The 132,923-nt window shown below is 54.8% G+C and overlaps 14 protein-coding genes across 22 annotated transcripts in view; 10 read left to right on the forward strand and 4 right to left on the reverse strand.

The window, feature by feature from the left end:
• The first annotated feature begins 2,056 nt into the window (after positions 1 to 2,056).
• LOC140262250 (keratin, type I cytoskeletal 19-like) lies at positions 2,057 to 6,514 on the forward strand. The gene is made up of 8 exons (XM_072356480.1): positions 2,057 to 2,647; positions 2,943 to 3,025; positions 3,427 to 3,583; positions 3,849 to 4,010; positions 4,110 to 4,235; positions 4,372 to 4,592; positions 5,366 to 5,391; positions 5,930 to 6,514. Exons 1-8 carry the CDS (start codon positions 2,114 to 2,116, stop codon positions 6,004 to 6,006), a joined length of 1,386 nt encoding a protein of 461 aa, XP_072212581.1. The 5' UTR covers positions 2,057 to 2,113; the 3' UTR covers positions 6,007 to 6,514.
• Positions 6,515 to 8,626: 2,112 nt separating this feature from the next.
• KRT23 (keratin 23) lies at positions 8,627 to 16,747 on the forward strand. Its single transcript, XM_072356481.1, has 8 exons — positions 8,627 to 9,185; positions 11,313 to 11,395; positions 12,547 to 12,703; positions 14,234 to 14,395; positions 14,487 to 14,612; positions 14,850 to 15,070; positions 15,595 to 15,626; positions 16,257 to 16,747. The coding sequence occupies exons 1-8, from the start codon at positions 8,772 to 8,774 to the stop codon at positions 16,358 to 16,360; spliced, it is 1,299 nt and encodes a 432-aa protein (XP_072212582.1). The 5' UTR covers positions 8,627 to 8,771; the 3' UTR covers positions 16,361 to 16,747.
• A 7,492-nt stretch (positions 16,748 to 24,239) lies between these two features.
• KRT20 (keratin 20) lies at positions 24,240 to 28,061 on the forward strand. The gene is made up of 8 exons (XM_072356404.1): positions 24,240 to 24,724; positions 24,959 to 25,041; positions 25,238 to 25,394; positions 25,573 to 25,734; positions 25,817 to 25,942; positions 26,093 to 26,313; positions 27,203 to 27,243; positions 27,627 to 28,061. Exons 1-8 carry the CDS (start codon positions 24,302 to 24,304, stop codon positions 27,722 to 27,724), a joined length of 1,311 nt encoding a protein of 436 aa, XP_072212505.1. The 5' UTR covers positions 24,240 to 24,301; the 3' UTR covers positions 27,725 to 28,061.
• A 1,269-nt stretch (positions 28,062 to 29,330) lies between these two features.
• Positions 29,331 to 32,782, forward strand: LOC140262214 (keratin, type I cytoskeletal 12-like). The gene is made up of 8 exons (XM_072356403.1): positions 29,331 to 29,945; positions 30,281 to 30,363; positions 30,573 to 30,729; positions 30,908 to 31,069; positions 31,163 to 31,288; positions 31,667 to 31,884; positions 32,143 to 32,225; positions 32,543 to 32,782. Exons 1-8 carry the CDS (start codon positions 29,331 to 29,333, stop codon positions 32,638 to 32,640), a joined length of 1,542 nt encoding a protein of 513 aa, XP_072212504.1. The 3' UTR covers positions 32,641 to 32,782.
• A 2,867-nt stretch (positions 32,783 to 35,649) lies between these two features.
• On the forward strand, positions 35,650 to 39,954 carry KRT222 (keratin 222). Of its 2 annotated transcripts, none has more exons than XM_072356478.1 (6): positions 35,650 to 35,956; positions 37,222 to 37,350; positions 37,606 to 37,826; positions 37,997 to 38,070; positions 38,233 to 38,338; positions 38,895 to 39,954. In XM_072356478.1, exons 2-6 carry the CDS (start codon positions 37,246 to 37,248, stop codon positions 39,103 to 39,105), a joined length of 717 nt encoding a protein of 238 aa, XP_072212579.1. In that variant the 5' UTR covers positions 35,650 to 35,956; positions 37,222 to 37,245; the 3' UTR covers positions 39,106 to 39,954. The 2 variants fall into 2 exon arrangements, with proteins under 2 accessions (XP_072212579.1, XP_072212580.1); XM_072356479.1 differs by having other exon boundaries at positions 35,764 to 35,874; positions 38,895 to 39,788.
• An 85-nt stretch (positions 39,955 to 40,039) lies between these two features.
• On the forward strand, positions 40,040 to 52,407 carry SMARCE1 (SWI/SNF related BAF chromatin remodeling complex subunit E1). Of its 4 annotated transcripts, XM_072356474.1 has the most exons (11): positions 40,153 to 40,309; positions 40,780 to 40,830; positions 41,390 to 41,433; positions 43,900 to 44,004; positions 45,652 to 45,732; positions 46,800 to 46,931; positions 48,434 to 48,605; positions 49,851 to 50,023; positions 50,555 to 50,656; positions 50,896 to 51,106; positions 51,246 to 52,407. In XM_072356474.1, exons 2-11 carry the CDS (start codon positions 40,824 to 40,826, stop codon positions 51,455 to 51,457), a joined length of 1,239 nt encoding a protein of 412 aa, XP_072212575.1. In that variant the 5' UTR covers positions 40,153 to 40,309; positions 40,780 to 40,823; the 3' UTR covers positions 51,458 to 52,407. The 4 variants fall into 4 exon arrangements, with proteins under 4 accessions (XP_072212576.1, XP_072212575.1, XP_072212577.1 ...); XM_072356475.1 differs by lacking the exon at positions 43,900 to 44,004 and having other exon boundaries at positions 40,040 to 40,309; XM_072356476.1 differs by lacking the exon at positions 46,800 to 46,931 and having other exon boundaries at positions 40,157 to 40,309.
• Positions 52,408 to 57,310: 4,903 nt separating this feature from the next.
• Positions 57,311 to 63,115, forward strand: CCR7 (C-C motif chemokine receptor 7). Its single transcript, XM_072356742.1, has 3 exons — positions 57,311 to 57,388; positions 60,185 to 60,234; positions 61,710 to 63,115. The coding sequence occupies exons 1-3, from the start codon at positions 57,379 to 57,381 to the stop codon at positions 62,772 to 62,774; spliced, it is 1,125 nt and encodes a 374-aa protein (XP_072212843.1). The 5' UTR covers positions 57,311 to 57,378; the 3' UTR covers positions 62,775 to 63,115.
• Positions 63,116 to 70,537: 7,422 nt separating this feature from the next.
• On the forward strand, positions 70,538 to 80,921 carry TNS4 (tensin 4). Its single transcript, XM_072356638.1, has 13 exons — positions 70,538 to 70,633; positions 72,963 to 73,473; positions 75,855 to 76,239; positions 76,421 to 76,785; positions 77,315 to 77,401; positions 77,484 to 77,588; positions 77,672 to 77,764; positions 77,915 to 77,992; positions 78,141 to 78,212; positions 78,977 to 79,145; positions 79,355 to 79,423; positions 79,507 to 79,533; positions 79,880 to 80,921. The coding sequence occupies exons 2-13, from the start codon at positions 73,065 to 73,067 to the stop codon at positions 80,007 to 80,009; spliced, it is 1,989 nt and encodes a 662-aa protein (XP_072212739.1). The 5' UTR covers positions 70,538 to 70,633; positions 72,963 to 73,064; the 3' UTR covers positions 80,010 to 80,921.
• A 272-nt stretch (positions 80,922 to 81,193) lies between these two features.
• On the reverse strand, positions 81,194 to 86,336 carry IGFBP4 (insulin like growth factor binding protein 4). The gene is made up of 4 exons (XM_072356569.1): positions 85,951 to 86,336; positions 82,711 to 82,865; positions 82,467 to 82,601; positions 81,194 to 82,334 (listed from the first exon to the last, which is right to left on the reverse strand). Exons 1-4 carry the CDS (start codon positions 86,309 to 86,311, stop codon positions 82,206 to 82,208), a joined length of 780 nt encoding a protein of 259 aa, XP_072212670.1. The 5' UTR covers positions 86,312 to 86,336; the 3' UTR covers positions 81,194 to 82,205.
• Positions 86,337 to 88,752: 2,416 nt separating this feature from the next.
• On the forward strand, positions 88,753 to 94,041 carry LOC140262339 (uncharacterized). 3 transcript variants are annotated; one of them, XM_072356631.1, is made up of 22 exons: positions 88,753 to 89,022; positions 89,121 to 89,251; positions 89,521 to 89,592; positions 89,701 to 89,763; positions 89,833 to 89,889; positions 90,071 to 90,286; positions 90,523 to 90,885; positions 91,039 to 91,158; positions 91,232 to 91,285; positions 91,379 to 91,405; positions 91,534 to 91,620; positions 91,694 to 91,738; positions 91,818 to 91,889; positions 91,996 to 92,037; positions 92,123 to 92,150; positions 92,339 to 92,397; positions 92,518 to 92,652; positions 92,724 to 92,924; positions 93,006 to 93,092; positions 93,174 to 93,368; positions 93,516 to 93,628; positions 93,715 to 94,041. In XM_072356631.1, exons 1-22 carry the CDS (start codon positions 88,803 to 88,805, stop codon positions 93,923 to 93,925), a joined length of 2,598 nt encoding a protein of 865 aa, XP_072212732.1. In that variant the 5' UTR covers positions 88,753 to 88,802; the 3' UTR covers positions 93,926 to 94,041. The 3 variants fall into 3 exon arrangements, with proteins under 3 accessions (XP_072212732.1, XP_072212734.1, XP_072212733.1); XM_072356633.1 differs by having other exon boundaries at positions 93,024 to 93,092; XM_072356632.1 differs by having other exon boundaries at positions 92,348 to 92,397.
• Positions 94,042 to 94,290: 249 nt separating this feature from the next.
• Positions 94,291 to 109,855, forward strand: TOP2A (DNA topoisomerase II alpha). The gene is made up of 35 exons (XM_072356540.1): positions 94,291 to 94,612; positions 94,728 to 94,874; positions 95,342 to 95,432; positions 95,595 to 95,658; positions 96,092 to 96,237; positions 96,486 to 96,583; positions 96,884 to 97,096; positions 97,296 to 97,469; positions 97,576 to 97,677; positions 97,881 to 98,018; positions 98,180 to 98,318; positions 98,552 to 98,709; positions 99,086 to 99,211; positions 99,582 to 99,692; positions 99,786 to 99,891; positions 100,172 to 100,281; positions 100,697 to 100,789; positions 101,228 to 101,342; positions 101,630 to 101,751; positions 102,037 to 102,185; positions 102,446 to 102,677; positions 102,795 to 102,929; positions 103,034 to 103,234; positions 103,430 to 103,625; positions 104,853 to 104,944; positions 105,450 to 105,587; positions 105,677 to 105,760; positions 106,038 to 106,247; positions 106,778 to 106,883; positions 107,187 to 107,327; positions 107,437 to 107,587; positions 107,718 to 107,779; positions 108,079 to 108,183; positions 108,318 to 108,538; positions 108,669 to 109,855. The coding sequence occupies exons 1-35, from the start codon at positions 94,580 to 94,582 to the stop codon at positions 108,813 to 108,815; spliced, it is 4,656 nt and encodes a 1,551-aa protein (XP_072212641.1). The 5' UTR covers positions 94,291 to 94,579; the 3' UTR covers positions 108,816 to 109,855.
• A 713-nt stretch (positions 109,856 to 110,568) lies between these two features.
• Positions 110,569 to 124,294, reverse strand: RARA (retinoic acid receptor alpha). Of its 2 annotated transcripts, XM_072356790.1 has the most exons (9): positions 124,039 to 124,294; positions 118,789 to 119,059; positions 113,021 to 113,169; positions 112,709 to 112,850; positions 112,118 to 112,278; positions 111,865 to 112,041; positions 111,567 to 111,771; positions 111,197 to 111,355; positions 110,569 to 110,923 (listed from the first exon to the last, which is right to left on the reverse strand). In XM_072356790.1, exons 2-9 carry the CDS (start codon positions 118,964 to 118,966, stop codon positions 110,712 to 110,714), a joined length of 1,383 nt encoding a protein of 460 aa, XP_072212891.1. In that variant the 5' UTR covers positions 118,967 to 119,059; positions 124,039 to 124,294; the 3' UTR covers positions 110,569 to 110,711. The 2 variants fall into 2 exon arrangements, with proteins under 2 accessions (XP_072212891.1, XP_072212892.1); XM_072356791.1 differs by lacking the exons at positions 118,789 to 119,059; positions 124,039 to 124,294 and adding an exon at positions 115,512 to 115,717.
• A 1,997-nt stretch (positions 124,295 to 126,291) lies between these two features.
• On the reverse strand, positions 126,292 to 130,089 carry CDC6 (cell division cycle 6). Its single transcript, XM_072356635.1, has 11 exons — positions 129,908 to 130,089; positions 129,387 to 129,622; positions 129,083 to 129,301; positions 128,791 to 128,990; positions 128,362 to 128,531; positions 128,161 to 128,267; positions 127,830 to 128,070; positions 127,512 to 127,576; positions 127,202 to 127,407; positions 126,880 to 127,020; positions 126,292 to 126,794 (listed from the first exon to the last, which is right to left on the reverse strand). Exons 2-11 carry the CDS (start codon positions 129,610 to 129,612, stop codon positions 126,705 to 126,707), a joined length of 1,665 nt encoding a protein of 554 aa, XP_072212736.1. The 5' UTR covers positions 129,613 to 129,622; positions 129,908 to 130,089; the 3' UTR covers positions 126,292 to 126,704.
• A 189-nt stretch (positions 130,090 to 130,278) lies between these two features.
• The window catches only part of WIPF2 (WAS/WASL interacting protein family member 2), a 5,200-nt gene continuing 2,555 nt past the window's right edge, over positions 130,279 to 132,923 (reverse strand). The window contains exons 6-9 of one of the 2 annotated variants that reach the window (XM_072356559.1): positions 132,754 to 132,923; positions 131,631 to 131,840; positions 131,403 to 131,504; positions 130,279 to 130,835 (exon numbers count right to left, since the gene is read on the reverse strand). The exon at positions 132,754 to 132,923 is cut by the window's right edge and continues 490 nt beyond it. In XM_072356559.1, coding sequence (XP_072212660.1) covers positions 130,795 to 130,835; positions 131,403 to 131,504; positions 131,631 to 131,840; positions 132,754 to 132,923 — 523 coding nt within the window. In that variant the 3' untranslated portion in view covers positions 130,279 to 130,794. The remainder of the gene's footprint in view (positions 130,836 to 131,402; positions 131,505 to 131,630; positions 131,841 to 132,753) is intronic. The other variant, XM_072356558.1, reaches the window with a different exon arrangement.

The raw sequence follows: 132,923 nt of genomic DNA on the forward strand, positions 1-132,923 counted from the left end.
GGGCACTCGGCTCCTCTGGGACGCAGCAACAAACCCTCCATCACTTCTCTCCTCAGTCCTGGGAGGGAATACATTCTTTCATTCTTTTTTGTAGGTCCTCCCAGATTAATGAAGTGTTTGCACAGCGAGGAGCAGCACAGAGCTGCAGATCTGCTCTGTCAGGGCTGGGTAATCCTCTCCTGGTGAAGGGGCTGGAGCTGGGCTTGGCTCTGCACTGACTCAGCTGACCCATCAGCAGCATCTGTCATGTCCTGACGCACAAGTCCCAGCTTAGCCCCTGGAAATCCAGCTCTGTAGTGTTTGACAGCGGTCTGACTGTGACATGAAGAACTGACAGCAAATAAAAGCCAGTCCTGAGAAGTACAGATCAGCAAAGACATGGAGGGGAGGGCAGGACGGGGCTGAGCAGGACCCTGATACAGCTGATGGTGGTTTTGCTGGTTTGTGTGTATGTGTTTCTTACATTCTAACTGGAATCTGATCTTGCCTACTGCAGGATCACTCCATCCATCACTCCTGCACACCTCTGCACACTGACATGACAGGGGGCTTAAAGAGACTTCTTTGTCTTTGGGAGAGTTTGCCCCAACTTGTCCCTGAGATTCTGCCTCTCACAGATACGCACATTTGGCAGCTGCACACAGCTATTAATCTGCCCCAAAGCAAAACTGAAGTGCTATGGCAAAGGTCCAAGCTCTGTTTGAAACATGTTTCCACAGCTATGAAATATCCTGCCTTTGCCAGTCAGCTGCAGTACGAGTGGACAGGGCACCCAGGCTGCAGCTCGCTGCTACAATTTTGGTGCTTATTGCCTCCCAGTGCTTCCTCCCAGCTCCCCACACACAAAGGCTGCTCTCTGCTGTGAGGTGGTGCCTGGGGCACAACCACACCTCAGAAACCCCCCCTCTCTGCCTCCCATGTCCTCACCCCTTGTCACAGCACAAACCGCACCCCTCCTTCACCCGAGCTGCCACCCGATGGGCAGAGAGCTGTTCTGCCTGCTAAATCCACTCTTGCCACACTCCTCACACAGCCATTGTCCCCACTGACACACCCTGAGCACTGAGCAACCAGGTCACGCTGCTGGGCATCCCCCAGCTGCAGTTCGTCATGAGCTCCCAGTGCGGTCAGAAGTTGGGTTACTGATGAACGGCCTCCCAGTGCCACTCACCAACGGTCAGAACTGAAATGCACTGCATTGGAGACTCGCTTTCCATGCAAGATGAAGGACACGTGGCTCCCAAACCTTTCAGTCATTACCTACTCCGCAGTGCAGATCTCTGCTGCACACATCAGTCCCACGCTGAACACTTCCATCCAAAGCTCTGCTGGTTCGGGTTTGCCAGAAGCAACAGGAGCTTCATCCTCCCATGTTCTTCCTTCAATGGAATGACTCCACTCTCCTGCTGCCCTTCTCACCCATTGCACAAGCCTTAGTAAATGAATTAAACGTGCCCGTCTCCCAGAGGAGATGCTGCCCGTTCCTCATGCAGAGCTGCGGTTGTGTCCTTTTTGTAACAGAAATTCAGATGCCAACATTTAAATACAAATTCTGAGCAAAGAACGGGAATAAAAACACAGAAAATTGAATTCCAGATTTGCACTGGGAAAAAGAATATAGAGAGAAAGAACAAGAAATGGCGACACGAGTATTTCTGTGTGACCTGCACTTCTCCATTGAAAGCTGGATGTTTCTTAAATGAAACTTCACCTGGGGAAAAGCAATGTTTCTGCACACAGCTGCCTGCTGTGAATGGGTAGATGGGCGCGGTTCAACCTGCTTTGTTTTTCCTTTCTGGATTGTCAGAAGAGTAAAGCCCGGGCTCAGAACTATAGCCCCAAGAAAAACACAATCTGAATCATCCCCTTAGTTTAATTAAAAGAAAAAACCCAAGCCTTAGCCCCTGAGATGTGCAGCCAGCTCCGTGTGTAAGGAATGTCATCATAATTGGCCTCACCCTGAGGGAGGAGAATCTTTGGAGGGAGGGTTGCAGCTTGGGTTTGTCTCCTAACACCCTATCTGGTGGCTATAAAAGAAGCACCAGGGCACCGAAGGCACACGCTTTCCTGCTCTGCACTTTGCTGAGTACCCAACTCCTCCTGTGCTGCAGCCATGACGACTTACACCGTGCAGAACTCCTTTGCTAGCGGTGCTGGGGGCTTTGGGGGTGCTGGCAGCGGCAGCTCCCGCATCTCCTCGGTGCGGGTCGGGGGCTCCTACCGCGCCCCGAGCATCCACGGGGGCTCTGGGGGCCGGGGAGTCTCCGTCTCCAGGTACGTCTCCTCCGTAGGAGGTGGCTTTGGGGGTGGATCCTGCGCCGGGTTTGGCAGCGGTTACGGAGGAGGCTACGGCGGCTTTGGTGGAGGTGCAGTCTGCGGCTTGGGTGGAGGAGCTGGCTTTGGTGGAGGCTTTGATGCTAGCTGTGCCTTTGGTGGAGGTGATGGCCTCCTTTCTGGCAATGAAAAGATTACGATGCAGAATCTGAACGACCGCCTGGCCACGTACCTGCAGAAGGTACGAGCTCTGGAGGATGCAAATGCAGAGTTAGAAGTCAAAATCCGAGACTGGTACCAGAAGGAAGCTCCCACCAGCCCAGCCCGAGACTACAGCAACTACTACAAGATAATTGAAGATCTCCGAGAGAAGGTATGACGTTCACAAGTAGGGGAGTTAGAAGGATGCACTGGAGTTGTGGAACTGCAATGTTCACATCTCTGAAATCAAGAGAAACAATTAGAAAATCGATCTGGAATTCTCCAAACTAAAGCTCCCTGTGGTTCTGAGCATAACCACCATTCTAATTCTTAATTTAAAAAGCAATTGTTGCGTCCTGACAATGAGATGCTTTTTGCATTAAAAACAGTTGTAGAAGTTAACAACAGGGCAAGATGTGCTCAGATCACAGAATTCAGTGCTTTTTTCCTGTTTCTCTGACTGTCAGATCCTCGCAGCCACTATCGACAATTCCAGAGTTGTTCTGGAGATCGACAACGCCAGGCTGGCTGCAGATGACTTCAGACTGAAGTAAGTTTCCCTGGAACACATCTGTCCTCTCTCTCCTTTTCTCATTCTCAGAACAGCTTTCTGAGGTGCACTATCACCTCCTATCCAGAAAATAAAGTTCTTCAGCCACTGAAAGACGTATTTCCAAATTAGAGATGCTTTTCATCAATGACTTCTAATGAAAAAGCTCTGGCCAAACAAAAAATGACGTGATGAAGGGTCAGAACACAGTAACCAGATTACTGGGCTGCTTATGGATACAAATAAATCACGTCTCAGTTTTTTAGTGATGCTCTTAACTATTGTAATAGCCTGAATCACGGGCAAAAAGACACTAGGAATAGTTTGGGGTTTTTGACTTAAGGCTCCACCGCATACAAACTGGTGCATCTGCCAACGCTTGTTTCTCTGTAACACTGCAGGTATGAGAACGAGCTGTACCTGCGCCAGAGCGTCGAGTCTGACATCAACGGGCTGCGCAGGGTGCTGGATGAGCTGACCCTGGCCAGGGCCGACCTGGAGATGCAGATCGAGAGCCTGAAGGAGGAGCTGGCCTACCTGAAGAAGAACCACGAGGAGGTGAGCGTTGTCTGAGCCACGAGTTGCAGAGTCTCATGTGACAGGTGACATAAAAGCTCCACGTAAGTCGTGTATGTGAGAGCACACAGGGAGCAGAAAAGCGCACACATGGAGAGATACAATTTGAGAGAAGTTTTTATGCATCCCACCTGTGATGTGTAATAATTCAAGTGCCACACAGCACTGCATGGACTGCTGCTGGCAGAACGCATGGCAGAATACAGAGCATAATCCCCTTTGTGTCCCCCACCTCTTGCCCACGCAGGAAATGAAGGAGTACTCCAATCAGCTCAGTGGAACAGTCAACGTGGAAATGGACGCTGCTCCTGGCATCGACCTGACCAAGATCCTCTCGGAGATGAGGGAGCAGTACGAGGCTCTGGCTGAGAAGAACCGTAGGGATGCTGAGGCGTGGTTCCTCACTCAGGTCTGGTTATGTCAGCAGACAGCGAAGTGGGGCACTGCCTCATCACTGCTGCTGCAGCAGAAGGGGTAAGCTTAACATTTATTTGCATTTTCCTTTCAGACTGATGAGCTGAACCGTGAAGTTGCCACCCACACTGAGCAGATACAGACCAGCAAATCGGAGATCACGGAACTGAGACGCACGGTGCAGAGCCTGGAGATCGAGCTGCAGTCACAGCTGAGCATGGTATGGAGCTGTGCCTGGCACGCCGCAAGCCACTGCCAGAAGCCTCCCCTGCCCCCTCCCCCTCCTTGCTTCCCCTTAGGTTCCATCTGTGGGATGGATCTCTGTGACAACCCGTTCTAATGTCTTCCTGCATTAGAAAGCTGGACTGGAAGCCAACCTGCGAGATACAGAAGGACGATACTGCGCACAGCTGGCACAAATCCAGAACCTCATCACCAGCGTTGAGGAACAACTGAGTGAAATCAGATGCGACATGGAGCGCCAGAACCAGGAGTACAGGATGCTCATGGACATCAAGAGCCGCCTGGAGCAGGAGATCGCCACGTACCGCCAGCTGCTGGAGACCCAGGACTCTCAGTACGTTACTATATACAAATCCGGTGATGGATAGATAAGGTTAATAACAGGGCACGTTGTAAAGCAGTAATTTGTGGTTGTTAGGCTGACTCCAGATTACTAAATTACACTGATTGCATAGACAGCCCGCTGAGCGCTGGCAACACGGATGCTCGGCAACATCCCGGGAGCTGCTATCAGTCAAACTACATCTGCAGATCAGTTGTGCTGATAATTTGAAACTATAAATGCAAGCATGTTGACTACAGTGTACTACAGAAGGCACCAGGCCCCACACATGTCTCACGTAATCCTCTTGCTGGGCTGGAATCACTGCCTTCAGCCTAACAAACCACTCACAAGTTTGCTCCCAGGATTTCTTTCTCTTGCTTTTCTGCACAAAGGTGAAAATATTTATCATCACACACCCAGAATCTAATAGGAATGTGTATAGACCACAACTGACTTTAGTTAAGTCTAACATTTACTGCCCCTTTTTTGTACTGATCTACACAAGGAATTACTTTTGATTTCTGAGAGGGAATCAGCCCCTTATGTTGCTTCTAGATTATGACATTTTGAGAAGGGAGATACATGGAAACAAATCAGGACTAAGAAGTGGCCTCATTGATGGCCACGTTTTCTATAGAGTATATAGCAGTGCCCTTCAGATCCCTGACATGAGCACAGGTAACAGTGAGTAAGGGCCAACTGTGAGGTCTCAGCTATTCCTAACTGTGTCAGTGGACAAACTCAGTGCTGGTCATTGACCAAACTTCTCTTCTTTCCTGCAGGATGCCAGGAGTGAACCCTAAGGATGGTAAGTAAAAAATGTGACTTATCCTTAAGTGGAAAAGAGTTCAAGCAATAGAATAAAATACGCTTTTTTTGCTTGGTATTTCTTCTCAGTGACACAGATTGTTTTCTCTCTGCAATGACACCTTCTTTCCCATTGGGAGAGGAAAGCACAACACTTTATCTTATTTTCTGTGCACTTTTGACCCAGTAGCTTGTAAAATGATTGCACTGACTGCTCATGTGGCTCTAAAACATGGCAATCTCACAGAGATTCCTCACTTCCTCCGCTGATTCATACAGCCTGAGAGAGAGACCCAAATCTGCCATGCAGTGTGCGCTCTGTTTGTATCTTTACCTCTCCTGTTTCATAACCAGGAAGATTTCCTGGATGTGGACCAGCAGGAAGAGAAGATGAGGTGCAGAGGCAGCTTCCCCTCTGCTATGTGGGAAAAAAACCTTGCCAGGAAATGAACAAACAAAGAAACATTGTGTGGCTCTTCTGTATGTTGGCAGGGTGCCTTTTCCCATAAGGTTAATGATCTTTTTTTCTTCTGCCACAGCAAGTGGTGCTGGAAGAGTCCGTGGGGGCACAGAAGATGAGGGAAGGTCTTCCACCGGTCGTGAAAGGAGATTCTAATAAAGAAATACCGAGTCCTCTCTTGCTGTGATACCACCTGCACTGGACCAGCTATAAGAAGGGCAGCACAACCACTGACTAATGCTTACAGAAATGTGTTGTTACTTTTGCTAAATCACAAGAATGTAACCCAAAAAGTGTGCACCAGCTTCATGTCTTTCCTTAGTTTTGCTCTCCCTTTTTACGCAATCATTTGGCTCTATCGGTCAGAGGTCTGCTCGTTTCTGTACGGTATCCTTAGGAAAGTCCCTACACAATAAAGTTTCTCTCCTGCTTCTGCAAATGCATTCAGTCTGATGTTGTTTCTCTGCAGTCAGTGCAGCACTGCCATCCGTGCAGCCATCTGCTCACCTTACCCAGCACTTCCTGCAACCCAAACACGCTGTCTGATATGTAGGTACCTCCGTGCATAACAACACAACCTGAAGAGCCATTAGAAAGGCAGTGATAAAAGGACAGACATGAAGTGCCATTGGGTTCTCCCAGGAAACAGAAGTTAATATGAAAAAAGATCACACAAAACACCCCTAAGCTCTGAATTCAACAGGCACAACTTCTGGAATACAGATTTTGTTCTTGCCTGCCAAACAGCTCAAGTTCTTCCAGTCAAAGCACACCCTGAGGACACACAGCATCACACTTCAGAAAGAAGTAATACTGATTCCCACAGACTCCATCTCCACCAGCAGCCATGAAACTCCACTGGAAGACAGAATGGCATTAATTGCTGCTGATAGAGGACACATTTGGGGCCGTTATGCCCTAGTAGTATATAAGAATACTGCTAATAGCAGTAACTAACATATTGCCCTGGCATTAAACGGTCACTTCCTCAGTCGGTGTAAATGAAACTGTTCCGATTTACGCTTTGCCACACGCTGTTTTGTCACACGCTGTTTACCTCCCATCGGGGCTGTCACAACACTCCGCGCATCCACAGCAACAGCGCTCCCAACAGCGCTCCCAGCAGCACCGCCCTGCAGCAGCTCCGCGGCTCGGGGAGCACAGCAACCTCATCCCACGGTGCCACCTGCTGACGGCCTCTTGTTTTCTTACTCTGCCCATTGCTTTCATTCCGTGCTGCGCGGATTGCACGGCCGGCTGAAAACCAGCTCCATAAGGAACAGCCGCAGAACTGTGCCGGGTCCTGAATGAAGATTTCTGGTGTTTCCCACGGATCCTTCACGCGTGTGCTTGAGGAAAACCGGGAGATGTCTTTTCCAACTTAAAAAAGCTCAGTTTCTGAGGAGACGTTCCTGGTGTGCCGTCACCTTGTCCTGTGTCAGCTGCCACCTGTGGGAGAGGTCTGTGCCATGCAGGGGCTGGGTGCTGTAGGGTCCCTGCCGGCCCACACCTTGCTCAGGGATGGATCCCTCCATCATATTTCACAGAACATAATCTTGATGAACTGCAGGACTAGAAAACTCCGTGTGAATTTAAGCTTTGTGGAGATGATCTGAACAGCAGGAGATCATTGGTTCCATCCTACTTGCATGTTTTACTACAGTTAGCTCTGCATTTCTGCCTGGCGCTTCAAGCCCCTGTTACTCTCAAGCTGCAGTGCTGACAGCGAAGTGTTGGTACCAACAGCAGGTGACAGCTGTAGCTGTTATGAGAATATTCTTAGCATTTCTATACCATCAAGTGTACGAGAAATAGGAAAGAACGCGGAGCATCAGCAGCTGAGGCGCAAAGCAGCCCCGAACCACCAGGCGGAGCCCGATCCCTGCCCAGCTCCGGCTCCTCGGCCCCGCAGAGCCCGGCGAAGCGCGGCGCTTCTTCAGCGCTGCCGAACTTCAATTTAAACCAACACGGAATAAAGAAGGATTCTGCAGGCTTCCCCCAGGCCACTACAATCCCGTAGCACCTCTCCAGCCGTGCTGTCCGGGATGCAGACCGCTGTACGGCCACAGATCCCCCGCTGCTTCCCGGCCACCCCCCGCCGCAGCTTTTGGAGCATTAAAACAAACCGCTGCGTATTTTCTACAGCTACAAATATCTTTATAGTATTCACATGAGCAACGAGAATACATTCCTGCTTTATTATCTGTTTCAACAAGACCGCTGAAATTGAAATCTGACTGCAGATCGAATCATGAGTAAAACGAGTAGGAAAGATAGCGAAGGGTCCGATCCTGGTGTTTATCGGTGGGAAATGGGCTCAGCTGCAGCTGCGGGACGGAGCTGGGTTAACTCCCTGTTAAGCCTCACGCCTCACGCAGGCTGGAGCTGCTGGGTGCATCCTGACAGCCCCGCAGGACACGCTGTGCCTCAGGGCTCAGTGCCGCAGTTCGGAAGCTGAGATTTCCGGCAGCAGCGAAGCGTCCCGGCAGAGCAGCCCCTGCCCTCCCCCTGCCCGTGTCCTGTGACGGATGACTTCTCCCCCTGCGAACACGAGAACACAATGCATTCACCGCTGGGTTTTAGTCAACAGTCCGAGGCCGAGCCGATCCGGTTCCACACCTACTGCCTTTAGCCACACCTCACAATTATAATATGAAAAGCGAAGAAAAAAAAGAAAGAAAACAAGCAAAAGGAATCTGGTGTGTGGCTGCGATTCCAAATAATAACAACAGTGTGTGCAGGCTCATAAATGCTTCAGAATTGACCAAGAGGAAGCACGTTTCATGATGACACAATCTCGCTGTAGTCATTCATCGCAGGGAACTCCCACAGGAAAAGGCATAAAGCTGCTCAGGGAAGGCTAAGGAGCTGCTCAGTGCGAGTCAGTCAAACATTGGCTCAGATCCGTAACGGAGCTAAACATGAGTACCAGCCAAGGCCCTTTCCAGTTTTATTCTGGGTCCCTCAGGGGTAGTGCAGGGTGTGGTTTGGCCCAGCAAGGAACTTCTTACCGACCTCCAAGTGCAGACGGTGCCAGCGGCACACAGACCTCTTTCTCCTCCACCAGACCCCTCTGTCTGGCTGCCGGAGGAGGGGCATCCTGGGGATGCTTCGGCGAGCACCACTGGGAAAGCATCTTCCTGGGTGGGAATGAGAAACAGACTATGCAAAACCTGAATGACCGTTTGGCTGCCTACCTGGACAAGGTCCGCTCCTTAGAAGCAGCCAACGCTCAGCTGGAAAGCTGCATCCTAGAGTGGCACAGGACAAAGTCCCATGGAAAGAGGCATGACTTCAACCAGTACGAGCAAAACGTCACTGACATGCAAAGACAGGTAAGTCAGAGCTATAAGCAACTATGCCATTCTGTGCTCCTCTAAGGGATCTGGCTCCTCATTTATGCTGATGGCTTTCCTTTAAAGAAAATTAAGAATAACACTGCTAATGTTAGAAATACAAATGGAAGTGGTTACAGGAGCTGGGCGTTCTCTGCCTCCACAAGGAGGAAAGTGTGGGGAATAAGAAAGGCTGGAAGGGCAACGAGGGGCTCCTGCGCAGGCTGATAGCATAAAGGCACTTGTCTGCTGCCAGGTGCTCATTGCTGTACATGAAACTGTGGTTTGAGAACCACGTCTGGCGGAACACGATCCTTCTGACTGCACACGTAGCCGAGCAAATTAAAAAGCAGGCAGCCTGAAGTGAGCGCCTTCTTTCATGCGCACCGTCCTTCCACGTCCTGCTGCCTTTCATTGCTTCGATTCCTGTGGCAGCAGACAATGAAAGTACAGAACTTTTGGGTCCAATGAGCTTATGTAATCAGATGGAAAAATACTTCATTGTAATTAAGGAAATAGCAGTGACAAATTCCTTGTGGATGTTTTCACTATAATTAAAAGAAGAAATTCTGGTTCTTGCCAGTTGTTAATATTAATGTTCAACAGTAACTCCTTCAGTCTCCCAAACTCACGTGTCTTCAAATTTAACCATAATATTAATCTGTATTCATAATGAACATACTTAGCACTGTAACCATCTCTGTGACTAATCGCCGTAATTAACTGCACAGCCACACAGGGCAGAAAGCAGAGCCATCCCAACTGCCCTGCTGTTGTTTTCGCCCCCTTTTTGCTCACTTCACATTCTCAGCACCCCAAGAACTGGTTTTCCAGAGGCCCTGAGATCAGCGCTGTCCCTCAGCCCTGTGGATGGAGCTCAGGGCTTGATAAACGCCGAGCTGGCTGTTATGCATTGCCGGCAGGCAGGAGATGAGGCGCTCCGACCACAGGCAACATGTCAGAGAGCCAGGATTGTCATCACCTATTTCTAGTTTCAGGATAAAGGAACGTCGTCGGCCTCCATACCCGTCACATAAATGCTCTTTTTTAACTGATCCAGAGATGAAGACTTCATGCTTTTCATCAGGAATACCAATGCTTTCATGCAGATTTGAAATGAACAAATTGAAACAGCTTAGAAAGATGATATGGCTGAAAGCTCCGTGCTGACTGTGGCGAAGCCCTCACTTCCAAATGGGCTGCACCCAAAGCGTTACTGCTAATGCACTACACAGAGTGCTGTCAGCCCGATGGCCCCGCTGCTGGGCAGGCACTGCTGGTAAAGGATTATTTACAGGTGATAATTCAGTGATTTCACACAGGATTGTCACTTTATCAATTATTGCAGTTACCACAATGCCAGCACCATGGGTGAAACTTTACATTTAATTATTAATCATCATTACATTAATTACCCACAAATTAAAATGGCGAGATGAATGCAGCAACTAAAGAGATTTTTAGACACGATTTAGGAACTTCTGTCCAATAACCCAGATGCCCACGATGTAGTGGCTACCTCAGCTTGGAGGCATGGAGTCCCCTGGGTGGATGCACTGCACTGTGCTGTGCCCAGCTACACGAGCAGGACAAAAGATGTGGGGGAGCAGCAGTAAATGTTTGACACTTGAGGACAATTTTCCTTCTTCCTGGTGTCCCTGTGATTCATGGAGGTGTGGGAAGTGCTGCTTACAAGTGTTGGGAGCTCTCTGATCACAGAATGGTTTCTCCCATTTCACTTCATTTTGGTGCGGCAGCATTGAGCAGCTGCAGCCACAATTCTCTTTCCTATTTGTTAGAACAGGACACGATGCCCCAACGTTCCTGCTGCTAATTATGTACAAGGTTCTAGAGTACTTCCAAAGATTCAGAGTGCCATACTGCACCTCCCGTACTTGGATTTAGAGCTCAAAGCTGCCTCATGTGTACATTGAATGATGCAGTGCACCTTCTGTATGTATGTAAATGAATCAGGAAATTAAACTCCTATTCATTTGCTCTCCTGACCCCGGGACTTCTCCTGTTCATACGTTTGACACAAGCAGAGGGCATCCATAAGGAAGCACAGGTTATTCGCTGTTAGCATACAGCAATGTTGACCCCGCGGTTGGATTCTCTGTTTTGCAGATTGAGGATGGGAAGGTCACCAACGCCAGCATCCTCCTGCAAATCGACAACGCCAACATGGCGTCCGAAGACTTCAGGCTCAAGTAAGTGCTGCTTTCGTTTCCTCGTTCAGTCTGACAGAGGATTAAGCTGAATCCTTCTTCCTGACAGTCCATCAGGACGTTGATTTGACGGCAGATTTCTGGTGGATAAACAGAAGCAATGCAGAACAAAAGTAATTTAAAAAAAGGGTGAAAAACATTCAAATGATTGCTGAACTCGAGTCACCCTGTTTATGATACTTTGTTCAGGTCCTGAAGAGCAGGTTTTACAGCAGACACTTGATACTGGTGACAAATGGCATTTACACTGTCATCCGACAGCACCAATTAACTCTGTTCTGCACCACACGCTTCCTTAATCCAGCCCAAATCTACTTCCTGCAGTTATCACCTCTCCCACCCAGAGCTGCAAGAAAGACCTGTCCTTCAGCATCCTCTGCTTTGGATTCTTTGTCCTTCAGCATCATCTGCTTCGGATTCTTACTTCTGTCCCAGTCATAGCTCCAGTGCTTCCCAGGCTCTCAGTGACGTTTGCTTGGTCAGTCCACTGTTGAAAGAGTTCTCAGACCATCTAAAAAGCCAAAGTGCTTGGACTGAGAAGTCAAAATGCTTTGACTTTCGGGCAGATCTTGGCACAGGAAAGGAGTTCACATTTCTGTTAATCAGACTGCTTAGGAATCACGCAGATGTCTGCTCTTACTTTTAACAGATGATGGTCAGCTATTTACACATCTCAGCTCTTGGTAATACTGGAACAAACACAAAGGCACACTGCATGCCTTAGGCTGCCTTGCTTCTCTTTATCATTCAGCAGTGTCATGGAAAGGCAATGGTGGAACTACATTGAGGAGCTGCAATGAATAGAGTAAATCTGAGGGGCTGAGTGTACAGACACCAACACAGCCCACACAGATGGGAGTAAAGGGGCAGATTCTCTCCTAGTGCTCCAGGTGTCCAAAGAAAGATATAGCAGAGTCCTTCTGACTTTGGTTCACTAAAGATGTCAAACTGTGAGGGGTCAGAGAGCGATGTTAGTAACTGGCTTCGTTCCTGTTCTTTGAGGGGCTGAAAACTGACCATTCAAAAAAGCACAGCAATAATTGCAAATACTGTTTCTTTGCTATGAGCTGTATGAGAGGCTAGAAGCAGTCCATTGTCAATGAGCAGGCTTTGCCTTCTTTCTCCTGACCAAGGTACGAAGCAGAGAAGACTCGGAGGCAGGGAGTGCAGTGTGATCTTGAGAACCTGCGTAAGGAGCTCGATGGCCTGACCATTATTACAACAGATCTGGAAATGGAAATTGAAGGCTTGAGAGAAGAACACATCCTCAGGAGGAAAGACCACGAGGAGGTAGAAAAAGTTACTCTATCACATAAATCTGTGCTGCCGTGTAATTAACTTGGAGTAAGATCCATAATCTATAAATGGGATTGATGATTCAGAACCCGGTTACGTTCCTAAAGAAGCCAGTGAGAGTCAGATGAAGCCTAAAGCTTGTGTACAACGCTACCATTCACACTGGGACCTCAGTAAGGATCGCAGCTTGCTGTGTTTTCTCCCAGGCTCTTTTCTAGTCAGCTACTCATTCGTCATACATAGCTAATAATGTACATGTTTGACATAAATGTTCTCAGAAATACGCACCCAGAGATGCTGTGCACAGGGAACATTACTGGTTGCTGTTCAGTTTGACTGATCACAGCTTTTCCCCTCACCTCTGGATATATCACTTCACAGAATCACAGAGGTTGAGGTTGGAAGGGACCACTCCAGGTCACCTAATCCCCTCCTGCTCAATCAGGGTGACCTGAGCAAAGCAGCTGCTGAATCCTCAGAGGATCAAAACTGAACACAGTGGTTACTGCAGTCGAGTAAGATGACTTATTCTTGCAAAATTCTAAGCACAATTAAACAGATAATAATCCGTGTCAGAAAAAATAGTGCTGCTCCGACTCCTTTCAGAGCTGTACCACAACAATATGTTATTCCCCCTCATATAACACCACTGTGCGCCAACATGCTGCTTTCATTTTGCTTGAACTAATGTTGTTTTCAGTTATTACCTAATGCAGAGCCAAACATCCTACTCAGTATCTGCGGATTGCAAAGGAGAGTACAAACACAAGGGTTACACAGCAGTAGGTGCAGCTTTCCTTGGCTGGCTCCCCCGTAGCCAAGGACATAAACTGAACAGCTATCCCAGACCAGTTCTTGGAATCGAGGCAACCAACAGAGCCATGGCTGTGTCCAGCTGATCTGCATTTCAGAGGCTGTGATGTCATGCCTGCAGTGCTACTTTGCTTCTGAAAATGGTACCTAGCACACAGGATTGTGCTACAGCATCGGAATGTTACCATACCTGCTCGACTTGTCCTGTAATTATGTTGTTTACAGAGTAATTATATGTTTTAATCCAATTACTCCTTTAACAATTACATAGAACTTTTACATTACTATCCTGTAAACTGAGTTATAGTTCCATAAATATTAACATTCCGGCTAAGAAATATGAAATTACTGTTAGATTTTCATGAAAAGTTTTATGTTCTTAACAGATAAGTAAAGCAAAAATGTTCCTGCTTCAGTGCACGCAGCTTCCAGAAGCTTTATTTGACCAGACCTTCCTACACGGTCTTTTCTTGGTTACTCTCACCCAGCTCTGCCATGGCAGCAGGTATCAGCCCCTGCTTTAAGTCATGTCACAGCATTACCCACACAAACCTCCCAGATGGTGAATATGTGTAACAGTTAACGTTAGCATGATGGAAAGGAGTATCTGGGGCATTGTGCGAGGACGGAACTGAAGATGAGACAAGTGTAGGTATGAGAACTTCCCTTCTCATGAACAAATTTCCCCGTTTCCTCTGCCTGTACCGACAGGACATGGAAGCAAACCGCTCATCGCAGGACTTCAAAGTCAATGTGAAAGTCAACGCTCCACCTCCTGAAGACCTCGCCAAGATTCTAGCAGAAATAAGAGAAGATTACGAAGCCATAATCGAAAAGAATCGTCAAAGCCTCGACAGTTGGTACAATGAACTGGTAACAGCCCTTTCCTGTTCATTCCAAACACCCCCACTGCTGCACTGACTGACCAGAACCACTGATCTTTTCTCTTGCCTTTGCTCCGCAGAGCACGGCCGTGTCCCTGGCAGCAGCCCCTAATCCAGAACAGATACAGAGCAGTGAGAACGAGATCAAGGATCTAACACGGACCTTACAGTCCCTGGACATCGAGCTGCAGGCACAGATGAGTAAGGTATCTATGGCAGACATCTCTGGCTGCCCTCGGTTGCATCATAAATTCTTAGGAACTGCCTTGGACCAATTCTCTAATAATGATTCTAATAATGAATCATGATTCCTCTGCATAAGTGTTCACATGAGCACAGTCTAACTTTTGTGATCTTCTGATCAGAGACCACATTTGCTGACATTTCTGTATGATATGCTACATGCATCGTAACCATAGAATTGCTATTATCTGCTCTGTCAGAAACACATGCTGGAAGACACCTTGGCTGACACTCGGAATTACTACGCTGCCGCGCTGCAAAACATGCAGCAGATCATCTCCAGATGTGAGGAAGAGCTAAGCCAGCTTCGCCACGACATCAGGCAGCAACACAACCAATACAGGGTTCTTCTCGGCATTAAAACACGCCTGGAGAAGGAAATCTCCACTTACCGCCTGCTGCTGGAAGGGAATGCGGACAGGTAGGGCCAAGCCACCCCGACTGGAACAGATGAGAAGTGTTTGTTTACACTTATCGGAGCTTGTGAGTTCCACGCTGCAGAGGGGCTGATCTTTTAATTTGATGGATCATAATACAAAGCTGGAGCCACTTGGGATGCAGAGAAACGTGTATCCACATGGTTTGGATTATCTAAATTAATACAATTATATATATATATATTTAATGATTTTTAGATTCTAGGTCAAGGAGAAGCCTGGAGACAAGTGCAGGCCGTGTGGGTCAGCCGTGTGTCACTACAAATACCAGCAATCAAAACCTCCATCGTGTGCCCCTGTGCTGAGGCACTGACGTCTTTCCCCATCTCTGTCTTGTCTGAATCTACATTCAGAAATGGCCGGGCCTCTCTGTCCTTTATTCTCCCATCTTATATACAGAGTAGATCTCATACCAGTACGAGGTCTTCTTAGAATTGGTGAGAAGGGAAGAATAACTTCTTAAAACCAGTACATTCATTGTTTTGTCTCTGCTTCTTCATCTTTGCAGGGTAACAAGAACGTGTGAATCAAAAGCTGAAGGTAAAAGTCCTTTATTTTGTTCTCTGTAGTGACTCCTAATTTTGTCATTTCCTATCAAATTGGACTCCATCTTCACCTTACGTGACAGAGCTGCACTGGGTTGCACTGCACTCAGCTCCCACACAGGCCACGTGTAAGGATAATTTCAGTGATTGATCAGGTTTGTGGAGGTCTGCACTTCACAGCTCATTCTGCTGCATCTCTCACAGCTGCTCCACAGACAGCCCTGCCAGTGAGACACGGCCAAAGCTCAGGCTCGAGACTAAAGCTTTCATGGCAGATGAGGAGGCATAAAGGCTCCATGTGGTGACTAAAACAGTCTGAGAGCATGAGAGCAAACAAAATCTGCATGTCTGGAAACTCCTCTTCTGGTATGAGCATGACCTGCGGACATGCAGGTGAATCTGCTCTGAAGTCAGATTTGCATTGGCTGCGATGCAGCTTTGCTATTCATTTGCCCCGACCTGGACAAGGCCCAGGGTGACTCTGTCAGTAAATTTCACAAAGAGCAATAATAAGTATTGACTTAAAGGGAAACATGTAAAGATAAATCAGTTGAGGTAGCCGGTAAATTACTGTAAATGAAGTTTCCCCAAAGTCTGGTATAATTAACCTTTCATTTTCTTCCAGAATATGCTGAACTGACCAATGGAAAGATCAAAGCGATTGTGCACGACAGCGTGAATGGGCACCTGGTGTCCTCCACCACCAACGAGATCCACCAGCAAGAGTGAAGGCAAACGTTCTGCTAGCTCCTCCATTCCCGCTGGGCTGCCATGCTGCAATTGCCAGCTGTGTGCTGCTCCTCAGTGTGCCGCCCCTACAGCGACCTGCAGCCTAACACTGCAGAGTGCCATGCAGAGCTAGGCAGAGCTGATGTTGTTAAAGAGCTTTTAGTCATCATAATGCTGGAGCCAAACCATTCAATGACAATGACTGTCTGAGCTGGTAATGTATGTATTAAGCACATCTCCCGAATCTCCATCTGTGGTTCATTTACTGCTCTGCAAATTAACTATAATTTAAAGTGAATAATCTCTGACTTCTCCTTGTCTCATGTCTCTTACCACATACCTCACTACTGCCAATAAACTCCTTTCCTTTACTTGTGCTGCTTATTGGAATTTCTGATTTGGCTTATTCTTAAACCTGCCCCTTCCCCAAACGGCAGTGCTACAGAAGGAGGCCCAAGGGACTCCTCACTGATGGAGCAGCATGGAGCTGGAAGGGTGCAGATACAACGAAACAGGTGGTGGAAGTTACACGTGACATTTATAAGCAGAACAGACAGATTTCCTTCTATACAGCTTCTGGTTGCTGCCATGCAAAGCAGTGCTGAAAAGTACACTTTGCATCCTCGAAACATTCAGTTATTCTTCAGTTTTAGAGAAATTTTCTTCAGCTATCTGTACACGTTTTCCTTCCAAGACTGTAAGCAATTTCCCATACATCTCACACATCCACAGTGACCTATTTAATTCAAAGCAATTTGCCTTCACATTGATGCTCGTTGTTTTGGTTGATGGATCCTGTAGCCATGACGGGCTGCTCAGCCAAACCCAGGCTCCATCCCCTTCCCCAGGCCAGCTCAGACCCGACCAGCAACATGAAAGTTTCCAGAGATACATAACACTAAAAGCTAAGCATGAGAAACAGCTGCGTTATTAGGTGTTATTAGGTGTCATTAGGACTGCAGACATTGAGACCCAGAAAGCAGAACTAAGAGAGACAAAGTGGAGCACCAAGAGTGTCTGTATGGATTTGCACTCCAAAGTCAACATCTACACATAAAACAGTAAGTTCTGGGCAGTCTCGTATTCGGGAGTGAAGCTGTCACAGCACTCTTTCATATCTCCTCATGACGGATTTACACAGGATCCTTATTACCAGCTTCCCTTTGAAACGTGGCTCACAAAAGAAAATTTCAAAGAAAATGCAGATCCAGAACAAACAAAGTCCACCTCTACAACAGCGCGAGTTCTCAGCAGCATGTTAGGACCAGTCCATGATCCCCCCCTGCCTTCCCCCCCCAACTCTCCACCCTTGTTGCACAAAGAGATCCCCAAAGCATCGGATGGATTACCTAATGGTTTCTTTAAATTGGGTAAAACTCGTAATACAGGACCGGTAACTCTTGGCTCACTAACAATGTCCTTCCTTCTGCTTACCAGATCCAACAAGCCAGATCTGGTGTTTGTAGCAGCTGGACAAAATGTGCCTGGGTGTTCCTGAACAGTTCCTCAAAGCTATACAGATCTATCACATTCACAAAGCGTATCAGCATTCCTGTGATACAGGTGCTTATAAATCTCCTGAGCAGTCCCTGAGCTCCAAAGCAAAGGAAAGGATCAGTTTTGCACTGGGTTTTGATTGTGCTAAGCTGCAAAGAAAGCAAACTGAATAGCTGTAGAGCAAGCAATACAGAACCAGCCTGTCCTTATTTCACACCTTGCGCAGCACTTCTAATAACTGAATTAAACCAATTAGTCCTCAAACATATACATATTAGTTACAGTCTACTAAATGAAAGCAGTTATTCTATGGCAAAAACAAAATGCTTATTCCTGGGCATTTCTCCTGACTTCAGAATGTGTGTGTCACTGATGATCCCTCTCATTGGAGCAGCTAACCACGCTGTGTCACTGGCCTTATGTTACCCTGTCGGTCATTCATTATTACTTCTGAAACTTTGTTCTGTACTCTAAATGATAAACCATGATTTCAGCACCCCCCATATACACACAGTTACCACCACGTTCTCAGAACACACTGAGAGATGAAGTTACAGAGATAACTTTTTCTCACTGAAGAAACTGGTCAAAGAGTTGACACGACCTGCTGAGGCTGCAAGGAAAGTCACCGCGAGAGGCCAAACTGGAATTCATCACTTCACAGCTCCTGCTTTCCCCGGCTATGGGGAAAGGACACAATGCATTTCTAAGGCTGAGTGATGTAACATCACTGCAAACTGACAAGACTGAGGAACTTTCAGGCTATAAAAGGAGGCTGAAACCACCAGCATTCTCAAATCCCCGCTCGTAGTTTCACCTGCCATTTAAGGAAGTCCTGCACTAAATAATCCTCCAACGTATTTATAACAGACTTGAATGCACTCCAGAATGCGTATGAGTCACAGCTCATTTCACTTGTAGAAATGTTAAAACTTATTAAGGTGCATTACAATACACAGCTTTGGTAAGTGAATTGTTGATCCTCTGGAACAAGTCGGCAATGAGGTAATGCAGTAATGGTTGGTGCCATTAATCACGCATTCTTTCTGGTGCTGTGGCCATACATTGGCAGCTCTCTTTCTTATTTACAAGCGAGAAGCTTCTCTGGAGTGCAGAACTTCTGCTTTGTACCAGCCTCGTTAATACAGATGCAAAATTAAAGAAGTCACTTCAGCAAGAGAAGAAAACAAAATCCGGCATTCAGAACTCTGCTAAAAACACTGTTTGCATGCACTGAAGCGCAGAGAATAGGTGGAAGAGCCAGTAAAACATTTCACAATGTCCACACCCTGACCTATAAAGGTTTCTACAGTTCTGCTGGGAGATGCCTGCTCCGGTGTGTGAATCATGGAGCAGAGGGAAGAATCTATAAAAGGGAAAGCAAACGAAGAATGATGCTTGAGAGGCTTGCACCCCCCACCCCACTTCCCCAACTATTCTGCAAAGCATCTCAATTAGTGGCTCTGCATGTGCACCTGGCTTTGAGAAAGCAGAAAGCATCTGGGCCTGTTTTACTGCACACCGCTTCCTCAGAAGCCCTGCATCACCAGACTGTGCTTCTTTTCAAGCAGTGTTTTGCAGATTTCATTCTTTGTAGAGCTAAACCAAAATGACCTTTTTGAGCCGCACGGCTGAGGGTTGGCGTAAAGGAGCTGCTCCCAGGAGTATCACATTAAACACAACTAGCAGTTCCTCACATTTGAATTCTGGACTGTCCTTAGGATAGAAACGTACAGCTGATGAAGGACCAGACGTGACCCGATGGTGGGACGGGCGCATGGCTGCTGCTTCCAGACACGTTAAACTGCCTTTTGAATGTCTGAATATACATCAGGAGCTTAAAGGCACAGAATCACCACATCAGCTGTGGCAAAGAGGCACTTTCAATAACCATCCAGACTTCAGGGGTAAACCTCCTTTGCTTTGCAACATCCTAAGGACAAGCCAAAAGGATTTAATTTGATAGGCTGTCATTAAGCTCTAATGAAAGCATTGAAAATGAGGAATACAATTTAATGAGAGAAAACATAATTAATTTGGAGGAATCGTTATTTGAAGCAGACAGGGAAAAGAAGAGGAAAGAAACAAGCTGACAAGTAGCTGACAGACCATATAGGACTCCTCTGGAACAAAGTGTGATACCTTCAGAGAGAGTCCGAGCTCCAGCCGGGATCACACAAACAAGAAACTAAAGCATAAAATGCTTAAAACAGATCAACAGGAAGGAACTCGTAGCAGAGCAGCCACAGAGCAGGGAACGTGCAGAGTTGTTCAAGCCAGGCCAAAAAGTGGAACGTTAAAGTTATCAGTGCTGGAAGATCCCCACCACCATTCCTGCCTTCCTTCTCACTGAGGCGCAAACCAAGGTGTGAAGCTCTCAGTGCTGGGATGCAGTTCTTCATTAATCTTGCCACAGAACAGCCTCAAAGCTTTCACTGAGTGATGTGTTCCACTGGAAATGACAAAGCTGCTGTGTAAAAACATCACAGAATCAAACAAAACACACAACTAATAAAAAATATGCATATATTTAATGCTAGAGTTTACTTCTCCCAAAGGTATTTGAGCACCAGTAATGAAGAAAGGCACATTAACTGAATGGATAATGAACACGTCTATCGTGATGGACAGAAAACACTCAGAGCTGTTGCTTTACAAGCTCCCTGCCACAAACAGCACTGAACTCATAACTACAGCTTGTGGCTGTGCAGATAAACACTGCTTTACGCATCTGGCCACAAGAGTTATGCAAAATATTTTTCTTCTGGATACGGGAGCAGAAAAGTGGGTAATATGTGAGATTTTGTTATATAATTGACATGAAGCACGTCCAGGTTCCAGCACCGACTTGCTAGTTGCAGCAAGCAACAGAGACTCGCACAGGCAGCTCCTCTCAGAAGGTGTGTGGTGGCCCCTAGTGACACACAGCTCCATCTGCACGACATTTCTGCATGGAACTGTGAGATTCAGCACGGCAGCAGCCAGCCCTGGCACCTGGGCCTCCCCTGTGGCTGCCAAACTCAGAGAGCCAACTGGAGCTGGGACTGCGTGCAGAACTGCTTGTGCTGGGCACTGCCGGGCCCATAAGGACTGCTGTTCTGTAAGAGCTAGGGAAAGATTCTACCTAAATGTCATTGCGTGCAATGCACTATTTGCACTTGTCTTTTATGGTGCACTATCAGAGTGTGCACAGGGCCATGAAAATTGTATTTGCTTCCTGAATGTTACACACATGTTGGGAGGAGGTCCTGCACATGATCCTGCCTTCCTGTTCTGTGTCACATCTCCTCGTGGCTATTGAGCTGCCCCAGCTTTGTGCTAGCTTTAAGCTGCTTCAGATGACTGCTTACAAACCTCATTTCCACACGCACAGACATTCAGCAAACACTGCTATTGGTTGCTCTCACACTTGCTGATTTTCCCATCCGCTGCCCCCTTTGCTGCTCGTGGTTCCCAGGGACAAGAGCCAGAAAGCCCCATCCTTATTGCCTTCCCTTGAATGCAGCCTGGCTGCTCCCACATGGTGGCTCTCAGATAAAGAGCCCAACACGGAACAGGTCCCCAAACCAGGTGCAAAGGAGGAGCTTTTCCTGCAGCCTGCAGGGTTTTGGTGCCCCATGAAAGCCTGCTTCCAAGACCCAACACCATGAGCCTGGATCACAGTTTGCAAAACACAAAATGTCTCTGTTTACTGTTTGCATTCTAGGGTGCAGCACTAACAAATGGTGCAAACTCTGTTTGCTGTCAGGGTGAAGAACTGTCCTAAGTATCTTTTTTCACCCTTTCAGAAAAACCTGCACTCTAAAGCTGCCATTGGCTCATACCCACATAGCGGCACTGTGCCCTGAGCGCCCACCTTGCTGCTCCCTTGGTTCCAAACCAGACCTGTGGCACAAATGAGGGAGCTACGTCTTCTCACAGGCAGGATATGAAGAGAAGGGGGGAATTTTTCCACCACAGAAAAATGGATTTGGGCTGGAATACACCTGAAACAGCGAACATGGAACTCCTCTCCCTTGAACGCACTTTGTACACTGGAAGCCTTTTTACAGCTGTATTGTAAAAGACCTGAGGGAATCAAATTCTTACGACACAAAACCTGAACGGAAACCAGCTGTGTGGTCATGGGGACTAATAAGCAGGCACTGGATCTCACCATTAAAGCGGATCATCGCTAAAGCCTGAACTTAAAACTCCTTTTCTTTAGTTAAACCTTTAATTCAGCCTAAAGGAAAGCCTGTGCCCCAGCTACGGGCTGCTCAAACCCACAGCCAAGGCTGGGTGTGTCTTTTTTCCTGGAACTCCCATGCCTGGTTACCTCTGGCTGGTTAGTGACTAATACGAAACACACGCACACGTTATCAGCCCCCCGGATGGTTATCTCCGCTCTCAGTGTCCGTCACAAAGGTGACGGTCCTTCAGGAAATCAAACAGGCGTTGCTATGTACATTTGTTGTGACTACACACAAACCCGCAGACTGACATCCGCGCTGTCTGTGCTCCATGGAGATCCATGTGCCCTCCTCTTCACTCCTGCAGTTTGCAGTGGTTTAAAGCAATATTCGTCGTATTCCACAACAAAAAAATTCATGGAGCGATAAAACCTCACCTGAGGTGCCAACTGTACCTAAGGGGAAACTATTTAATAACTGCTAAGAAGACAAAGCAGAATGTCTACTGAAAACAAACCACTGGAGAATACTGTGAGAGATGCAGGCAGAGCAATGCACGGCCAGCAGATGTAACTGCAGCAGGACCTTTGCTGTGTTCTTCTCGTGATTTTAAAGATGTAAGCTCTGCCCTACTGCTGGAAGGGATTCCTATTCAGTGCAGATAGATCAGGCCCACCCTCAGTGTCTATAGCAACGGGCCAATTGACCTGGTTGCTGTACTTTGACCCGACCTGCCATAAATGCACATTTATGCTTCTCAGTCACACCCAAAGCTCGAGGTCCAACCACAGTTCCGATACCTGAATGTACACTTTGCATCTTCATGGAAAGGAGCTCTGCTCTGAATGCTGCTCGTTTTGCTTTGGAAGAGGCACATTTCCAGAACAGCTGAACTCTGCCTTGCTACAGTTGCAGTCAGCAGACTATTGGTAGCTCTGTAACCAAACTGAGCAGAGCTGGTCCCATAGAATCCCACGCTCAGCTCTCAGAAACCTGAGGATGCTGCCAAGATACAGCATAGTGCCCCAGAGCGCAGCATGTCACCCACTTCCTTGTCCCAGAATAAAAGAGCAGTATGTACAGCAGCTCTTCTTCACTAATATAAACAATACGTGTTAATTGTTCAACCTGAATAGCTATACATTATTAATACACTGAAGTACACTAAATGCAATGCCCCAAGGAACTACACCTGCTTTGTCCTGCTGCACACCTGCTGCCTGCTTTCATGCAGCACCAGGAACTCCCCAGCTCTGAGCTCCTTCAGTCACTTTCCATTGTATCTCTGCCTGTCACATCTCAGAAGTACATACACTGCAGCTGGAGGAACTACAAAACACAGCTGCTTGGGTTTCTTTGTGTGCTGAACAGAGGTAGCTGATTTCCTGTCAAAGGCAGCGCAGCCAGAGGGCACAAGGTGCTGAGCACGTTGCCAGGGCTTTCCCTTCAGCCAGGCAGGAGGGCTTGGAGCTAACTGTGCTGGAAGCTTGGTCTCAGCACTATCACTCTATGGACATCAGCATCTCACATGTAAAATAAAGGGAGCCATCCAGGTGGTTCCGATATCCTTACGGCTTTGCCTGCTCACACAGCAATACATTTTCTGCCTTATCTCAACCACACTGCAGCCCAGTTCAACTTCTAAGGCCTTTCTATCACTGAACAGTGTACATTCAATGAAAGCAAACTACACCACTCGTTTTGACAACACTAAGGTTACTGTTCTGTGCTTACTGTAGAATGAATTAAGGCGGTAGATACAAATGCCACCTTTCTAACCATTTCAAGACCTTCCTACACCATCCTCAGGCCCAGACGATGGCTCACACAGCAGCAATGTAGACTCGATTGAGATATAAATATTTAAGGTCTCTTGTCACATACGGTCAACTCATTTTAATTTCATAAACCACACACGGGGTTTGTTCGACAATGGCTCTATAGAGATAGGCTGGATAGGCTGCAATAAATGATTCAGCAGCTCGTTTGTGTTTTATCTTTCATTCAAAATAAAAACGAAGAAAGCCAAATTTCCCGAGCAGTTTTTTCAAACGCAGATGGAGAGATTAAAAACCCTTTGCACTACAGAGTGTGGGGACAATGTCCTGCATGCTATTTGTGCTGACACCAATTACAGTATGCGTCAAGAGAGGTGGGGTTTACAACCACCGTGCTTCCTCTTCCAAAGACAATATAAGGTTTACGGAGCACACAGCACTTTGCTCCAACTGCTCGCTGTACAGTCAGCCGCTTCACCTTAGCAGGAGGCACGATGTCATTCTCCACACAAAGCTTCCAGCTGGGTACAGCTGCCCGCTTGCAGGGCACGGCGCCCAGCAGCAGCGCTCTGTCAGTCCGGAGCATGGCCGTGCAGAGGATCCAGGCGCCCAGTGTCTATGGTGGGGCTGGCGGCTATGGCACCCGCATCTCCAGCAGCACCATCCGCAGGCAGAGCTCCAGCGGTGCCTTCACCTCCAACATTTCTGATAATGACCTGCTGTTCGCTGGCAATGAGAAATCAACCATGCAAAACCTAAATGACCGCTTGGCTGCCTATCTGGAGAGGGTGCGCTCTCTGGAGAAAGCAAACTCCGTGCTTGAAAAGCAGATCAAGGAGTGGCACGAGAAGAATACAGTAGGCATAAGGAGTGACTACAGCTCATACTTTCAAACAATCGAGGATCTCCAAAACAAGGTAAGATCTCCTACAGCCATCTATAAAAACATGAACTGAAGCTTTGGGGAAGGTAATAATCTACTGTGGAAAAGCTGCTGTTTCAAATAGGATCTGTCTCACCTGGGAACAGGAAATGCTTAATTCTGGCCGGACACAAATCATTGACAGTCCTTCTAATGTTTAAGACTCGCTCAGTGTCCTTTGCGAGCTGCACTACCTCTGCTTCATCCCTTGCCAACCTTTCCTTTTTAGATCAGTGCTGCACAGTTGGAAAATGCAAAGCTTGTCCTGCAGATTGACAATGCCAAGCTGGCTGCTGATGATTTCAGACTGAAGTAAGTTCCACGCACTACCTGCACTCCTTCATGTTCCAGTTATTCAGGATAACATCTCGTTATTAGTATCAAAGCTGAGAAGTAAACCACAGAGCTCAGTAAAAACAAACAGGCCTCGGGCTGTAGAAGTTATTGATTTGATATTTCTGTCAAACTGCTGCACTTCTATGGTGGCGAAAGAAGCCTTGTTTTACAGGTATGAAAATGAGCTCCTGCTCAGGCAAAGTGTTGAGAGTGACATCAATGGGCTGATGCGAGTCCTTGACGACCTGACCTTAACGAAGTCAGATCTGGAGTCCCAGATTGAAAGCGTGAATGAAGAAATCATTTTTCTTAAGAAGAACCACGAGGAGGTGAGAGCAGCAGATCAGTGTCATCATTTCTTTTCTGTCAGAGGCATTTACGAATTCAATTTAAGAGTTAAATTTAAGAATTAAGAGTTGTTCCGTTTCTGAGTTTTTGAACTTCTGCCCAATATTTGGGCCTGAAAGTTCACTTCAGCTGATGCTAACGCAGTGCTCGATGTTGTAGGAGGTTGACAGGCTGCGCAAACAAGTGGGCGGCTCGGTTAACGTGGAGGTGGATGCTGCTCCAGGTGTTGATCTTGCCAGTATCATGGAAAACATGAGACGGCAGTATGAAGAAATGGCAGAAAAGAACCGCCAAGAAGCCAAAGAACGATTTGAAAAGCAAGTAAGGTCAATTGCTTCAACATCAGCGAGAGCCTCTGTCATGTCTGGTCACAGCTCACAGTCCTTCCATTTCCATATTTCAGACAGAAGCACTGAACCAGGAAGTAGCTATCAATGTAGAGCAGCTGCAAGAACAAAGGAGGGAGGTCACAGATCGGAGACAGATCTGCCAGAGCCTGGAGCTGGAAATACAGACCCATCTGAACATGGTGAGTAATAAACAGCTCTTGAAATAAGGTCCGTGTTTAGAAGATGATTATAGAGATAAACACAAAATGAGACATATCTCAAAATGTAATTTTAAGGACAAAATGTCTCCTCTTGAACAATAAACCTCTGTTCTTTTTCACCAACTGTAGAAGAAGACTCTGGAAGACACCCTGGCTGAAACTGAAGCACGTTACAGTTTTCAGCTGGCTCAAATCCAGGAAACAATTGCCAGGTTAGAGGCTCAGCTGAGGCAACTGCGGGCCGACATGGAGGGGCAGAACACGGAGTACAGCCTCCTGCTGGACATCAAGACTCGCCTGGAGATGGAGATCGCCACGTACCGACGTCTGCTGGAAGGAGAGGACGTCAGGTGAGGAAAGGGGCTCTGGCAGCTTCACACCACTGACAGCAGTGCAAATGCTCTCTGAATTCTCAGATAGAAACAATCTGCCTATTGGCAACTGGTTTCTGAAGGAAAAAAGTCTGCCCGCTGCACGGCTCTCAGCTGTAGGCTCCAAACAAGCTGCAGTCTGTGCTCCTTCAGAGGCTGCTGCAGTGTTCAAACCAGTCTGTGCCACCCTCTGCACGGGTACACACTGTTACTCTTCTTGAATTGAGTAGCTTGACAGCCGCCCACACTCCATGAATAAAAGTGATGCCGTTTTAGATAAACTTCTCCATAACTGTAATGACAGAAACTCGGGGCACATTATTTTCAACTGCTTTTGGCAGCACGAGTACCTGACCACATCAGAGCAAGGCACTCAGTGAGCGCACACTGACCTCCTCCTGCAGTCTATGGCAAGTCTGGGAGCCCGTGCAAGATTCCATCCTGCTGTACTTCTGCCGCCAGTAGCTGAGCCACTTAAATACGTAGGAGGTGCAAATGAGCTGACACTTACTGCCTGCAGTGCACAGAGGTCTGTGAAAGAGCGCAGAGCAGCACAAGCAGAGAGCTCTGCTTCCCCCAAAGGTCCCCCCCGTGCAGCAGTTCTGGCTCAGGAACCAGGCTGGGCAAATCCCCCTGAGCTGAAGCTGTAACGCTGCAGAAATCAGTCTGCAGGTGAATTGCACCTATAGCCGACGCTTAACAACATTTACTTTAGTACTGAAAACTCACCTAAAGATGTGACAAGGGCTGAACTAAAGTCTCGATGAAAGGAAATATACCTGCTTTGATTAAAGGTGCAGAAAACATTCCAGGCTGTTTCTTCACTATGTCAGGCATAATAACATTTTTCTGTTTACAATCTGAACAGGCTTGTCCAAGAGGAGGTACTTACAAACGAACTTGAAAAAGGTATGTTGCTCAAGCATGTACTTTTGATGGCTTCCTGTTTAAATGTTATGGACTTAAGCGGGCTGATCTTAAAAAGTGAACTTTCAGAGCAAATAATCAACCAGTGAAATCTTAAAACAAGAAAACAATCAACTGTATGAACAGGTAACCTCCAGGGATTATACAAGCCCTGCTTTATGTAAGTAACCCGGGTGCCAGAGGTAAAACCACAGACTTCTCAAAGGGCCAGATGGATGGCAAAGTTATGGGATGCCTTTCCGAAGGCTTTCAGAGGTGTCTGCTTCTCTCCACTGACCGCACAGAGATTGGGCTCCTAAACAAAGTGCACACACTGTCAATGCACACTTCATTTTTATTAATTTGCTGTTCAATTTCATTACCAGAATCAAGTAAAATTAAGAAGATCAAGACAATTGTTGAAGAGGTGGTTGATGGCAAAGTCGTGTCCTCTCAGGTTAAGGAGATTGAGGAGAAGATGTGAGCAGCACCAACGGAGGGAGAGCACCAAAATGACCATTAAACTTCATAAGGAAACCAATATAATTCTCCCTGAAATCAGCAATGGTTGAAAAAAAGCCAGATTCTCAAATCCCAGACAATCCAGTTTGTCATCTTTGTGTGTGTGTTTATTCATTTTATTAATAAAAACAATCATTTTTGCCTTACACGGCAGAACATGTAGATTTACATTCAAAAATGTCAATGCATCTATTCTGAACGTGAACTATCACTGCGGTGAACTGGAGACTCACTTCAATAAACGTGATTTCTATTTCATAATAAATTTCCATTTCATAATAAATTAAAATGTGAAACTGAAGAAGCCTTCTCATTAATTGTCCATCTCTGGGGATTTCTGTATTGCCAAAGATATCCGATCACCAATAGCACAAAGTGCCCATTGGTTCTCAATTAGAAGAGTACTGCGTCTGCCAGGCCCTTCTCAGTCACTGCTGCACACATCTGCTGAGCCCTGCAGCCCAAGGAGATGGTGCTTCTTATCGAAATCTCACCTGTCCTCTGCATTATTTACTGCTCGTAAACAGCTGCCAAGGGAAATTATTCTTTGCTCTCTCAGCCCTGAGTCACTGATATCGGGCTATCAATCCATTTCTACGTAAATGCCTCACTTAAACTTTTGATCTACTGTTCTTAATACAGTTTGCCACCCCCCACCCTCTGCAGAAACCACACCCGTGCTCCTGGCTGTGCGTTAATTAAAGAGGAGTACATTTCAGTTGACAAATCCAGTGATATAATTAAGCCAGGACAAAGGAAAATCAATTCTTTGTTTTTCAAAACAACTTAGAAATAGAAGCATATTGATTTTGAAGAGATTCCAGCTCAAAGCTTCTAACCCTCCAGAGCTGCGACTGACAATTATGCTGCAATAGGAATGTTGGTTCCAGCATCCGACACAAGTATTTCAGTGACAAAAGGCACTACAAATCATGGTCAGTATATTAAGAACATTATCATTTTCCTGACAGACCCACAAATCACCGCCTGCCTGCATGTCTCTTCTGATCACCTCTCCAGGTTGTTACTTAACGCCTAGAGAACACTGATCTGCCACAGGTTTGTACCAGAAAAGCACTGTGAATAGAAACACTTTTGACACGCATGCTGGGATATAACATGAAAGGGATCGTTGTACTTACTTAAGCATAATTCTATAATAATAGCCCCAAACCAAGAAAGCAATGAATATGTAATGACAAAAAAATTATTTCAGATGGATTTAAATGCGAAAAGAAATTTGCGCTCTGTTGCACATGGCAAAACATTATCATGGTGTCTTAGCTCCACTCCACCCATTTCTCCTCATACAGCACACACCTGGAGGGTGCCAGATTTCTGCTCCCACGGCTAATTTAGATTTGCACGTATCATTTAGTTGGGTCCGGACTCACTAAACTGCTTCTCTCCTCCCTAAATTTGAAAGAGGGGGAGAGAGAGAGATAGAATTCAGCGCTCTGTTAGGAGGCGGTGACTACAGCAGCAGCCCCCATATAAAGGGATCCCAGTTCCCCGACTGGCCCCACTCTGTGCCTGCCCAGCAGAACAGCCCAGCCCTGTGGAGCACCATGGCCCTGTCAGTGCGCAGCAGTGCGGGATCCCGGCAGTTCTCCTCTCGGAGCGGCCTTGGCGGGGGACCCCTGAGGATGTCCGGCAGTAGCATTGGAGGCAGCTTTGGTGGCAGCGGCCTCGGGTTTGGTGGTGGATCTGCCGGAGGGTTCGGTGCTGCTTCTCTGCTTGGCTCTGGCTTCAGCGGGGGCTTTGGGAACAGCGTAGGCAGCGGCTTTGGGGGAAGCTTTGTTAGCAGCTCAGGAGGCAGCTATGGAAGCGGCTCAGGCAGCGGCTTTGGTGGAGGTTTAGGAAGCAGTTTTGGGAGCGGTTCAGGCACCATTTTTGGAGGTGGCTTTGGCAGCGGCGCAGCTGCTGGTTTTGGAGGTGGATTTGGCATTGGTGGCGGTGGGGATGGCGGCCTTCTTTCTGGCTCTAAGAAAGAAACGATGCAGAACCTCAATGACCGCCTGGCCGCTTATCTGGACAAAGTGCGGTCCCTGGAAGATGCCAACACGGAGCTGGAACGCAAAATCCGAGAGTGGTATGAGAAAAATGGGCCTGGAGCTGCTGTTCTGGGATCCGGGAACGACTACAGTAAATATTACCCAATAATTGAGGATCTTCGAAACAAGGTAGCAAAGCTATGTACTTCATGCATCTCTGTGTCTGTAACTCGTTGTTTCACATCCAGAGACAAGGAACAAATTCCTATCAGAAACCAGGAGCACACGATGGATGCCTGTAATCATCCTGTCACTTTGCACTGCAATCATGTGTAGAATTTTTCACAATACAACTTGCCGAGGCTGGAAATCTGTCCTGTATACTTTCACAGTTAATTATGCAATGCTCTAAGAAGTTACTTTTATTACACACACATTTAGAATACGATTTATGCAAGAAGCTGTACTGAGTTGCAAAGCCATTGGGCTGTAAAATCACTCTGCGGTCGGTGCCTGTGTTCCAGATTATCAACGCGACTATCGACAATGCAAGAATCATTCTGCAGGTTGATAACGCCAGACTGGCTGCTGATGACTTCAGGCTGAAGTAAGTATCCCTCAGTATTGCAAAACCTCCCACTAGCCGTTCTTAGTACTTGTAAATCTCTTTCATTGCAGAATATGTTAACAGAACTACTAATACCATGAGAATTTTGTGCATTAAGATTTCATAGCAAAAGCTGTATGAGTAGAGTGACAGAACGCATCTGACCACATAAGCCACATTAAAAGGACATTTCATTACTTATTTTTCAGATATGAGAATGAAGTGGCTCTTCGCCAGAGCGTGGAGGCTGACATCAACGGTCTGCGCAGAGTTCTGGATGAGCTGACCTTGACAAGAGCTGATCTGGAGATGCAGATTGAAAGCCTGAATGAAGAACTGGCTTATCTCAAGAAGAATCATGAAGAGGTAAATATAAGAAATAAATACTGACACTTATTTCAGTCAGAGTGGATGGAACAGTTCCCTCAAAGTGAAAGTTGCTACAAAAACGCGCCAATTAAAACCATAGAGGAAATGGGAGAAGTACTTCTGGTAGAAGTATTTTGCCTTTCATTGAGATAATTTTTGCTTCAAACCTTTCCAGGAGCTCCAGGGTCTCCAGAGCAGCGCAGTTGGCCAAGTCAGCGTTGAAATGGATGCTGCCCCAGGAATCGACCTCACCAAGCTTCTGAATGACATGAGGGGACAATACGAAGTGATTGCTGAGCAAAACCGTAAAGAGGCTGAAGCGTGGTTCAATGAAAAAGTAACAACCTCACAGATGGAAAACTCAGCCCAACCTGTGCAGATGTAAGTGCCCAGAACAAAGAAATAACACTCTTCCTCCTTGCCATTTCAGAGTGGGGAGCTGAAAAGGGAGATTTCCACCAATACTGAGCAGCTTCAGTCAGGAAAAAGCGAGATCACTGATCTGAAACGGACTCTTCAGAACCTGGAAATTGAGCTACAATCTCAGCTTGCCATGGTACGTGAAAGGGAAACTGCTAATTAGACAGAGAACCTTCTCCAACTTACCATCCCTTTTTTGATCTTATACTTTTCTACAGGATCGAAGGTTTGTGTTTATTTCCTATTAAATTCTGCATTTTTTAAGTTCTTAAATAACAGTCATATATATATGCAACTGGATTCCAAGTAGCTCCTTATAAAGCAAATGAACTTTCATGGCCCCATTCAGTGAAGTAGCAAAAGCCAATTAACAAACCAGCATTTCAAGAAGAAAACAAATGGCTCTGAACAATGAGGCTATGCTTACTCCCATTACACCGATTCTCTTGCTTTTGTATTTGTAAAGAACCCTCCTTCCTCAGTCAGCCATTTACTCCGTATCTTTCCTACACAGAAAAAATCCCTTGAAGACACCTTAGCAGAAACGGAAGGAGGTTACTGCGCTCAGCTCTCGCAAATGCAGCTTCAGATTGGGAACCTGGAGTCTCAGCTGCTGCAGGTCAGGGCTGACATGGAACGCCAGAGCGCGGAGTATCAGCAGCTTCTAGACATCAAGTCTCGCCTGGAAATGGAGATCGAAACCTACCGCCGCCTGCTGGACGGCGAGTTTGTGTAAGGGAAAAAGGAATATACACTATCTTCTTTGTTTTATTTTCAGTAACAATTGCCTCTCCAGGATACTGTTATAAACAAGTGCCACGCTCAGCAAAAGACACGCAAGGCAGATGGGCAGATTCCAAATACTTGGCTCATCTTGAATTCTGCACAGTATTTAATTAATCTATGAATGCCAACATGAAGAGGAAATAACACGAGCTCTCCTCAACGTGGCAAACACTGCAGCACTGCATGTCTCTGCTTCATTTTCAGGAGTGGCGGACAGGGAGTTGTATTTGAAAGCTCATCTTTGACGGGGCCCAAGTCACAGACACAGTCACTGGATTCTTCTCAGGGTAGGCAGAACTCAACCAAATAAAGCTTTGTTTTACATCGGCTATAATAGCCCTTGACCATTACAATTCAGGTAACTATTAATGTGTTCCCATACACCACTGCTTTACATAACCTGCATAACTACCAGATATAGAATTATCAAGTACCCATTCAGAATTGTTTCCAAAGTTTTAAAGTAATGCATGCCATTCTGTTTACTTATGTCACAGTTCTTCGTAGCAAGTAACTAATTCCAAAGGAATAAGGACGCAGCTGTTCATGTAAGGTGTTGTAACAAGAGGATAAATGTCTGCTTTGTGTCTTTTGTGATGCTCAGATCCCACCAAAACCAGAAAGATCAAAACGATCGTTGAGGAAGTGGTGGATGGAAAAGTCGTTGCATCCCACGTGAAGGAAGTGGAAGAGAAGATATAAGGCACAACCTGAGATCGCAGCGTATCCGTTCTTTCCATGTTCCTTTCCAAGCAGAAGCATAAATTTGTTCTTTTGTATGAAGTAAAAAAAGTAGATTGGCTTTTTGCTAAGATTCTTTGACATGGAGCAGAACATGTTTTCATTCCCAGCAGCCTGGCAATACACTCTCCAATCCATTGGTATTACCTGCATTATTTTCTTGGTGTTCTTTAACTATCATCACGTCTTTGTTCAGTTACTAGAAATACTGTGCGCACATTCAATCAAAGATGCCTTTCTATATTTTTGAGTAATTAACAGATAAAACATTTCTGCTGTTTTAACCACATTTTCCAAATTTCTTGACTAATAAAAGAGGACTCAGCAAGCTTTAAGATATTCATCTCCTTTCATTCCTTGCGTCACCACTGAGGGCTGTGACTCCTGAGCCACATATTCCACTCTGTTGGGTATTTTGCTTCACCACATACCATATCCACAGCATTGTGCTCCCCACATAGAAGCATTAATCCAACTTTAGAACAAGAATATGATAGAAAAAAAACTTGTTAAACATAGGATTAAAGGAATAACGGATACCCAAAAAAATAAAGCTATCAATTTACAGCCATGTAAAGGACAAAGAGAACTTCCTGCTAACAGAACAGAACAGAGGCTGTTGCAGCACGGCAGAAGGGCTGCCCTGGTTTCTAAGCACGCCACAAACCCGCAGAGATGTTCCAGAGCGCCACCAGGTGGGAGCACCATTTTCTGCTTCGAAACCTCCCCAGGACTGACTTCAGGTCATCCATCCATGAGCTATTTGAAACCATCTGTCACTCAGAACAACACCATGAACCTGAATACACTCCCCAACAACCCACACCTCCATATCTGTGCATGAGTCAAAAGGCTGGCCAATTTTGTATGACTCTCAGATAAGAGAACATGCTACAGCCTCCTGTAAGTATTTCATTGTGTCTCCAGAATACAAAGGTTCTGCACGTTCTATCACATCCCTTCAACATTTGACCCAAACTAAAATCCAATGGCAGCACAGATATTATACTGTGCTTCTGTTTCACACTCTGCAAACCCAATACGAGCACTGCTTCGGCTTCCTGCTTGGAACAAGCAAAAGCCAGGATAATAAAAACAACCATCAAACAACGAAATCAGCACACTAGAATCACAGCATCTGAAACTCAGTAACATGAAAGTCACCTTGATAAATGCCACAAAGAAGTGAATTAGAAGATTGTTCCATACATGTCAGTATGAAGAGGTAAAAATGGGAAACACATGATGGAGAACATCTCAATTTCAAAGAGAAAAATGTGTTTCTTTCATATTCCTCTTCCAAAGATTATGCATTTTCCACACAGTTGCACATGAAGAAGTACGAAATAATACACCTGTGCCAAGGAATGTGGCTGTGGCTGCTGTGAATCTTTGGGGATTCCCAAAGTTCAAAATTTCAGACACATTTTTGCACAAATCCAGATTTCTCCCATGGAATCGCGCAGTTTGCTACACCCGGATTCATCCTGCACTTAATATTATGATCCAAAAGATAAATGAGAATCGTTTATGATTACTAGAGACCACTCCATTTATGGTCTGCCTTGTCACCAATGGTGAACCAAAGGAGTCTGCAGTCACAGCGACATTAGCACAGAATCCAAAGAACTGGCAATTGGTTTTTAAACTGCAGAAATCCAACATAATAAAATACAGGCACTGAAAGTTGCTAGGAGCCAAAATGACATAAAAGCTATTGAAAATAAGGTACCTTCAGTCTTACTTCGAGTGGCAGCAATGTCACAGCCAGATGTTCTCCTTACACCTGGAAAAAGGGAAGGAAAAACAAAGCATTAGTGCTCATTTATTGTTTTAAAGCTTTCAGAAACATGATCAACATTTCAGCTCTTGACACTTTTTGATGCACAGTATTTGGTTTGTTGGGAGCAAGTCCAACATCCCTGCAGACCTCTGTCCTGCACTTCAAACAAACATTTCTGAGTAGCAGGCAGCCTCCACTGCCTGGTGGAAGCAGAAGACATTCGGAGCCCCACGGAGCTGCAGTTCAGCTGCAAAGGATCGCTACTGTGATGAAAATCAGAAAGAAGAAAAGCACACATCATGTGCTCTTCCTTCCCTGTTTATACTCTCCTAAGCTAAAAAATCTTATGTTTGTGTCATGGACGTGGATCAGTGAAAAAATCGACAATATTTGTTTTTAGAATGAAGTAAAAGTAGAATGTTTAAGACAGCTGTGGAAAAAACACTGGACAACAAAACCTTCTCATTCCTGCCTGGGTCAGCTGGAGAACAACCAGCTCAGAAAAATCAAAGCACTCCACAGGATCCTTTCACGTGTGCCAGCAAACAGAGTCAGGAACAAGGAGGCCTTATGCACACAAGGAGACTTTGAAGTGGAACAAGGCTTTGACTTCTTCAAAGGAGCATCTTGTAAGATTGCTGCCTTTTCCCCCTCATTTCACTGATGGAGTCTAAAATACATTGTTTTGTGGGTTCGTTTTCTTACTGGAATCTGAATTCTTACTAAATATCCCATTACTGAGCAAACTTCAAAAAGCTCAGGGAAGTTCTTACCATACATGATCATTGAGACTGTAACTATTCAGCAGTTCAAACAGGCCAGGAAACAGATTATTTGTAGAAAGCAGGACAGACTGCCTTTACTTTCCACCCTCCATGTGGCAATGGGGAAAGCAAGCCCCCCAGCCACATCACCACCACTGCAAGTACGCTGCTGGGAAGCTGTTCCCTCCCTTTGCCCTTGTGCTCTCATTCTGAGCAGCTGTAATTTTGTACCTTGCTCTGTATCTCCTAACCTCACGCACTTCGAGGTTATAAAAGCCCCTAACTTACAATGTAACAAAGACATTGACACATTGTATGCACCCACTGTCACACACAACCTGGGCATCCCGATTTCAGCTGCTGCTGAAGCATCGATGTCGGGTTACCAGACACCTGCCGGACGGACCGCAAGCCCCGGCTCCAGTGCGTGCCCAGAACCGAAGCTCTGCGGCTTTAAGAGCCGCCGCTGCTCTGCCTCCTCCCGCCGCAGGCTCTGCAGAGCCCCCCCCCTCCCCAGCGAGGCCGGGCACCAAAGGGGAGCATGGGAGGGGGATGGAAGCGGCCCGGCTCCTCGGGGGCGGCGGGGCAAAGTATGAAACGCCCGACACCAGAAATCAGATAAGGAGCGCCGTCTCAGCAAGGACCCGGGTAATGACTTCATGCAGACAGACACCTTCCAGAGGAAGCAGACAGCCCTTGTCTATGCAGCTCCTCCCTCAGCCTCTATGAGGTACGGTATTTTCTTTTCGATGCAGCATATTTTGGGGGACGGGATTTTGGTTTTACTGCAGTAATATTCGGACTGGAAGATAAAGGAAAGGTTTTGTTTATGGGATGAACTAACAGGATGCGGCCCGCCCGGATGCTCTGTACCTCACAGTGACACTGCTGGGCTGCACTGCCATAAGAGCCGAACCACGGCAGCCCCCAGCACCTCTGATACCCCACAGCAAAAGAGCATCTCGAAAATCAAAGGCAATGTAAGGAAGCCATTTATCTAAAGAAAGCCTTACAGCTTTTTGCACCTATATTAAAGAAACCTCTACCTTTTCAGGGCCTGTTTCCTAATGCTTACAGTAAAACTGTCATACTTTTCAGCAAATGTAATTTGTTCTTCCATACAGATTCATGACATGTTACCAACACGCAGCGCTGCTGGTTTAGATTTATATACAAAAACATCTCTAAAACCTAAAGACCTTGACACAGCAAACCAAGTTACGGGCACCAAATGCCAAGAGGCTCCATCTGCAAATCAGACCTGCTGTCACCCAGTAGTGCTGCAGAAGAGGGACTGCAGGCATTCTGTGTTGAAGCACTGCTCACAGTGCTGCTGCAGTGCCTGCTGGAGCCCTGTTCCAGCCCGGCCCGTGGCACAAAGCAGCCCAAAGCGGCACTACAGCCGTGTCATAGTAACTGTGCAGCATGCAGACATGGGGACAAGCATTTCCTTCCCATTCTATGCAAATCTTCATTGACCTGTTCTTAAGGGACAAGAAGTTGTAGATTCGGACAGAGATGCTACTCAGGTAATGAAGAGTTGCTTGCCCTCAAATAGTGATCTGCTCAGGCAAGACAGCTACTGTCAACTGTAATATATTCATGCATCCCTTCCTATAAAGCTGTTCTTTGAAACAAATGTAAAAAGTACATTACAAGCAAAGACCATCCCAAGATGGGAAGTGACTGCAGTTCCTCTGCCTGCACGAAGCCAAGCCCACGTGCTCTGGGGTTGGATGTGGGATAAGTCCAGCGGTTTGGTTTGCACTGGAATTCCTCTACAACAAACATTAGGGCTGCAGACAGCCAACTTCTTCCCATGCACAGCAGGATAAGGACTTCCTCATTACACAGTACATAAAATGCCAACTTGTCGCTGTTAGCTCTAATAAGTCTACGAGAATCTAAAAAAATCCTAATAAGAGATGTTTATGTGTCTGCTTTGTTTCCTCTGTGTAAATACTTTTATATTATCTGGTTCTGTGTCCCCTGCAGCAAGAAGCAGCTCCAATTAAAAGAATGGACAAAGATGCAGAAGCGTTGCAGGCAGCCAGAGCAGAGCTGAGCGAAGCCCGGCGGCAGTGGCATCACATGCAGAGCGAGATCGAATCCCTGCACGCTGTGGTAAGCACCAAAACCAGCAGCCAGGCCTGGGGAAAATAACACAGGGCTGCATGATGCCTAATACAACACCATCCCCTTAAATTACTACAGATTTTACTGGAAAATATCTCAGCCTTAAAAAGGTCTTTTACCTTAAAAACTGTACTATTGTTCTTAAATAATATTCTTAGAGGACCTGATATAAAAATACGTTGTCTGACTGTTAATGAAAAGTATGTACACCTTTCAAGTCTTAAAAGGAATTAAATTCAACAGGAAAAGGGTTTGGAGCGCTCGCTGCGTGCCACAGAACAGCAGTACCACGTGCAGCTACAGAACCTGGAGGCAGAGATTGAGTGTTTAGAGAAAGACCTGCAGGAAGTGAGGAGAGGCATCGAGAAACAGCTGCGAGAGCACGAAATCCTGCTGAACACCAGGATGAAACTGGAGGAGGAGATAGCAACGTACCGCAGCCTGCTGGAGCGAGAGGAGAACAGGTACCTGCTCCACCTGGCACTAATAAAAGAAATCCTAATGGTTACTAGAGCCAAACAGAACTTCTCATACTCCTCCTATTTATAAACTGCCCATAGCTGCCTGTCAAACAAGTGATGGATGAAAGCAATTCAGTACCATGAGGTGCAGGTGAAGCTGTTTGTTGTTGCAGGTACCGCTGCTCCATACCCGAGCAGAAGGGCAGGAAGGCCAACCCCAGCACGACCGCCTTCACGCTGCCTGCAGGTGGGTGCACTCACTGCCCCCTGGGGCTCATGGCCTCAACGCAGCTTCATATCTGTGGGGTATTGCAGAACGAGCTTCTGTACAGATGGAAGAGAAAAGCCCCGGCCGTGTGCCACCACCTCCCCACCTACATGCATGGTACATCTGGATTTTCTTTTACAGATGATGTAAAGAAGCATGAAACTGAGAAGATGGAGTTGATGACAAAACAAGCAATCCTAGATGGCAATATTATGAAGCAAAGTGCTGAAGCTCACGGCACTATAAAGTAAGATAAGCATAAATCTAAGAAAACGTTTAAATGTGAATCTTGGGCATTGCACTTCACTCTCTGATTTTTCCTTTCCTTCGTACCCACACAGCCAGGAAGCTCCAGAGTAGCACTGGTAGTTCCAGTTATATTGAATGGTGTGTTTTAACAATAAATTAAATATTAAAGATCTCTTTATTAGCACTTGCTTCCTGAGCTAGCAATATCACAACACTGCCTCTAATAGTTCCATTCTTGACAGAAATGCAATAATACACTTAGTTAAGGCTGAAAGTAAAAGAGCCCATACTGTGTCTGCAAAGTCCCCCCGGGCATCTTTAGGCACAGAATTTCAGGTCTGGCTGCTCCAACTCATACTGGGAAAGCCCCACGATTTGCTGATTACTGCAGGGGGAAGGAGAGCCTGGCTGCTCAGGGGACAGCTGAGGGTTGGGATGTTTTATTCATCTTGATTGACTTTGCTGGCGTTGCATCACCTCCTTTTCTTTTTCCTGCCACTCTGGAGGTTACACAGCGCCCAAAGCATCCAAACACATTTGCTTTACTGTTTCAGGACAGAAAAAGTGGATGAAGTCATTAAGCAATGGGAAGGCTCTTTCTTCAAGGACAACCCGCGCTTAAGGAAGAAATCTGTTTCGCTGCGCTTTGACCTGCACCTGGCGGCGGCCGAGGAAGGATGCAGACACAGCCAGAAAGCGCTGCCAGCCATCGAGGTCAGGCTGGTGATGAGGCGGTCGTGCAGCATCCCCTCCATCAAACCATAGCGCACAGCACAGCAGGACAGTGCCTCCTCCTGCCACTGCTGTGGATCCGCACCCGGTACAGCACAACGCCCGTGTGTCTCCAATGAAGGGGAGAAGAGCAGCAGTCAGACCCCGGGAAGCCCGACTTTACCAGTTTTATACTCCGGGTACGGGCCACAATTCTCTCCTTCCTGCTGTTTTGTAGTACTGCTCCAAATAGTGAAAGAATTCAACTCTACCTTTATACTTCGGCAAGAGAACTCGTTTCTCCCTCTGGGAAGGAGAACCACTATTTCATTCCCACCAATGCCATGAGCATTAAGTGCCCCCGGAGCCACCACTGAGTAGAGCTGGTGATCCTGCATCTGTGCACAGACAGAAACGGAACCCCGACATGGGACCCCGACATGGGACCCCAACATGGGACCCCAACATGGAACCCCAACATGGGACCCCAACATGGGACCCCAACATGGGACCCCAACATGGGACCCCAACATGGGACCCCAATATGCTCCATGAGAGCACGGGACAAACGTCACACAAACAAACAGAGGAAGGACGTTTGTTCATGTGGATTTAAGGAGGTGACCCCTAAAATCAGCCCCCCCTGCGGACAGACAGGGGCTCTATCTCCTGTATAAAGCTAATTATCGTTCATTACCTTAACGCTGACCCGGTGTTTGTAGTCGGCATCCTGAATGTAACGGCCTCTCCTGGCATTCCCACTATGCAGCTTTTCCCGTGCGCTGTACTCTGTATGTTTGACGATACTTGAATTTAAACTAAGTTCTAACCGCTTCGAGGCACTTTAAACGGGTACGGACGGACCGAACCAACCGCAGAACGACAATAAAACGATAAACCGGATTCGCGTGTCCGTCCTGAGGGGACTCGAGGCCGCCGCACGCGGCCCGGGAGCGCGGGAACGCCGCGCTGACTCCGCCCCATCCTGGTGAGGCAGCGCTCCCCGCAGATTCGCCACAACGCCTTCCGCTCTTCCTCCCCTCTCCGCGGGGTGCGGGGCGGCCCTTGGTCTAATAGTGGCTCCGAGGTGAGCGGACGGACGGACAGACGGACCAGTTCCGCGCTACGCGGACACCCGCGGGAGGGAGCAGGGCGGCGGCCGTGGCGAAAGTGCGGAGCGGAGCGCGCAGGCGCGGTGTTCGCTGTTCGCAGCCGGCTCGGCCCGGGGAGGAACAAAGGGAGCGCGGGCGGCGGAGCGGTGAGTGTGTGTGGGAGCGGACGGCAGGCCTCGGCTCCGGCTTCGGTTCCGGCTTCGTTCCGGTCTCGGTTTCCTCTTACGGGGCGGCTCTGCGTGGGGCCGAGGGGCTTCAGGTGGGCGCTGCCCGCGTGGCGGCTCCGCTCGCGGCCTCTTCCCGGCGGCGCGGCCCTCGCGGTTCCGGGCACCAGGCCGGGCCGGGCCGGGCCGGGGTTTGCGGGTCCGTGTGGAGCTCCGCGCTGGGACCGAACGGCGCCGAGCGGCCGTGGAGCTTGGCGGTGTAACTGCAGGAAAAGCGCCGTGAAATGGGGCCGGGCCAAGGCGCGTTCCCGCTGCGCGCTGCCGAAGGGCTCAGTGCGGTGCCGTGCGGTGCCGTGCGCCGTGTCTGCGGGGGCTCTCGGCGTGAAATGGCTGCTGGGGCGCCGGGCTCGCTCCGAAAGCGCTGAACGGGACGGTGTTCTTTTGTCTTTCAGGAACACAAATGTAATGTCAGGGGGCTGAAAATTTGCCTATCAAAATGTCAAGTAAGTTTCCAGACTTTTCTTCCCGTGGTGAATTACAGATCTGGTTCGGCGGGCTCTGGGGCAGTGCCTGTGCTCCTTGTACACACAGCAGCAGCGCTGCATGCAGCCCTTCCTGGCCGTGGCTCCGTGGTGTCTGACTGCTGTGCCATCAGCTCTCAGTGCAGCTCGGCTCTGCACGGAGCAGTTTCTGATGCCCACCTGGAGGTCTCAGGCACTGCTGCAGTCCGAGCAGTTGGTCTCACAGCAAATCTGTCACAGCTTTTGCTAAGTCCTGCTTCCCTGTTTTGTTCCTTACCCTCTTCTTAACCGATGTGCCTGTAAATGCATCTCAGGTTCCTTAATCTGCCTAAATAAAAGACCAGCAATGTGGCAGTGATGTGGGGTTTTGGTTGGTTTTTTTTGTCTGTCCTTTGCTATGTGTTCTCCACTGATAAAATGCCAAGTCTTTGAGCAGGGTCTTTTAGTAAATCCCATTAAAACATTTGCCACAATGGATTCCTCTTAAAGAACTCATTCACATTTTCAAGGATTTTCTTTGCTTACGTTTATATTTTAACAGAAAGGCCATCTTATGCTCCACCTCCTACCCCAGCTCCTGCAACCGTAAGTACAGTGCTTTTTCTCATTAACACAGATCCCTGTAGCAGAGCTGTTAGTGACTTACCAGAGCCGTAACAGCGGAGACGCAGCACCTTCCTGTGTTGGAAAAGCACACTTGTTGTATTTCATTGTTAGTTTGATATGCCGTGTTTAAAGTCATCCCAATTTCAGAACAGTTTGTGAAAAAGAAGCTGAACAAACTGGTTTCATCATAAACATCTGCAGGATCTGGCCTTTTTTTTACCAGCAGTCACTGGGATTATTTACCAGTGTGGCCATTGAACTCATGCAGCAAATAGTGCCCATTGCTCTAAAATGGTGTTTGCAAAGGGATGCTGGAATATTGAGGGCCGGGTTGATACAGTTCATTCTCAGACTCCCTGCTCAACTTTTACACAAATGATGAGCAAAAACAGGACACGTTTTTCTGCTTCTGACATGTTTTCAGTGGGATGCAGATTTCTCTTGTATTTGGTCAGAAAAAGGAGACCCTCCGTGCTGGTAATTACTCAGATTTCATGAAAATGCTGATATTTTGGGGTCTGCTGCATGACAAATCTCCTGACTTACAGTAAAGTGGTATGGAATGCCAGTTAAGAGAACATGGCAGTGATGTCCAGTTGTACTTCTGCATGTATAAAAGTATCTTGAAATACTCGTGTGCTGTGGTTGGAAAAGCAGCTGAAAGCGGATCCCTCCTGTGGCACAGTGTGAGCACAGGCACTGCAGGAGGGTGAATACTGAGGTGCTGCATCCTTTAGCCAAGCTACGACATTGTCAGCAGTGCACACAAAACCAGGTTCACGGTGATGTGCATTGTCTTCTTTCTATCACCTTCTGTATGAACTGAAATCATTGCAGTCCTTATGACACTCAGTGTTCTGTGAAGAGCTGCAGAGGGACTCCTTGTTTACCCCTCCTGGGCCAGATCCTGAGCTCAGCAAAGTATCACCTGCAGTATTGCATCTGAAGTAACAGGTGGGGTGTAATGCAAGGTGGTTATCTTGTAGCACGTGACTCCTGCTGACTTTGAGAATGGAGGTTTGCTGTCCTCTGAATTTAATGAAGGTGTTACAGTGTTGCTGTCAAACAGTAAAATGGCATCATATTGCATAGCAGGTGTCATCATCAGAGGCATAAAAACCAAGTCAGTGTCAACTACTGCAACTGAGTTTTTTACGTTTGGCAATGGAACATACAATGGCTGGTTTTTAAGGGATACTTTTGTGTTATTTGTTCAGAAATAAACCAACTACAACTTGTGCACATACAGTTGAAAACCTTGCATGTTAATGTAGTTTAGCTTACAGGTTCTGTTTGTTCTGTGTTTGCATCTGTCACACCTTGGATCCCTGGAGATTCGACCTTAATCACAGAGCTTTTGTAGCCATGATGTAGAATGGGTACAGTGAGCACATTGCTCTCAAAGACTGCTGAAATGGGTCTTAGCAAGTGGCACTCAATTGTGAGACCCTGCAGGTAATGGGTAAACCTGGTGTGGTGCTGCAGTGAGTGCTGGAGCAGCGCTCCATCCACCTTATCCGGTCTGCTTTATTTCCAACACCATTTGAATTCTGGACAAAGAAAACAGAGTAGCTGAAGTGCAGGAGTGAGATTCACGATCAAGGGGAGTCAGTGAACCTTGTGGTGTTTGATTACATCCCTGCTTACCCACATCTGTGTGCACGGAAATTAGATTTTCTCCATGTTCCAGGAGGTGAGAACAAATTGATCCACCTGCAAGATTGGACAAAGATGTGTTTGGTCGTTCCTAAGATTAGTTTGTGGTTTCTAACCTGCACATTGCATTGCAGCGGTTCTTCAGCTCCGTCAGCCTGCAGCCTCCTAACAGAGCAGCAGCTCCATGCATCGTCCTCTCTTGGTTTTTCTAATCCTTTCAGTTCTTCAGAGTGTTTTGATTCTACAGACCACCGGTGAATTCCTCTGCTCCTGCTACTGGTGCACAGATGGTGATTTGAGAGACTCACGTTGTTTTTTTACCCTGTTTGCTGGCAACATCGTGTTCGTTAGGAGGCAGAAGGATGGGAAGAGGAGGAGGCAGAGATTTTCTCTGTTGTAGTAAATGTTGTCTTGGGGAATTTTTGCCCCCATACTGCGCGCTGCTTTGCCTTCTAAGTTTGGAGATGAGACTCCTGAAATTCGTGGTGGCTTAAATGTTGGAAATACGGTCAGGACTGCTGGAATACTTGAGACACACTTAGCAGAAGTAAAACCACGAACTTGGGACAGAAATCTGTAGGGACGCATCTGCTAAAGAGTCCTGGTTCCTTAATAGCTTTATATTGGACTAAGTTCTGTGTGTTGAGAAGGTATCAACTGCTACACCTCATTTGCTTGTTTAAATTCTGATTGCTTTTGCATGCCATATTGCAGTTCATTTTCATTTATGTGTTTTCCTCGTTTGATCTCATTTCTCATTCGTGTTTTTGTCTCATTTGTTTCCATCAGCAAATGCCCAGCACACCAGGGTTTGTGGGATACAATCCATACAGCCATCTGGCCTACAACAACTACAGGCTGGGAGGGAACCCGGGCACCAACAGCCGGGTCACGGTAGGAGAATCAACTATTACATCATCCAGCAAACAGCAGGCACTGCCCAGAAATGGCTTTAGAGTTAGGATCTTCTGAATCTTGGCTGCCGCCTCGTTTTCTAGGAACAAGAGATTTCTTCTGATTTTTGCTCTCCATCCCTACCCCTTCCCCTACACTTTGAGACCCTCCACAAGAAAATGGACTTCTGTTTAAGAGGGGGAAAGACGTGTGGGAATCGTGTGATGCAGAGCTCCAAGGAGACACTCTGTGGTCTTCAGTGAGTGCTGTGTGTGTAGGGAAGGTCTGTGCTGCGGGTACCGATCCCTGGGGGGGGAACTGCAAAGTTATTGACTTTGGCACAAAATAAGGAGGATGCTTTGCAGGCTGGGGATCGCTGATAGTTGCATCACACTACGGAGCTCTGCAAGAAAAGTGAGCCTTAGTTTTCCTTTCCAATCTTAGTCTGATTTAACCATGCGAAGTCCCTGGTTCAGAAACAGTTGTTTGAACAGAAGTATAATGATATGAATATAATGATACATTCAGATATTCTGTAGTTTGGAACATGGTATACAAAGCAGTTTGTCACGGAACACATACAGTGCCTTCAGTGAAGAGTGCTTTTCGTGTGCCTCTTCTGTAAACCCCCTTTCAGGCTTCACAGATGACTTCATTGGGTTTGTTGAAGTGCTTACAGAAAAGGCCTTCCCCATCCAAGCTGCAACTCAGCTGAGTGTACTGTCTGAACAGACATTTGTTTTCTTAAGCAAGGTTAAGTTAGGTTTGCTCCGAGAACTCTCATTGTTTCTGTATGTCATAAGCATATACAGCTTTCTCTACCATGCATATATCAATATATGTATGGTGTCCTGGAACTCCTGTTAATTTAAAAGCATTGAACAGTTTCCGTTAATGTTTTTCAAACCCATCTGTGTGTGTATCTATGTATACATTTTGGTAATGCATATACTCCATGTACATTATCTGTACCTATACGCAGTTCTGTATGCATCGATTCATAGAACTCCATAAATTCAGCAGAAAAAAACACATGAAGAGGACCAATTGGAAAGCTGAATACAACAGGTTGGCCTTTATGGCCAATTTCAGATATTTGCTTAATCTTCTCAATCCTGAAAAGGCTCGAAACTGCTTTTTGTTGTGATGGAAATGGTCCCACAGTGGGAACTCCCACAGTGCGAGCGCCTGCAGAGCGGAGGTGGTGGGCTGTGAGATGGTGGTGAGGGGAACAAAGCTGCCAGGTGTCCTGTGAGGGCCGAGCAGGGCGTGCAGCAGCTCTCCATCAGCAGCACTCTTCTGTGTCTTCCTGCTTAGCACAAGGTGTTCAGCATTGCACAGACTGGAAGGAAGATCAGAGCACACAAACATGCAGAGGCTAACATGGATAATGACAGCTTGGAGGCAAACGCACACTGATGGATCGGTCGCAGAGGGGGATTTGCTCTTCATAGTGAACAGTTTAACAGGACTAGCTTTGTATCTGTGTGCAGGCTGGGGGGGGGGGTTGGTGCTTCCTTTGTGGAATGGGGTGGGGGTTGTTTGTTTCTTTCAACTGTGCAAGACTAAATGCTTTCCCAAAGCTGGCGCGTGTGGAAGCTGCCCGGTGAGCACATTAACAAATGGACTTCTTCATTTTTTCCATAGGCTTCCTCTGGTATTACCATCCCAAAGCCCCCAAAGCCCCCAGACAAGCCCCTGATGCCCTACATGAGGTACAGCCGGAAGGTGGGTATGGGTATCGAACAAGTAGTAATAGACGTTAGCGTTGTGCGTGCTAACAATTCATTGCTGTTATCTTAGTTTCAGCTTTTACACTTTTACTCCTAACAGCCTGCACATTCTTTTAAGGGAATTGTAAAGAACAGATGCATTGCCCTGCAGAGTAACGGCAGCGCTGTTCTGTTCTTACAGTTGCCAGTTTCTGGGGGGAACAGTTGGTTCTAAAATGATAATTTCCTACTGCTGTCTGCTGACAAGGATCCACCCTGCCACATTCAGAAGTTCCTGTGACTTATGAGAGAACTTTTAATGTAAAGGAAATATTCCTTGCGGTATACTGGGCTTGGTACAGTGCTGTAGCTGGACTGAAGAGTAGCAATGAGTGGACTTTGCATGTTCTCCTTCACCAACCTAGCCTGTGGCAACGGTTACTTCGCTATTCTCTGAACTGATTGACAGAAAATAGGAGAGAGACTCTTGTGGAGTCTGAAATGTGATTGGGCGTGGGGAGGGCAGGTGAGCCAGAAGGAAATCCTTCCGCTTCTGGTAAAGTATCTTTACCAGCAGATCTGTCCTAGGCCAAAAAACCAGCAACAAAAAAAAAAAGGCAAGTGGCGCAGCAAGAACTAACCCTGGCAGCTCTCTCCTTGTTCTTTTTTCTCCCTGTAAAGTTAGAAACGTTTTTGGTGGAGTCAGAACTTGTTGGAACTCAAATTGATCAGCAAGACTGAAAAATATTGTGAAATGTTGATGTGAAAAGCTCAGTGCTCTTTACCGCAATCTACTGCTGGATGTGTGTTCTCTGTAGAGCTTTTTTTTCCCAGAGATGCAGCGATTTGAGAAGAGAAGTGAGAGGGTTAAAGGCAAAATATGAAACCAAAGCCGTTTCAGTAGATGACCTCCTACTGACTGCCTGCCCCAGAAAATAACCGAGATAGTTTAGCCAGGCTCATCCCTAACTTAACCCTGTTTTTTCGTGGTGGTTCCAGAAAGAACACTGAGATGACAATATAAAATGTGTAATTTGGAAGTATTTAGATATCATTAGTAAAGCTCCAGCTGTTTCTGTTAAGGTCTGGGACCAAGTGAAGGCGTCCAATCCTGATTTGAAGTTATGGGAAATTGGCAAGATTATTGGAGGAATGTGGCGAGATCTCACTGATGAAGAGAAGCAAGAGTATTTGAATGAATATGAAGCTGAAAAGGTAAATGGAAGAAATCTGGGATGTTTATTACAGCTGATTCTTCTAGGAACTGGTCTGAGAAGAAACATTCATCTTTCCCGTGCAGTGGTGTATGAGGCGTTCACCAGACCCCCTGTATGTAACTTAATGGAAGTTGTGTCCTGACACGTCTTTTAGACTTTTTTTTTTGTTACTGTACATCAGCTGTGACTGGTCAGTTTTTTTAGACCCAATTCAAAATGAAGTTGTTTATAATTGAGTGCCGAATTTAACTGTTTAATGAATGGATTTAATTGTACAACATCAGTGTTGAAAAGATTGCCTCAACACCAAAAGCCTCTTTCAAAACCGGTGCTCTGCAACTACTGCTGTTGAGGCATGAACATGCTCATAAAAGACTTCCAGTCATGTAGGGTTTGCTTTCCATGCTGTTATCTGGTGTATCTCTATGCTGTGGCATAGTGTTTTGTTTCTTAGTAGAAAATTGATGCCATTTTGTAGGGTTTTCTCGTGGTTTTGTTTTTTATTTTCACGACAAAAGATGACAGCTCCGCCATGTCTCTAGGTTGGTAAGTGCTGAGGACTTTTACAAGACTGTTATTGTGATTCTGAACTACAGAGGGGAGCTTGTCCACCCACTGCCTTGTAGTTAAACCTGGCTGGCATCCTGGTTGTGCACAGCCTGATCAAACCTGAGCTGTTTGATTCCAAGTCAGTAGAGAAGTACTTCCAAGCCGGATGCTCTTAGTTGAAACAAAACGAAGGAATTCTAGTTGTTTAAACTCGGTAGCAGTGTTTAGATTGTAAGCTCCTTGGGGCAGGGGCCATCTTGCTTGTGTTTGTCCAGTCCTAGTAATGAAGAAACTTGTCGCCCTCAGGTATTGGTGCCAGGGTCGGAGCTTATCTCATTTTTCATTGGAAATACCTGAAATCTCTGTACAAATTCTAGAGTAGGCAAATTTTTAAGAGTGACCTGAAAGGAAGCAATTCAAAGGGAAAATACTTCAGAGAAGGTGAAAACAGTGATGCAGTCCTGCTACCAGTAGTCTGGCTGCAGCACTCTGTATCATCCCAGTGCAGGGATGGATCAAAGAACGCAAAGGCATAAGTTATTTGGAAACTGGCTCATGGCATAACTGGAATAAAGAAAGAGAAGAAATGGAAATAAAAGACATAGATAAAACTCCAAAGAATTATTGAGAATATTTTAAGTCAACTCATCTTTATTTGATCTGAGTTCATTTGATAAATGCCTTGTTCTGAAGTTTGACATCAAGTGACAAAAATAAAGCGTTCTTAAGACATCTCAAGCAGTAAAAAACAGCTAAAAACCCAACGCTAATTGGGCTTAATGACTGTGGAAGGAGTTCTGATATGTAAAACTTCAAGCTGAGGGAATCTGGTTGTGTCTCAGTCAGGTAGTTCAGAAGTGAAGTCTGTATAACTGCGTTTGAGTTACACCTAATTGTGTCAGGTCTGAAATTGTCCAGTGGTGCAATCAAACGATATTGGTCACCTTTCAGATTGAGTACAATGAGTCCATGAAGGCCTACCATAACTCTCCTGCATACCTTGCCTACATCAATGCAAAAAGTCGTGCTGAGGCTGCGTTAGAAGAAGAAAGCCGGCAGCGGCAGTCACGCATGGAGAAGGGTGAACCTTACATGAGCATACAGCCAGCAGAAGATCCAGACGGTAAGCAGAAGGCAGCCTGTGTGTGTGTGCAGGGAGACAGTCTCACCACAAGGCCTGTGGCATAAGCACACGCCAGACAGAGAAAATTACTTCTGTGTAGCCTTCCTGGTGCTGAGCGTGACTTCCTTTTATTGCAGTACCTTCACTAATTCTCATGGTTCTGCTTTATTTTGTATAGCTAACAGCTCCCAGAACCTAAGGTGGCAATGCAGTGATAAATCCTCCAGCCCTTAATTGTGTGTGAAGGGATGCAGACAGTTCAAAAGAAATCAGTCTGCTTAAAACTCCGTAGTGGCTCTAACAAATCAATTACCAAACGATGAGCTGCTTCCTTTAATCCAGCTTGAGTGGAATCCTGCACTTCCTGACCAGAAGAAGCACGTCGTTCTGATAAGCTGAATTCTGGTATGATTAGGAGCACCTGAACTTCAAAGGTTCAACAAATGTCAATTGAGATTGTTTAGAACAGAGTTATCCTCAATGTTGACAAGTTGATGAGAAAATTCTGAAAGTTTATTTGACTGCAAGGAAACACACCCCACCCAGCAGGGAAAATCCAGATTCGTGCAGTTAAGGTCTGCTTTGAAATTGGTGACCCGGTACGTACTTGTTGAAACCTGAGGGTGAGAAAATCTGCTCAGTTACACCCTGAGATAAAGCCTGTGGCAAACAGCGCCTTCCCATGTGAGGTAACTGCAGAGCTTATGGCAACACGTTCAGTGCTCCGAGCAGCTGACACTGCAGGGCTCTCATTTCTGATCCACACTACGTGGGCCAGAATTAATGCAGGCAGAGCCAGCTGTGCCAGCACCAGGATGGATCCACTCACGTTTGGGATGAAAGGCAGACTCATTCCTGTGGCAGGAGCATTGCTGCAGTGCTGCCCTGTGTGTCACTAGGATTGTAGGGACTGTAGGAATATTGTGGAAAGACCTTGTGGTTCTGGAGGCTCAGATAGCAGCTCTGCTATTGAGAACCTGACTGCTTCAGTTTTCTTTGTATTTTCGTGTGTGGGAGCTGCGTACAGAACAGCAGGCGTAGCTGTGCTAAGGTGGAGGGCATTCTGATCCTCACACCGTCTTTTTTCCTCAGTAGCTCGAATATTTTAGGATGAACTTTGTGAGACGAGAAAGCAGTGTTGGGCTTTGGTTTGTTTGTAGTCAGTGCTGACACTGGTACAGCCTCATTAGCCCCAGTGCTTGCTTTGGGGAATGAAAGCCGTTGTGCTTCCACCTCCTGTTTCAGATTACGACGACGGGTTTTCGATGAAGCACACGGCTACAGCCCGCTTCCAAAGAAACCATCGCCTCATCAGTGAGATCCTGAGCGAAAGTGTGGTTCCTGACGTCCGCTCCGTTGTCACCACAGCCAGAATGCAAGTTCTTAAACGCCAGGTTCAGTCTTTAATGGTTCACCAGGTAAAGATAAATGATGGGAGGGCAGCACGCCGAGTCGCGCATCCTTTGATCATCCCCGTGCTGTTCTTCTTGGTGTCTGTGCTCTGTGTGCTCCGGTTGCTGATCTGGGGAGTGCCAAGATGTGACATTTCACCTCCCATGGCCTTTTTTACTGAGATACATTAAGCTGTATGTTGTTCTTTGGGACAAGAGAGCCATAGCTCTGCCTTGTTACACACAACCCTTCTTTTAGAGGGTAAATTGGTAGATTCCGTTGCTTATGACTGCAGTCTCGTAGCGGTTCTTTACTGCACAGACCCCATTTATTGTTCAGTCTTTTTTCCTTCTTGGTGTATGTTGGGTATTGGATCAAGGAAACATTTTGGTGGAAAACATGGCTGCGTTTAAATGTTGGTCTGAATAATGTCCATTTCTTCAGAAGTAAAGCAGCTTCATTTATGACATTTTTTACATTTATGACATTTATTACATTTATGACATTTATTACATTTATTACATTTATTACATTTATTACATTTATTACATTTCCAGCGTAAACTGGAAGCTGAGCTGCTGCAAATTGAGGAACGTCACCAGGAGAAGAAGAGGAAGTTCTTGGAAAGCACAGAGTCCTTTAACAATGAGCTCAAAAGGGTACGAGTCTCAGGCTGCATCCAAAGCCAAGGTTTAGGTCACTTAGCTGGCTTTATTTTTGCATGTACTTATTGCTTCTTCTGTAGTTTCTGATGCTTTTGATGTAAACTTATTCAAATCACAATAGTTATTGTGCACATGTTGCTGCACATTGAGATACCAAGTAATAACTGAGTTTTCTTGGTGCTTTGTCTTTTCACAATGTAACTGGGTAATAAAAGCTTTTTTCTAATTGCTAGCTGTGCAGTTTGAAGGTGGAAGTGGATATGGAAAAAATCGCAGCTGAAATTGCTCAAGCTGAGGAACAGGCACGCAAGAGGCAGGAGGAAAGGGAAAAGGAAGCAGCTGAGCAAGCTGAGCGCAGTCAGAATAACACAGCAGCTGAGGAAGAGCCGGCAGCCAACAAAATGGAGGAGAAAAAGGAAGAGGAGAGCGCTCCGATGGAGACAGGTAACATGCTTTCATCTTTTAGACATGGGTCAGGTGGGAACAACTGAGTGCATTTCCTGACCCACTGCCACCATCTGGCAAGGATGTATCTAAATAATCTACCAGTCTATAAATGATACTGAGAAGTATTTTATTACAGAAGAGCCTCACCCAGAGGAGAGCACAGAAAACCAGCAGAACGGTGAAGAAGGAACATCTACCCCTGATGATAAGGAAAGTGGCCAAGAGGGGGCTGACAGCACCGCAGAGGAAGGAACCAGTGACAGCAACACTGGTTCAGAGAGCAACAGTGCAACAGTGGAAGAGCCTCCTGCAGACCCCAACACTGAGGAGAGTGAGAAGAAAGAATAAACAGTGACCTGTTTCACGTGTGTCCTCTTAATGAAGTACTGGTTTGATTTCAGAATGTGCTAAACAGCTTTTGTATCTTTCTTGCCTGGCACCACGTGTCTCCCAGATGCTGGGTTTTGGTAACAGCTGTTATCAGCGTAGTGACCAAACGGGCGTTTCAGGGACAAAGGAGATCTTAAAACAGAAAACATCTCACACATAAAGGTGGTGTATGATGTGTACTGAGATATTATTGTTTGGAATTTCTTCCCCGGAACGATAGCGTTAGTTTTGTTCTCAATAGCAAAGTCGGGATTGCTCCCCTTTTTCTGATTGAATTGTCACAGTGAACAGCAGTTTTCCTTCAGAGCCCTTCTTGTTTTCCTGCGGCTGAAGGAGATGGAGATGTGCATCACCTGCACGTTCCTCCTGACATTGCCACCTTCTGGGCAATAACCCTTCAGCAGAGAAGGAAACTTGCTGTGCTCTGCATGCAGCAGATCCAGAGATGCATTCCGCAGTGACGGAGTGCCGATATCCTGAAGTTAGAGGCATTGTATCCTAAGGATTTTCTCTGTGATACGGGATTACTTACAGCAGCCTTTGCTTTTCTCCACTGTATAACTCTTTATTTGCTACTTCATATCCTAATAGGACCTCAGCCAAAGGTCTGGCAAAGCACACAGCAGGGGAGCGCTCCATTGTGTTACTGTGATGGTGACGAGCAGCAGCGCTGCAAAAAAAAACCTCTAAAAACTACTGAAAACGCCCCATTTTGTCCTGTGTAAGCAGGAGGCCAATGCAGAGAGCCACAGATACGAACCATTTGTGTTTCCAGCTACAAGAGGCATCGCGCTGCGGTAACTGGAATGTTCTGCTGGAGCAGTGGGTGCGTGAGGTGGCCGTGGGTTCGACATCCCTGCTGTTTTCCAAATGGTCTGAAAAGAATAAAATCCAACGTGCTTTTTATTAAACAGTGGCAGCCTGGTTCTTGTCTGAAGGCGCTGCCAATACTCCGCTGTGCTGCTGCGGGGCTCCTGGCTGACTTCAGCCCAGGGGAAAACGGACCTGAGGAATCCACATTGAAATGAGCTCAGTGCTGAATGCTGTGCCATAGCAGCACATGGGAACCAAAAACATGGAGCTGCTCCGGGCTGCTGTTCTGATGCTGTGTGAGCTCTGCTGGGCAATGAGCTCCTTGTGCAGCAGCTTCTATCTCACTGCAGCTCTGCTGTTTGCAGGCTGTTTGTGTTTTCCATCTCCTACGTATTCTCAAGGTACATGTAAATAACAGTAATTATTGGCACAGACAGGGTGTGTTGCAGCTACGGGTGTGTACCTGAGTGAGTAGGTGTCATCTTCAAGGGTAAAATCACCTTTCCAAGCACACAGAGAAACCTGAACGATGCGTGCCCAACACCTCCCGTTAACTGGCTGCCCAAGGGCTCGGACACAGCAGCTTAACTGGGGCTCCTGATGAAACAACACACTCACCAGAGCCCGCAGCCAGACACGAAACCCTCCCACGAGGAGCACGGAGCAGATAAAGCACTGTACTGCTGCTGCTGCTGCTGCTGCTGCTGCTGCTGAGCTCACGGGTGTTCACCGCCCGCCTTCTCCTCCCTCTGTTTTGTGTGCTTTGTTTGGGAAGTGTGTGCACCTCACAGAGCCCTGGGGCTCTGCCATGCAGCTGCAGTGCTCTGCCATGGGCTGGATGCAGAGCAGACCGCGGCATGCTCTGGGGTGTGGGTGCTCGTGGGGTGTGGGTGCTGGGAGCAGGCGGCTGTTGTTCATCCCCCCCACACACACACAGGGGACCCACAAGGAAACGGGGCGACAAATCCAAAACATGACATCATGGCGAGGGAGTTGTTTTCTGCACTTTGTTTTTCCCTTCAAGATAAAGGGGCCTTTGCTGGGGCTGACTCACACTTTCTGACCTCTGCCATAGCTGCTGCTCTGCACTTCGCTGCTGGGTTTGCTCTGTAGGTCAAATCAAGGCAAAAGTTCTCTTCTGTAGTTGGCAGTTCTCAGAAATATGCTTTTATCTGACCACAAAAAGAAATAATAAATCAAAAGTTACTTAAGAAGCCCGGCTTTAAAACAACAACAAAAGCTCTGTTTACTTTCTCCCCTGCATTCCTGTAATTAGGAGCCTCTGCCACCCCAAAACCTTCTGACCTGCAAAGCTGACCTAACAGTTATGTGACCCAAAGGGCGACTGCTGGGCGGAATTCCAACCTTCAAACCTCGGGAGACTTTCTCAAAAGCAACCCAACATTGGAGCTGTTGCTGAGACCCAAAGAACTGCACCTGAAGAACCGCCGAGCAACACTTTAACACAGTGTTTATTACCTGCACGTCGCAGGGGACGGCCCTGCAAGGCTCATCTGCTCCCAGCTCAGCTCTGCTTGCAGAAAGGATTATCCCCACAGCAGAAAAGAACAGGACGGATTAGCGCTGCTTTAGGGGGATAAAACGTCAGAGTGAAGCAAACCGGCACCGCCGGGCAGGGCGGGCAGCTGCAGCCCGGGGAGGTGAGGCGCCCCGCAGAGCATCGCAGTGGGGTTTTGCTGGCGGGGAGGAAAAGCGCTCCCCGTTCGCTGCCGATACGGGCCGGGGTCGCTCCGCGCTGCCAACAGGGGGCTCCCTCGGTTTCCCTGCGCTCTGTGCCGCGCTGCGCTGCGAGCTGCTCGGCCGCTCTGTGTCACATCGACGGCAGCGCTTGAAGGAGCCGCAGCAGCCGACCGAGGCTCTGAACGCTCCGAGGCAGCGCTTCTCACCCCTGCGAGTGAAATCTGCCCCTGCACACAGCGCGGTACCGGCGGTGCGGCTCCACGAGGGCTGCGGGGACGGTCTGCGCGCTCTGCGCTACCAGCCACAGGAGGGCAGCGGCTGAAGGCGCAGAGCTCGCTCTCATCTCGCTGTTTTTGTTCTCGGTTCCTTTCTTTAGCACATGTGTGTGTGTGTTTTTCATGGTCGTTGGGTTTCGTGTTTTGTTGGGTTTTTTTTTTTTGAAGTGGTTTTGCAGTTACTGGGTTGGAATCTCACCGTGCTGTGAAGCATCACGCAGCTCCGCTTACAGAAGCCCAGAATTTCTGTTCGGTTTCCTTTTGTTCTTTGTAACTCATCTCTACTGAAAAAAATAACAATTAAAAACAACCTGTTTTAATGCAGGCACCAATTCTGCAACGGGGGAAGGGTCAGATGGGAGCAGTAAGAGCAGAGCAGGGCAGGGCAGAGCAGGGCAGAACATCAGCAGATGCTGATGAAGGGGACGTCTCTGTTTCATGTTACTCTGGGCCAGAAGGGATCCGTTTGTTCACCACTGACCCCCGCATCTGAAAATGAACTCAGCAGTGCGGGCCAAAGAGGGGGTCAGATGCCAACCAGATCTCTCCCCTTTTGTTTGCATGTCCGTGTGCTTTTGCTCTCAGCTCAATTCCTGGACTGCAGGGTGAGGAAGCTGCTGTGCACAGAGCAGATGCTGAACTGGTCAACAGTTTTTTGTTCTGTGGAAAGAAACACCATCACGCTCTGACGCAGGCACGAGGAAGGTGAATTCCCAGTGTTCCTTCCCTCCTGTGGCTGACCAGCAGGCAGCAAGGGCAGCTGTGTGCCCCCGATGCAAGCCTGCCTGCTGCGCAGATTGCTTCCTCTTCTGGGTGGATAAGAATCTTATAATAACCTCACAGTGAGATGATAATCACAAGATTAGTTTTTATCTGTCTTCTCAGGGCATCCCCTAAAACCACTCTCAGAACTCCTCCCGGTGTGGAATCCCAGCTCAGTACCGCTCTTAATGTCAGGAATTTACTTCAAATTTCACTTCTCCTATTTTGTTTGCTTGAAGAAAACCCTAAAAGTCCTCTCCCGATTAAACTTACTGACTGCACCGCAGGAACCTCCCCCAGCATCTCCTGGTAACTCAAGATGTGAGGGGGTGTCTGGGCATGAGGCAGGACTGGAGGGAGGAGAGCCCAGGCGCCAGGCAGTGCAAACAGCAAACATCCCATCGTAGCGAGGAGGGACGTCAGTGAGAAATGGGCACAGGAGTTTCCTTCACCCCTCACTCACCATTGCTTCTGTCTGGGCGACTCCAGCAGTGGAGACAAACTCTTCCATGCTGCACCTTGGCAGAAGAGCTGAACGCCAACACAGCGAAGGGATGCACTGCTGTCCCTGTGGGAATGTGAGGGGAGAGAGGGGGATGTCAGCAGCTTGCAAAGGACCTGACACCAGTCTGGGTCCTAAGGGAAGACCAAAACACCTTTTATATGTTTTTGATAGTCACTGAATGTTGCAGTAATGAATGCATTGCGGTGAGCAAACAGCGCTGTGTGACCGTCCAGCCCTGATGCTCACTGTGCTGCTCCAGCATGGATCTGGAGATGCACCCACATCCCCCTCACAGTCCGCTCCCCTCTGGGCCATGAGGGCAGTAAATGCGGCTGGCAATGCCCGTCCTCACGCAGGCAGAGCTCTGCAGGCAGCACAGAGCAGCACGAAGGCCCCACACCCACCATTTCTGAGTATTCTGCCTGTGCTGGAGGGAAGCCTTTCATCTCTCGTCCTTATTGGCGGAAGTGGTTTAGAAGATACAACTCTCAAAGGCAGCGTACCTGCCAGGATAGCTGGTGAACAAAAGGAAAACAGCAGTAAATAGTCACGGGGATGTGAACAGCGTCTGCCCACAGATAAGACAAAAGAGAGTGTGCTGAAAAGCCGGGGATCACAGCACCATAGAATTGCCTTGGGTTGGAAGGGACCTGAAGGACCATCAAGGTCCAGCCCCCAGCTGCAGGCAGGGATGTGTGCTCAGGGCAAGCTACACGAGTGTTGGTGTCACCAATCAGGGACACTAAAGCAGCTCACCGGCTCCTTGCAATGCACACCCCGTGTAACACACACGCTGGTTGGCAGGACACTGCTCAGATCACCCTGCATAAGACTGGCACTGCTGAGTGCCAGACACCAGTTGCCCAGCATGGATTCCCATAAGAGCTGCTGGATACAGTTTGATGCAGAGTACGAGTTATCTGTAGATCAGCTGAAGTACAATGTAGGCAGGACAGGGTTTCCTTTTCCTATTTCTCTGGTTATGTTTCTACCTGCCAGAAGAACAGTTCTAAGAAGCGGCATCCAGCTCGGACAGCCACCAACCCGCAGCCACAGAGTGACCATGAGCCACTGCCGTGGGGAATGGGACCAGCCAAAGAGGATCCCTGCAGCGTGAGCTCCTCCCGGGCTCTGCTGAGCTCAGACCTCTGCAGCAACGTGATGCTGGGGAAGGCACAGGACTGCAGATGTGTAAAACCTCTTAGAGGAAGGCGGTGTGCGCTGAGCCTCAGCAGATGGTACAGCATAACCACCAGAAGCAGAAAGCGATGGGGAAGCCCACTTGCTTGGGAGCTGCTGCTGACGCAGACGGGCAGAAGGGCTGCCGGCTGGGATGGCAGCTACGTGGTGGGTGGGCACCTTTCCTAGAAAGGGCTCAGTGGAGATGGGGAACGTCCCTGCTTCCTGCAGCGCCGGGTTCTGACCGATGGAGCCGGCTCTGTCGTGGAATCTCTCCTCGTGTTCCTTTGCCGCAGCCAGACCCCCACGTTCCGAGTGCAAGAGCAGGACTAGTTTCGCTCTGTGAGCTCTCGGTGCGGAGCGTGTGGATGCGCGCAGCCCTCGGGGCACGCGGTGAGGAAGCACCTGAGCATGAGTGTGTGCAGGGAGCGCGGGGAGCAGCGCAGCGGTCTGCAGCCGCTGAGAGCACGAGGGGGAGGAGGGTCTGACTGTCAGGGCACGTCAGCGGGCTCTTGCCGAGGTGCAGGAAGTATAAAAGGCCGTTTCCCAAAGAGGGGCTCAGGCAGGAGCCGGCGCGCACCCAGCTGTGCCGTGCAGACGATGCTCTCCCCAGCACTGTGACTTCGGCTGTTAGAAACAAGAGCATGGACGGCGGTGAGTACCTGCCCTGCATTCATCTTCAGCTCTATTAGTAGGGACAGTGCCCAGATCCACGGCACAGGGATGAAGCATTTTAAGATGATTTAACTTTCTTTCTGGGTCTATGAACAAAAAGCCTCAAACAAAGCTGCCTGCTCCACAAGCTCACAAATCTCCAGTCAATTTGCTTCCAAACCATGAAAAAAAGGCACCTGGGGGGAATTTCAAGGAGGCTCTGCTGTCCAAAAGCGAGTGGGGTCTTCCCACACCATTCCTTCCTTTTTCTCCTGTTTCTTTAAAGCTCTTCCATCTCCTTGGTAATATTTCACTTCCATGGATAAATCCAGGGATGGAAGTTTCCTCTTGGCTAAACCTCCTCCCTTACTGAACTTGGTGCAGCTGAATATCTTCACTGCAGCCACCAAATCCTGAACCAATGCAAAAATTGGGCTTTGCATTTGCCTGCTGCTGGAGCAGCCCGAGTTGGGGCACAGCGTGGGTCTGTCCTGCAGCAGAGCAGCACACCACGGGGCTGAGCTCTGCTCTTTGGCGCCTGATGTCCCCGTTAGCACAGCAGGCACGAGACTTGTGTCTGCTCCTTGCACGTCTCACACTTGGTCAGCTCGCACCCAGCGCCCCACGGGCCCGACTGGAGGACGTGCAGCTCCACTGCTGAGCAGCCAATCAGCTCCCCTAGATGAGCAAACCATCGTTGCGTCTGAATGAAACAAACCGTACCTCACTTCAGCCCATCTTTCCTCTTTCTGCAGTGGGAAATAGGGGGGAGAGAAGGGGGAAACTGGCCCTGAGCTGCAAACTGCCAGAAGTCATTCTATTATTTAAGTATGATTAATCCTTCTCAGAAATATCCGGTTCTTACCCCCAAAGCCAACGATAGTGATGGTGAAGAGGCACCAGAAACCCAAATACGGGTAGAGATCTCAGCAGCACGTTACTCACTGCCTACACGTGTTGTGCTGAGGTGCTTGAGGCTGAAAGCCCCACTTGGTGGTCCTGGCCAACAGGAACAAAAAATCCTTTGCCCGTGATGGTTTAACCACCATCCCCAGGGCCTGCAGCGCAGCAACGTGCTCCTGAGCACTGCAGCAACGTGGTGCGGTGCTGCTGAGGGAGGTGGGGGCTCACTGGGGGCTCTGGAGCACGTCCTGACTCAGTTTGCTGTCTCTCTATAAGGGAGGTTGCTGCTCCAACTGTTATGGGGACTTTTGAGGGGGTTTTTTTCTTAATATTTTGAGGAACGAAACCTTACAAAAATACCCACAGCCGAGAACTGCCAGAGGCCAGAAAACCTAAAGCTACCTAAAACTGCCTATTGAACTCCAAAGTGGGCCTCATTTCCTCTCCACAGCCCATTCGCTTCTGCTCCCCTCTCCCTCCCGCCCCAAGAACTGAGTGCCATCCTTAGTGTGAAAGTGGTGACTCAAGGACCCGTTATGCCTCTGCAGATGCGTAAGCTGGGGCCAGGGGATGGAAAGTGTGAGCTTTTTTTGTACTGAAATACCTGACATTTAAGATTCGTGAAGCAGCAGCTGAGGCAAAATAAAAGTGAAGCTCTTCAAAGGAAGGACAGCCGCCGATCTGGGCGCGTATCTTTGCTTGAGTCACTTTTCATCAGCCCTATTTCGGTTGGCACTTCAAAGGGTGGTGCTTCTAAAGAAAAGGCAGCTCGCTGCTGCTCTGCTCTTGTGCCTTTTCAGGTGCATGAAGGGCCGGGCAGGTCCTGGAGAGGGGAGATGCAGGGGAAGGTGGTGCTGCTCCCAGACGAGCAGGCAGTGCTGCTGCACCAGCGTGGCACCAGGAGGCACCGGCTGTGCTCCATGCAGGGGACACAGGCAGAGGGTTTCAGCAGGGATGGCAGAGTTCAGTGACACACAGGGCTATCCAAAACTCAAAGTCTGAGCTCCCTGAGCTCTGTCAGACCTGGGGCTGTCACTGCTGGGGAAGCGTGAGCACCATGTCCACAGCAGCAGAAGCCAGATGTTCCTCAGGGGAGGACGCTGCTCCTACCTGCACAGGAAGGACACAGCCTTCCTCGCAGCTGCCTCATCACCTTCTAGCTTCTGTACATTTCGGTCACAACTGCCTGAGGTAGATGCTGGCATGTGCTTTAAATAGACAGAAGAGAAAGCTTTCACTGGCCTCTATGTCTCTACTAACCACAGCAGGAAGAGCTGTTTGTCTGAGATTGCTCTCACCATTATCACATCTGGCTCTGAATTTAGTTTTCCTCCCAGCTGTCAACGTGCTGCATCTCCACATCCAAAGGCAGCAGGAGCCAGTTCTGACATGCAGACAAGCAATAAATTTCAGTCAGCTCCAGCTCTGTGCATCCTGCAGGGCGCAGAGCCTTCCCGACCTGCAGCCCGGTCACCACAATGCCAGGGAACAGCTGCGCCGAACTGACTGCAGACAGCCGTGTTTGTACACACATTGAGCGTGCTGCACCCTCAGCTCCGTGTGCCCTGCAAGAGCACGAAGCTGTCAGCTTGGGGGGAGAGAGGTGGAAAGGGAAAGAAGTCTGCAATAAAGATGGTTACACTGTGCTAACTGTCTTCAGCTATCAGAGGAGGCTGCAGGGGCCAGGCTTCCGAGATTCAATCAGTGCTCTGACAGTGGCTTGTTACACGACCCCGGGTTATCCTGTGAGCATCTTCATCGCCTTTTTTGTCTGTGCAGCTGCAGGGAGCTTTGCAGAGTTCAGGATGCCACAGACGAGTGCGCTGCCACTGATTTTCAAGCAGCACGTGGAGTTCCCGACTTGATCTAACACGGTGTCTTCTTCTTCCCTAGGCAAACAGCTGAAGGCCACCCTTGTTTTCAGCCTCCCTCTGATAGTTCAGGTAAGATGTTGAAAAGAACGTTGTTGAAATGCAGCTGCATTTGTGTTGTGGGTAAAGAGAGATCTCACAGACTTTGACAGGCAAAGCAGCCACCCACAGCCATGGAGAGATCCGTGGGGCATGCGGCTGCTCACACTCATAACTCTGAACCCACAGAGGTGGGTGGTGAGAGCAGTGCTAAAACCAGAGGGAAAACAAACAGGAGGAATGACAACAAAACGAACAGAACCAGCAGCATAAACAGAACTTAAGGCAGACCTGACTGTTAGAACCAAGTCCCATTCTCACAACAGGTGTGTGTTTGCAGTAAGGAACCAAGCACCACACAGTGACAGCCCAGCTCACGGCCCTGCAGGAGCTCGTGTTCCCAACTCCTGGACCCAGCACTGGGCTTTGACCACTGTCAACACTGATAGAGCTGAGGTGCCCAAGCAAAGTGCCCACCCTCCTCCTCCTCCTCTTGCTCAGAGCCCATGTCAAGCAGGAAGGAGGAGCTGAATGCCGTGACCTGCTCCTGAACTGCCTGAACTGCCGGCCTGGCCCCCAGCACTCGCAGTCCTGCAACCACAGCAGCAGCCTCAACCGCGTCATGGTCCCCGGCTCAGGCTCCCCAAGGCTCAGCAAGGCCTGCAGCCTGCTTTCCCCTTTCACTTCTGGTGGCATGCCTCCAGATTGCATGCAGGATGTGGTGAAAGCCAGACCTGCCTGAGACGGAGCATGCTGAGAGATCCGGTGATAAGGGGCAGAGGTATCCAAGGGAAACCTTTCATCTCCGAGCAATGGGGAGAAGGTTCTGGAGACCAATGGCTCACAGAAAGCAGGGCAGAGACAACACAGGCTCACTCTGCCCTGCTGAGCGTGGCAGTGTAGGAAGATGAAACGAGAATAATCAGAGCTGAAATCAGGGGCAGGGGCCTGTGAATGAGATGCCAGCAACCCGGCCATGTCAGTACGGTAACGATTTCCTGCTCTGCTCACGGTGTGATTTCATTGACACCTCTATTCACTTAGCAGAAACAACAAGGCAGGGAGGCTCTGGCTTTGCCTTCCAGCAGCTCCCTTTGTTCACAGCCCCAATCCCTGCAGGCTCAGACCTGGTGGGAGTGAGGGAGGAGAGGCCCAGGGAGCCATGAGAGCCATGTGCATATCACTGTGTTTGGGTCCTGATGCACTCTGGATAACAGCCCCACGTTCTAGAGATTTCAGGCATTATATTGGTTGCATGCTAAATTTCTTGCTGAATTCCCATGATGAGCCCCGAGAAACCCAAACCCCACATATTTATCCACATTCTCAGCCATGAGACCTTGTCAGCTCTGCTCATGATGGGAACTCCCTGGGACATCCCTGGCCATAGCTGGGTGCTGTGGCTGCACAGGATGACATCAGTCCCCACTGCAAACCACCCTCTGAGGGATGGAGGCCGTGCATCCCCAGTACCTGTCTCAATGGGCTTTGTTCCTTCCCCATTACAGTTCTGTGCCGGGAACAACGTCACTGACGACTATGACGCCAACAGCACCATTGACTATAACATGTTTGAGATCCTGTGTGAGAAGAAGGAAGTCCGTGATTTCCGTGCCGCCTTCCTCCCAGCCATGTACTCCCTCATCTGCTTCACGGGGCTGCTGGGAAATGGGCTGGTGATGCTCACCTACATCTACTTCAAGCGGCTGAAGACCATGACAGACATCTACCTGCTGAACCTGGCCCTGGCTGACATCCTGTTCCTGCTGACCCTCCCATTCTGGGCCACAAGTGCAGCCACGTTCTGGTGTTTTGGAGAATTCGCCTGCAAAGCGGTTTACTGCATCTGCAAAATGAGCTTCTTCAGCGGGATGCTGCTCCTGCTGTCCATCAGCATTGACAGGTACTTTGCCATTGTTCAGGCTGCCTCGGCCCACCGCTTCCGTCCCCGAATGATATTCATTAGCAAAGTCACCTGCGTCCTCATTTGGCTCCTGGCCTTCGTCCTCTCAACCCCCGAGCTGGTTCACAGTGGTGTAAATAACTACGACAGCCACCCCCGGTGCTCCATCATTGCTAATGACTTGCAGACTTTCAACACTGGCATCAAAGTGTCCCAGATGGTTTTTGGCTTCTTAATTCCCCTGGTGGTCATGTCTGTCTGCTACCTCATCATTATCAAAACATTACTCCAGGCCCGAAACTTTGAGAAGAATAAAGCCATCAAGGTGATCATCGCGGTGGTCATCGTCTTCGTCGTCTTCCAGCTGCCCTACAACGGTGTCATGCTGGCCAAGACCATCTCAGTCTTCAACAACACCAGCTCATGCGAGGAAAGCAAGAAGCTCGACATGGCAGATGATGTGACCTACACTCTAGCCTGCTTCCGATGCTGCCTCAATCCCTTCCTCTATGCCTTCATAGGCGTCAAATTCCGCAACGACCTCTTCAAGCTCTTGAAGGAGCTGGGCTGCCTCAGCCAGGAGCGCCTCTGGCAGCTCTCCTCCTGCCGTGAGAGCAAGAGGTTTTCCTTTGCCATGGAGACAGAGACAACTACCACCTTCTCCCCATGAGGACGGGGCCAGGGAGGCTGAAGGCCGGTGCCGTTTTGTACACTGCTTCTATTTTGAATTACTGATAAAGAAAGACTTGCCATTACTTTAGGAAGGGCAGCTGTGAGAGGAAGAGCAAAGAACCTTTCCATATCTCAGTCAATGAGTGTTGCTATCCAATGCGTTCATGGATGGAGAGACTTCAATAAAAACTATGACCAACAGTGAAGTAAGGGAGAGGGAGACCAGTGAGTTCAGAGTTCATCATGCCATTTCACTCTTATTTCCCAGCCAAAAGCAGAAAGGCTCCAAATGGTACATTTTCATTAAAAGCATCAAATAGCAAAAGAAGCAGACATACGTGCTACAGGGTTACTTGTTCAGAGCTGGATTTCCAAAGCGCTGCCATCGCTTTGCATGTTGCATTTAACAAGAGTGCCTATTGCTCTTCCACACATACAGAAATGATGCTCACTGCACTGATCCAGCCTTCAAGACAGAACAACACCAGCAGCCTGATGTGAAAGCACGTGGCTTGGCAGACTACTGCCAGAATGCTCAGCATTCAAGCCCAGGGCAAGTTTGAATATATTTCTTAGTGCAGGACTTAAATCAGGATAAAGCTGTGCCCGTGGTCTGACCACTGCAATGCGTCAGAATCCAAAGCTTGCTCCTCTCCAGCCTTATCAGCTGCGTGGACACAGCCTGCTGACTGTCACGTACATGTAGGGGCTTTCTGTGCCGTTGCTTGCTGACCTCAAGAGATAGTATCACAAATGTGGGCTTTCTTCTCCCTTACCAAGCACCGTGTCTTTCTAGAAGAACTTTAGCAGCTGTCCTTTTTTTGTAAGTCAGATACGTATTTCACTTATAAGCTACTGAAAATGTGTTTCACATTCGTACTGTCACTGCTACTCGAGATGCCATTCGCTGCGGTTAGGTTTAAAGGCAAAGGACAGCCACGTGTTGAAGATTACTGCCAGGGCCACATACTTGAAAGGAACATGGCAGCTGAGCAACAGATGATTGCCGTGTAAAACAAGGCCTTGAAAAGAAGCCTTGACCGTGATGCCAGTCGGCGCATTTACCAGGATGAAGATTCCTACCAACAGATGAGCACCCTGGGAGCTGCTGCTGTGGGACATCTGAACGGCAGCTGGGGAGGAGCTGCTGCAGCTGTTTGTGCATCTGCTACTGAGTCCCAAGCACTGATCCCCACAGCACGCAGCTCTGCCCAGAACCTGGCAGCCGTGGCAGAAGGCCTTGGCCATGAACTGCTGGGCAGGGACCTAATGCAGGTACATGGCTGGCTGCCCGTCCTCATTTTAAAGATCAGCCTCCTGGAGCACCTGGCTGGGGTGTGGGATTTGGCCACGGGCTGAATTCAGGAAGAAACCACTCTGTGCTCTGAATAACCTGCCTGTGTTGAGTGACAATCCCTCCCTCTTGTTCCAAGCGTTTTCTTCTATATTCCCATTTAACATGTACAGGAAGTGCTGCTCCTCAATCATTTAAAGGGGGGAGGGAGGGGGGGGTTAAAACTGACACACCAAATAGTCATTTGTTCTTGTTTTCCTCCTATGTTTCTTACTCGGGCAAAGAAAAGTTGAGTAAGGAGCTCCTATCATACAGGCTCCTCTTCCTTTTCTTCACCTTAACAACATACTCTTAATGTATACTCAAATACGTAAAGCTGCTTCTCATAGAAAAAGATCAATATGTGCATGAATGTACCCTGAAACGCATCGCTTTCACTAAATCTCCTTCTGCAAAACACTCCCCTAACTTATTCTAGCAGGGAAAGCTGCCACCACAACTTGCAATTGTTCCTGCAGCCCGTTTAACAGAAGCATTTCCTTCCCAAAAACGCCAAGTTTTTAGGCCTTTGCCAACTGGACGTATCCTGAATAGGGAAATGTGCCTTTGTGAGAATGAGAAACCAAAGCAGCATCTGGGACAGCTCGGGTGTCTCAATGAGGCAGCGCTGGGTGCAGAGCGCAGCGCGCAGATGAAGGCTGCCACCAGATGGACCCCGCAGGCTGAACGTGAGGCTCTGCAGCGCAGCCTGAGCTGCCTGCATGTTGCTACTCGATGGAAATAAACGATGATCATTTTGGAAATACCTTTGCTTTTTGCTCGTGCGTTTCCCCACAGGATGCATCTTGTATCCAGTGCAGCTGTTCGTGTCATATCCTTCTGGACCGACCTGGTCCAGATCACTGCAGCTTTGTATCAGCACTGCTCTGAGGGGCAAAAGGGAAAGGACCAAGTGTGTAAGCGGTCTAATTAAAAAGAAAAAGCTTGGTTTACTAATTCTAAAGCAACCAGTCAGAAATGGGTTTAGAAGTGGTGCCTGTCTTCACTCTGTAATTGTCCTCAGGCTGTTCCAGGGTTGGTTGTACCTGGTGGCTGTGCTCACAAACAGCTTTTGTGTTTGAAGGGTCAGTAACCAAAACACGGCAGTGCTGCAAAGTGCTCACAGGGAGACGGGCTGCTGCTCCCAGGGCTCAGCACGAGCAGCACAGCAGCAACTGCTGCACTAATGGAGATGCTGGTGTAACAACCTGCCACCCCAGCAGACCAACCTGCACCACGAGCAAATCTTCCTCAGGGTGCACACAGACAGTCATCGCCCTCCACAAGAACTGCCCTGCAGCTGCAACTGCGGAATCAAAGAGAAGAGCAAAGCAGCGCAGGGAAGTCTTTGTCCCCACACAGAGAACGAGCTGGAGCTACTGAGGTAAACAAGCCCTAAAAATAATGCACGTGGGTGATGAGGAAGGGTGGTGGCACTTCGCAACAGTCAGAAGAGATGAGGGTGGGCCATATTTTCCTCTTTTATTCGGAAAAATAAACCAAAGTCCCATTTTTGGGGTGGAGGTGTCAGATCTTGGGGAAGAACCTCTTCCACGGGCAATAATTGCCCCCAGGTGCTTCACCTCTGCTGAGCCCAGCACACCTCTGCCTGCCCGCCCTCCATCCCACAGCACAGCACTTCTCCCTTCCCAGCACAGCAACCTGCTGAAGGAGAAAAGCAGCCCTAAAGGGCTTAAACGCCTCAGACTGGGGGTTCTCAATCAGTCGCAGCTCTGAGTGGCAGCCCAACCTATTTTCAAGCCATGTGAAAACTTGGTTTTCACTTTCACCTTCCAGCACGACCCTGGCTCTCCACGGAGCTAAAACTGCTACCAGAGCAGGGAGTCAAAGCCCTGTTCACTAACCAACACCTGCCACTGCCACAGCTCACTAAGGAAATCTTCTTCAGGTCTCGACAAGCTCGGAGGCTTTGGGTTCACCTCCACCACATGCAGGGTGGATTCGGAGCCAATCAAGGTATGACCTCATCTATTTCTCGTTGCTGAACCCATGCAAATCCTCAGCTTGCAGGAACCGAAACTCTTTAACTTACCTTCTTGCTGCTTTGGGTTTTTTGAATTCAATTGTCTAAAATAAGGCAGCAAGCAGATATTTACTTTCCTTTCTTTGCTGACAAGTTGTTACATGAACCCAAATTTCTGAGTGCTGATACGTTTGAGTGGGGAATTTCTGTGACCAAAGACCGTGTCTCATGTCTAAAATCATCCTGCCAGAGAGGAAAGGCCCAAATCACCCCCAGTGCCACAAGGAATCCAAAGAGCCCACCGGGATTCAAAGCCTGCCCACATCTGGTTATAAGAACCAGAGCTTCTATAGATCCCAGCTCTTCCTTCTTCAACCAGGAGCCTGCTATAAAATCCACTGAAGGCAACAGAAGCTCATGGAAGGTCTTTGTGTTGCCCTGGCAGCTGGTAGGAACTTTTCATGCCATGCAACACGAGAGCGGGCAGAATCCCAGCAGATGAATGCACACAACCAAGCGCAGTGCTGAGAACAACAAGGGACGAGCAGCCACTGACTGCGTTCATCCCTATGGGCAGAGTTCCATCAGCTCTGCCAGAAGAGCAGGTGAGCTCCATTCGTGTCTGTTAAGGCCTGAAGAGCCCCAGAGCTGCTGCAGGAGCCCCAAGCTGTGACTCCTGCAGCCGGTGCCTGCCCTGGAGGCAGTGGAGCTGTGCCCTCATTTGCACCACTTGAGCCAGAGCTCGGTGAGGCTGAGTGCTCCAGGAAGCAGGAACGTGCTGCTCCAAAGCTCTTTGTGTGCCAAACAGTCGAACAAATCACCTTTTCACGGGTACAAATGACTCACAAGTGAGTCCAAAGACCCCAAACTGTCATTCCCAAGAAACACCGCTGCTTTGGTCTGCTTCTCACACCCAACAAAGGCAACAGATTTCCCACCCGACTGTCTGAAAGGAAGATGCTGATTTAGACACACAAAAATTGGTGTATGACCAGATACCACCAATTCCTTCTTCTGATTTTGGTCCCTTTGGCTTTGTGTGGCCCACAAATCAAACTCAGGCATTCTGCTTTACCAGTTTTGACTACAGGGAAAGCAGATATTCCCACCCTCAGCCTCCAGCGGGCACACACAGCCCCGTGACAGTGGGGATGTGGGGCTCTGAGGCCCCCCCACTCCCTCCCACCAGGTAGCACAGCCGGCCCGTGCAGCCTGGGAGGCTCCTGCAGCTCAACCCACTGCTTTGCATCTTATCACCGGGGCATCTGACAGCTACATGTGAACGTTAATGTGGAAGGAGGTGTGAACGCACACGTGCTCAGGTCTGCGTTTGTCTCCCAGCAGAACTGGTTTCAGACTCCAGGGGTGATGGCAGCAAAATTAAACGCCCCGCTCAATTTCACCACCGGAGCTGAGCAAACGAAAGCTCGTGTTTTTAGGGGAGCGTTGACTGATTCCCTTCAAGATAACAAGTTTCTTCTTCTAACTTGTGGCCACACCGAGCAGTGAGAAAGAATCTCTACCCCCCCTGTGCCAGGGCGGGGAGGGGGAGAAGGAAAAACAAGTCTCTTTCTGGATGACTAACACAGCTGAGCAGCCCCACGCTTCAGCAGGGAGTTACACAAAGCTCCTTTGAAGAGGTTAACACATTCTGCATCCCCAGAGGGTCACAGGTAGCTGCAGTGCTCATGCTCACACTGCAGGACCCGACTGCACGCAGGGGTAACCTTCACCTAAAGTCACAGCGCTCTGATGGACATGGCTCCCACCAGGCTGGGATGGGATGGCAGCAGGCCCGGCAAGCAGCTGGACCCTCACAAGAGACACCAAAACGTCTCTGTTGCTGGTGGGGCTCCACATTCACCTGCATAGAGCAGCCAGGGACCAAGCCTTGCTGCAAGGTGTGCCAGCAGAGGCCTGGATTCTGCTTTGGAGCGTGCTGCCAGTAACAAACAGAGAACAAAGAAGGTCTCCCAGCCACCAGAAGCGAGATGTGAGATGCCATCAGGCCGAGCCTCCTCAGCTGGGTAAGGCGGGCAAACAGGACCAGCAGCCTCCATCTCTTTGGGCGATGCTGACACCGTGTGGGAAGGGCTGAGAAATGCTCCGGCACCGCGCGGCTCTGAGCGCTCATCTTCTGCAACGGAGGGGGGTTCGAGGAAGCACGTACCCCCCGTGACCGCTCCATCCCAATAAAGCACGCGATAATAGCAATAATAAGAGCAATAAGAGCAATAAGAGCAATAATAGCCCATTCTTCTTCCATCCCTTGGCTGCTGCACCCATCCGGAGGCCCTCCATACACATTGGCTCTACCTTTCCCCTTCCTGTGTCGTCACTTTTGTTCTTGCTGCCCCCAGCTATTATCAATAAAAGCTGTAATTAGTGCTGCTCCCTGTGCCCGGAATCCTCTTCCCATCCCTATTGCTGTAGGGCTCATGGGTTTTCCGTTGAGCAAATATGGATACAATTCACTCCAGCTGCCAATCCCTATCAGCTGCTGGCGTGGGGCACCGCAGCGTGTGCAAACAGTGCTGAGATAGAAAGGAAAAGCAAGTGTGGAAAGCAATTGTTCTCTCTGGCCTCACCTTGATAACAGAGACGCCAGCTCCAAGACAAAGGCTGTTCACACTTCCTTGCCCTGGGGCTGCAGTGGTGTCATTCCTTGAACAGGGAAAATGGATGTTGAGGGCATCAACGGCAGCTCTGCAGGGCAGCAAAGGCCGCTGCTTGGGCAGGTTGGGGGGCCACGTTTAATTCCCTTCTCCCACCCAAAGTGAGAGTTCAGACACAGAGAAGGAAACTTTGCCATCGTAGCTGAGCTGAGAGCTGCCACCAGCTGCACCCAGAGCTCCGGCCTTTTTGCCTGCAGAAAAGGGAGGTTTCTGGAGCACACACGTGCAGCTGCTCCGGGAGCACAATGTGCCTCCAGGACACCAGGCAGAGCTCTGCTCCCACCCTCCCCAGGTTCAGCCATGGGTGCCCCCAGGGTGCGGCGGAGGCTGGAGCTGCAAAAATCTGCCTGTGAGGTGTGGAAAACAGAAAGTCCTTTTGCCATAAAAGGCGGCTGAGGAGCTGGGGATCCGCGCTGCGTCAGCGCTCTGTGTAATGCACTTCAGTGTTCCAAGTGGAGCTGACTCACCTGCTGCTGGCCGAGGAAGTGGTGACAGCACAGATGTGGGGCTGCTGGGGGGCACTGGGGGCCGCCTGCACCAGGCTGGAGTCCTCGCCATCACCAGCATCACCCAGCGCTCTGAGCCCGGTACTTCATTTCCATGAGTGAGCATTTCAGTGCTCTGTTCTATTTTGCAGCCCGGGGGCTCCCCTGCTGCAGCCTGCCCTGCTGTCATGGTTAACCCATGACACCTGCCATGGAGCACAGTGTTGCCCTGCATCTCCAAGGGGGGCAGGGGATGTGGGACAGGACTGCAGGCATTGGGCATGAACTGCAGCAGGACGTCCCGCCCGGGGCGCTCCTTCTCCACCTTTTCTCCACATTTTACACGTGAGTTCCAGGGAAGTGCTCCCAGGCCTTATTCATACCCTTGAAAGGCCCTTTGCTGTCTCAGCTCGCAGGTATCTGCATGTTTACTTTGTTCAGATTCCACAGAGATGTAACCGTGCACTTACAGACCCCCCCAGCTGTGCAGCCACCCATTCACACAGCTGGAACAAACTGGGATGTTCTGCAGCCTGCCTCAGTTGGGGAGGTGAATCTGTGCGTCCTTCGTAGGTGATGCTGCTTAAACCCAAAACACGGGAGCACGTTCAGCTCAATGATGAGAGCAATGAGGGTAAAAGGCTGATCAGGCTGTAACAGCTGTGGATCAGCTCTGTGGGTCAGATGGGGTCAGCACGGAGCATTGGGATGCTGCTGGGCCTTGGGGAGTCCAGCCGGGGTTGCCCTGCAGGTGCTACTGCTGTGCGGGGGAGCAGCGTGGCAGGAGGAAGGGCTGCGTGCAGCACTGTTTGCACAGGGATGGAACGGCAGGAAAAAGCAATAAATGAAATGTTGGGAAGGTCGTAAAGGCAGTTCTAGGAACTGAAAGGAGTGGGATTTTATATGGTGTGCTTCCTGATAAACCAGGTGTTTCAAAGGGTCCCCGTGCAGCACGGCGGTGAGCTGAAAGCATTCCTGGGCAGCAGAGCAGGCGGTTTCAAGGGCATGAAGGGCATTTCAGATGGGCCAAAACCACACAGTGCTGCGGAGGGATGCTGGGGGTTATTTGGAGGTTATTTGTCACCACCCGTCCCCGCTGAGCGCCGGGTGCCGTGTCTGAATGTCTGAACCCGCACTGCCCGCACACCCAGCTCCCGGGGTCACACGAGGCGATGCCCCGCACGCTGCAGGACCAGCAGCGCCCAACGCGGTGCCCGACCCCGCACACAGCTCCGCCCCGCCCGCGGTTCCAGAGGGCAGCTCCCATCCGCTCCCCTCCCCTCCCGCAGCACACCTGGCCCGGTGGGAGGGAGCGGCCCTATATCCCGGGAGCCCGGGGAGGGGCTGTATCGGATCAGGGGCTGAGCGGCAGCGGTGCAGGTACGGCGCACAGCCGCCTTCGGGGCGCGTTTCGGCGCTTTCCGTGCTTTTATTTCAGTTCTTTCGGCTTTTCCTGTTTCCGTTGTTCCTTCCTTCCATCCCTTCCCTCCCTCCCGCTCAGTGCGGTGCTGGGCTGCTGCCTTCTGCTTTGCTCTAAGAAGCTCTCACCATTCCCCCCTCCATTCGCCCGCGGCCTGCCGAGGACTCCCGCTGTTGTTTGCTGCTCCTGCGGTGCTCGTAGGGTGGGGGATTGCAATGGCTGTGCTGCTCCTCGGCCGTGGTCTCAGTGCTGCTGTGGGCAGTGTTTGTGTGGGAGCTGTGCTGCAGGGGGCAGCCCCCGGTGCTGCAGTTGTTGATGGAATAAGGCTGTGTAACACAGCCCGCCAGGGAGACCTGCCTGCAGGAATGTGGGCAGCAGGAGGAATGCGGGCTGCAGCTCCAGAGATGGTCTCATGTTCCCGTAACTCATCCCAAGCATTCCTGGGATTAGCCAACACCGGCTATTTTTGGACAGGCCTCCTCTGGAGGTGCAGCCCCGCTGTGAGCCCCACCGGGGGGAGCTGGGCTGGAGCTCCTGGAGGGGAGGAGGGGATCCTCCGAGGGGAAGGGGGGAGCAGCTGGAGCAGAGATTCCGCTCTGCAACCACTTCTCCTTCCCTGGGACCCTCCCAGAAATGCTTGATGCTGTTTGCTGCTGAGCTCCCGATGGCTCTCACTGGGGTGTGCTGCCCCTCCTAGGGCACCCGCTGCCCCCAGTCCCAGTGCAGACCCCCGCAGCTGTGCAGCTCTGTGTCTGCAGGCAAAGCACCCTGTGACCGTGGTGTCTGTGTTGCTGAGCTCAGCAGCTCCCCGTGCTGGTCGGGGCAATCACGGAGCAGCCCCACAGTCCTTAGGCCGGGTGTGCTGAGCTCTGCAGGTCGGGCTGTCTCTTCCTTGTTGACAGCATCCCAGGGCTCACGTGTCGGGTGTGTTGTGTTGGGTCCCAGCTCAGACGTCTGTCCCAAGGAACCACACCAGGTTGCTGAGGAGGATTCTGTCCCACACGTGTGGGGCTCTGTGTGGTGCAGCACCGTGGTGCCCGCAGGCCACGCTCTGCCCACGTGCGGGCATTATTGCCTGCCCAGGGTGTGCCCGCTGCAGCACTGCCCGGGGTGGCTGATTTCTGTTTCCCCCAGCAGCAGCTTTGTTCCCTGCTGGTTCCATGCAGACCCAGAGCAGTGCTGGTAGGGCGTCCTGGTGCCCTGGGAAGTGATGTGGGCAGCTCTGGGGGCTGCAGGGCCCGGGCTGAGCAACTGCTTCCATCATGGGAGGGCGGGAGCTGCCTGGAGGTGGAACATCAGCTGCATCCAGCACAGGGAACACGAGAGGCTCGGTGCAGGGCTGTGGGGAGCGGCTGTGCGCTCCTGGAAGTGCTGCAGGCCCCGACTGGTGCGTGCTGCACGTTCCTGCTGTGCCTGCTGGAATTACATCCAGCCCGAAGTGCGGGCGCTGACTGAGCCAGGCAGCTCCACTTCCCGGGGGGGATCCAATCTGTGCTAGGCTGGGCTCGTGGTTCTGACCTGGGATGACTCTTCCCTTCTATTGAACAAGCTCTCCCTCCCGGCCTGCTGTGCTCCTGGTGCCTGCACTGCTGGGCAGGTGGGGCTGGGGATGTGGGTCTGCTCAGCTGTGAGCCCACCCTGCTGGGGCAGAGGTGACCTCGGGTGCCGCCGGGCATCGATCGTCACCGCAGCCACAATTAGTCACCGCTGCCAGACATGACGGAGCGGAGCCCCCGCCCACGGAGCAACGTGTCTGCTCCATAATCCTCTGACTCCGTGGTTAATCAGCCAGAGATAGCAGGGCCAATTAGTCAGGCGTTCAGGCCAGGTGCAGGAAAGGGCCAATGTTTTGGGAGGTGTGTGGTGGTGTTTGTGTTACGTGCTGCCCTGCAGGATGTGGGGCAGCCCTGAGCTCATGGCCATGACGTCTTCTGGATTCCCCCAGCAGCGCATGAGGTGCATGAATGAGGATCTCCGTTGAATTTGCTGGCAGCTGCTATTGCTGCCCGTTCCTGGTGCAGCTGCTAGGATCAGAGATCCCCCCTTCCCAGGGGCTGCTACTGCATTTCACTCCGTACCAGGAAATGAGCACTAATGCATCTTTTCAGGCTGCCAAATCCTGGATAGCACAGCGATCGTCCCTGCCCGCTCCCTGCCATGGACTGCGGGTGGTGCAGAAGCAGGACAGGCCCTTTCCTGCACTGCTTTGTGCTCCCGCTCACAGTTTCTGCTGCAGCTGGCCCTTCCCGCAGCACGCCTCATCTAACACTGCTCTCCTGCATTCCTCAGATTCCTCTTCTGCTGGAGCTGTGGGCTGAGCAGGAGCCCCGGCTCCTTGGGCCAACGTGGGAGCAGCAGCAGCAGCAGGAGGAGGAGGGTCGGTGCTCAGCCATGTCTCAGGTCATCCACAGCCACGTGCTGCGCGTGGGGCAGAGTGTGTGCGTCCCATCGCAGGAGGGCACCCAGCGCCTGCCCGCCCCGTGCTCCTACTACTCAACGGATGCCTGGGCTGAGCCCGGTGCTGTGCGCTGCACTGCAGCCCCGCTGCCCACCCGGGGGCTGCAGGGAGGTCACCCCGCACCGCAGGAGCCATCCCCGCAGCGGGAGGATGCGGGCACCGAGCCCAGCGCCCAACTCGGGTCGCCCATCTTGGACATCTCCATAGAGAACCTCAACCGGATGATCCTGGAGCTCGACCCCAGCTTCCAGCCGCTCTCCTGCCAGCTGAAGAAGGACGCAGCTGTGCCTGCTGCCCGGGGGGACGCTGCTGGCACCCCAAGGCACGACGTGGAGGCAGCAGGTGGGTGGGGGCTGTGGGCTCCCACCTCGGCCTTGGGCTGAGGATGAGGATGGTGTGGGTGCAGCCCTGTCCTCAGTGGGACCTGTGTCACACCGGTGTGTGATGGGAAGGAGGAGGGGCTGGGTGCCCACTCACCCCCAGAACGTCACATCTCACTCAGTGGGACTCCAGAGCAACCAGGGAGAGCAGCCTTTAATCCTGGCTGATATTTGCTTCCTTATATTTGGAGGAGGCGCTTCCCATGAGGAATGGGATGTGTCACACTCAGGAAGCTCCTGGCCCACGTCACTGCCAGCAGTGAGTGCAGATGGGCAGTGACACAGCTGACCCCACAGAGCCCCATTCCTGCAGGAACACAGTGGAGCCCTGGAGCCAGATTCCCAAAGCCCTGGGCTGAGGTGCTGCTCATTGCACATGCACAGCCCGCTCCTGCTCGCACACCAGGCTGCTGCACACCAGCAGTTCTGCAGTGCATCGTCTACAGCCGGGTGCTGTGCTGCTCCCAACCCCAGGGCTCTGCCCACATCTGTGCCGTGCTGGGGGCTCTGTGCTGCACGCTGATGCTGCAGGCGGTGGCTGTGTGATGCTGTGCAGGGAAATGTGCTGCTGTGGGAGCACGTGGCTGCTGTGTGCTGAGAGCAGGAGGCAGCTGGGCTGCACAGTGCCCAGCTGCAGCCTTAAAGCCAGAATGCCATGGAAATCTGCTTGCAGCCCTCCTTCCAGAGATCATATCCATCATATCCTGCCCTTCGTGCCTAAGGGTGTGGGAAGACCAGTTCTCCCTGGTTTCTTTTGGGAACTCCTGTGTGTGCTGTGGGGTTGGGAGAGGATGAGGGGTTTGTGCTGAGCCTCAGCTGGGCAGCAAGGAGCCAGGATTGGGTGCACAGGGTGCGGTGTGTGGGCACAGCACGGGGCTTGGGCGTTCCCCATGCGGCTGTGCCTCGTGCGGTGCCGATGGGAGGGGTGGCCTTGCAGATAAGGGCTGTGGCAAAGTGCACGCTGGGCCCTTTGCTCCTCATGCTACCACTTTGGGCAGTGAGGTGGGCAGCAGTGCTGCTGGATGGGGAAAGCTGGCACCGTGTGGGACCGAGCGGCTGGCAGCCCGGCTCTGTGCTTGGTGGGCAAAGCCTCGCTTTGGCTTCATTTTGTCTTAGCCTACACAGAAAAAGAACTGCTTCATTGCTGCACTGCAGTGCAGGCAGCACCCACCCCTCGGGCTCCATCTCCTCCCCAGCAGGCGGGCAGCTCCACACCGACCCCGCGGCACTTTCCAAACCATTTGCACACCCTCCTTTGTGCCTGAGGTGCCGCTCGGCTCCTGCAAACCAGGCAGGGCTGGCAGGAGGCTGCTTGCGCCCAGAGGCACGTGGGAAGGCTTTGCTCTTCTCTGATGGGAAACACAATGTGGGTTTTGATGCTCTACGTGGCAGGAGGGTTTCCATCATGGCACCGCCTGGGAGCGGGGCTGGTTCCCGCTGGTGCTGGCAGGGAGCAGCCCTTGAGCCCACCCCGTGCTCCTGCTGCCACTCCTTGGTGCTGAGCCTCATGCCAAGATCCTGAGCAAATATTTGAGGTTTAACCACACCTGATAAGCAGGAGCCTCAGTGGGAGGCACAGAGCTTCTCCAGCCCGGAGCACGAAGGTGTTTCAGTTGCTGTTTCTGTAAAGGAGGATATTTTTCCCTCTTGAGGGACACGCTGACAGGCAGTGCCCGGCCAGCAGGGTTTGTGTGCTGGTGCTTTGAGCAGCACGGTGCACCCCCTGCCCACACCTCGCTGGGAGCGCAGCCACGCTGCATGACGGCTCCCCTGTCTGCAGTGCACGGCTCAGAAGGGCTGGGCACGGTGCAGGAGCTGAGGACAAAGCTGGGCATGTTCAGAGCAAGGCGCCTGGAGGGGGAGGTGAAGCACGGCCCCAACCCGCTGCCTGCTGCTGCAGGCTCTGCTGGCTCAGCCCAGAGTGCCAGCGTGTTCAGGGATGCAGAAGGAAACGTGGGTGGAAATCCACCGCCCGCAGTGCGCAGCCCCTTCCCGGGGGGGTCGTGCAGCTCAGGTGGCTGCTCCGTGTTGTGTGCCCCAACTGCAAAGACTGAGCAAGCAAAGAGGTGAGGAGGTGCAGCCCCACCCTGCTGGGGAGCCTCGGACTGAGGAGGGACCATATGGATGGACCAGCCCCCCCCAGCCTGATGTGATGGATGGCTTTCCCTTGAGTCAGGCACAAACAGCTGCTGCAGGGAGCACCCATGGCAGGCCCTGGCACGTGGCGTGCAGTGCTGGCGGGTCAGGGTGGCTGCATGTAAACCCTCCTCCAGCTGTCAGCACCGGGGTTGGGGTTACCCAACAGGCACTGGATTGTAACGGCCCTTCTCTTTCTGCCTCCAGACATTAAGTACATCGAGATGACACCAACCAGAGCCAAGTGCACCGAGGTGCTGCAGGGCTCCCCCAGCCCTTTCTCCAGGTCTCCCCAGAGCAGTGGCCTTCTGTCCCACCCAGCAGCACCCAGAGGACATTGCACCAATGGCAGCGTGGTGTTCTCCAGCCCCGCACGGCCCGGCAGCCCCCACTCTGCCCTCCTGGGCTGCGCCGTGTCCGAGAGCATCGCCGTGCCCCTTCCCCGTGCCGGGCAGAGCATCTCCCCCCGCGCATCACCGGGTGCCGACCAGCTGCTGAAACCCGTGCAGGCAGTGAGGGCACAGCAGAGGGGCAGCGAGGTGTCCCTGCTCTCCATGAGCCCCGGCTCCGACACCAGTTACGTCTTTGGGAGGTGAGCACAGCCCTGTGCTGGTGGTGGGGGCAGACGGGGTACCCTGATCCCACTGTTCCAGCTATTATCCCTTAGGGTGGGAGTGATGGCAGTGGGGTGGGGTGGGCTGTGGGCAGATACGTGCACAGTGCCCCAGCCCTGCAGCCCTTCCTGATGCCTCCCTTCTTTCCTCCTCCTGCAGCAGCACCCACTCACTCCACACCAGCGACCCCGATGCCGCCTGCCCATCCCCCCCCATCTCCATGGGCAGCCCCCAGGCATCATCACCTGGCTCCAGGACTCGTTCTGGAGAAGCTCTGTGCCCCCCACAGCCCCCCGCAGCCAGCCCTGTCCCACCCAGCCTCTCCCTGAAGGGCCAGGCCAGCAGCTGCCCACCTTCCATCCTCCCTGACGTCCCGGTGCTGCTGGTCAATGGGTGCTTGGAGCCAGGCGGGGTACCCCTCCCCGGGTTGAGCACAGACCCCCCAGCTCCTGCACAGCCCAGCCCAGGGCTCAGCACCCTGAACAACGCACTGTCAGCACCTGCGCTCACCTGCGTCCCTGACAGTAAGTGCTCTGTGTCATGGTTTTGAGCTATAGGACAGCTCTTGGGGGGGAGTTCATCTATGGGGGATGGAGGCGAGGAACGCGGGGTCCATGCTGGAGCTGGGGGACCGCAGGGCATCCCCATGGCATGCAGCTCCTTGTTTGGGGAGGTTGGGGGGGACCAGCAATGCTCTGGTCCCACTAGAGGTGCAGATGCACTCATTGATGGCAGCTGAAAGTGAGGGCTGTAGTTCTTTCGGTTCATACTGGTGTGGGGCCTGGAGCTGGGGGAGGAGGATGGGGTTCCCATTTGCTGTGGAGGACATTAAAGGTACCGAGGTCTGTGAGGTCCCTTATTCAGGAGCAGACAATGGGGCCGTTGTGCTCCGGGGAGATCAGCAGAGGCAGCTCTGCAGGCATGGGGGTTTAATTGGGATTCTCGTGGGAAAAGCGGGAGAGCTCTGTGGGTCAGCAGGAGGGAGCCATCCCCCACCAGGGCTCTGCCCCTCACAGGGGTTGGGGTCCCCAGCTCTGCTCACCTCCCCTGCAGGTCCCCTCCGGGCCGGGCAGCCCACCATGAAGTTCGTGATGGACACCTCAAAGTTCTGGTTCAAGCCCACCATGAGCAGGGACCGAGGTGAGGATGGGCACCTGGGGCAGCCCTGTGCCTGGGGTGGGGGACCTCGCTGCACTGGGCTGAGCCCCACTGTGCCCCACAGCCATCCAGCTGCTGCAGGACCGGGAGCCGGGCGCGTTCCTGGTGCGGGACAGCACGTCGTACCGCGGCTCCTTCGGGCTGGCCATGAAGGTTCCCGGCGCTCCAGGTGGGGGCCCGGCAGGGGGGATGGGGGTGTCACCAAACCCAACAGCCTTGTGGTGCTGACAGCCCCCTCTGTGTCACCCAAAGGCGATGACAGCAGCGACCTCGTCCGGCATTTCCTCATCGAGTCCTCGGCCAAAGGGGTGCACCTGCGGGGCGCCAGCGAGGAGCTGTACTTCGGTAAGGATGGAGCCGGCACCGCCGCGATGCCCCCCAGCCCCCTCCCCTTTGTGCCCCCTCCCCTTTGTGCCCCCTCCCCTTTGTGCCCCCTCCTCCTGCACTCCCTGGGGCAGGTGTGGGGGCTGAGCTCTGATCTGCTGGGTGCTGCAGGGAGCCTGCCTGCCTTCGTGTACCAGCACGCCATCACCCCGCTGGCACTGCCCTGCGCGCTGCGCATCCCCACCCAAGGTAGGTGTGAGCGCGGTGCTCCTGCAGCCCCCCCTCGTGTCCCAGCCCACGCTGCACTGCTCTGTACAGCAGAGTTCAGCCCACTCCAAGCAGTGAGCATGGAACAGCCCAACCCACGGCACTGCTGCTCCTTCTGTGCCCCACGCAGATCTCACGGATGGAGATGACAGCCCCGACTGCGGCCCCGACCCCACGCAGCCCCTGCTGAAAAGATCTGCAGGTGAGTGCAGAGCGGTGCTGAGCTGTGGGCGTGCTGGAGGGCAGCTCTAGAGGTCCCGAGGCAGATGCTGACCCCAAAGTTCCTCCAGTTTTTAAGGCCCTCTCTCTATTGCCTTCACTCAAGGCACCGAATGGGGGGGTCCCAGGGGAGGGATGGGATGCGGGGGCTGTTTGGAGCCATCGCTGGGTTCCTCTGAGGGCCCCGGGGGTGGGAGGGGGGGGCTGTGGGGGGGAGCGGGGCCGGGGCAGCGCTGGTGTCACCGAGCGGTCACTGCTGGAAAGTCTGAACAACGAGTTGGCAAATGGGAAAGTTCAGGCTGACCAGGAGCAGCACAGCCAGCCCCAAATGGGGCGTCTTCGGCTGGCCATAAGCTGTCAGCTGGCCTGGGGGGCTTCTGCTTTTCATTACTAGAAGTATGCAATAAACAGAAAGGGGGAAGAAAAACAAGCCAGATCTGACATTTAGAAACCAGAAATGAAACATTTTGACTTTTAAAACAATGAGCACAAAGCATCTGAGTAAACTGGAATGCACATTCACAAAGAATTTCCGCGTCCCCCCAATCTCTCGTTGTCAGCAGAACTGAACCTGACCCAGCAGCATCCTGGGGGGGGGGGAAGGGAGCACGGGGTCTGCAGGGATGCAGTGGGATGCCATAGGGATGCAGTGGGATGCCATAGGGATGCAGTGGGATGCCATAGGGATGCTGTGGGGTGCTGTAGGGATGCAGTGGATGCTGACCCTGCTGTGTGCTCTCCCTGCAGAGTGCAACGCGCTGTACCTGGGCTCGGTGAGCACAGAGACGCTGGCGGGAGCCCCGGCTGTGCAGAAGGCCACATCCTGCACCCTGGAGTTGGATCCACTGCCCACCCCCACCCTGGTTCGCCTGAGAGCATCGGAGCAGGGCGTCACACTGACGGACGTGCAGAGGAGGTCAGGGCTCAGGGCTGTCTGCAGCTCCCTGCGTTGCAGTGCTCCGTGTGTTCCGCAGCACAGAGCTGTGTTGCAGCCCGGGATGGGCTGGCTCTGTGCTCCCAGTGCAGTGGGTGGCGGTGTTCTGGCGGTGCTGGGATGTGTGTAGGGCTGGGACCCCAGAACCCCCGTGGTGCCCCCTGCCCTGACGCTGTGCCCCCTCCCCACAGGGTGTTCTTCAGGCGGCACTACCCACTGACTGCCATCCGGTTCTGCGGGATGGACCCCGAGGGCAGGAAGTGAGTGTGGGGTACGGGGGGGGGGCCAGGTGGGTGAGAGTTGCTGTGCTGAGCTGACCCTGAAATGTTCTCCTTCCCTTTAGGTGGCAGAAGTACTGCAAAGCCTCCAGGTGAGAGCCTGACCCCAGTGCAGAGCCCATGTTTGGAAATGGGGGGCTAAGGTGGGAGGGGGGGGGGGGTCCGACCTCACTGCTCAGGGGAGGTGAAGGGCTCAGCTGTGTGCCCCCAGATGGGACCCCCGCTCAGCCCCTGCCTCCACCCGGGCACAGGCAGCAGCGTGGCTCTTCCTCTCCTCCTTGGAGGACGCAGCTCTGCCAGAACACTTCTCTCGGCCGCTTCCCTTTCCAGCGAACGTGACTGGGGTTTGGGCCAAGGAGGGGATGGATGGAGTGGGATCGGTGCCGTTTGGAGCGGGTCCCTCTGCAGCTCAGCGCCTCTCCCTTTCCTTTTCCAAAGAATCTTCGGCTTCGTGGCTAAAAGCCAGATGGATTCGGAGAACCTTTGCCACCTGTTTGCCGAGTACGACCCGGTGCAGCCGGCAGCGCTTGTCCTCGACCTCATCGCCAAGCTGCTGCCCGCCCCGTAGCGCCCGGCCGCTGCCACCTGCTGGGACAGGACGGGTGTGCCGAGCCCCATCCCTGCAGCCACAGCCCTGTGCCCCCTCCCCATGGCGAGGGGGAGGTCTGGGGGTCCCTGGTAGCAGAAGGTGGTGGCGGAGCTGCACGCACGGCTCAGCTGTGCCCAACGCCTCCAAATCCTTCTGCCCTTTCTGCAAAGCTGTCCCAGAGCACCGCGACCTCCTCGCACCACCACAGGCTGAGAAATAAAGGCCGATGTTTTCCCGACGGTGAAACATTGGGGTTTGGAAGGAACTGGGACACGTTTGGGCCGGAGCCCCGGCTGACGTCAATGGGCTCAGCCCTGCAGCGCTGGGTCTGCACGGACCCTCCTCCCCCCACACTGCTCTCATTCTGGACTCTGTGCCACGCGGCCCTCTGGGGGGGTCAATAAATCAGCGCATTGTTTATCTCACTGCAGTGATTTGGCAACTGAAATGCAGCACTTTGCTGCCCGCGGTGCTCAGCCCCGTCCTGCAGCACGCTGTCCAGCTGTCGGCCAGGAGCCACGAAGGAGGGCTGAGCACCACTCAGCTGTTCTCATTAAGCAACGCCTAATTGCAGCAGCGGCTGCTTGCGGGCTGCAAGATGCCATCCCTGGGACCGGCCCCGCATGACCCGCAGGCAGCGCTGCTGCAGCTCCTCGGGTTTGTGGCAGCGCCGCCCTGAGCTCGGGGAGCACAATCCAAAAGACTTTGGCTCTGAGCAGCTCCGGGGGGAGCTCTGCCGGCGCCTCCCAGCCGGGCCCCCCCCACCCAAACAGCTCCGGCTTGCAGCGCTCGCCAGCAAAGCGGGGGCTGATGTGCACGGAGGGGGATGGCTGCTGCCTCCCTCCAGCCCGGCCGGGAGCGGCTCCAGGCAGCGCTGCCCGCAGTGGGAGTTCTGCGTTTGCTGAAATCCCTTTTCCAGGGAAGCTCTGGGGGGGGGGAATTGAGCCCGAACCTCCCGCGTTTAGGAGAAAACAAACAATTCCCTGCGATGCTGCCAGGACCCGACCTGTCACCGGGACACAGACGGGACATGGGGGTGGCACAGCACTGCCCAAAAGCACCCGCACATTGTGCCCCGAGCATCAGCATGGGAGGTGCCCATGTGGGCATCCCATCCCTGTACGGCCCGAGTCTGGAGGGAAAAGGAACGCGGCCATTAAACGCAGCAAAAGCTTTTGCTTTTCTTTTTGCTTTTAACGATACAAAGCTTCAAGTTTACTGTTAAAAGGAAGGATGGTGCTACGCAGAGTCTGAGCCATGGGGACCTCCGGAGGGAACAAGGACCGAAGCAGGGCGGAAAAGAGATGGTGGGGTCATGGCGGAGTCATGGCGGGGTCACGGTGGGGTCGCGGTGGGGGGGCCTCATGCTGCTACACAGCAATGTGCAACTGCAGCGGCACAGCGGTGAGCAGCGCTGACCCTGCAGGACCCCCACCCTGCGCTCAGCCCCACACCTGCTGCCATTCCACACCCAAAGGACACGGAAACCCGTCCTGTTTGCGCCCCATCTGGGGACCAGAGGGCAGCAACCAGAGCGGGGGGTGCCGGGGGGGGCGGGGGGGGCTCAGCCCAGGGCACCAAGTGAACCATCCCACCGATGATGGATTTAAATACTACAAATGCGGGGAGGCGGTGGGGTCTGGGGCTGCACCAGGAAGAGCTGATGCTGTTGGTGCCCCACCCCGGGGTGAAGGTCCTTATTGCTCATTGCGGCCCCCACCCCACGCACATGAGGGCAGGTGACGGCTGGCAGCAGCTGGGGGTCGCTCCCCTCCCTGCCCACACAGCCGGGGGGGCCGAGGCACTTCTTGTGCTGCGCGCTCGGGGCGGGCGTGGGGAAGGCACTGCAGGGGGCTGCACCAGGTGCTTGCAGGCAGGGAGGGGCACAGCACCGCTTTCTCCTTTATGCATCTCCACCAAAACAGCCTGAAAGCAGCCCTGCTGGCACCCGGGCAGTGTCTGTCTGTCTGTCCGCACCAGGCTCTGTGCGGGGCGGGGATGCCACCAGCAGTGCTGGGTGGTGGTCACAGCGCTGGGGTGGCACGGTGCCGCGCGCTGTGGGCAGAGCAGAGCAGTGATGGGGGGCACGCGGGGGTCCCGCGGCGCCAGGAGCTGCCCAGCAGATGTGTCCCCTCTCCTCCACGGCCCCGGCGGGCGGCCCGGCCATGCTCACGCTCACATGCTGTCTGTTGGCTGGTGGCAATCCAAGTCCCCCTTCAGCTCCAGGAAGCCCGGCAGCTTCACCCCTGTCTTGCGGTCCACACACCAGCACTTGCCCCGCTGCCCATCCAGCGCCGGGTGACACTAAAGGGGGGCACAGCCTCAGTGAGTCCATGGAGCCGGGACAGCCCCGGGGGCTTCTGCAGCTCCCACTGAAACCCAGCGCCCGCCGCACCCCCAGCCCTGCAGAGCCTTGCAGCCCCCCGCCCTGCCCACCTGCTTGGGGTGGAAGTTGCCGTTGCGGTCGCAGTTGGGGATGGGGATGACGTAGAGGTCCTCGTGTGTCCGTGTCTGTGAGGCCGCCAGTCGCTCCAGCGCGCGGTGCAGCTCGCTCTGACACGAGCCCTGTGCCTGCGGGGAGGGGGTGCTGAGCTCACGGCAGGGCACTGCGCGTCCCCCCCACCCCACAGCCCCACCATCTGCCAGCCCCTCTCCTGCCCCGCTGCCCCCCAGTGCTCACGATGGGCCGGGTCTCCTCGCGGTGATGTGGGCTCCCGCTGCTGCGCATCTTATTGCCATTGTTGACGCGCTTCGCCTGCTGCTTCTGCAGGCACTTGCGGTCGTGGATGCTGCAGGGGCTGAAGCTGTTGTTGGGGTGCTCGATCTCCTCCTTCTCTGCAAGGGCACAGCAGGGCTCAGCACTGCAGGGCAGCCCCCAGTGCTCCCCCCACGCAACGCCCCATCCCCGGCCCAGCATTGGGCTGAGACCCTTCACAGCACAGGGAAAGGCTCTCAGGAACTCTTACTGCTCATTCACAGTTTGTTTCCATGTGGCTGTTATTGCAGGGTTGCAATTCACGCCTGGCACATGGCAGAGCACTGGGCTGTGCCCTGCCAGCCCCGTGCAGACACACATCACCGAGCCCTGGGGGGGTGGTGACCCCAGGACACACAGAACACCGGCCAGCCCCTGGAGCCCCCAGAACTGCAGTGGGGCCGGGGCTGCGGGGCCCCACCAGGCTCTGCTCGGGGCACACAGCTTCAGCCCCCCCACCCCCCTTCCGGGACATGAAAGCAAGGATTCCAGGAATAGGACAGTCCACCTCCTGCTGGCCGGCCTGGGGGGGCGGCGCTTGGCATCCCCGCCTGCGCCCACACGGAGCCAAACTGCAATCCCAGATGTTGGCAGCTGGGAGGGAGCGTCATGAGACCGGGGCTGCTCGGTCTGCAGTGGGCTGCAGGTCCCTCTGCCTCCAGGCCCAGCGATGCCTTTATACCATGCACCACTCTTGCTGCTGCAGGCAGGGGTCCGATGCTGTGGTACCGGTGCCTGGAGAAGGGCTGGGCACCGTGTACCAGGTGGTGGCTCCTGGCTGCAGAGGGTCACCGAGCAGCTCCCGGTGCCCGGGTAAAGTTCACAGCGCATCTGGCCGGCAAACCTTCTCCATCACTGTAATATTTGCTTTTTGTTTAATCTGTCCTTTTTTTTCCAGGAAGCAGCTCATGCCCTTGACATTTGAAACACAAACTTGACATCCCACTGCAGCACAACTCCAAGACCCCTGGCAGCCCCGTTCACCGTGTCACATCCCTGTGGCACTGCACCATCCCCATGGCGATGTGTCACGTCCCGTGGCACCGTGCTGCAGCCGCAGGGACTCAGCTGGGGAAGCTGCTCCTCAGGGACACCTGGCACTGCTGGGGCCACCACCGTCAGGTCCCAGCACTGCTCCCATGGAGGGGGATACAGGCACAGAGTGGCACTGCTCCGCACCACAGCCCAGCACAGGACCAGAACTCCCTGCTCCCAGCCAGGCCTCCCTCCCCCTTCCAGCCGCTGTCAGTGTCAAATCTCTCTGTTAAATAAAACCAGATGCCAGTAACATTTTCCTGAGGTCCCCAGGAGCGCGGTGCCTCTGGGCAGCACGGCGGCGCTCCGTCGGCACCAGCACTGCGCTCCCCACCGCGGGCCCCGGCTCCAGGCCCCCTCCCCGCTGCAGGATGGCTGCGGTTCAGGGCGAGCTCCCACCCGGCCGAGGAGCCTCTCGCCTTCCTGCTGCTGGCAGCGCTCCTGCACTGAGCTGGGCGGCAGAAACTCCTTCAAGTGGAGCACAAAGATCTGGGAAAAGCAAATTCCTCAGAGCCAGGAAGGAGACCTGGAGCTCGCTCTGCGCCGGCCTTGCGCCACCAGCAGCATCACGGGGGCTGCAAAGAGAGTGGCACAGAGAGGAAACCCCACTGCTGGGCTTGGGGTGCTGTCTCGGGAGGTCAGGGGGTTCCGCCTGGCCCGAGGACAGCAGCTGATATAAGCAAGTCATTCAGCGTCGCCTTCAATTAGCGGGAGCCACAAATGAGGTTAGTCACATGCTGAGCGAGTGATTCATGGCACCGCGCTCCAGCGGGAGCAGAGCCCCGAGGCAGGGAGCGGAGCCCCGGGATGGCGTCTGCAGGACGGGGACAGCAGCGCCGGCCGCACACTGAGCCTGGGGTCAGCTCAGGGACCCCATCCACGCCCCCACAGCCCCAGTGACACCACTGGGATGGGCAAGAGCCGGTGCTGGCAGCTTCCACGGAGTCACTTTCATGCTCGAGGCAGTGCCCGCGGGATCAGGCACAGTGGGGTGGGGGCAATGCAGCTGCAGCCTCTGCCCCACTGCTCCAGCAGCACTGGGTGCAGGGCAGTGCCCCGTCCTGCCCCATAGGCTGCCCCAGGAGCAAGGCTCATGGCCACCCGCTGTCCCCTCCTGCCACCTGAGGCTCTGCCAGCCAGGCACATGATCCCAGGGCCACCCACAGCCTCAGTGTGACCAAACCAGCGCAGGAAGCAAAGGAAAAAGCTGCAGCTCCATTTCCTAAAGGCTCTGGGAAAAAATGCTGTGTTTCACAGGGCAAAGCCAAAACCAACAGGGCTTGGCAGCCCGGCGCAGCTGTGGGCCAGGGAGCGCAGACAGCTCCTGCAGGATGTGGGCTGAGGACAGACGGGCAGCACAGGGGGACCCCCGGCAGCACCGCACCAAGTGCTCACAGCCAATGCCTGTCTGGGGAGGGGAGGTCAGGGGGACCCTCACAAAGGGCCTTTGGCACCAGTGGTGGGACACAGCAGGGAGATGGGACATCCCCTGCCCTGGGAGTCCCAGGTGATGCTGCACAGGAATCCTGGCAGAGGGACACCCCGTACCCCAATGGCAGGGACACGGGGCAGCCGGGCAGAGCCCGCAGCAGTAGGACCACAGCCCCAGGGCTTCCCTGGCCCCACTGCCACTCCTGGATGCAGAGCTGAGGCCAGAGCCCCACACGGAACACATCGACCTGTCTGCGAGGGAAGCAGGTGCCCCACAGCCTCCTTCCTGCTTCCTCCCAGCCGGCAGCATCCCCAGGAGTGCAGCACCGGTGTCACCAGGGCACGACAGGAGCTGCTCCGCCAGCTCTGCACTGTGCCCGCAGCCCTGCACAGCCGGACCCTGCCTGGCCCAGGGGCTGCACGGTGCCTCCGCTGTGCCAGGAGCGGGTGAGGATGCACAGATGTGACCCCGTGGAGCCTGACCGTGACTGTCACGCTGCGAGCAGGTGGGGGTTGTCTGCAGGTGCTCCTCTGGCACCCAATGGCAGCACTGTCACGCCGCACAACCCATCCCCGCTCCCCGCTCCTTCAGGCTGCCCATCCCGCAGCAGCCCCCCCGAGCTTCACCCCACTCTGCTCTCCGCAACCGACTGCGGGTGGCACAAATCCCCCCCGACCCCATCCCGCCCCCCGCCCTACCTGGTGGCTGCAGACTCTCCTGGATGGCCTCGACGTCGGCCAGATCGGTGCAGACGCCCTGCCCGTGCATGAGGGTGTGCAGCGGCCGTGGCACTCCTCGGGGCGGGTAGCAGCGCAGCCCGGCCCCGCAGCGCGCCGTGTACACCCCGCAGGCGGTGCCCCGGCCGAGCGCGCAGGTCGCGCAGCAGCCGCAGCCCGGCTCCCGCACCAGCTCGGCGCAGCCCTGCGGGGCCTTGCAGCGGGCCAGCCGCTCCTCCGAGCACGGCGGGCACTGGATCGCCTCCTCGCCGCCGCCCCCCGGCCCCGCCGCCGCCGCCGCCGCCGCCGCCGCCGCCAGCAGCAGCACGGCGGCCCCGCGCATGGCGGCCCCGCGCCGCTCCGCTCGGCGTCGGGCAGGCGGCGGGCGCGGGGCGGCGGCGGCGGCCGCTTTATGCGGCCCTGATGGCCACACCTCCCGCAGCCACCGGGGCCACCGGCGGAGCCGCCCCCGTCACCGCGGGGCTCCGGCAGCGGGCGGCGCGGGCACCGGGAGAGCTCCGCCGCCCCGACCTCCCCGGTGCCGCCCGGGGGTCCCCATCGTCCCGCAGCCCTCGTGCCCGCGGTCCCTGCACTACTTCCCCCCTACGGCCTCAGCCCGCGCTGCCCCGCAGCCGTCACAAGTCCTGTGTGCTGCCCAGTGCTCAGCCACTGGGACGGACTGGGATAATGGGGATGGGGTAGAGTGGGAAGGGATGGACTGGGACGGAGTGGTGTGAACGGGGATGTGATGGACAGGGATTGATTGGGGTGTGATGGGATGGAAGAGATAAACTGGAACGAGATTGGGATGAATTGGGATGGGATGGGATGGGATGGGATGGGATGGGATGGGATGGGATGGGATGGGATGGGATGGGATGGGATGGGATGGGATGGGATGGGATGGGATGGGATGGGATGGGATGGCTGGGATGTATTGGGATGGAGATGGACGGGTTGAGATGGAAAGGACTGGGGCGGATTGGGATGGATTAGAATTCAGTAGGGTGGACTGGGATAGACTGGGAGGCTGCACCGTGCGGGACGGCAGCTGGAGCCCAGGGCCGAGCACGGACCGAGCCCCGGGGCTGCCCCGGTCCCCAGCGCCCCGCAGCGCCCAAAGCTGCGAACTGCGGTGGGGGGGGGGCAGCGGGACTGAGCTGCGGGGCGGTGCGTGCACCGCGGGGAGAACAGGGAGGCACAGCGTGCGGGGCTACGGCCTTCAGCCCGGGGGGCAGGGAACCACAGAACACAGAACACAGAACCACCCGGAGCTGGGAGGGACCCACAGGGAGCACTGAGTCCAATTCCAGCTCCACACAGCAGCACCCAAACCAAACCCAGCGTCTGCGAGTGGTGTCCCAGCACTGTGAGCTCACCCGTGTTCCCCGTGGGGTGAGCGCAGCCTGCCGAGCACAGGCACACCGCATGGGGCTTCATCCACCCCCCAACGGACCCGACGGAGCAGTGGGAGCTGTGACAGTGCTCTGCGCCACGCCAGAGCAATTAATGGTCATTAGGCACTCGGCCATCTGCTGTGGCTCTACCGCAGGCTGAGCCTCGCAGGCAGGATGTGGCAGGAGCTCCGTGTGCCACCAGCTCAGCGTGGCTCAGAGGGACCAAACACCATTTGTTTCATTTGCCCTCCGTGTACAGACAGCGGCAGGGAGGTGCCGAGCAGTGACATAAGACACCTCTGCTCAGCGCCTGCAGCCTGGCTGTGCTCAGAAGGGGCTGAACCCACCGCAGCCCCCTGCGCTCACCTCCCACCCTGCTCTCACTGCAGCGCCATTCTGGATGCTCCCAGAGCTCCTTCCATCCCCACACCATGAGCAGGGCAGCACCAGCCGGGGGAGGGATGAGGGCAGGGCTGGTGCCCCCCATGCTCCCCAGATCCCTCCTCCCCTCATAGCAGAGCAGGGGGGCCCGCAGCCCACAGCCCCTGCCCTGCCTGGCACAGCCACAGGACACACGGTGGCCGTGACTCAGGGCAGAGGCGCCAGCCTTGACACAGTGCCTGAACCAGGGCCAAACCCAAACAGGTGCCCGGCCCCGCGGCAGCCGCAGCTCCTTATCAGACCTTGGCAGCGCCTGCTGGGGAGGCTGTTGTGTCTGCAGGGCCGGAGGGAGCAGGCACACGGAGAGCAGGGATGTGTGAGCTGTGCAGCCCCGGGGGCTGCTCCCCATCTCTGCCAGGCATGGGGCCTCCAGGTCCCCAGTTCCAGCACCTTCCTGCCCCATGAAGAAGGCAGGTGTACCCCACGGCCATGCAGCCACCACACCGAGACGCTCGGTGCAGCAGGGGACCCCAAGCTCCCAGCTCTGGATCTTTGGTGTTCCACTATCCCCCTATGACACTCAGCAGCTCCAAAGCCATCACAGCACCTCAGAGGGGCTGTGTGTTCCAGCAATGCAGTGTTGAGGGACAGAAGGTATCTCAGAGAGGGCTGCAGCCCCCCCAGTTGAGGGCAGCTCTTAGGCAGGCTCTGATGGAGCAGGGGGTCATGGGCTGCATGCATCCGTGGTGGGACGCTGCTCCTTGCTGTGCCAGTGCCCTGCTCCCAGCCAGCCCCTTCCCGCACTCCCTCATGGTTTCACTCCCATTTCCAGGCAGCATCTCCTCCTCCAGACCCCTCTCCCTGACCTGGCTCCCTTCCCAGAGCTCCCATGTGCACTCGCTGCCCCTGCCCCGCACCCTCACTGTGAGCACTCAGCCCCGTGCTGGATGCAGCCTGCGGGGGGTGCTGGGGGGGTGAGGGGGCGTGTCGGGGTCCACCATGATAACAGCGGGGGCTGCGCCAAGGCATCGGGAGCAGCCGGCACAGACGAGCGGGATGAGCCAGACCCCCGTATCCTCGGCACCCCAGGGCTGCAGCATGAGGCCGGGGGGTTCCCCACGCCTCCTCCCTGCGCTCTGCATCCTCTCAGTGCTGGCCGGACTTCTGCCCCATGGCACGGCCCAGTGGTTCTACCCATTGGGCTCTGAAGACACCACTCCACAGCCCGGCACCAGCCCTGCAACCCCCACACTGCCCACCCTGGGTGGGGAGAAAGGTAGGTGCGCACCCCAAGCTCCCGGATCTGGTGAGGAGGGGACACTGCCATGCAGTGTGAGCAGAGAGCACCTTGCTGCCCACATCCCCATCCCGCAGGTGCTGCTGACACAGAGTCCATGAAGAAGCTGCCGCTGAGCAAACCCCCATTGGGAACAGCCTCAAGGAGACGTGAGTCCTCGGCCAGGACCAAGGGCCAGGGCCATGCCCTGCTGCGCACACGAGCCCAGGTGCCCATCCCTGGCAGGAGCTGCATCCCAGGCCCCCCATCCCCACCCTGAGCCCCCAGCCCATGTCAGGCCCGCTCTGCATCCTTGCCCTTATCAGCACTGGCACAGCACAGCCACAACAGTGCATCCCACGCTGGGCTCCATCCTTGGAAATGCTTTCCCCCCTCTGCCCCTTGGAGAGGAGACCCCAATGCCCCTGCACAGCTCAGAGGGTGCAGCACCCCCTGAACCCCCTTGGCTGCGTGCTGAGCTCTGCCTCTCTGCCTTAGCACAACCACCCCACGTCCACCCCGCAGATCTTTGAGGGCAGCGCGGATGAAGAGGAGTTCCTGCAGATCAAGGTGCAGGGGGAGAATGGGGGGGAGGCTGGGGAGCAGCTGGGCACGGGGGCACAGAGCGAGGATGGGGCTGCAGGGGTCTCACGCTCGGTGCTCCTGTCTCCTACACAGACCACACCGAAGGGGCCGCCCCTGCGTGTGCCCTCAGACCCTGGGCTGGATGTGACCCTGCAGGTGAGGGGGGATTTGGCACCGGAGCCCCCCATCCCCCATCCCCACAGCTCACAGCTTTCTCCCCTCCAGATACACAACAGCTCCAACTGCATCTGCCCTGCGCGCCCCGGCCCTCCCGGCCCCAAGGTATGGAGGGTGGTGCTGAGGAGGGGACAGGGGGCTTGGGGATCTGCAGGGAGAGACCCCAGGGCTCTGTTCACCTTTTTTGCTCTGGACTTGGATTCTTGCTTTGGAGTGTGCATTGTAGGGATGGCCCCACTGTCCTGCAGCACAGGGCAGGAGCCAGGCTCCATCTTCATCCCAACAGGGAGAGAAAGGCGACCGTGGGTTCCCTGGGGAGCGGGGCCAGCCAGGGCTGTCTGGGGAGAGAGGAAGGACAGGCAGCCCGGGGCAGCCGGGTCACCAGGGGCCTCGGGGCCCCCCCGGACCACCAGGACCTCCAGGGCCACCAGGACCACCGGGTGCTGGGGGAGCCAGGAGTCCATCAGCACCCGCAGCGCTCCCAAAGCAATCAGAGAGAGAGGTGAGAGGTGGAGAGGGGGCATCTGGTGTGGGAGGCATGAGTGGGTGATGGAGGGATGGGGGGGTGATGCCGGAATGGGTGGGAGGTGCTGGAGCTGCTGTGGGGTCCATCCGCATCCAGACCTGCAGGGATGAGCAGGGCAGGGACACAGAGCTGCAGGGGTGGGTAGGGGGTGCACAGGACACAATGCTGCCATTCACCAACGCCACTCTCTTCTCTCTCGTCAACCCCAACAGCTGGGAGCAGCCAGCCCCACTGGGAAACCAGGACCCCCCGGTGCCCCAGGGCTGCCCGGCCCCCCCGGCCCACCCGGCTACCCAGGCCATGAAGGCTCTCCAGGGCTCCCCGGGCGGGAGGGGAAGCCTGGACCCCCCGGCCCACCGGGGGCTGTGGGGCCACCAGGATTCCCAGGGAATGAAGGAGCTCCAGGATCCCCAGGCTTGGCTGGGCCCGATGGCCCCCCGGGGGCACCAGGACTCCCGGGCACACAGGGACCCCCTGGGGCACCCGGGCACGAAGGGCCTCCTGGCCCCCCAGGACCTGCATCATTCCCTGGCAAACCAGGGCTCCGAGGGGAGCCAGGATTCCCAGGATTAAAAGTAAGGAGGGGTCTCGTGTTGGGTTCCAGCCTTTCCACCCACAGACCCCAGGGGGTGGGATGGGGCAACAGGATGCATTCAGCTCCATGCTCTGCTGCTGCGGGGCCCTGGGGAGGCATGAGACTCATTGCCCCATGTGCTGCATCCCGGCAGGGTGACAAGGGTGAGCAAGGGCTGCCGGGCATGCCGGGGAGCCCTGGCCGCACCGGGGAGATGGGAGCGCCAGGGATGCCCGGTCCTATGGGACCACCAGGGCCACCGGGGGACTACAGGGTGAGTACGGGGCTGGGGGTGCTCAGGGTGGTCGCAGTGCCCAGCGCTCACCCTGCACATCCCATCGTCCCAGTGTGAAACACGCCATGCTGGGCACCATGGAGCGGCTGGACCACCAGGTCCCAAGGTGAGCAGAGCAATGGGCACCGGGTTTGGGGTGCTCATGGGGCTGGGATGGCCTGCAATGGGGTGTCTATGAGACTGCTCTGCTTTCTTCCAGGGTGAAAAGGGAGATCCAGGAGAGCGGGTTTGTAGGGGATGTTGCATGGGGGGAGCTTGGGGTGGGGGGGAGTGGGTGAGTTGTACCATCTCCTGCTGCACACCGGGCATGTGCCCTTCCCCTCCACCCTGACCCTGCCTCACTGTGCCCCCCAGGGCTGCTGCTATGGGGAGCCCGGCTGCAAACCAGGCCACCTCCCGTTCCCCGGCCCTGGCAGCCAGTCCAGCACCTGGTACCAACTGGTGAGTCCTGGGGTGGGGGGCGACGTAGGGGCAGGAGGAGCTCAGCCTCCATCTGCTCGTGCTCTGCCTGCAGCACAGCAAGGAGGAGCCGGATATCTACGGAGCAATCGTTCCCCACGTGAGAGATTGCACATAGAGCCACGCACCCCAGGAGCGGCACCAAACTGCCCCAAACCTCCACACTGCTCTTCCTGCAGGGTCCCCGAGGTCCCCCCGGCCCCCCCGGTCCCCCCGGTCCCCCTGGACCACCAGGACTCCTCTACCTCAATGTAAGGCCGTGCACAGGCAGCACACCTCTGTGCCGCAGTGCACACGTGTGTGAGTGTGCACAGTGCAAGGTTTTCCCCCCGTGCATCCTCCCTTCTCTGCTCACAGCGGGTGTACCCCATACGTGGACAGCAGCCCTGCAAGCAGCCGGTAAGCTCGCTGTCCCCTCCCTGCGGGCTGTCACCGCCGTGCACTTGTGTCCCAGCAGCAGTAACGGCCCCGTTTGCATTCACAGGCAGCGGCCAGCGCAGCCTGGGCAGTGGGTAAGGGGCTCTACGGGTATTTGGGTGAACTCCTGCCTCCCTGGAAGCGCCTTTTGCAAAGCTTCGTGCCCTTACACCAGGGCCGTGGGGTTGTCCCGGTGTCCCCGTGGTGTTGGGGTGCCCCGTGACCCCAACCCTGCCCCTAAACCCAACCCCGACCCAACGCCAGTCCTACCTTTAACCCAAAGCTTCTCCAGATGCTGATATTCCCCACCCAGAGCCCATGGAGCCCAGCGCCGACCTCCAGGTGCGTGGGAGGCTGTGCCCACAGGTTACCCCCAATGTGTACAGGGGGGTACACATTGCCCTGCTCCCCCTGGGCAGGGGGGGTCAGCTGGGCCCTGACCCCCCTCCTTGTCCCTCCCAGCGCCAAACGTGGGTGTTCAGGTCGAAGGAGCAGATGCTGAAGTCCAGCAGTGCCATCCCTGAGGGCAGCCTGGTCTACGTGCGGGAGGGGAGCAGCGCCTTCCTGCGCACCCCCCGGGGCTGGAGCAGGCTGCTGGTACCGTGATGGGATGAGGGGGGGAAGAGGGGACATACTGTGTCCGGTCCCACCTAACTGCCCTTCTGCAGCTGGAGGACTCGGAGTCGCTCTTTGCGGGTGACGACCCCTCCGCCGCCACGCCACGGTACCAGGTGAGGCAAAGGGACGGACCCCCGTGGGGGGGGGGGCGCCCCTGGGACTGCCCTCCCCTCTCCGTGCAGGAGGCAAAGCAGGCACGGACGCGAGGTCCCAACACGGAGCCACCCCCGGGGGTCCAGGCGGACTCACTGGTGAGCAGAGGGATGGAGGTGGCACCAGGAGACCCCGGGTGACGGCGGACGCACCCCGGGCACTGAGGCTGCCGTCCCCAGGTGTCCCCACTATTGCAGGTCCTGAAGGAGGATGGAGCTGTGCTGCCCAGCATCCCACCGACCACCGCTGCCCCCAGGATGCCCTCTGTAAGCGCTGCCCCATTTCCTGGCCCCTTCCAACCCCACCGTGGGTCTGCATAGGAACAGAGATCAATGCTGTCCCCGCAGCTCCGCCTGGTGGCCCTGAACGTGCCCCTCTCCGGGGACATGAGCGGCATCCGCGGTGCCGACCTGCAGTGCTACCGGCAGTCCCAGGAGGCTCAGCTCTACGGCACCTTCCGGGCCTTCCTGTCGGCCCCCAGCCAGGACCTGGCCTCCATCGTCAAGAGGACGGACAGGACCCTCCCCATCGTCAACCTGAAGGCAGGCGGCTTTATCCCCCGGGGTCAGCCGTCCCCCCAGGCAGCACGGGCTCTCCCATACGAACCCGGAGCCGTTGCATTGGGGACGGCGGGCTTTGAGGAACGCTCGTCCCCCATCCCCAGCTCAGTGCCCCCCCCGTGTCCGCAGGGCCAGCTGCTGGCTCGCTCCTGGAGCTCCCTCCTGCAGAGCCAGCCTGGAGCCGCCCTGCGGAGCCCCATATACACCTTCAATGGGCGCAACGTGCTGGCTGATGCCCTCTGGTGAGTCCCGGCCCTTCACACCCACGGCTTCACACGAAGGGTGGCAGCTCGGGGGTTGCTCCCCGTCACCCCGTCTCCTCCCGCAGGCCCCGCAGGTTGGCATGGCACGGATCCACGCCGCGGGGCGGCCACGCGCAGCGCCGGGACTGTCAGGGCTGGCGGAGCTCCGGCCCCGGGGAGGGTCTGGCGGCTCCGCTGGGTCCGGGCCGGCTGCTGGTCGGGCAGCGCCACAACTGCTCCGAGGCGCTGGCGGTGCTGTGCGTGGAGGTGGCCTTCCCGTACCGACACATGTGGTGACCGACCCCCGGGGTTGGGGGGGGGGGGGGGCTGCGATGGGAACAGCGGGACGTCCAGCGCCCCTCCATCCAGCAGCGCCCGCGGGCACGATTCGGACACAAATAAAGGATGATAAATGGCTGCAGATCGGGGCAACGTTCCAACGCGCAGCTTCACTTTGGTGCGTTTGGGATGGCGCCGAACGGCACCAAACGGCACCAAATGGCACCAAACGGCACCGCCATGCGGGATGAGCACCACGAGCCCGGGATGTGCGGACGGCGTGGGGCGGGGACGGGACTGGGATGGGATGGGATGGGGTTGGGATGCTGCCGTGGGGCTGAGGATGGCGGTTGGGGGGGCACTGTCCCGCACGCCGTCCCGCACACCGCCCGTTCCTCCAAACGGCAACGACTGAACGCGTGCCGCGATCCGGCCGCGCAGCGCCTTCCCTCCTCGCTTCTCTATTGGTCAACGGCTCTGCCCATCAAGCAGCCGCCCCTCCCGACTGGCTGGTTTTGAAAGAGCGGAGCGCCTCCCTCCGCCCTTCAGCGATTGGCGGCTTTCAGGGGGCGGCGCGCGGGGATTGGCGGAGCGTTTCGGCGGGCCCGGCGGAGGTTTGAAACGCGCGGCGCCGTTACCGGCCGCCATCGCTCCTCTCAGCGCCCCGCCGCCATGGAGCTCCCGGACTCCCCGGCGCCGCTCCGAGTGCGTGAGAGACCGCCGCGCCCCTCCTCCCTCCCTCCCCGCCCCTCGCTGCCCGCCGTTCCCGGCGCTCTCCCCCGCCCCCGGGCCCCGCTCAGCTCCGCTCTCTCCCGCGCAGCCCCTTCACGACAACCCCCGGCTGCACAAGGCCGATGGCGCCCAGAAGCGGCTCTCTGTGGAGCGCATCTACCAGAAGAAGACGCAGCTGGAGCACATCCTACTGCGGCCAGACACCTACATCGGCTCCGTGGAGACCGTCACGCAGGTGGGTGCGGGGCCGGGAGCTCACGGCGGTCTGCGGTGTATGTGGTGTATGTGGTGTGTGTGATGTATTGTGGTGTATGTGATGTATGTGGTATACGTGATGCATGTGATGTGGTGTATGTGCTATATGTGATGTATGTGCTGTATGTTATGTGTTGTATGTGATGTGATGTATATTATGTGCTGTATGTGATGTATGTTATGTGCTGTATGTGCTGTATGTTAAGTGCTGTATGTGCTGTATGTTAAGTGCTGTATGTGCTGTATGCTAAGTGCTGTATGTGCTGTATGCTATGTGCTGTATGTGATGTATGCTATGTGCTGTATGTGATGTATGTTATGTGCTGTATGTGCTGTATTTGGTGTATATTATGTGCTGTATGTGACGTATGTGATATATGTGCTGTATGTTATGTGACGTATGTGCTGTATGTGATGTATGTGATGTATGAGACTCCTTCTTTGCAGCAAATGTGGGTGTTCGATGAGGACGTGGGCCTCAACTGCAGGGATGTGACCTTCGTGCCCGGCCTGTACAAGATCTTCGATGAGATCCTGGGTGAGTGCAGCCGAGCAGCGTGCCCTCCAAAGGACACAGCCACTGTGTGTTGGATCGTTGCATTAGTTCTACTGAAAACCCCTCCCGATTTCCACCTTTATGGTTCATGTCTTTTGTCCCACTTGTGAATGCACTCTAATAAAAGTCGCTTTTCCCTTCCAGTCAATGCTGCAGACAACAAGCAGAGGGATAAAAGCATGTCCTGCATCAAAGTTACCATCGATCCGTGAGTGCTGCTTTTGTCCAATGCCTTCCCCCCTCAGCTGCTTCATTCTCTCACTCCCTCGCTGCCCTGATGTGTTGATGCAGGTGCTGCAGAGCTCAGTGTCGAGGCCTATTCATGTTAAACCCACCGTGGCTTATGGGCTGTAAAAGCCTCATTCCTTGTGTGCTTTCTTGATCTGTTGCAGAGCACGGACTGCCGGGTTGTGGTTGCACTGAGCACATGTTTTCTGTGTGGTGCTCCATTGTATTGGTGCTCTGCAGGTCTGAAACTGGAGGGGTTTTTGTAGACTTGCCCTCCCTCTGCTGGCTGCTGCCGCAGTTGCTGAACAGAAATCTGTGTAGATGAAATGGTGGCCTTTCCGTGGAGATCTTGTCTATTTGTTTCAGAGCTCGGTCATCTGCAGCCTTACAAACATACTTTCCTCCTCCTCCAGAGAGAATAACACCATCAGTGTGTGGAACAATGGGAAAGGCATTCCGGTCGTTGAACATAAAGTGGAAAAGGTGTATGTGCCAGCACTCATCTTCGGACAGCTGCTAACATCCAGCAACTATGATGATGATGAGAAGAAAGTCACAGGTAGGGAACACTGCAGAGCATGCAGATGTACCTGGGCAGCCTGACTGTGTGATCTGGGAGCTGAAGTACCTATGTGAGTAACTGGTGTTAATTAAATGTGGCGTTATAGTGGCTGCAGGGTTTGTGGGACAGTGTTTATTGTTAGTCATACTTGGTGCTGAAATGAATGAGCTCTTGTTGGTCTGGGCTTCTCTCCGGTGGTTTTGAGCAAAGGTAACAACTCAGACACGTTTTCCTCCTCAATCCAGGTGGGCGAAATGGTTACGGAGCCAAACTGTGCAACATATTCAGCACCAAATTTACCGTGGAGACTGCGTGTCGTGAATACAAAAAGCTGTTCAAGCAGGTATGAACACTTCCCATTTCAGTGAGGTCACACCTGAGATTTGCAAATAAGACTTGAGTTTTTCCTATATGAATCTAGGTGTCATTGCTGTGACTAGAATTAACCTGGTCCACAGCTACTGGGCTAACAATTGTGATTCAGGCAAATAAAGAGATGAGCAGACATAACGAGAATCTAATTTTTAACCAGTGCTTTTTTCCTTAAAGCATTTAAAACTCCAAGTCAGCTTGCTGCTGTTAGATACCGTGCTGGTTTCTTGTGTTTGTTACACTCACAACTGACAACAACTCATCTCCTCAGACCTGGACAGACAACATGGGGAAGGCCGGTGAAATGACGCTGAAGCATTTTGATGGGGAGGATTACACGTGTGTCACCTTCCAACCTGATCTGTCGAAATTCAAAATGTCAATTCTTGACAAGGACATTGTAGCTCTGATGTCTCGGAGAGCGTACGATATTGCTGGATCCACAAAGGATGTCAAAGTTTTCCTGAATGGGAAGAGGCTGCCTGTAAGTGAGCATCTAAATGGGGGGTACATCTGTATTTCTCATGACGTTTAACTAGTGAGGCTTTGTTGAAGCAGTTTATGCCATTGCACATAATAAAGTGAAAGCTTGCCAAGCAATTTTTCCTACTGGCTTTGCTGGGGGATGTGCATTAAGTATTTATAGGAGCTGTTACAGATGAGTTGTCTGGTTTCATTTGTAGGTGAAAGGATTCCGCAGTTACGTGGACCTCTATCTGAAGGACAAAGTGGATGAGACTGGAAATGCACTTAAGGTTATTCATGAGGAAGTGAATTCCAGGTGGGAAGTGTGCTTGACTTTAAGTGAAAAAGGCTTCCAGCAAGTTAGCTTTGTCAACAGCATTGCCACCACAAAGGTAATTCTTTCACTCCCGTGCTCACATTCACTTCATATTCTGTTGTTGGCTTTGTGTTTTGGTGCTGTGGAGTCACCTCAAGTTCTTTGGTCCCGTTTTCCCCTAGGGTGGCAGGCACGTTGATTACGTAGCTGACCAGATTGTGACTAAACTCATTGATGTTGTGAAAAAGAAGAACAAAAATGGAGTTGGAGTGAAACCGTTTCAGGTGCGATGTCAGAATTCCCAATTAAAGAAGCCCCATATATTCCAGTTTAAGCCACCAAGCCATATTCCCTTTGTTTAGCTGAAGCAATGAGAGTGCTCTGGGTCAGTAAGGAAGCATTACAGCTCAGTCGCTGTTGGGTTTTGTTTAGTAGGAGGGCTGCTGATGTCTTGGCATCTTGTAATGCTCGTCTTCTTTACCTGCAGGTGAAGAATCACATGTGGATTTTTGTGAATTCCTTGATTGAAAACCCAACCTTTGACTCTCAGACTAAAGAGAATATGACTCTGCAGGCAAAGAGCTTTGGCTCGACGTGTAAACTGAGTGAGAAATTTATCAAGGGTGTAAGTATTGGTGTGTGTGTGGATAATCAGCACGTCTGTAAAGCTGCAACTTATGCTTAGCGTGGCAAATACATGGCTTACAAAGTCATGAATTAAAGGAAAACATAACTTAAAGCTTTTCCCACTGCTGATTTTGTTCTGTAATTTTGTTGGCATTGCAGGCAGTTGGCTGTGGCATTGTTGAAAGTATCCTAAACTGGGTAAAATTTAAAGCTCAGACCCAGCTGAATAAGAAATGTTCAGCTGTGAAGCACACCAAGATTAAGGGCGTTCCTAAACTGGATGATGCCAATGATGCTGGTAAGTATTTCACATCCTTTGTAGCCAGTTTGTTCAGAGACAGATAACATTTGCTCACCAGGCAAATGAAACAATCATCTACAGAAAACGCCGGCTTGTGCTCGTTTTGCATTGCAGTTTGTGCAGTGCAGCCAGACCTGTGTGTTTTATGGCGTCTCCTGTAGCCTGTGGTATGCTAGCCTTGACTTCACTTCTTAATTTGAAGACTTGGGTTTTTGCTTTTTGTTTTTCAGGCAGCAAGAATTCAATAGATTGTACACTCATCTTGACCGAGGGAGACTCAGCCAAAACGCTGGCTGTCTCTGGTTTAGGAGTGGTTGGTAGAGACAAATACGGAGTATTTCCCCTTCGTGGGAAAATGCTCAACGTCAGGGAAGCTTCTCATAAACAGGTTAGTGGGGAGACCTTAATAGCCTGTGCTGGGAGCTGTGGTGTGCTTCATGTCATGCAGTGTGGGTACAGCTGAGGGCTTTTGATGCTGTAACTCAAAGGTGTGGGTCTGGTCTCACATTCAGATTGCCTTTCCGATTAAGCAGGAGAATACTAAGCAAATCCCGGGCAGTGCTTTGCATTTGTGCTGTGGGCTAGGAAATGTTTGAAATAGCCTTGAGAAATTTAAAGATTAGACACTGGGTTGGAATTAATGAGATGCTCTGAACAGAGGAAACTCTGGGAAGGCAGAGCACGGTTAGAGGTGTACACACGATGGGTATCTTTGCTGGTTAGAGTCTGGTAGAAAAGTTTTTATTCCTTGTGATCTTTTCCAGATAATGGAAAATGCTGAAATCAACAACATCATCAAAATTGTGGGTTTACAGTATAAGAAGAATTACGAGGATCGAGAATCTTTAAAGACTCTTCGCTATGGGAAGATCATGATTATGACAGATCAGGTTAGGCTCACTGAAATTTCTGCTGCTGCTGTGCCTCATTGTCTGCACTCATCTCTATCCTTCCGTATTTTAGTGGGTCATAATGTGTTTTCAGATAGGACAGATGGAGGGAGGTGATGTTATCAGGTTGCTACGTACTGTTTTTGCAGTCTGCTGATAGAAAGTCCTGCAAATATTCATCCACCACAAATGTGCTTCTTCCTTCTATTAACTTTTGATACTCAAAGAGTGGCCACTTCTTTGGAACTGAAAGTTAATAGTTTTCAGTAACTGGGATTGTGTGTATCCTCGTTATTAAACTAACAACTGGCACAGCCATCAGGGCCCTGCTTATACTTGTACTTCTTTCCAAAATAAAACCACAAAACAGGATCAAGATGGATCTCACATCAAAGGTTTGCTGATCAACTTCATCCATCACAACTGGCCTTCCCTTCTGAGACACAACTTCTTGGAGGAATTCATTACCCCCATCATAAAGGTAAGGGCTGAGGAGGTTGGAAGGTGAAGGAATAGGATCGTGTTGGACCACGTCTACCTCACATTTCACAATTAACATCTTCATTCTCTTTAGGTCTCTAAAAACAAAGAAGAAATTGCATTCTACAGCATTCCTGAGTTTGAAGAATGGAAAAACAGTACACAAAACTACAACTCGTGGAAAATCAAGTACTACAAAGGTTTGTAGGAAACCTGATATGGTGAAGGCAAGTTTGTTATTAAATTTAGTTAGTCCAGCTTCTGCAGAAAAAAGGGTTTGGAGCAGGTGGCCTCCACAATTCACTTCCCTCCTAAACTGCTCTGAATGGCTGTGACATCCCAGCAAAGGTTTTAATAGAACCATTTTCACGCTGTGCATTTATGTGATGTATTACAGAAATTGGATATAGTAATGCCTTCCTTTGAAGTGCAATGTAATTTAAACAAGAAATTAGGACTGACTAGTTGTTGGTTCTGCAGGTTTGGGTACCAGCACATCGAAGGAGGCAAAGGAATACTTTGCAGATATGGCTAGACATCGAATTGGCTTCAAGTACTCTGGTCCAGAAGATGATGCTGCCATCACCCTGGTAACTTACACTTGACTTAATTGCTGATTTACTACCTTGGCTATTTTGCTGCGTATTTTCTCTTAAAATGCTCTCAGAGGCCTTTGAGCTTGAGATGGTCTCTTTGTTACCAAGGCTACAGCCTCAGTTCAACCAGTAGAAGCAAATCTGTCCACAGACCTCAGGCCAGGAGCACCCTTTCAATGATGGCTTTTAAATATAGCTCAGAACAAACTATAACCACTACAAACCAATTGACATTTTCAGACCCAATAGTAAATATTCCTTCAGCATTATTCTGCATGTTCTGCTGCAGTTTCCTCTGAGCCAAACCTCTCCTTTCTCTAGAATTTTTTCTCCTGAAATGGTTCACCAGTGTTCCAGTAGGGCACACAGAGTGTCCCAGTACTGAGTTGTTTCTCACTTTGCAACACAGGCCTTTAGTAAGAAGAAGGTAGAAGAGCGAAAGGAATGGCTGACTAATTTCATGGAGGATAGAAGACAGCGGAAGCTGCATGGCCTGCCGGAGGTAAAAGGTTTATGTATATGGAGGGAATTTGATTTCCCATCTCCCCGTTCTCAGTTTAATTCTGACAAGCTAGGGCTGGATGCAGTATAGTCACTGGGTTATGTACAGGACTGATAGGTAATGCTTTGGGATTCTGCAGACCTGCTGCCCCTCTTTGCATTGTATAACCTCAGTGTCATCGAGTCGATCATTCTTTCCATTTCTAACTCTTTCAAACTACTTTATTCAAAAGGGAAATGGCAGCTTGAGCAGAACTAGGTGAAGATGTCTCAGGGGAAGCATCATTTTGTTTTTCCATGCTGAGAATGTCGTCACCTCAGCTGTGTTTACCTGTAGTCTTACCAGGAGCTTCCATTTTAGTGAAACTAGCCAAGTGTGAGCTAAGAAACAGGTTAAGCCTTGTTAAAATTAAAGTGCTCTTGCATTTGTTTTTCTTAGGACTACCTGTATGGGAAAGATACTAATTACCTGACATACAACGACTTCATCAACAAGGAGTTGGTCCTGTTCTCAAACTCAGATAATGAAAGATCGATCCCATCCCTGGTTGATGGTAAGTTATTTCAAGACAGTGATTTCATACACAACGCACCAAGGGATGTTTTGGTGTGTCCTACCAGAATGGGTAGTTTGGTGCATTTCAGGGCTTGTGTTCTGAACTCCACTTTTATACCTTCCAACTGCTTTAACCTTTGGATTAAATGTCTTCTCTGCTCTGTATTTAACTCCGATGGTGCAGAATCTTCAGGTCTCTAAGTTACTGTTAGTCTCTAGAGAGCAGAAGCTAAGTGAAACACATTGTGAGTTCAAAACATGAGGCCTTTTTTTCCCTCTATGTAGGTTTGAAGCCAGGCCAGAGGAAAGTTCTGTTCACGTGTTTCAAAAGGAACGACAAACGGGAGGTGAAGGTTGCTCAGCTGGCTGGTTCTGTAGCTGAGATGTCCTCGTACCACCATGGTGAGGTAAGAACCCGCTCACTGTGCAAAATGCTTGAAGAAAAGCAGAAATATTTCAATTTCATGAGATTGGCCGCTCTGCCCATCTTACCTGCAGCTCAGGGGAACGTGTTTTGTTAAGAAAGCAGAGCGGGAAAAACCTGCTTTATTTGTGATGGATCTGGGAGGATATCTTGTATTAGCTGAATTTATCTTCTATATTGGTTCTGTTCTTAGTGTAAATTTTACCTTAACGTTGTCCTTTCAGTGAAGAATTAACGCTTTTGTAACTGTGAACCTTCTTTCGTGCAGGCGTCGCTGATGATGACAATCATAAACCTGGCTCAGAACTTTGTGGGCAGTAACAACCTCAACCTGCTGCAGCCCATCGGGCAGTTTGGCACAAGGCTGCATGGTGGGAAGGACTCTGCAAGCCCTCGATACATCTTCACAATGCTAAGGTTGGCATTAAAGCATTGTTAAGTATTTCAGCATTGTTACAAGACTCAATTTAACAGCATTTAAAATGAAAAGTAATGTTTTCCCTTGAAGTTTCTTAGACTGCACCATTTGAATACAAAAGAGCAGCCATAGTTTGTGGGACTTTGATTCTAGATCCAGATGTGTGAACTTGGTTTGATCTGACTTTGGGGGTTCTTTTTACACTGCAGGCACTGTTGTGTAATGAGAATTTGGGCTGACCTTCTCTTTTCTCTTCTAGCCCACTAGCGCGGTTGCTGTTCCCACCAGTGGATGACAACGTCCTGAGGTTCCTCTATGATGACAACCAACGTGTGGAGCCGGAGTGGTACATGCCTATAATTCCGATGGTGCTGATAAACGGGGCAGAAGGGATTGGCACTGGCTGGTCCTGTAAGATCCCCAACTTTGATATCAGGGAGACTGTGAATAACATCCGCCGTCTGATGGATGGAAACGAACCACTGCCGATGGTAAATGATGTATTCAAGAATCAGCGTCTCGTTTGTTGGTTTATTCAGCACATTTTGAAGCTTTTGCTGCTTTTTTTGAGTGTTTGCAATCCAGTGTTTGTTTTTTTCCCTTCTTAGCTTCCCAGCTACAGGAATTTCAAAGGCACAATAGATGAGCTTGGTCCTAACCAGTATGTGATAAGCGGTGAAGTGTCTATCCTTGATTCTACTACCATTGAAATCACTGAGCTGCCTGTCAGAACATGGACACAGGTAACGAATGCTGAATTTGCCCTGTAAAGTAAAAAGCGAATATTAGTGTTCATTAGCTTTTCATCTCCATGGAACCACGGGTCTGACTTTGATTCTTTTCTCAGACCTACAAAGAGCAAGTTCTGGAGCCAATGCTGAATGGGACTGAGAAGACCCCCCCACTAATCACAGACTATAAAGAGTACCACACTGACACCACGGTGAAGTTTGTAGTGAAGATGAGTGAGGAAAAACTAGCTGAGGCTGAAGCAGTGGGGTTGCATAAAGTCTTCAAACTCCAAACAAACCTAACGTGCAACTCTATGGTACGTAGTAGATTTTGCTGAAGAGAGTTCCTGCTTTAACTCAGTCTATGTGTACGGCTGCAGTTCCTGCTTCTCATGAAAATACTCTTTTTCAGCAATCTGTTGACTTCAGGTTTTCTGATATTACTGGCAGCCGACTTTCAGTGGTTTTGAAAATGGGTTTTATGCTCACAAAACCCATGTTCTTTCATCCAGGTTCTTTTCGACCATGTTGGCTTCCTCAAGAAGTACGAGTCTCCCCAGGATATCCTTAAAGAGTTCTTTGAACTCAGGCTCCGGTACTATGGGTTGAGGAAAGAGTGGCTTATTGGGATGCTCGGTGCTGAGTCTGCAAAGCTGAGCAACCAGGCTCGATTCATCCTGGAGAAAATAGATGGCAAAATTGTGATTGGTACGTGCTGCTCTTGGTTCTTTGGCTTTTGAAACTGGGAGAATTAGGTGCTCTCTTGAGCTCTGTCAGCACCCTCTCAGCCCCAGTCTGGCTATTCACAAAACACACCAGTGCTTATCTTTCCATTCTAGTAATGTAGATGAGGAAAATGCTTCACGGAACATCCTCTGTAGTGTTATGCACGTATACATTAAAACAGAGCTTTCCTATTGTGAATTTGCACTACTCTGAAAGTATAAATGGAGGAAAAAAAGTGCTGGTGTGGGGGGCTGCAGGGAGTTCCCAGTTTGTTTGGGTTTTCTGTTCCCGTGCATTCTTAGGAGCCTGTATCTTCTCTGCGTTATCTTTGTGAAACTGCAGAATATTCCAAATCGTGTTCTGAGTGGAGTTTCAAAGTTAGAAGGCACCTGAGCATCATGAGCTAGAAAAAGAAACAGGTCTTTGTTTACAGCACTTGAACTTCTCAGCCAGCTCCAGCTCAGTCTACAAGGCTGTCTGTATTTCACTTGCATGTATGGAGGGCACAGCTGCACAAAGGGTCATGGGACGCTCTGTGGTTCGTGTCCGAGGGCCGCCCAGTGATCCTACAGCCTGTGTCTGTTTGACTCCAGAAGGGAAATCATTCCCTTGCAGTGCGTTTCCTTGCGTTGCTGCAATAAGCAGTTCCAAGGCTGACAGAGCTGGTTTCATTTGTATTTGTGTCTCATGGATGATTGCCTCTGTGACATTAGAAAGAAAAAAATTCCAGCTGACGCATTGCCATTGGCTGGGCCATTTATAGAATAGATTTCCCAAGTGATGCCTGATGAGGCTCACGCTACGCTGAAGCCTTGAAGTCACATCAGGGCTTTTTCCCCCACCTGCCTGTTACCATAAAACCATTCTGATCCCATCACGCTTCCTTTTTTTCCCCAGACTCAGAATCTGTTTAGGGCAGGGGAAGTGCGTGTATGGAAATGAAGGAGCAAATGTTTCAAGTGCTCCAGCAGGTGTTCCTGACAGCCCAGGAGAAATGCTGAGCTAACAAATCGCCTCCTAAATAGCAAATTTTGGGTGTTATTTTAAGACCTGCCACGTGTCCCAGCTCCAATTAGGAAAGGCTGTTTTAGAGTCATATAGGATGCTGAACTGTTTTAACTACTGGAGTCAAAATGTGAAGGTCATTTGTCTTTGCTGACAGGGACTGCAGTGGTCACTAACTGGCAATTCTGAAATGTCTCTTTACAGAAAACAAACCCAAGAAAGAACTGATTCAGGTTCTTATCCAAAGAGGATATGAATCAGATCCAGTGAAGGCCTGGAAGGAATTGCAAAACAAGGTAGCACTTCAGTCATCAATTCGTTATCAGTTCATAGGAAGAAGCAGAAGCTGCTTTGCCATTTGGAGAATTCAAGAGCTTGTGTGCCTGATAGGGAAAGCGAGACAAAGAAATGTTCAGTCTCTCATTTGGAAGGCACTGAGGCAGAGTGGTGACTGATCCAGCAGTAGCTAAGTCCTGCTGCTTCCATTTCCAGTGCTCCTCAAGGGATCTGCTCTTCTTGAGTGACAGTTGTTGTAAAAGGGCAGCAAGGAAGATGACAATTGTTAAGCAGCCTGAGGAGAACTTGGTTGCTCAAGACAGAGAGGCCAAACAGAGCAAAAGAGCTTTAAAGAATTCTTTGCAGTTGGACCCCTCTGTGTGGTAGCAGCTTTCAGGCCGTAATTCCTTCTGTATCCGTTTCTGAATTGTGCTTTAAAGGGTCCAGGGCACTGTGAGCACATGGCAGCCCTGTCATTGTATGTGGCTGTATTTGCTGACAACGTTTGATTAAATTCTCATTCAGGAGGAAGAAGAAGGAGATGAGAGTGACCAGGAATCAGCTGCAGCTACCGGGCCAGATTTCAACTATCTTCTGAACATGCCCCTTTGGTACCTGACTAAGGAGAAGAAAGATGAGCTCTGCAAGCAGAGAGATAACAAAGTATGCTCCTTATTTTTCTGATGAAAGCATTCTATTTTTCTATGATGGGTTAAACTATGCGGCTCACCCACGATTCTCATTCACTTTAGGAAAAGGAGCTGGAAGACCTGAAGCGCAAGAGCCCCTCTGACCTGTGGAAAGAAGACCTTGCTGCCTTTGTTGAAGAGCTGGATGTACGTCAGCGTTCTGAACAAGATGACTGGCTCCCTTGTAGCTTTGTCCAGTTATTAACTGAATTCTTTGCCATAACAAGGAAACTACAGATGGAAATTTCTATGTCTTGCATTAGGTTCACTCCAATAGGAGTTAAAGCTTTCCTTGCCTTCCTAGGATAGGATAGGAGTACTGTGCTGGGGGGCAGGCAGTCAAACCACCAAGGAGGCTGGGGTATTTTCCAATAGGACACTGGCTTTTATTCTCATGACTGTGTTACTTTGTTTGATTCTGCAGGCAGTAGAAGCCAAGCAAATGCAAGATGAAATGGCAGGGATAACTGGCAAACCTTTAAAGGCAAAGGGAGGAAAACAAGGAGGGAAGCAGAAGGTGACAAAGGCACAGCTGGTGGAAGTGATGCCGTCACCTCATGGCATAAGGGTTGTTCCTCAGATCACTGCAGAAATGAAGGCGGAGGCAGAAAAGAGAACTAAAAAGAAGATAAAGGTAAGGAATATATGGATGCTCCAAACACTGTTATTAGATCCCCTCCAATACAGGCAGTCCTGTAGAAAGACGTTCTTGTTAGCTGAACTTAACCGTGCCATTCAGCTTCCTGCAGCCTGAAAAACAGAGATACCCCCACACCTGTGTTGGCCTGCAGTCAGGTGCTGCTCCTTTCCTCTGGATGATTCCATCTAACAGCTTTTCCAGTTACATTTGCACTGTTGATTTAACTCGCCCTGTTTGAGTTCTGCATCCCCAACACGCCCCGGGGCTGTGCCATCGGCACACAGAGGCAGTCCCAAAGCACGCTCAGGTGTGGGCACAGAGTTCCTGCTTGTGTTGTGCCTGACCTGGGGGTACCTTGCCTGATGTACTCAGCAGCGATCGATTTCAGATGATGTTTCCCAAACTCAGAGGTTTTTTTTACCTTACCAACTCTTGTACTTATAAACCAAACTTCTCCTTTCTGCGCCTCTCCCAGCTGTGAGTTAACTTCCCATCTATTTGATGATATCTGCTTTTGTCTTCAGAGTGAAAAAAATGAATCTGACGAGAAACAAGAAGGAAACTCGTCGGGGGATAAAGAGCCCTTGGGCCTTAAGCAACGATTAGCACAGAAGCGTAAAGCCGAGCAAGGTAAACACGTTGTGTTATTCCATCATGGAAAGTGAGGGGAAGGGCGGCTGGGCTCAGTTATCTGCCTCTTCCCAGGGTGCTGAGTGACATCCAGGGTTGGTATGTTTGGAAAAAATAGGTGAGGGAGATATGATATAAAGGGATCCTGGCTAACAGCCCGGCTGGTGCCGCGGTCACTGTTTCTCTCTGACATTTAAGCCAGAGCCCTCGGAATTCAATGGTGTATTTCTAAGCTGAGTTCGACAACTGAGCCCATCGCACGTGTGGATGTTGGGGTTCACCCGTTCTGCCCATGTTTTCCAGACACCAAGAGGCAGACCACTCTACCATTCAAACCAATAAAGAAAATGAAGCGCAACCCTTGGTCTGACTCAGAGTCTGACTCAGAGTCGGATGACTTCGAAGTGCCTTCTAAAAGGGAGCGAGTGGTTCGCCAGGCAGCAGGTGAGTGGTGGCACAGCTGTGGGGCACAAACGGAGCAGAGCTGTTCAGAGATCCCAGTTGAGCTGCTTAATACCAAACGTGTCAAACGATATCCGTGTTATTTCACCAGCCAAAATCAAGCCCATGGTCAATTCAGACTCGGATGCAGATCTTACCAGCTCAGATGAGGAGTCTGAGTATCAGGGGAACAGTGAAGGCAACACTGATTCAGATACAAACTCCAGAAAGAAACCTGCTCCCAAGGCCAAAGCCGCCCCAAAGTGAGTGTTTCTTGGTGCAGTGGCTGGGAATGAGCCGTGCTCCTATTGCTGACCTTAGTTAGTAGCAGCTCTTTTTCTTAAATACACCTGTCAGCAGCTACAGGAGACAGTAACGGGCTTTGTGTTCTAGGGAAACCATGGGGAAAAAAGGGAAAGCTCCCAAGGAAAAGCCGCTGCCAGATGCTGTCCCTGGTGAGTCCAGGTCCTTCTAAACCTTGTCCTCCTGTCCCAGTGCAGTTCACTGGACACTGCAGTGCCAACAAGGGCAGATGTCAGAGTCACGCCAAGCAAAGAAACTGATGCTGGAGTGCAAGCTGCTGTCACTGCCTGGGCTTTTGTCTGTCTGCTCCCGGCTTCTCTGTGTGGTTATTCCGTTTTTGATAGCTGCCATAAAGTTAACGCAATTATTTCCTTCTGCTCTGCTGTGTACAGCCAGGGTAGGTCAGTTAGCTGTTTCACATCTGCTTTCTCCTTTCTCTATTCCGTTCAAGCCCGAGATGTTGCTACTGAAGGTGTGAGTCGGGATCCTGCGGCTCCTTCTGTCTCCATGCCAAAGAAGCCTGCTGCTGCAGCTAAGAAGGGCAGCACCGCCAAGGGTAAGGCACAGCTCTGAGCTCTGTAGGCACTGAGAAGGCAGTTCTGAGGTAGCAGTTACTCCTGGGGGAAACGGTGAGTGGAAGTGAGAGGAAAAGCATCAAACTCGGGGTTCAAACACGGCGCTGTGTTTCAGATAACCAGCCGTCCATCATGGATATTCTCACCAAGAAGAAGGCAGCACCAAAACCTGCCAGGGCAGCACCGACGGGGGAGTCCCCTCCTTCCAAGGCTGCAGCAGTGGCTGCCAAGAAGCCCGGTCCCCCCAGGGGGCGGAAGGCCGCCAAAAAGCTGTCGGCTTCTTCTGATTCAGACTCAGACTTCGGCTCGAAGCCCTCCAAGTCCGTGGCAGCAAAGGTTTGTACGCTGACGCAGCTTTGTGCTCAGGGGGCACCGGGCTGCAGTGTGACTCTGGTGGAAAAGTGGGGTGGGAGCAGCAGCTCATCTCGTCTTTGTGGCTGACACCTCCTCACCTCTTTCCCTCCAGAAACCCAAGCGGGAGGACAACGATGACAGCTACAGCATTGATCTGACTGCAGGCAGCCCCGCAGCAGCTGCACCCCGCACCCGGCCCGGGCGCCTCAAAAAGCCCGTCCAGTACCTGGAGTCGTCTGATGAGGACGATCTGTTCTGAGCTTTTATGGAGTTTTAAACCTTGGGGCTGTGGACTGACTGAGCAGAGCTCACAGCGACCTCCAGCCAAGGAACCGACATCTCCCAGTAGGAACCTTTTTGCTGATTGAACCTCAGAAGTGATGGAGACGAGTGGGTGCAGATGACTTTTCTAGGCTTAGGATCATTCAGGTTGTTTATAAACAGGAGCACCTGCGGCCCTTCCTCGTGCTGACGTGTTTCCCTTCTACCTGTCAGCCAGCCAGAGGTCCTGGTGAGTCTTCTGACTTGTTGTGGTCATTTTAATAGCAAGACCTGTTCGCGTGTCTCGAGTCCCATAAATTATAGAGATGTTCTCCTTTTTCGATGCCTTTAAAGTCCCGTTTTAGCTTTTAACTCCGCAGCCGCAGCCCTGACGTGTGCCCCAGCAGCTCCATTTCTGCCACGTTTTAGCCTTTGGTTTTTGAGATCCAGGCTGGGGAATGGAGCTCTGTGCAGGTTCATCTCCGCGCTGTGCTCAGCGGTGGCAGTTTTATCCCCTGTCACCCAGCACAACGTTCAGCTGGTTGAGCCCAGAGCTCGCAGCATTGCTGTGCAGGCGAGCATTGCTCACTGAGGGCCTTTGATCCACGGCATCCCGAAGGGAAGCAGGCTGGTTATTCCACGTTGGAAAGCAGCAGGTCCCCACGCTGGGCTTCTCTGCTGCACTCAGTGCAGGGCAGCGCTGTGCAGCTCTGAGTGGAGCTTCTCGTGCCACTCTGTACCCGCAGGCAGCACTTCCTTCCCCTCTGCTGCACCCCGCAGGCTCCTGCTCTGCTCCTCACCAAGGGCAGGGAGGCTCCGCTCCCTCCTCTGGGCAGTACTCACTGCACTAAGGGCTGCTCAGTGCTCACTGCACTAAGAGCTGCTCAGTGCTCACTGCACTAAGGGCTGCTCAGTGCTCACTGCACTAAGGGCTGCTCGTGCTTCTGCGGGGCTGTGATATTTCTTAACCGTCTGTAAATATTTGGTGTTTTTTTTCTTGTCATTAAACTGTCCTTTTAAATATTTACATAATAAAACCTTTTCTACTCCAGCTTTGTTCAGCAGAAAGCACTTGTCCATCTCTGGCCTCCCACCTTTCTCCTGTGCTGGCTGGGTGTTCACACAGGGCTGTGATGGGACCCTGCAGTGGGGCTCAACACCTGCCCCCCCCCCCTTATCCCCCCCCCCCAGGAACGAGGAGCCGCGTGTAGAATAAATAAACTTTATTCTGAGCTTCCCCCTCCCATCCCCGTGCGGCCGCCCCGGGCCCCGCAGCCTCCGCCCCACCTGGGGGGGGCCAGGATAGGAGCCCGCCCGCCCCCCCCGCCTCTAAAACCACTAAAATCTCAACAACAACAACAAAAAAAAGAAGTCATCATCATAATAAATTGTGCCCCCCCCCCCCGCAGCGCCCGCCGTGCCCCCCCCGCCTGCACAGCCTACAAACCCCTCCAAACTTTTACAAAGGTTTTAAAACATATTTATAGATATTTATAGATATTTATATATATATACTTTGATTTCTTTCTCATTTAAATGACTCTGCTTCCTCGGTGGCGGGCTCGGCCGGGTTCCCCCCCCCTCCCACAATGGCTGGGCCGGGCCGGGCTGGCTGCGGTCACGGTCCCGTTTGTGCTGGTGCTGGTGGGGCCGGGGGGGGCGTCCCGGGGGGTCCCGCGCCCCTGAAATGTGAATCAACCAAAGCACTGCGGTGCCCTGGGGTGGGCAGGGCCGTGGGGTCGGGGGGGGGCAGCGCCGCTCCCGCTGGGTCCACTCCGGGTGGGGGTCCCGGGGCTGTGCTGGGGGGGGGGGGCTGCGAGGAGTCCGCCCCAAAGGGGGCTGCAGACGGACCCCCCCCACCTCAAGCTGTGTCCTGGTGCGTGTCGGACGTGGGTCACGGTGAGTGCGTGGCCGGGCTGCTGCGCGTGGAGCTGGGCGAGAGGCTGGGGCTGCAGCTGCCCGGGGGGGGCCCCAAACCTCCTGTGCGGGGACCACCCGGCTGCCCCCCCAGCGTGTCCATGCCCTCCGAGTTCTCCAGCATCTCCTGGATGAGCGGCGGCATCGAGCCCGGGATCTCCATCTTCAGGGTGATCACCCGCTCGGCGCCTGTGGGGGGTGGAATGGGGAGGGGGGGGAAGTCAGTGGGGAGGGGGCTGCTGGCACCGCATGAACTGCAGCCCCCAAATGGGCATCGCCAACCAGCAGCGCCCAGCCAGCAGCCCCACAGCAGCACCACACCACGAGCACCACAAACCAAGCGCTGCTCTCCCCACCAGTCCAGGGCTGAGAAACACAAGAGCTGTGACCCCCCCCATTATCACACACTGAGGAGGAACCCTCCCCCCCCCCAGCACGGCGCTGCCCCCCCCCATCACTCACCCTTGGCGCTGATGCTGCGTAGATCCGTGATCTTCATCAGCATCTTGGGGAACATGTGGGGCTTGTTGGGCCTCCTCTTCCTCACGTAGATCTTCAGCGCCTCCAGCAGCGGCTCCTGCAGTTTGTCCACCTTGTCGGGCTGCTCCAGGTCCTGCCGGTCTGTGTGGGGTGAGGGGGGGGAGGTTATGGGGTCTGTGCGCCCCCCAGTCCCGCTCCTCCACACCTGGTGCACCCAGCAGAGGGCGCAGTGATGAGGTGAGGAGGGGACGTTGGGGCTGTTATTGGTGAGGAGGGGATGTTTGTTACCGTGGGGTCTCTGGGAGCAGCCCTATGGCCGGGGATGCCCCACAGCCCCCCCCCCAACACCCACCCCCGCAGATGAGGCAGATGGCGCTCAGCAGCCCCGTCTCGGCGTCGTCCATCTCCAGCGGCAGCAGCTGGTTGGCGAAGGCGAACACCAGGTCGGTGAGCGGCCCGAAGCCGGCGTTGTGCATCTGCGTGCGGTTCAGCGTCAGCCCGTCCGAGAAGGTCATGGTGTCCTGCTCGGGGGTGTAGCGTGTGCAGATCCGCAGGATCTGGGGGGCAAAGGATGGGGGGGGGCTCAGCTCAGCACCCAACACCAGCCCCATCCCATCTCCATCCCGCCCCCTCCTCGCCCCCATCCCCACCAGGATGTCCAGGCAGGCGGCTTTGAGCAGCGTGATCTGGTCGGCGATGGTCAGCGTGGTGAAGCCTGGCAGCTGCTTGGCGAACTCCACCGTCTTGATGATGCACTTGGTGGACAACTCGCTGAACTTGTCCCACAGGTCGATGTCCAGCGACACGCGCTGCTCCGAGCTGTTGTTCTGCGGGCACAACGTTGCTCAGCTCCCCCCCAGGCTGAGCCATGATCCGCGCGTGGCCGCAGCTCCGTGTGCTCACCGTGGTGTATTTGCCCAGCTGGCACAGAGCGGGGAACGTCTCCTGGTGCGCCTTGCGGACCTTCTCGATCAGCTCCTCCACCTCGGGGGTGATGATGTAACTCTCCGAGCACTCCGTCTTCGGCACGTCCTTCTTCTTCTTATTGCGGTCGTTGCGGACGGCTGCGGGGTGGGAGCTGTCAGTGCCACCACAACAACCCCCCCACAAAGACCCCACAGCCCCGCTGTGCCCCCCACCCACAGATCTCCATTACAGCCACCTCAGTGTGTCAGTGCTGGGGGGACCTGGGGAGGGGAGGCAGCACTGTAGGCCCCACTGATGCCCCCCCTGTGGTGGGGGGTGCAGCCGGCGCCGTGACAACCGGCACAGACAGCGCCGTTTATCTCTGACATCATCCATCACGCGTTGCCAGGCAACAGGCGGCGCTGTCACACCAGCAGGGTGCTCCCCCCACAGCCCACCCCCCCCTTTCCAAGCCAACGGGGGCAGCCGGGATCACCCACAGCACTCGGGGCAGCACCCAGTGCAGGGTCAGCCCCATATCCCACCCATCCCATCCCATCCATCCCATCCATCCCATCCCACACTCACACTCCTTGGACATCCCGACCTCGAAGCACTTCTGCAGCCGGCAGTACTGGCAGCGGTTGCGCGTCACCTTGTTGATGATGCAGTTCTTGTCGCGGTGGCACGTGTACACCATGTTCTTCTGGATGCTGCGGCGGAAGAAGCCCTGGGGACACCCAGAGAGCCCTGCTCAGTGCTGGAACAGCATCATGACATGGCACAGCAGCACGGCATGGCACAGCATGGCATGGCATGGCATGGCATGGCACAGCATGGCACAGCATGGCACGGCACAGCACAGTGCCCCATAGCACGGCACAGCCACGCAGCGCTCACCTTGCAGCCCTCGCAGGCGCTGACGCCATAGTGGTACCCCGAGGACTTGTCCTGGCAGACGAAGCAGGGCTTGTAGATGCGCGGCAGCGGCGGCGGGGACGGCGGGCTGGGCACGATCTCCTCGGAGCTGGTGCTCTGAGTCTCCACGGCTGCAGGGAGGGATGTGGTCGGAGGCTGCGCACCCCAACGAGGGGATCACCCCAATGAGGGCCCACAAACCGCCCCCCCCAGTGATGGCTGTGATGCGCTGCAGTGTCACGGGGCCACATCGCCCACCAATGCAGCCCCACAGCCCCACAGCGCTGTCGGTGCCACGCTGTGCCCCACTGCGCCCCACAGCGCGGCGGCCAGGCAGGGGTTAAGCTCGGCTGCTCAGGATGTTTGCGAATGTTTTGCTTAGGGCCGAGCCAAGTAAACCAGTCAGACAGGATATGAAAGGCCGGGCCGGCGGGGAGCCCACACCGCACCCCACACAGGGACCCGCACCCCATAGAGGGCCCTGTGCCCCACATAGGGATCCGTGCCCCTCCGAGTGCTGTGCCCCATAGAGGAACTCGCGCTCCTTAGAGGGCTCTGTGCCCCACGGAGGGGTCAGCTCCCCGAGCACAGTCCTGTGCCCCACGGAGGGTCCCGCAGCACCACCGGCCACGTGGGGTGGCAGTGGGGCAGTGGGAGCAGCAGCGCTCGGAGGGGTCGGTGTGAGGGACCCCCCAGCACTGACTGTGCTCAGCGGTGACAGCACCGCCATGGGGACAAAGGGGACACAACGGCCCCCACAGCAACGCCATCCCCACGGCTCAGCCACGAGGCTGCAGTGCTGGGGGGGCGGCCATGGCGGGGAGACCAGCAGCTCCGCATCCACCACCGCCCCCCCCCGGCGCAGCCATTACCGCAGCCGCCGTCCTCCATCACCAACCGCCTCTGCCAGCTGATTTAGGGCCCTCCCGGCGGAGCTGCCGGCTGCTCACATCTGACGCTGCGGAGATCCGGACGTCTGCCCGTCCATCACCTCCCCATCACCCCCCCACCATGGGCTGGTGGCACCGCGGGGATCCCCGGCACCGGGAGCCCCCCATGGCAACATCACGGCTCGGGGAGCAACCAGCAGCACCCAGAGCTGCCGGGCACATGGTGGGGGGGGGGGGGTCAGCCCTATTCGGCCCCACATTGATGGGTGTCGGTGGGGACGTGATGGGTGCACACAGCCCCATGGAGCAGGGGGAGCCCCCCCAGCCTGCACAGCAGAGGGAACCAGCAGCCCCAGCTGGGCACCAGATGTTGTGTGCGCAGCCCCCGGCCGTCACCTCCAGCCCATCACCCCACTGACACACCATCAAACAGCCCCACTGCCCCGCACCCAACGTGGGGAGCACCCAGGGGCTGCAGGTCGTGCAGGGCTGTGACGCACCGCGACACCCCACGTGGTTTTGGGGCAGCGCAGCCCCCCCCAGGGCACGGCGATGCCTCGGGTTCCCTGCAGCAGCACAACCTGCAGCTCAGCAGCTCCGTGAGAGCAGCCGCGGGGTGACACGGAGCTGCCGGGGAAACTGAGGCACGGCCGGGCTGTGGGGCACAGCAGTGGGGCACAGCAGTGGGGCACAGCAGTGGGGCACAGCGCCAGGACGCGGCCGGCCCCACAGCTCACAGCCCCACAGCTCAGGGTCACAGTGACCCCATGGGGCAGCAAAGGGGCACCGCGGCCCGGCGAGGGGGGCGGGGGGGGGCGCTGACCGTGCGGCCGCTTCAGGAGCAGAGGGGTGGGAGGGGGGGGAGAGGGGGGTCTCATCGTGCCGCTTCCAGCGGGATCGTGGCCCCGCAGCCCCCCCGGCCCGGCCCGTTGCCCTCCCTGCAGACAAAGGCCCCGCGTGCGATCGCTCCCATCGCAGCACTGAGGTCGGGCGGCCCCGAGACAATGGGGGCAAATGTGGGGGGGGGTCGCAGCCGTCAGCCCCCCCCACCCCAACACCGGGCGCCGCCGCGGGGAGGGACCCGCCGCCCCAACCATCACCGCACGTGGAGCGGGGCCGGGGGGGGCGGGGAGCGTGGGGACACCCCCACATCGGGAGCGGAACCGAGCGGGGGCAGCGGGGGGGGCAGCGGGGATCCCGCACACACGGAACAGCGCGAGGATCCGCTCACGGGGTTGGGGGGGGGGGGGCGACATTCCCGGCGTGGGGGGCGGGGAACCCGGGGGGGCTCAGCAGAGAAATGGGGCAGGGGTCGGCACGGCGCACACACACAGCGCACATAGACAGCACAGAGCACACACACATACACACACACATACATAGTACATACATACATAGCACACACACACACACACACACACACACCTCCCGACCCCCCCCCGCGCTCAGCACCGCACGCACAGCCCAGCCCCCCCCCTTTCCATGCCTGCCCCGCTCCCCGCACATCGCCCACACCGCGCACGGCGCTCTGCCCCCCCCCCCCCCCGCACTCCCCCCCCCCATCTCTCCGTCCCGGTACGTACAGCGGCCGGAGATGCCCCATTGCGGGTCGCGGCGCGGGGCGGCGCGGGGCGGGGGGGGGCACCGCGGCAGCAGACAGCCCCGGCCGGGCCCGCAGCAATCCATGCGGAGGAGGGGCCCGGGGGGGGGCAGCCCCGCCACCTCCGCGCCCTCCGACATCGGACCCGCCGCTCCCGGGGCCGCGGCCCCCCCTCCCCTTTCACCGCCCCCCCCCGGCGGGGTTCGGCCCCCGGGGCGCCCCGCGCCGCGCTGCCATCACCGCCCCCCGGTGCGACGGAGGAGGGGAGGGGGGGCGGGGGGCGGGGGGGGGGGTCGGGGGGCGGTGAAGGCGCAGCCCCGCGGCTTCGCGGCCCCGGTCCGTCCGACGGAGCCGCCCGCAGCCTTAACCCGCACCGCGCCGCGCTCCTCCGCCCCCGCCTTCCTCCCCTCCTCCTCCTCCTCCCATTTCTCCTCCTTCCCCTCCCAGCTCACGGCCCCGGGGGGGGGGGATGGAGGGGAGGGGGCTGCAACATCCCCCCCATTGGCACGCGGTGACCCCCGGCTGAACCCGAGGGGAGGGATCACCCCGGGCTGACCCCCCGCCCCCCGCGTGTGCACGTGTGTGTGTGTGTGTGTGTGTGTGTGTGTGTGTGTGCAGGGCATGCAGGTGTGATGTGGTGCAGCTGCACAGCTCAGTGTGTGCACGCTCCTGCAGCACACACACACACACACACACACACACACACACACACAGCAGGCACACACGTGTTGCACTCCCACATGCTTGCACACGCACGGTATGCACACGTGTGCAACCCCACAGTGCAAGGTTGTGCAAACAGCACATGGAGCTGTGCACTCTGCTCTGCAGGGAGAGCATGGAGGCAGCCAGGGGGTGTGCACACGTGTGTGTGTGTGTGTGTGTGTGCAGGGCAGTGCTGTTGCATTGCCTCCATCCATGCAGGCTGTGCTGAGCCAGCAGCTCTGCGAACAAAAGCTGCTCCAGCTTCCTGCAGCCAAATGACAAATGTCTGCTGTGAGTCACTGCAACGCGGGGGGAGAACAGCAACGGGCTGCAGGGAGATGCATGGCACAGTGCAGTGCTGCATGGCAATGGGCAGTGCTGCATGGCAGGGTGCACTGCTGCATGGCACTGCATGGCGTTGCATGGCAATGTGTGGCACTGCATGGCCACAGCACATCCACAGCACTCCTATGGTACATCCATGATACATCCATGCTATACACATGTCACATGCATGTTACACACATGTTGCACGCATGTTACATACATGTCACATGCGTGTTACATACATGTCACATGCGTGTTACATGTATGTCACATGTGTGTTACATGCATGTCACATGCGTGTTGCATACATGTCACACACATGTTGCATGCATGTTACATCCATGACAAATACATGTTACAGCCATGACAATTCCATGCCACTTCCACGGCACATTGGTGTCACTGTATGACCACAGCACATCCACAGCACTGCATGGCCATGGCACAGCACGGCACAGCACGGCACACATTGGCACAGCATGGCACACATAGGCACACATGGGCACACACATGTGGCACAGCAGGGCCGTGTCCCACACCTCCTCACCACTTCCAGCCCTGTGGGGATGGCAGGAGGCTGGCAGGATCCCCCCCACTGCCACCAGGGGGGGTCCCCATCCCCTCCCCCCTCTGCCCTCCCCCTCCCCTGCAGGGCCGTTCCCAGCTCAGCTGACAGTGATGGAGCGCTGTGCCCTTATGGGCCGTCCCCATCTCCCCTTCCCCCCCTCCCACCGCCCCCATCCCGGCCCCCTGTCTCTCTCCCTGCATCCCCTGCTCAGCCACGAGCACGTTTTGCTCATTAATTGTTAACAATTCATTAATTCCGGGGAGCGGCGGCGGAGCAAAGGAAACCTGAGCTGCTGGGGTTGGGTGACGGCGCGGCCCCCCCAGCACAGGGGGGGGGGGGGATAACGGGGACACCCACCCCACGGGATGGGGGGGTTCAGCTGAGGACGGCACCGGGGAATGGGGACGGACAGAGGGGATGGACAAGGGGACCCCAATGCGGTGCCGGGGGTCACACAAAGCTCCGCTATGGGGGAGAGGAGGGGACCCCCCCGGTGCAGCGCTGCACTGCAGCTCTGAGCCGACAGCTGCGTGCATGAAGGCGTGCCCTCTTGCACACGTGTGTGCAGCACTGCAGGAGCTGAAGCGTGTGTGCATGCACAGCTCTGCACCAAATGCCCTCCAAAGGCAATGGGGGCTCCCGCAGCCGCCCCCCACCCCACCCCAGGACCGCAGCCCTCCCCGGTGCCCCGCCAGGACGGGGTCAGAGGGAAACTGAGGCACGGCCGTCCCCGTTCCCAGCCTTGAGGGGGGGGTGATGAAAGGGGACGGTGCCCCCCCCGCCCCGTTCCCACAATGCGGCGCGGCGGGAACGGCCCCCGAGCGAGGCGGGGGAGGCACCGCACCCGCCGCCACCACCCAGCCGCACAACTGGTCCCACTGGGTCCCACCGCGCCGGGGCGGCTCCGGCGGGGGACATTGCCTGCAGCACGGCACTGCCAGGACCTGCCCTGAGCCCCGGGCATGGGGGAGCCCGGCACGCCCCGACACTGCAAGGCCTCCCCGACGGCGGGCGCCGCGGGGCACCCATACGGCACCAGGGCACCTATATGGCACCAAGGTACCTATATGGCACCTATATGGCACCAGGGTACCCATACACACCAGGGCACCTATATGGCACCAAGGTACATATATGGCACCAGGGCACCCATACGGCACCAGGGAACCTATATGGCACCAGGGCACCTATATGGCACCAAGGTACCTATATGGCACCAGGGCACCCATATGGCACCAGGGCACCTATATGGCACCTATATGGCACCTATATGGCACCTATATGGCACCTATATGGCACCTATATGGCACCAGGGCACCTATATGGCACCAAGGTACCTATATGGCACCTATATGGCACCAGGGTACCTATATGGCACCACGGTACCCATATGGCACGAGGGTACCCATATGGCACCAGGGAACCTATATGGCACCAAGGTACATATATGGCACCAGGGCACCCATATGGCACCTATATGGCACCAGGGCACCCATACACACCAGGGCACCCATAGGGCACCGCTCCATGCTGCACCATGGGAACACACACGGCTGTGTGCAATAGAAGCTTAACCCCATCAGCATGGGGACACCCAGCAGCCCCCCAGCCCGGCCCTATGGGATCGGGACCCCCCTGCCCCCCATGCCCCCATACTCACTGGCAGGTGATGGCGTGCTGTAGCCGCTGACGGGCAGTTGGTGCTGGATGCCAGGCAGTGAGCTGGGTGGGGAGAGCCCCCCCAGCATGTGGGGGAAGAAGAAGGCGTAGGGGGTGACGGGGTAGCCGTTCAGGTGCCCCCCCCCGGGCGTGGGGCAGGAGCTGCTGTTGCTGGCCATGGCGGAGCCTCCGGTGCTGGGGGGCACTCAGGCGGGGGGCGCGGGGGGCCGAGCAGAGCATGGGGCTGTCCTGGCACGGAGCGGCTCCAGGTGCTGCGGGGGGAGCAGAGAGAAGAGGTTAAATGGGGGCACAGAACCCAGCACCGCCCCGTGCCTCAGTTTCCCCACATCGCAGCCCGGGGGGGCACAGCGGGGCCTGTGCTGCCCCACAGATCACTGCAATCCCCCTTAGCAGCACCGCGCTCATCCCGGCTTAACGGCCCCGATGGGGGGGGAGCACAACGCGGGGCAGCCCCGGCCCCACACCTGGATGGCGGGGCACAGGGACGGGGCGCACGGGGTGACCGCGGGGGGGACGCGGGGATCCCCCTGGACGTCCCACATCAGCGCAGCTGCAGGCACGGATCGAGTCGCGGTTCGGCTGCGGGCACGGCCGGAGCGCTGCGCCACATACAACGGGAGGGGGGGACGGCGGTGGGGAGGGGGCCGCGGGTTTCACAACGGGGCCCGGCTGTTTATTTAAGCGCTGGCGCGGGGCCCGGCGGGGGATGTTTATTTGCCGAGCTCTGGCTGCGGCCCCGCGGAGGCGGAAAAGGATCCCGAGGAACAAGGCTGGGCCGCACGGGGAGGGGCGCGGCGCCGCGGGACCCCCAGCGGGAACCCGGGACCCCCAACGGCCGCGGGGCCGCACGGCTCCCACGGGGGGGTCTGCGAGGGGAAAGGGGGCGGCGGACCCGGCCGCTACATCGGGTGCTGCGGAGCTGCCCGAGGGCACCGAGCAGGGACGGCCCCCAGGGGGACCCCGGTGCCAGCGCCGCGCGGGGGCTGCCAACCCCCCTTCGCTGCGATACCCGGGGGGGGGGGCGGGCGGCGCGGGAAGAGCTGTTTATGTTCGCGGGTGCCAAGTGCCGCCGGGCGCAGCGCCAGCCGCGCGGGACCATTCACTCCACGCGCTGCCGGCCCCCCCCGGCCCCGTCCGCCTCCCCCCCCCCCCCCCCCCCCGCAGGGCCGGCACACAACGCGGACCCCGCCCGCACGACGCGCCGTCCCGACTCGGGGCGCTTCGGGGACCCCCGGAGCGGCAGCACCGCGCCCGGCGGCGGACGGAGCCGCGGACCCCGCGTGGGCAGCTGCCAAAGAACCGGGGGGGGGGGGTCCCGCACAGCCGGCCCCGCGCTCGGCTCCCGCAACGGCCGGACACGCGGTGGCTGCCCGTGCCGCCCCCCCCGCCTCCTCCGGCGCCTTTTCCTCCAGTCCCCCCGGCGGAGCTGGACGGGACGCGCAGCTTCCTGGAATCCGGCGCCTCGTTCCAACCCCGCACGGAGCGGCCAAGTCCGGCCCCGCGTCCTCCGCCCAGACCGGGGGCGGCCCAGGGGAGCGGGCGGACGGACACGCGGATCCCGGCCAGGCCGCACCTCGGACTCAGCGCCGCCCCGACGCGCGGATTCCCCCCCCCCCCGGCGCCGCCCCGTTCCCGCAGCACGGCGGGGTTCCGCTCGCCGCCCCGCAGCCCCGAACCCGCGGCGCTTCCTGCCGCGCGATGGCAGCGCCGGATGTGACACGGAGCGGTGGGGCCGCCGCCCTGAGTGTCTGTGTGTCCCCGCTGCCCCCGCCGACCCCCCCCCCGCCCCCTCCCGGCTCCGCGGGGGCACCGGGGCCGCGCCAACCCCCCCCCGCCCCCCCCCGCTCCCCCCGGCCGGCCCAGCCCGGCACGCCCGTGCCCGCAGCTTCCCCTCGCCGCTCTCGATTCCCAGGAGCCGCGGTTTCGGTTCGGCCCCGTGTCCCCACGTCCCCCGTGGCACCGCCAGCCCCGAGCTGCCCCCCCCCCGCCCTCCATAACCCCGCTCAGAGGACGTCGCCACCCGCGTCCCCACGCGCGCATCCCGCTGACGGACACCCCGCCGCGCAGTGGGGATGTGGATGTGGGGGGGGGGGTGTTGCGTGGGCGCGGTGCCCCCCGTGGCGCCCAGCCGCTGCCTCCCCCCCCCCCCCCCCAGGCAGAGCAGGAAGCGCCCCATCAGCCGCCTGCGGCCGCAGCCCGCGGTTTCCTCGCTGCTGTCAGCGCTGGGACAGCCTCGCACGCGAGCTGCACGCGGCCCCCCCCCCATCCCCCTCCTGCTGCCCCCCGTCAGCGCCCCCCGGGCTGGGGGCGGCTGGACCCCCCCCCCACATCCCCGCGGCGCCGCGGCCGTGAGTCACCGTCACGTTTCTCACGTCCCCGGGCAGCCGTGATTCACACCAACGAGCCCCGCCGGCGCGGCCGTGGGGTGGGCGCGGGGGGCCCGGAGCCGCGGGGCAGGGCTGGGGGCTGCGGGCCGAGCGCGTTGGCCTCGCTCGGCCTTACGGAGCCTCGCGGCACCGCCGCCGTCCCCGAGCAGGGATCGGGGGCTCAGCACGCACCGCACCCCCCCCCCCCGGCAGCCGCCTCACGGCGCGGGGCGCATCGCCGCGGCACCGCCGGTGCCCGCAGCCGGGCAGGAGCGACGCGCTGAAATTCCACCTGTCGCGGCCGGGCCGGCTCCGGTTACACCGGGAACACGGAGCTCCGGTTACATCCCCGCCAGCGCCGCGCCGTCCCCGGGAACAGCTGCCCGGCCCCACCGCGGCCCCCGGCCCCGCCGCCCGCTTTGGTGCAGCACCGGCCCCTGCGGGACATCGGTGGCCGCACGGCGGGTGTCACGGCGCCCACGGGCTCCCGGTGCCGCTCGCAGCACCACGGCGGCACCACCCAGATGCTCGTCGGACTTGGCCGCACCCGCGGGCACCGCCGGCACCGCGCGCCCTCAGGGGCCATCAGTGCCCGCGGCGTGACGGCACCGGGCACCGCGCTGCGGGAACCTCCGGTAGCAGGGTTAGCAGGGCGGGCTGACACGGCCTTGGGTGGATGGACGGCAGGACGGGCAGCACGGCACAACGACACGGAGCGGGGCACCCGCGGGTGGGATGCGGGCAGCCCGTGTTGGGGCACGGCGCACACCGGCTCCGGGATGGCGGTGGGCACCGAACGCACGCGGCCACGAGCCGCCCCCCCCCCCCCCCAACCCGCTGAGCCGCCGGCGGCCGCACGGAGATTAACCCATTTTCTGTAAGCAGCACATGTGGCACCACGGATATCGGCGCGGCCCCCCCGGCACCGCAGCCCCCCCCCAAACACGGCACCGCCGTCGGTGACAGCGCCGCGGCGATGACCCACAAAGGGAGGGGGACACGGAGCGCAGCTGTCCCCGCGCCCTGAGCGTGGCACGGCGCCGAGGCCCTCGGTTATAAATAGGGCCGGAGGTGAATCCCAGCGCCGCGGGGCAGCGCTGCCATGGGGACACAACGGGGACACAACGGGGACACGGTGGGGACACCCGGGCGGGACGCGGCACACTCAGCCGCCGGCCCCTCCGCGCCGCCCGAAGGCTGCGGTGACACCGCGGGGACACCCGCACCACCACGGGGACGGCGGGGCCGCCTTGGGCACGGGGGTCCCCGCGGCCGTGTCACGCAGTGCCACGCGTGTCCCCGCCCCAAGGTCACCCCCAAGGGCAGGGCGCGGGGCCGCAGTGACATATGGGACCGCAGGGCCGCTAAGCCACGGGGCCGTCACCCGCTAATCCGGACGGGGCGGCCCCGCGGGCAGATGGTGCCGTGGGGACAACGGGACCCCGAAAGGGACGAGCCCCAACAACCCCACAGCCGGGATCAGCCCAACGCCACAACGGGGTCAAAGGTCAAAGATGCGGGGACAGCCAGAGGGGGTCCGTGCTGGCGGCCACCGGGGGCTCCCGTCCTAAGGGGGGGGTCACACATAACAACCCCCCCCCAACCCAACGCCCCCCCCTTGATCTCAGGGGTCCACGCACCGCTCAGTGCCCCCCCCCCCCCCCCCGGGCACCGCTGTGTGGAGTTGGCCGGGTCTCAACCGCCCCCTCCGCGGCCCCCGCCTGAGTGAGCATCTGCTGCCGTGCGCCGGAGGGGGCGATGGGGGGGGGGGGGGGGGAGCAGCAGCCGGACCCCCTCCCCGGCCCCCGCCGCCCACCCGCGCTGTCAGCCGGGCAGAGGGATGGCTTCCTCCGCGGGACCGCCCCCCCCCCCTCGGCCAGGAAGTGCCGCAGACACCGCGCGCCGCCCCCCCCCCACGGACCCCCACCCGGGGGTGTCCCCCCCCCCCCCCCACCAACACAAACAGCCCCACGCACCGGCACTGACCGACCCACGCAGCCGGCGCGGAGGCAGCGCCCTGCACCCCCCCAGGACTCCCCCCCCCCCCCCCCCAAAAAAGGGGAAGCGGTGGCTGCGTGCCTTTCCAACCCCCCCCGGTGCCAGGAGGGGGCCTGGGAGGGGGGGGGGGCGGCACAGAGCAGGGATGGGGGCTCAGCGCACACCGCACCCCGTCCTGCAGCGCCCACATCCAACGCGGGGAGGAAGGGACCCCCCCAGCCTGAATTCGGATGTCCGAGGAGAACGGGGGGAGGTCCCAGCGCTGCAGGAGCGGGGGGGGCCTGGAGCATCGAACCCAGGAGAAGCCCCCGAGTCTACAAAGGGAAAAGATGCGGCCATGAAGGGGGGGGGAAAGGGGGCAAAACCGTCAGGAATCCCGGGGGGGTCCGCAGCGACCGGCACCCATTGAGCCCCCAAATCCAGTGCTAAGAGGGACGGACACCCCCACAGCAACAGCCTCCAGCTGGATGGGAGCTGGGAGGGGGGGGCGCCCATCGCAGGAGCCCCCAGTGCTAAAAATAGGCCGGGAAAAGCGAGTGGGGTCTGCAACCCCCAGAGCAGAAAGGGAAAAAGGGGGGGGGGGGGGGGGGGAGTCCCGGTGCACCCCCCGTTATCACTAAGGGGGAAAACGGGGGAGCAAAACCTTCCCGAACCGCGGGGGGGTCCCGGCACCGCGACCGGAGCAGCCCCGTCTCCGCAGGGAACCCCCCCCCTTCCCGAGGAGCAGCCCCTTATGGGGGGGGGGGGCAACCAGCGCCGCCGGGGGCGCTCGGGGGGGGGGGGTCAGTCCGGCTCGGGGCCGCGTTGGGCGGAACGCGGCGTCGCTCCGCGCCCCCCCCCGGAACACAATGCGGCGGGAGCGGTACCTGCGCGCGGCGCTCACGGCCGGGACGCTCCGGGTAACGGCGGCTGCATGGCGGCCAGCGGAGAGCAGAGCGGAGCCGAAGAAGGACGGAACGGCCGAAGGGAAGCGCTCGAAGGGCTCAGGGCGAGGAGGCGGCGGCCATCGCGAGTCATGTGCTCGAGGGGGAAACTTTACCCGGGGTTGGGCCGGGCCGGGCGGGGCTCAGCCCGGGGCGCAGCGGCGGCGGCGGCGGCGGCGGCGGCGGAGAGAGGGCGGGAGGGCGCGCGCCGCCCCGCCTCCCGCTGGCCCCGCCCCCTTTCGGCGTAGCCCCGCCCACCTCTTTGGCCCCGCCCCCGCCGCGCTCTCACTCGCCCCCGCCGCCCGGCCCCGCCCCTCCCGCCAATGGGGCGCCTTGTGGGCGGGGCGGCGCTGCGCACGGCGCTTTGAAGTCGCGGGAAAGGCGGAAGGGGAGAAAGTGGGTGCGCGCGCCGCGCCCGGGGGAGGGGGGGGCGCCTTAAAGGGGCCGCGTCTTCACGTCCATCTCCCCCTCCCCGCCATCATCCCTCCCCTGTCCCACCCCCTCCGCTGGGAGGGGTCTGAGCGGCTCCCTGGCTGCTCGCTCGGGGCCCGGTGGGGACAGTTCCTCCCCGAGGGAGGAGGGATCTCACGTCTTCCACGAGGGACGGGGAGGTCACACGGGGGGGCAGCCCGAGCGTGGAGGAGGGGGGGGGCTGTACCGTGGTGTCCCTGGAGGAGAGCACTATAGGGGGCAGGCAGCGGGGAGAGGGCAGCTGAGATAGAGGGGAGAGCTGGAAGGGACCTGGGGGGGACCCCGAGCTGCCTCCGTGGGCTGCAGGGATATTGAGAGCCCACACTGGGGGCAGCAATGGGGTCTGCAGGAGCTACAGTGCGAATCTGGGCTCGGGGCTGCACGGGAGGGTAGAAGCAGACACACGGACAGGCAGAAACACGGACACACATGGATGGTACACGGGCTGACACACACACAGACACACGGAGCTGTGTTGTGAATCACGGTGCTGCTCCCATTACCAAGGCACAGCACCCACCATGCTGGGACAAGGGAGCAGCAGCACAGCACAGCACAGCACAGCACAGCACTACACTGCACTGCCCAGCACTGCCCTCACACCGCACAGTGCCTCAGTTTCCCCACCGCACACCGCAGGCTGGGCTGGTCCCTTCTGCAGCCCCCTCCCCACGCAGCACAGCCAGGCCCGGCCGCCGCCATGCGCTCAGCCTGGAGGAATGCACCAAATCACTGCCAGATGCACACAGCCCCCCGCCCGGCCGGGCCCCCCCAGCCACCCCCAACCCCCCACAGCACCAGGGGGGGCCACGTCTGGCCACGCGCCCCTATGGGATGCATCCACGGGGTGGGTGCGGGTGTCCCCGTGCGGGGTCACGCAGGGTCGCGCTGTGCCCCCCGTCCCCGGTGCCCATCAGGGGCGCAGCGGAGCGGAAGCGGCTGTCAGATGGAATCTGGGTGCCGGCGGTGACAGCGCAGCAGGAGGGGACCGTGCCCGGCCACGTGGCTGCTTATGTAAGGAGAGTGCAAGGGAGGACAGCGAGGCGCTGGGGACACCAGCAAGGGGACACGGGGCCCCCACCGTGCCCGTGGGCACAGACAGCAGCACCGAGCGGGGGGGCACGGGGCGGTGGGTGCCACGTTCCCTTTGCCGTCCCCATCCCTATGGGATCCCCAGGTTGTGCCGCTCAGCGCAGGTTGGCCGCGGCCTTCTGCTCACATCCCCTGTGCCATCATCAATGTGGTGCTATGGGGGGGCCCACAGCAGCGCGGTGCCACCCGCATCACAGCTGCGTCACTGCGGTCACACACGAGGCCACCGCTTCCTTCCAGGCACCGCCACCACCGGGGCTGCGTCACACGGTGGGGGGGCACATGGGGACACCCCCCCACCCCCCACAAGGGTTTGGCCCCACAGCGTGGGGACAGGTGATAAAGGACACCAAGTGCTGGGACTGGGAGCAAAGAGGAGGCAACAAGATCTGTCCCCCCTCCCTCTATGGCTGCACATGGCAGGAACACGGACCAGCCCTACAGGAGAGCAGCACCTTCTGGGCTCATCCCAACACCCCCGGGCTGGGGAGGGGGAGTGTCAGAGGTGGGGGGGGCAGAGTTTGGATGGGGAGGGGTGATGGCAGGGATCGGGGCACCCAGACATTGCAGCCCCCCCCATCACTGCAGCCCCGCGCCCCCCCCCCCGCAGCCGGGAAGCTGCAGAATTAGGTCAGCGCCGCCGTTATTTAACACGAGTGGAGGAGCTGGGGGGAGGGGGGGGCTGAGAGGCCAAGTGGAGCCAGCCCTGAGCCCACGGGATGGGGACACGGAGCCCACGGCAGCAGCACAATGAAGGAGGACTTTATTAGGGCCAGGAGATGGGGGGACCCCCAGGTATCCCCCCAACCTTGGGGTCCCTGCACAGCTCCGATGGAGCCATCCCCACACACCAAGGCTGGGGGGGGCACGGGGGGCTGCAGCAGGCACCACCCTCCCATTAACAACAATTAATAAAATAATAATGATAAAACCTCATACAATTGACTCCAGGCTGGGAATCGCATCGAGTGTCTGCAGTGCCACCACGCTGCCATGGGGCCACCAGACCACAGCGCTGCCAGTCATGGGGCTGGAGGGGGGGGGGCTTAGAGCAGCCCCCGAGCCAGGATGCTGCCCACCAGCGTGGCGTCCTGCAGCGTGTGCTGTGCCTCCTCCTCCTCCACCTTCAGGGACACCTGGAGGGGGACACACAGCGCTCAGCTCCATGGGGTCATTACACCGGGGCTGCCCCCAGAGCTGCCCCCAGAGCTGCCCCCATACCTTGGTGAGGCGAGTGTCCTTGGCACGCTTCAGCTCGAGCACACCGCGGGACTCCAGCAGGGTGACCAGGGACAGGCACTCCGCCTGGTCCACCGCGGGGAGCTGCTGCCGCCGGCACACGCGGCTGTAGGCGTCGTGGAGCTGGGAGGGCAGCGAGTGTTAATGCAGCCAGGAGATAATGGGGACAGCGGGGAGACCAGGGACATCAAGGGGACCCCAGGGAGGACACTGCAGATCATGGGGACCACGGGGAACCCTGAAACGCTGGGCACCTCGGGGACGATGGAGACTGTGGGGAACCCAAGGGACGGCCACCACTCACCTTGCCCAGGGTGACCTGGCGTGTGCGCAGGTGCCGGGTGAGCAGCAGCAGGGAACACACCAGCACCTTCTGCTGCAGCGGGAACGCATCACCTGCCCCAGGGCTGCCCGGTGCCATCCTGTCCCCAAACACCTCCGAGAGGACACGGGACACCTGCGGGAGCCCCACTCTCTTGGGGACGGGGCACGGTGCGGCTGTGGGGTCACCTGCAGAGGGGCGGAAGGGCTTCAGGCACCACGAGATGGGAAGAGACACGGAGTCCCCAGATGGGAGCACGGGGTCGGTGCCCCTCCTGGGGTCGGTCACTCACCACCAGGCAGCGGCTGCAGCAGCGTTTGGCTCCGCACGTCCAGCTCCACCAGCTCCACAGCGCGCCTGAGGACACAGCCCTGTTAGCACCCAAAGGTGGGCTCGGACCCCCCCAGGCCTCACCACAACACCGCACTGCCCCCAGCATGTCGCACTGCTGTGGGCCCCCCACATCCCCACGCTCAGGGCTGGGAGAAGCGGGGAGGCTCCATAGCAGGAAGTGCTGGGGAGCAGCAACGGGGCTGTGCAGCACGGCTGGGCCTGGCCCAGCATCACCAAATGCTGTGGGTCAGAAAGGCCCCCCCAGCCCCGCACCCACCTGCAGACATCGAGCGCTTTACGTGCATCTCCAGACACAGCCGAGACCTTCCTGGCACAGAACTGCAGGGCGCTGGGCTCCAGGACGGGGCTGCCCTGCAGCTGCTCCAGGCGGCCGTGCAGGATGGCGGCCAGCTGCTCACGGCTGTACGGGGTGAAGCGCAGCAGCTGGGGGGCGGGCAGTGGGGGTTGGTGCAGACGTGCCAGCAGGCGCTCGGTGAGGTCCAGTGCGTTGGCCAACCCTACAGTGCACAGTGGGGTGAGGAGGGCAGGGGGGTCCGGTTTTGGGGCCGTGGGGCTCCAATTTATAGGGGCTGGGAGTGAGTGCTCACCAATGAGGACCAGGCGGGAGCCGGGCAGCCGTGGCCACTCGAAGATGGTGTAGAGCACATCCTGCGCCCTGCTGCCCAGCTGGTCCATCTCATCCAGCACCAGCAGCCTGCGGGGCACACCATCAGCCCACAGCCCCACTGGGGACACCCAGCCCGGCCGTGCCCCCTCTGTCCCCTTCCACCCCCCAGTACGTGACTCACAACATGGGTCCTTTGGCCGTCATTGCCCGCTCCAGTCGCCGTACCAGCTCCCTGCCGCCCGCCCCGGCCGTGGGCAGCCCCAGCTGCTCCGCCACCGCAGGGAACACGGCGTGGGCGCTGCTCAGCGCCATGCAGTTCAGCACCGCGCTGCGGCTGCCCGCCAGCTCGTCCTGCAGGGATGGGGCAGTGTCACATAGGGGTGTCTGCATCCTGCTGCCCAACATATATAATCCCATAGAAGCGCCCCATGTGCTCGTTCTGAGCCTCTTATTGAAGGCACCGCAACGCCCAGGAGCACAGTTAGGAGCAGGAAATGGGATCCCAAAAGTCACCCTGAGAGCACAGGGACCCCAAAACTTGCCCACGCCAGGCCCGGAGCTAAGGCCGGATGGGACGGCCCCCCTCCCCCATTCTGTGTCTCTCACGCACCCCGCAGTCCCGCAGCACGCAGCTCACACACGCCGTTTTCCCGGTGCCGGGTGCTCCCGCAATGTAGAGGCTGCCGGGGCGACGCGCAGCCAGGTGGTCCCGCAGGAAGAGCCGGATGGTGCCCACCTCCCGCTCACGGCCATGCAGGCGGTCAGGCACCGCCGCGTGCAGCACCCGCTTGGCCTGTTGGTAGCACGTTCCTATGGCAGGGGTGGGAGAAAACAGGGGGGTGAGGGCGGGCTGAGGCTGCACACAGCTTAAAGACGGGCCGTGCCGACACACACACACGCACCTTCCTGCCTGAAGAGGCGGCTGCGGGTCAGCCCTGCGCTGCGGCCCGAGCCCTGCGGCGTCTCCTGCCCGCGCTGCCGGCCGGCCGGCCCCGGGCTGCTCGGCTTTGCTGGGGAGGCCGCGGGGTCCCTGAAAAGCGCCCGGCAGCCGCGGTTCTCCTTGCAGCGCTTGGCCGGGGAGCACGGCGTGGCGTGGGGCACGTTGCACAGGTTGTCATCGCCTGCAGGAGCCGAGCTTCGTGTGAGCGGGGGGACGCGGCAGCACCACGTCGCGGTGCCCCCACCCAGGAGGGGAGCGTTCCTTACCCAGGCGTTTGCGGGGGCTGAGCGGCAGGGCTGTGCTGCGGGGTGACAGCGGGACGGGGCCGGGCTCTGCGGGGCGCGGGGACAGCGGCGAGAGGCTGAGAGCTGCGGGGTCTGCGGGGTCGGGCTCGGCCGGAGGGGTCTTGGCCGGGACGGCGGCGTTGCAGCGGGCGCTTCTTCGCCGGGGGAACGCGATGGTGGCCTGGAGCTGCGGGCGGGCGACGGACATGGCTGCGGCCCTGCGGGGATGGGAGCGGTCACGGCGGGAACCACCCCGCCGCCCCCCGGGCCGCCCCGCTCCACAACCAGCTCCCCGCAGCCCCCGGCCCCACAGCGGCCCCCTCACAGTTCCCAGCCCTGCTCCGCGCACCGCAGCGCGACCCGAAACGGCTGCGCGTATCCGACAGCCCCGCAACTCTGCCCCCCAGATCCGCACAGCGCTGTCCCCCACGTGCCCCCAGCCCCCATTAATTCCCATTCCCAGCCCCCAGCCCCAATTCCCGGCCCCACCGCACCCCGCTCACCCTCTCGCGCCAACTCCCTCAGCTCCGCACTTCCCGCCACCAGCCTGGCCAGGCCCCGCCCCCGTCACTCCATTGGCTGAGTCTCAATGGCGCCGGCGCCAATCGCGAGATCTCGCGCCAAACCTCCTGCGGGGCGGGGCTCCGAGCGGCCAATGGGCGGCAGCGCGCGGGGCGCGCCGGGAGGCACGTGCGGGAGCGCGCCGCACACCGGGAGCTGTAGTCCGCCGCGCGGGAACCCAGCCCCCTCCCTCCAACCCACACCGCAGCCCCCCCCGCCCCATCAGCGCCACGCTGCACCTTTATTACCTTTATTTAACCTCATTCCAAGCTCTCGGCTTCCCCCCTCTCCCTTTTCCATCCCCCCCCCATATCCGAGCGCTCAGCGGGGCCTTTTCTGCCTTTATTTCCCCCAATCGCTGCCCCCCCCCCCCCCCAACCCGGGGCGGATCCCATGTGGTTCCGAGCGGCCCAACACCGCGCACTTCCGGTTCGATCCCCGCCGCAGCTCTACGACGTCCCGACCCGTTTCCCGACCCGCCGGTCCGTGCGAAGCCAAAGGGCCGCAGCCCCCCCCGCCCCCGGCCCGCTCCCCTTCCGCTGCTCCCGGCTCCCAGCCCACGTGGACCCCCCCCCCGAGGCCCGGCCCGTGTCCGTCGGTCACAGCGGCTGCTCCCGGCCCTGCCCGGTGTGTGGAGCGCGGGGTCCAACCTGGGGCTGCGGGGTGGGCGGTGCGGGCGGGCCGGGGGTGTCCGCAGGTCGCGGAGAGCCGGAAGTGCCGGGAGTTTCTCATGCAGGTCGGTGGGGGCGGGAGGTGGGGAGGGTCCGGCTGAAGAAGGGGGAGCAGCTCCGTGGCTGCGCTCAGCACCGACCGCCGGCGCATCTCGCTTTCACCTGGGGATGGGGGGCAGAGGAGGAGCCCCGCGCGTGGCTGCGAGGAGAAAGCGTGGTGAAAACCAGGCCTGCCCCCACAGCCCCCCCCCTTCGTGCCGCTCCAGAGCTGCGATGTGAGCAGCAGCCGCTGCGGCACGCACAGAAAGCTCAGAAAGCTCAAAGCTCGGGGCCTTTCAAATGCACATTAAACATTCATGGCTCTAAAAATAACCCAGCGTCCCGCTCTCCCCTGAGTCCCCCCCGGGATCCGCAGGGCTGGCACGCTGCAGCAGCACGGCAAGGGCGCTCCGTGCAGGGATGTGCCGCAGCCAAGAGGGGCTGATGGGGATGCAGGCAGTGCCGGGGCAATGGCGGGCTCCCCAAAGCCATCTGCCCCACACCAGCTCTTCAAAGAGCCGTCCCTGCAGAGCCCTCCAGCACAGGAACATCCTGTGGGCAGCGAGCTGCCAGCACTGCCAGCATCCCCGGCAGCACAGGGAGCACAGGGGAACAGCCACAGCACTGGGATGGGAGCGGGACAAGGACAGTGGGTGGCTCTGCTGCCACCTCCTGCCTCCCGAGCACTGCAGGGCACGGTGGGGAGCGCAGGATGCTGTGCCCCTACCTCTGTTTGTTTTGCTGGGGTAGATTCTCTGGAAGTATTTATATTCTTCTGGGGCTGGAAAGTCTTCGACGGGGTGAAACGAGTATTTGGATTCAAAGTCATCTGCGGAGAAACAAAAACCGGGCAGGTCAGGTGCGGGCTGCAGATGGGAGCCAAGGCCGAAGCGCTCAGCTCTGCCTGGGACCCCCGGGGCTCCCCCCATCCCTCCCCACACACAGCCCCACTCACCCAGGAATGCTCTGACGGTGGCAATGGAGTCCCGGTGCCCGTTCCTCACCGGTGGGGGGGGTGGGGGTGGCCCGGCAGGCGTCCGGGTGGGCGGTGGGGGCGGCTTCCCACGGCTGGGGGGCTCAGTAGAACCATGCAGTCTGTAGGGGGGTGGGGGCGGGGGGGCGTCACGCCCCCCATTTCGCAGCATGGGTGGTGGGGGCGGCGGGGCTGCAAGGAGAGCGGGGTCAACATCTGAGCAGTGGCACAACCGGAACGACAGCAACATCCCCCTGCCCTGCAGCCAGGACAGGGACATCCCCCCTGCCAGCCCCAAGGGTGGGGGAGAACAGGGCCAGGTGGGCACAAGCCCCCAGCCCTCAGCCCAGAGGCCGAGCTGACCCAGGACGGTACCAAAGCAGCGGCCCTGCTGACCCCCCCCTCGCTCCCACCAAAGTACAGTGGCAGGTCGTGCTCCTCATTAGGCTAATTACACACAGACTGAGGCAGCGGACAGCAGAGTAACTCAGCAGAGGATTCTGGCAGGGTCTGAAGCACGGCGGCTTGGCAGGAGCCCAGGCTGGAGCTGTGGGCTGGACACGGAGCCCAGCAGCAGGCGGGGGCACTGGGACAACGTCATCCCCACTCCCAGCAGTGGGACAAGGAAGGGGCTGCACAGTCACCTCTTGGGAGGGGGCCACGGCACCACCGGTGTGCACACATGAGACATCGTGACTGCATCGGGGCGTCTGAACCTCTCAGTGCCAAATCCAGCACACAGAATGGAGCTGGAGCATTCCTGAGGCTCCGCTGCAGCTGTCACCGCCCCAGTGACATTTAGGAAGCTCAGGGGAAAAGCCACAGTGTGCAGTTCCAGGATGCTCTTCTCCCACCCCAGGAGGACACGGTGGCTGCGTGTGCTTGAGCTGCACAGCCACAACCTACTGCCAGCAACAGACACGAAGAGCCAGACGCAACCAGGGCTGTCAACAACCCAGAAGCCACCCCTGGGGTCGATCTCAATGGCAACTGCCCTGTGCGAGCAGAACCACCTCACCGCTTCCCAGCACCAACGGCTGCCCGGGCATCTCCCAGCAGCCACAAACAGCCCAGCCACAACGGGGCCCAGCAGCAGAGCTCTCACCTGCACCACGGCTGGGGGGGTCTCGGGCTGGCGGCGGGGGGCGGCTGCTCTGGAGGGACGGGGAGGCCGAGGCAGGTGGCGGCGGCGCGAGACCCCGCAAGGGACCCGGCGTCTTCCTGTGCAGCGAGTTGTGCCTCTGTGGCAGCTCCGGGGCAGACTCGTTGATGGGG

Source organism: Excalfactoria chinensis, chromosome 24 (assembly GCF_039878825.1).
Source record: "Excalfactoria chinensis isolate bCotChi1 chromosome 24, bCotChi1.hap2, whole genome shotgun sequence".
Taxonomy (NCBI): domain Eukaryota; kingdom Metazoa; phylum Chordata; class Aves; order Galliformes; family Phasianidae; genus Excalfactoria; species Excalfactoria chinensis.

Bases quoted from the DNA above. Each gene is read 5' to 3' on its own strand.
- KRT23 (XM_072356481.1), top strand. From the start codon at position 8,772: ATGAGTACCAGCCAAGGCCCTTTCCAGTTTTATTCTGGGTCCCTCAGG. The intron at 11,396-12,546 runs GTAAGTGCTGCT...CTCCTGACCAAG, and splicing joins TCCGAAGACTTCAGGCTCAA to GTACGAAGCAGAGAAGACTC. The intron at 14,613-14,849 runs GTATCTATGGCA...CTGCTCTGTCAG, and splicing joins TGCAGGCACAGATGAGTAAG to AAACACATGCTGGAAGACAC.
- CDC6 (XM_072356635.1), bottom strand. From the start codon at position 129,612: ATGTCCGTCGCCCGCCCGCAGCTCCAGGCCACCATCGCGTTCCCCCGG. The intron at 129,302-129,386 runs GTAAGGAACGCT...CGGCTCCTGCAG, and splicing joins CAGCCCCCGCAAACGCCTGG to GCGATGACAACCTGTGCAAC. The intron at 128,268-128,361 runs GTGAGTCACGTA...TGTGCCCCGCAG, and splicing joins ACGGCCAAAGGACCCATGTT to GCTGCTGGTGCTGGATGAGA.
- KRT20 (XM_072356404.1), top strand. From the start codon at position 24,302: ATGTCATTCTCCACACAAAGCTTCCAGCTGGGTACAGCTGCCCGCTTG. The intron at 24,725-24,958 runs GTAAGATCTCCT...TTTCCTTTTTAG, and splicing joins TCGAGGATCTCCAAAACAAG to ATCAGTGCTGCACAGTTGGA. The intron at 25,042-25,237 runs GTAAGTTCCACG...CTTGTTTTACAG, and splicing joins GCTGATGATTTCAGACTGAA to GTATGAAAATGAGCTCCTGC.
- KRT222 (XM_072356479.1), top strand. From the start codon at position 35,779: ATGGAAGCGGCCCGGCTCCTCGGGGGCGGCGGGGCAAAGTATGAAACG. The intron at 37,351-37,605 runs GTAAGCACCAAA...TAAATTCAACAG, and splicing joins TCGAATCCCTGCACGCTGTG to GAAAAGGGTTTGGAGCGCTC. The intron at 37,827-37,996 runs GTACCTGCTCCA...TTGTTGTTGCAG, and splicing joins CTGGAGCGAGAGGAGAACAG to GTACCGCTGCTCCATACCCG.
- LOC140262250 (XM_072356480.1), top strand. From the start codon at position 2,114: ATGACGACTTACACCGTGCAGAACTCCTTTGCTAGCGGTGCTGGGGGC. The intron at 3,026-3,426 runs GTAAGTTTCCCT...GTAACACTGCAG, and splicing joins GCAGATGACTTCAGACTGAA to GTATGAGAACGAGCTGTACC. The intron at 5,392-5,929 runs GTAAGTAAAAAA...CTTCTGCCACAG, and splicing joins AGGAGTGAACCCTAAGGATG to CAAGTGGTGCTGGAAGAGTC.
- CCR7 (XM_072356742.1), top strand. The intron at 60,235-61,709 runs GTAAGATGTTGA...TCCCCATTACAG, and splicing joins GCCTCCCTCTGATAGTTCAG to TTCTGTGCCGGGAACAACGT.
- RARA (XM_072356790.1), bottom strand. From the start codon at position 118,966: ATGGCCAGCAACAGCAGCTCCTGCCCCACGCCCGGGGGGGGGCACCTG. The intron at 112,851-113,020 runs GTGAGCGCTGCG...GGGTGTCCCCAG, and splicing joins GCGCCTGCGAGGGCTGCAAG to GGCTTCTTCCGCCGCAGCAT. The intron at 111,772-111,864 runs GTGGGGATGGGG...TTTGCCCCCCAG, and splicing joins CCGCCTGCCTGGACATCCTG to ATCCTGCGGATCTGCACACG.
- TOP2A (XM_072356540.1), top strand. From the start codon at position 94,580: ATGGAGCTCCCGGACTCCCCGGCGCCGCTCCGA. The intron at 101,752-102,036 runs GTAAGAACCCGC...TCTTTCGTGCAG, and splicing joins CCTCGTACCACCATGGTGAG to GCGTCGCTGATGATGACAAT. The intron at 107,588-107,717 runs GTGAGTGTTTCT...TTTGTGTTCTAG, and splicing joins AAGGCCAAAGCCGCCCCAAA to GGAAACCATGGGGAAAAAAG.
- SMARCE1 (XM_072356474.1), top strand. The intron at 45,733-46,799 runs GTGGGTATGGGT...GTTTCTGTTAAG, and splicing joins ACATGAGGTACAGCCGGAAG to GTCTGGGACCAAGTGAAGGC. The intron at 48,606-49,850 runs GTAAGCAGAAGG...CTCCTGTTTCAG, and splicing joins GCCAGCAGAAGATCCAGACG to ATTACGACGACGGGTTTTCG.
- LOC140262339 (XM_072356631.1), top strand. From the start codon at position 88,803: ATGAGCCAGACCCCCGTATCCTCGGCACCCCAGGGCTGCAGCATGAGG. The intron at 89,593-89,700 runs GTGCAGGGGGAG...TCTCCTACACAG, and splicing joins AGGAGTTCCTGCAGATCAAG to ACCACACCGAAGGGGCCGCC. The intron at 90,287-90,522 runs GTGAGAGGTGGA...CAACCCCAACAG, and splicing joins CAAAGCAATCAGAGAGAGAG to CTGGGAGCAGCCAGCCCCAC.
- LOC140262214 (XM_072356403.1), top strand. From the start codon at position 29,331: ATGGCCCTGTCAGTGCGCAGCAGTGCGGGATCCCGGCAGTTCTCCTCT. The intron at 29,946-30,280 runs GTAGCAAAGCTA...CCTGTGTTCCAG, and splicing joins TTGAGGATCTTCGAAACAAG to ATTATCAACGCGACTATCGA. The intron at 30,364-30,572 runs GTAAGTATCCCT...CTTATTTTTCAG, and splicing joins GCTGATGACTTCAGGCTGAA to ATATGAGAATGAAGTGGCTC.
- TNS4 (XM_072356638.1), top strand. From the start codon at position 73,065: ATGTCTCAGGTCATCCACAGCCACGTGCTGCGCGTGGGGCAGAGTGTG. The intron at 78,213-78,976 runs GTGAGTGCAGAG...CTCTCCCTGCAG, and splicing joins CCTGCTGAAAAGATCTGCAG to AGTGCAACGCGCTGTACCTG. The intron at 79,424-79,506 runs GTGAGTGTGGGG...CCTTCCCTTTAG, and splicing joins ATGGACCCCGAGGGCAGGAA to GTGGCAGAAGTACTGCAAAG.
- IGFBP4 (XM_072356569.1), bottom strand. From the start codon at position 86,311: ATGCGCGGGGCCGCCGTGCTGCTGCTGGCGGCGGCGGCGGCGGCGGCG. The intron at 82,602-82,710 runs GTGAGCACTGGG...CCCTCCCCGCAG, and splicing joins GCGAGGAGACCCGGCCCATC to GCACAGGGCTCGTGTCAGAG. The intron at 82,335-82,466 runs GTGGGCAGGGCG...GCCCCCCTTTAG, and splicing joins GCAACTTCCACCCCAAGCAG to TGTCACCCGGCGCTGGATGG.